At 45.8% G+C, this 144,179-nt stretch overlaps 1 protein-coding gene across 2 annotated transcripts; it reads left to right on the top strand.

The window, feature by feature from the left end:
* The first annotated feature begins 36,518 nt into the window (after positions 1-36,518).
* Positions 36,519-121,511, top strand: SLC45A3 (solute carrier family 45 member 3). Of its 2 annotated transcripts, none has more exons than XM_063955149.1 (5): positions 36,519-36,672; positions 58,369-58,787; positions 115,838-116,656; positions 116,863-117,128; positions 120,627-121,511. In XM_063955149.1, exons 2-5 carry the CDS (start codon positions 58,583-58,585, stop codon positions 121,008-121,010), a joined length of 1,674 nt encoding a protein of 557 aa, XP_063811219.1. In that variant the 5' UTR covers positions 36,519-36,672; positions 58,369-58,582; the 3' UTR covers positions 121,011-121,511. The 2 variants fall into 2 exon arrangements, with proteins under 2 accessions (XP_063811219.1, XP_063811218.1); XM_063955148.1 differs by having other exon boundaries at positions 120,606-121,511.
* Positions 121,512-144,179: the final 22,668 nt, after the last annotated feature.

The following is a 144,179-nucleotide window of genomic DNA, read 5'->3' as shown; positions in this document are numbered from 1 at the left end:
GGCCACGCTGGAGCTATGAGAAGCAGAATTCCTTTTTCTTGCTTGAACTTCCGAATTACCCTGGGCAGGAGAGACACCGGAGGGAACACATACGGCAGCCGAAACCTCCACGGTACCGCCAGCGCATCCACGAATGCTGCTTGAGGATCCCTTGTCCTTGCTCCGAAGACCGGAACCTTGTGATTGTGTCGAGATGCCATCAGATCTACGTCTGTAAGGCCCCACCTTTCCACTAGGAGTTGAAACACTTCTGGATGGAGGCCCCACTCGCCGGCAAGCAAGTCCTGACGACTGAGAAAGTCCGCTTCCCAATTCAGGACTCCCGGAATGAATATTGCCGATATGGCCGGTAGATGGCGTTCTGCCCACTGTAGAATCCGTGAGACTTCCTTCATTGCTAGGCGGCTTCGAGTGCTGCCTTGATGATTTATGTAAGCCACTGTGGTGGTGTTGTCCGACTGTACTTGAACAGGACGGTTCTGAATTAAATGCTGGGCTAGGTTCAAGGCATTGAAGACCGCCCGCAACTCCAGAATATTGACCGAGAGGAGGGACTCCTCCTTGGTCCACCGCCCCTGAAGGGTGTGTTGCTCCAGCACCACTCCCCAACCTCTTAGACTGGCATCTGTCGTCAACAGGACCGAGTCGAATATCCAGAATGGATGGCCCCTGCACAGATGTTGGTCCCGGAGCCACCAGAGCAGCGACAGACGGACCTCCGGAGTCAATGAGATCATTAGAGACCTGATCCGGTGAGGCAGGCCGTCCCATTTGGCTAGAATCAGCCTCTGGAGAGGGCGAGAGTGAAATTGAGTGTACTCCACCATGTCGAATGCTGACACCCTGAGGCCCAGCACCTGCATCACCGAATGTATCGACACTTGCGGACGAGAAAGGAAGCAACGAATCCTGTCCTGAAGTTTCAGGACTTTCTCCTGAGACAGGAACAACCGCTGGTTGTGAGTGTCCAATAGTGCTCCCAGATGCACCATGCTCTGAGCAGGGATCAGGGATGACTACTTCCAGTTGATGAGTCACCCGTGGGCTTGCAGAAACCGGACCGTCACATCTAGATGATGCAGGAGAAGTTCTGGGAAATTTACCAGGATTAACAAGTCGTCCAAATACGCCAGTATCCTGACCCCTTGATGGCGGAGTACCACCGTCATCACCGCCATGACTTTTGTAAACTCGCGGAGCCATTGTTAAACCAAAAGGTAACGCCCGAAACTGGTAATGGCAGTTGCCAATCGCAAATCTCAGGTATTGCTGATGAGACACTGCTATAGGAATATGCAGGTAAGCATCCTGTATATCCAGGGAGACCATGAAGTGCCCAGGTTCCAAGGCCAGAACTATAGAACGAAGGGTTTCCATCCGGAACCTGGAAACCTTCACAAACCTGTTCAATGCCTTGAGGTTGAGAATGGGCCGGGAGGACCCATTCGGTTTCGGGACTAGAAACAGCGGAGAATAGTACCCCCGGCCCCTCTGTGCAAGAGTACTACGACTCCTGTATCCAGGAGGGTCTGTACCACCGAATGTAGAGTGTTTGCCTTTGTCTTGTCTAATGGGTCATCTGTCTGGCAAAATTGATGAGGGGTCGGTTTTTGAAGGCTATGGCGTAACCTCGAGTGACGACTTCCCGTACCCAGGCATCTGAATTGGTCTTCAACCATTCCTGGGTATACCCTAGAAGCCGTCCCCCCACCCTGGGATCCCCCAGAGGGAGGCCCGCCCCGTCATGCGGCAGGCATATGTGTCTTGGAAGCTGGCTGATGGGCCGCCCAGGCTCTTTTGGGATTAGGCTTACCAAGTTTGGAAGTGCGGGCCTGCTTGTTGTACGCCTAACCTTTTGCTTTACCTGAAGGATGAAAGGGGCGAAATGAAGTACCTTTAGCCTTCGACACAGAAGGAGCAGTACTTGGCAGACAGGCAGTTTTGGCAGTAGCCAAGTCAGCCACAATCTAATTTAAATCCTCCCCAAACAGAATATCTCCCTTAAAAGGGAGTACCTCCAGGGTTTTTCTAGAGTCCAGATCCACAGACCAGGATCTCAGCCACAATATCCGGCGAGCCAGGACTGACGTAGTAGAGGCCTTGGCTGCCAGGATACCGGCATCAGAAGCTGCCTCTTTAATATAACGAGAAGCTGTGACAATATAAGACAAGCATTGTCTAGCATGGTCAGAGGAGATTTCAAACAGGTTAAAAAAGTTTTACCTCACTCTGACCACCTAGTGGATATACGCCAGGAACCCTGGGAAAATCCAGGTAAGAAGTTTGTGCCTCAAAAGAAGATGCTAGCTCGCTATCCCCTCGCGCCAGAGCTGTCTAAAAATTGGGAAACGCCTCCTCCAGTAGACTCACATGTAGCTAGGATGATGGTTTCCTCAGCTCTACTGGTCACTACCATCACGTCTCTAAAAGAGCCTACAGATAAACGTATGGAGGGTTGTCTGAAAGCGATTTATACCCTCACGGGTGCTGCACAAAGGCCCACTATTGCAGCAACATGGGCTGCAGAGGCTATTGAAGCATGGGCCTTGGAGTTAGATGCTGAAATCTCTTCTGACCATGCTAGACAATGCTTGTCATATATTGTCACAGCTTCTTGCTATATAAAAGAGGCGGCTTCTGATGCCGCTATCCTAGCAGCCAAGGCCTCTACTACGTCAGTCCTGGATCGCCAGATATTGTGGCTGAGATCCTGGTCTGTGGATCTGGACTCTAGAAAACCCTGGAGGTACTCCCTTTCAAGGGAGATATTCTGTTTGGGGAGGACTTAAATAAGATTGTTGCTGACTTGGCTACTGCCAAAACTGCCTGTCTGCCAAGTAACACTGCTTCTGTGTCGAAGGCTAAAGGTATTTCCTTTCGTCCCTTTCATCCTTCAGGTAAAGCAAAAGGTCAGGCGTACAACAAGCAGACCAGCACTTCCAAACCTGGTAAGACAAAACCCAAAAGAGCCTGGACGCCCGTCAGCCAGCTTCCAAAACCAATAAGCCTGCCGCATGACGGGGCAGGCCTCCCTCTGGGGGATCCCAGGGTGGGGGGCCGGCTTCTAGGGTATACCCAGGAATGGTTGAAAACCACGTCAGATGCCTGGGTACGTGAAGTCGTCACTCGAGGTTACGCCTTAGCCTTCAAAAACCGACCCCCTCACCGATTTTGCCGGACAGATGTCCAGTTGGACCAGACAAAGGCAAACACTCTACATTCGGTGGTACAGACCCTCCTGGATACAGGAGTCGTAGTACAGGTGCCTCTTGCGCAGAGAGGCCAGGGGTACTATTCTCCGCTGTTTCTAGTCCCGAAACTGAATGGGTCCTCCCGGCCCATTCTCAACCTCAAGGCATTGAACAGGTTTGTGAAGATTTCCAAATTCCGTATGGAAACCTTCGCTCTATAGTTCTGGCCTTGGAAACTGGGGACTACATGGTCTCCCTGGACATACAGGATGCTTAGCTGCATATTCCTATAGCAGCGTCACATCAGCAACACCTGAGGTTTGCGATTGGCAACCTCCACTACCAGTTTCGGGCGTTACCTTTTGGTTTAACTGCGGCTCCGCGAGTCTTCACCAAGGTCATGGCGGTGATGACGGTGGTACTCCGCCGTCAAGGGGTCAGGATACTGCCGTACTTGGACGACTTGTTAATCCTGGCTAATTCCCCAGAACTTCTCCTACATCATCTGGATAAGACGGTCCAGTTTCTACAAGCCCACGGTGGCTCATCAACTGGAAGAAATCCTCCCTGGTCCCTGCTCAGAGCATGGTGCACCTGGCAGCGCTATTGGACACTCACAACCAGAGGTTGTTCTTGTCTCAGGAGAAAGTCCTGAAGCTTCAGGACAGGATACGTTGCTTCCTTTCTCGTCCGCAAGTGTCGATACATTCGGAAATGCAGGTGCTGGGCCTCATGGTCTCAGCATTCGACATGGTGGAGTATGCTCAATTCCATTCTCGCCCCCTCCAGAGGCTAATTCTAGCCAAGTGGGACGGCCTGCCTCACCAGATAAGGTCTCACATGATCTCATTGACTCCGGAGGTCCGTCTGTCGCTGCACTGGTGGCTCCAGGACCAAAGATTGTGCAGGGGCCGTCCCTTTTGGATATCTGACTGGGTCCTGCTGACAACAGATGCCAGTCTCAGAGGTTGGGGAGTGGTGCTGGAGCAACACTCCCTTCAGGGTCGGTGGACCAGGGAGGATTCCCTCCTCTCAATCAACATTCTGGAGTTGCGGGCGGTCTTCAATGCATTGAACCTGGCCCAGCATTTAATTCAGAACCGTCCTGTTCAAGTACAGTCGGACAACGCCACCACAGTGGCTTACATAAATCATCAAGGCAGCACTCGAAGCCGCCTAGCAATGAAGGAAGTCTCACGGATTCTACATTGGGCAGAACGTCATCTACTGGCCATATCGGCAATATTCATTCCGGGAGTCCTGAATTAGGAAGCAGACTTTCTCAGTCGTCAGGACGTGCATGCCGGCGAGTGGGGCCTCCATCCAGAAGTGTTTCAACTCCTAGTGGAAAGGTGGGGCCTTCCAGACGTAGATCTGATGGCGTCTCGACACAATCACAAGGTTCCGGTCTTCGGAGCAAGGACAAGGGATCCTCAAGCAGCATTCGTGAATGCGCTGGCGGTACCGTGGAGGTTTCGGCTGCCGTACGTGTTCCCTCCGGTGTGACTCCTGCCCAGGGTAATTCGGAAGTTCAAGCAAGAAAAAGGAATTCTGCTTCTCATAGCTCCAGCGTGGCCCAGACGGCACTGGTTCTCAGACCTGCAAGGCCTATCGTCAGAGCGTCCAATTCTACTTCCACAATGCCCAGACCTCCTCGTTCAGGGCCCCTGTGTCTACCAGGACCTATCCCAGCTGTCTTTGGCGGCGTGGCTCTTGAAGCTTCCGTCTTAAGGGCTAAAGGGTTTTCTGAGGCGGTCATTCAAACTATGTTGCGGGCCCGGAAACCGGCTTCGGCTCGGATTTACTATAGGGTCTGGCATTCTTACTTTGGTTGGTGTGCATCTAATGATTATGACGCTTCCAAGTTTAGTATAGCCAAGTTGTTGGCTTTTCTTCAGCAGGGCCTGGACTTAGGTTCAAATATCTGCCTTGTCGGTGTGGTTTCAGAGAAAAATTGCCACCTTACCTGATGTGCATACCTTTACTCAGGGCGTGTTGCGTATCCAACCTCCCTATGTCCCGCCTATGGCCCCTTGGGACATGTCGGTGGTTTTGGAGGCGTTACAAGAGTCTCCGTTTGAACCTCTTGGTTTAGCTAACCTTAAGTGGCTTTCCCTTAAGGTGGTGTTTCTACTGGCTATTGCTTCAGCTAGAAGAGTGTCGGATTTGGGTGCCTTGTCCTGTAGTTCCCCATATCTGATATTTCACCGTGACGGCGGTTATTAGGACTCGTCCCGGGTATTTACCCAAGGTGGTTTCTTCGTTCTACCTTAACCAGGAGATTGTAGTTCCGGAACTTGTTTCTCCTGATCTGTCTCCCAAAGAGCGGTCTTTGGATGTGGTACGGGCTCTCCGTATCTATGTGAAGAGAACTGCTTCTCTTAGGAAATCTGATTCTCTCTTTGTGCTGTTTGGATTTCACAAACGGGCTGGCCTGCTCACAAGCATACTTTGGACAGATGGATTAGAATGGTGATTGCACATGCTTATGTGAGGGCTGGTCTGTCGGCTCCTGCTCACATTACGGCCAATTCTACTCGGTCTGTTAGACCTTCTTGGGTGGCCCGCCGTGGTGCGACCCTTGAACAACTGTGCAAGGCGGCTACGTGGTCCTCTGTGAACACGTTCATAAGGTTCTATGCCTTTGATACTGCCGCTTCCCAGGATGCTTCCTTTGGACGCCGGGTTCTTGTGCCCGCAGCAGTGCGTCCCCTCCCATAAGGAACTGCTTTAGGACATCTCCTATGTCTATTCCTTGTGGAGCCCAGTGTACCCCGCAGCAGAAAATGAGTTTTATGGTAAGAACTTAAAACTCTTTCTGCAAGGTACACTGGGCTCCACAAGGCGCCCACCCTGACGCACTTAGCTTCTTTGGGTTGGTATGGCATTAGCCGCAGACACTTCTCCTGTCGTGAATGTGTGGTATATGTGGCTACTAACCGTTGTCGTCTCTTTTCCTGCTACTGCATTGGGCTGGTTAACTAAAAACTGAGCTCGTGTGCAGGGAGGCGGGGTTATAGAGGAGGCGGCACTATGCATTCTGGGAACAGTCAAAGCTTTTCAGCCTGTTGGTGCCTCGGATCAAGATCCTACTCTGCACCCCCCTATGTCTATTCCTTGTGAAGCCCAGTGTATCTCGCAGAAAGAGTTTTAACAAAGGTAAGTTCTTACCATAAAACTCGTTTTTTTCACATTATTTTATTTAAAAACTCTCCAATTTATGTAGTAGGCATCAGCGCCTGCTCCGGTTGATTTTCCTGCCTTGTATTCATAGGCGTGTGCAGCTTATTTTATTAGGGTGTGCACCGCCAGAGGGGCTTGTCTATCACTATTTTACATTCTCTCAGTAAAGTCACATGGCTTAATCTAATTTATCCCTAGTTCCTAATAGTACATGTAGATATAATACACCTCAGAGAAATAAAATTAATAAAATGAAGCATAATGGCGAGACCACTGGCCAATACTCCACTATGGCAAAACCCTGAGCCCCAGCTGCCACTGCGCCCTGTCGCTGCTTACACTTCCCCAACCTATCCCTGACCCAGTGGCAGAACTAGAGAGTGGTGGGCCTAGGTGCATATGCATTCTCTTGCACCCCCAGCACTTACACCCTGATTTTGAGTGGGACACTCTGAAAAGTATGTGAGATTTAGGGGGGCGAACATTTGAGTTATTCAAATTATGTCACACAGTATGAGCCGAAATATATATTATGCCACACAGTATGAGCCAAAATTCACATTATGCCGCACAGTATGAGACGAAATTGACATTATGCCACACAGATTGAACTGAAATTCACATTATGCCACAAGGCATGAGACGAAATTCACAATATGCCACACGGTATGAGCCAAAATTCACATTACGCCACAAGGTATGAGCCGAATTCACAATATGCAACACGGTGTGAGCCGAAATTCACAATATGCCACAAGGCATGAGCCGAAATTCACAATATGCCACACGGTATGAGCCGAAATTCACATTACGCCACAAGGCATGGGACGAAAACAGGATTTTGATACCTACCAGTAAATCCTTTTCTCCTAGTCCGTAGAGGATGCTGGGTCCACTTTATGACCATGGGGGTATAGACGGTTCCGCAGGAACCATGGGCACTCTTAAGACTTTTCAATGGGTGTGAACTGGCTCCTCCCTCTATGCCCCTCCTCCAGACCTCAGTTATAGGAACTGTGCCCAGGGAGACGGACATTTAGAGGAAAGGATTTACTTCAAACTAGTGGTGAGATACATACCAGCTCACACCTCAACCATGCCGCACAACATGGCATTCAACAGAACACACGCCAACAGGCATGAACCAATTACAGCAACATGCTGAAACTAATATAACACAACTTGTGTAACTCTAATAACAAAACTGCAGGTAAAGTATGCACTGGGACGGGCGCCCAGTATCCTCTACGGACTAGGAGAAAAGGATTTACCGGTAGATATCAAAATCCTGTTTTCTCATACGTCCTAGAGGATGCTGGGGTCCACTTCATGACCATGGGGTTTATACCAAAGCCCCAGTGCGGGCGGGAGAGTGCGGATGACCCTGCAGCACCGATTGACCGAACCTGAGGTCCTCATCGGCCAAGGTGTCAAACTTGTAGAATTTTGCAAATGTGTTTGACCCCGACCAAGTAGCTGCTCGGCAAAGTTGTAATGCCGAGACCCCCCGGGCAGCCGCCCAGGAGGAGCCCAACTTCCTAGTAGAATGGGCCTTCACCGATATCGGTAACGGCAATCCAACCGTAGAATGAGCTTGCTGAATCGTACCTCTGATCCAGCGCGCAATAGTCTGCTTGGAAGCAGGACACCCAATCTTGTTGGGAGCATACAGGACAAACAAAACCTCTGTTATCGTATTTGAGCTGTTCTAGCGGCATAAATCTTCAAAGCTCTAACCGCATCTAGAGACTTTGACTCAGCGAACGTGTCAGTAGCAACTGGCACCACAATAGGTTGGTTTATGTGGAAAGAGGAAACCATCTTTGGAAGAAAATGTTGACGAGTTCTCGACTCTGCCCTATCTTCATGGAAGATCAGGTAAGGGCTCTTGTGGGACAAGGCCCCCAATTCAGACATCCGCCTTGCGGATGCCAACACCAAAAGCATCACCACTTTCCAAGTGAGAAACTTCAACTCTATTTCTTGCAGAGGCTCAAACCAACCCGATTGAAGGATCTGCAACACCACATTAAGGTCCTATGGTGCCACTGGAGGCACAAATGGAGGCTGGATGTGCGGAACCCCTTTCACGAACGTCTGAAGTTCTGGAAAGGAGGCCAATTGTTTTTGGAAGAAAACTGATAAGTCCGAAATCTGGACCTTGATTGACCCCAATCTAAGGCCCACATCCACACCAGCCTGCAGAAAATGGAGAAAACGTCCCAACTCAAACTCTTCCGTAGGAGCCTACTTGGATTCACACCAAGACACATATTTTCTCCAAATACGGTGGTAATGTTTAGACGTTACTCCTTTCCTGGTCTGAATAAGAGTGGGGATGACTTCCTTGGGAATACCCTTTTGGGCTAGGATCCGACACTCAACATCCATGCCGTTAAATGTAGCCGTGGTAAGTCTTGATACACACAAGGCCCCTGCTGTAGTAGATCCTCTCGAGGAGGAAGAGGCTGAGGATTTTCTATGAGCAACTCCTGAAGATCTGGATATCAAGCCCTCCTTGGCCAGTCTGGGGCAATGAAGATTGCTCAAACTCTTGTTCTTCTTATTATTTTGAGAACTTTTGGAATCAGTGGAAGTGGCGGGAAAACATATACCGACCGAAACACCCACTGGGTCACCAGTGCATCCACTGCTATTGCTTGAGGGTCTCTCGACCTGGAACAATATCTCTGAAGCTTCTTGTTTAGGCGAGATTCCATCATGTCTACTTGAGGAACTCCCCAAAGACTTGTCACCTCTGCGAAGACTTCTTGGTGGAGGCCCCACTCTCCTGGATAGAGATCATGTCTGCTGAGGAAGTCTTCTTCCCAGTTGTCCACTCCCGAAATGAAAATTGCTGACAGAGCTCTAACATGTCTTTCTGCCCAGAGGAGAATCCTTGTCACCTCTGCCATTGTCACTCTGCTTTTCGTTCCGCCTTGCCTGTTTATGTACGTGACTGCTGTTACATTGTCCGACTGGATATGCACGGTAACTTGAAGATGTACCGCTTGTAGAAGGCCGTTGTAAATGGCTCTCAATTCCAGAACGTTTATGTGAAGGCAGGCTTCCTGACTTGACCATTTTCCTTGGAAGCTTTCCCCCTGTGTGACAGCTCTCCAGCCTCGGAGACTTGCATCCGTGGTTATTAGGACCCAGTCGTGAATCCCAAACCTGCATCCCTCTAGTAGGTGAGAACTGTGTAGCCACCACAGAAGCGAAATCCTGGCTTTAGGGGACAGGATTATTTTCCGGTGTATGTGTAGGTGGGATCCGGACCACTTGTCCAACAGGTCCCACTGGAATACTCTGTCATGAAATCGGCCAAACTGTATGGCCTCGTAGGCCGCTACCATTTTCCCCATCAACCGAATGCATTGATGGATCGACACGCTTGTTGGTTTCAATATTTGCTTGACCATTTTCTGGATTTCCAGAGCCTTTTCCACTGGAAGAAATACTCTCCGTACTTCTGTGTCCAGAATCATCCCTAAAAAGGACAATCTTGTCGTTGGTTCCAACTGCGACTTTTGAAAATTCATGATCCAACCGTGTTGTTGGAGTATTGACAGGGAGAGTGCGTTGCTCTGCACCAACTGTTCCCTGGATCTCGATTTTATCAGGAGATCATCCAGATAAGGAATTATATTGACTCCTTTTTAACGAAGGAGGACCATAATCTCCGCCATCATCTTGGTGATTACCCTCGGTGCCGTGGAGAGTCCGAACGGCAACGTCTGAAACTGGTAATGGCAATCCTGTACTGCGAATCTCAGATAAGCTTGGTGAGGAGGATAAATGGGAACATGCAAGTAAGCATCTTTTATGTCTACTGACACCATGAAGTCCCCCTCTTCCAGACTGGATATCACTACCCTCAGGGATTCCATCTTGAACTTGAACCTTTTCAGGTAGAGATTCAGATTTTTCAGGTTTAAAATCGGTCTGACCGAGCCGTCCGGCTTCGGAACTACGAAGAGGCTTGAATAAAAAACCTTCTCCTTACTGTGCCAAGGGTACCAGGACAATGACCTGAGCCTGACATAATTTTTGAATTGCCGTTGTTACTGCCTCTCTTCCTGGAAGAGAAGCTGGCAAGGTCAATTTGAAAAATCGGCATGGGGGGACGTCTTGAAACTCTAGTTTGTACCCATGGGACACTATTTGTAAGACCCATTGGTCCAGGCCAGATTGAATCCAGATTTGGCGGAAAAGTTTCAGACGTGCTCCCCCCCGAGCGGACTCCCGCAAGGGAGCCCCAACGTTATGCTGCAGATTTGGCAGAAGCAGGGGTGGACTTCAGCTCCTGCGATCCAGGAGACGCTGCGGATTTCTTTCCTTTTCCCCTTCCCCTACCTACAAAAAAAGGGGAGACCTTTGACCTTTTTGTATTTGTTGGGCCGAAAGGACTGTATGTGAGAGTGATGTGTCTTTTTCGCCGGTGTAGGAGCATAAGGCAAGAATGCCGACTTACCTGCGGTAGCCGCCGAGACTAACGCATCCAGCCCATCACCAAACAAGGCCTCACCTTTATACGGGAGAGCCTCCATATTTCTTTTGGAACCTGCATCAGCATTCCACTGGCGAATCCACAACTCCCTCCGAGCCGATACTGCCATGGTAGCGGTTCTTGATCCCAAGAAACCAATATATTTCATGGATTCTAGTACGTACGCAGCAGTGTCTTTGATATGACCTAACGTTAGGAGTATCTCGTCTCCATCTATTGTGTCAATGTCTAATGACAAGTTTTCTGACCACTTTTCAATAGCACTACTCACCCACTCACAGACAATGGTAGGCCTGAGTAGTGTCCCATTGGCCACATCAATAAATCACCTCACTCACTTGCGGTCTGTCGGCTCCTTAAGTGATGCCATTCCAGGCGCAGGGAGAAATACCTTTTCTCTTTTATGACAGGGCCCTGTCTAAAATGCGGGGTGACTCCCACCTTTTTTGGAAAAAGGTAAGCTGCCTGATATCCTTTTGGGAATCAGAAATTTCTTTTCAGGTTAAATCAGACCTGAGGTGGAGGGAAAATTACATTACTTCTTTACTAAAGTAAACCCTCTCCTTGTGGTAAAAGAGGGGGTTTCGTAACTTCTAACACCTCCTTTATAGCTAAAACATGTTTTGAATGCTTTTTTTACTTTAACTTAGGACCTATTCCCCTGGAATCACTAGTGTCGACACAGGAATCAGAGTCCGTGTCGGTATCAGTGTACTACTTGTGCAAATTTGTATGTGACCCAGAAAGGTCCCTGTGGATGAAAGGCAGAACTGTTAAAAATCACATCTTCAACAGATTATTTTCATTTTCTGTATGAGATTCAGTCCAACCTCTTACTGATATGATTCATACTATCATGTAACCTTTCACCCAGTCAGGCTCTTTGTGTCATATTACACCTCTGTGTCGTTAACATGTCTTCACACAGAGTTCCCTGCCACAGACATGTCACACACGTGCTGAACCACACCACAGACACTCCGGGATTTATAGGGGACAGACCCACAGTAAAATCTGTCAGAGGGACACAGATAGGATTTTGCCAGTTCACAACCCAGCGCCAGTAACACAATGTCTGTGAACACAAAATGCCCACTGACATTCAGCGCTTTTATAATGTTAATAACACAATTATATAGCACCAAATTCACTGTGGCCCCCCCTGTTTTGCACCCTGATACTTGTTCAGTAGTGGAGGAGGACCAGTGTTGTCTCTGCAGCCTGAGGAGAGAGAGAAAATGGCACTGAGCAGTGTGCTGGCTGACTGAGGAGGAAGCTCCACTCTTCAATGGTGTGTTTCTCCTCAGCTTTTAAGAGGTAATTTTTTATACTGGTGGGGGTAGGACTGTGCCTTAGCAACTTATGCCCCTTATTTATGCCAGTTTCCATAGGTTTCATGCTGCCCAGGGCACCCCCCGCGCCCTGCACCCTGCAGTGCCTGTGTATGTGTGGGCAACATGGCGCGCTGCGCTCCCGCCAGCCGCGCCGTACCTTTAGCCATCACTTTTTTTTATTGAAGATCTGTCTTCAACCAACTCACCTGTCTTCTGACTTCTGGCTCTGTGAGGGGGGTGACGGCATGCTGTGGGAGTGAGCATCTAGACACGGCTAGCGTTCAGTTCCCTTCAGGAGCTAATGGTGTCCTGTCAGCCAGAAGCAGAGCCATGAAACTCTTTAGGAAGTTGGTTCCTACTTCTGCCCCCTCAGTCCCACGAAGCAGGGAGTCTGTTGCCAGCAGTTCTCCCTGAAAATAAAAAACCTAACATAAGTCTTTTCAGAGAAACTCAGTAGAGCTCCTCAGAGTGCATCCAGTCTGCCTGGGCACATTTCTAAAACTGAGGTCTGGAGGAGGGGCATAGAGGGAGGAGCCAGTTCACACCCATTGAAAAGTCTTAAGAGTGCCCATGGCTCCTGCGGAACCGTCTATACCCCCATGGTCATGAAGTGGACCCCAGCATCCTCTAGGACGTATGAGAAATTCAGAATATGCTACAAGGTATGAGCCGAAATTCACAATATGCCACACGGTATGAGCTGAGATTCACATTATGCCACAAGGCATGAGCCGAAATTCACATTATGTCACACAGTATGAGCAGAAATTCATATTCTGGTTTTCATATTCAGAGGATGACACTGGGGTGAGGCAGAGGGTGACAGCCATGAGGGTGACACTGGGGTAATGCAGTCAGAGAAAAGCAGAGGGTGACATGTAGTGGGATACAGAGGGTGATACTGGGGTAACACAGTGGGTGACAGGCAAATGGTAACACTGGGGACATGTAGTGGGTGACAGGCAGAGAGAGTGACAGCCATGAGGGTAGCACTGGGATGAGGCAGTGGGAGAAAGGCAGAGGGTGACACTGAGTATAGTTAGTAGATGACAGGCAGATTGTGACACTGGAGACATGTAGTGGGGACAGGCAGAGAGGGTGACACTGGGGTGAGGCAATGGGAGATAGACAGAGGGGCACACTATGGACAAGTAATGGGTGACATGCATAGGGAGACACTAGTGATACGTACTTGGTGACATGGACGAAGGTTGGGGGTGCAGCAGATAGGCATTTGGAGCTGTGAGGGGAGAGTGGAGCATGTGTGGGCAGCAGGTGGGACTGTATTGAAAACGCTCCTAATGAAAAAGTTGAGAGAAGACCAGGTACCCTGGCCACACCACATCCATTAATGTGGAGCACTGACAGACACAGGGAAGAGCCAGCATGAAGCAGAGAGTTGGGTAAGTGGGACAAACTTTGGCTGCAGGCGGCTACCCTCTCCAGTACCACAAGCAGGCTCAGCTCCGCCGACACCTTGCCCTGCAGATGCTCTGAGTCCAGGCCCCTCAGCAGCTCTTTCAGTGTGCACTCAGCTCCGTCCATCACCTCCGCGGGTCCCGCATCCACGGCATTGTGTAAACAGAATCTGTCAAACAAGTCATGTCACACAAGTGCAGGAGCCGCAGGGGGGAGTACAGATGGCACCTGCGGAGTAGACATTGCCCGCTTCTCCACGATCCTTGGTGGACCCGCTTCACCGTGACTGTGGAGCTGGTATATGTAATAGGCTAACACTGAGGGGTACCTGACATTAGGGTATGCCTGTGCAATACCCCCCATGCGCACGCCTATGCATAGAACACATACATATACATACACATAGAACATATACATATAAACACACATATGGGTTTGGTATGCATGACAGCCGGATGGGATGCCGGCAGTCAAAATACCGACACCAGCATCCAGAGGAATGAAATCCTGACAGGGGTGATTTAACTAATCTAACCCCTGTCCCCTACCCCCTAAGCCTAACCCTCCCTTCCCGCAGCCTAACCCTAACCTCCCCTCTTAGTGTCTAACCCTAACCTCCACCCAGTGGTGCCTTACCCCAACCCCCCCTGTCAGCAGCCTAACCCTAACCTCCCACCTCCTGTAGCCTAACCCTATCCCCTCCAGTGTTGGCTAAATCTATCCCCCCCCCCCCCCTTCGCCGGCAGTAGTCAAAGTTCTGGCTATACTTACAATGGGCAGCATCCTAACACATACATAGACATAGTACACACACTGTACATATACACACAAATGCAAAACATACATATACACATATATAGAACACATACACATGCAGTACATATAAACACACACACACACACACACACACACACATAGAACACATACATATGCACATATATAGACTAGAGAATACACGCAAACCCACTGACACCTGGAGGATGGAGCCTGGCGGTAGCTGCAGGAACAGATCAATGCTGGCAGTGCTGGGGGTCAGGCACTTTTCATCATTAAGCTCCGCCCCCTAGAGGCTTATGCCGCGATTTGCGGGTCGGTGGGGGCATAGCCAATATGACACCATTCAAAGAGAAACATGTCATAATGGCTCCGCCCCTCACCACCGACCAGCAAATCGCGGCATATAGCCGCGAGGAGGTGGGGCTTCAATCGCCGGGACAGGGACCCACTAGAAAAAATAAATAAATTTGGTCCACGGTGGAGGGAACTCGCTGGTCCTTCCATTGCCCAACTTTTAGTTGAGCCAGCTCTGGCATGCCCCTAGACACTGCGAATGCGCCAGGTATTTGCCTATAGATAGGGCCGGCTCTGATTGCCCGCCCGCTTACGTTCTCTGCTGCCACCTGTCAAATGTCGGGGTTGCCGGACATTAGGGGGTGCCTGTGCGCACCAGGCACCCCCCGTGCGCACGTCTATGCTTGTATTACAAACAATTTTCCAGAGTTCTGGCTCCAAAATGCACTTCTTTTTTTAACATTATTTTGAATGATGAGAGTATTGGCCAGGCTACAAGGGCTACGAATTCAGTTATTCTAAAACAAGGAAAGAAGCCTTCCCTCTGTAGTAGCTATTGCCCAATTTCTTTCTTAAATGTTGACCTGAAGATATTTCAAAATTCCTTGCCAATAGGTAAGTCCCATCCCTATTGTACCCAGACCAAGTTGGTTTTGCCCCCAGGCTGTGGACATCAGCAGATGGATCACTGATTTGATCCATCACGGAAATCAGTGCAAACTTCATTTAACCATGTTGGTGGCCTTTCATGATGAGAGCTATAAATAATTATGGCATTTGAGATAAGTTCCTTGTAAGTATTTTCATCTCTAAATCATAAACCATCAACTTTCACCATATATTTTCTAAATTTCTCAATAAGACACTTTTGGCCTAGGGGTGCCGTAAAAAAAAGGAGATTTATGGTAAGCACTACCTTTGTTAAATCTCTTTCTGCGAGGTACACTGGGTTCCATCGGGGTGTAGAGTTGGATCTTGATCCGAGGCACCAACAGGCTAAATGCTTTGACTGTTCCCTAGATGCACAGCGCCTCCTCCTCTATAACCCCACCTCCGTGTACAGAAGCTCAGTTTTGTTAACCAACCCAATGCAGTAGCAGGTAAAAGAGACGACAACCGTTAGAAGCCACATATACCACATTCGCACGACAGGAGAAGGTATCAGCGGCTAATGCCATACAAACCCAAAGAAGCTAAGTGCGTCAGGGTGGGCACCCTGTGGAACCCAGTGTACCTCGCAGAAAGAGATTTAACAAAGGTAAGATCTTACCATAAATCTCCTTTCCTGCAGTGGGGTACACAGGGGTTCCACAGGGATAACATTGGGGATGTCCTAAAGCAGTTCCTCATGGGAGGGGATGCACTGTAATGGGCACAAGAACCCGGCGTCCAAAGGAGGCATCCTGGGAGGCGGAAGTATCGAAGGCATAGAACCTTATGAAGGTATTCACTGAGGCCCACGTAGCCGCCTTGCACAATTGTTCAAGGGTCGCACCACGGCGGGCTACCCAAGAAGATCCAACAGACTGAGTAGAATGGGCTTTGATGGTAGCAGAAGCTGGAAGGCCAGCCTGTACATAAGCTTGTGCAATCACCATTCTAATCCATCTGGCCAAGGTCTGCTTGTTAGCAGGCCAGTCACGTTTGTGAAAACCAAAAAGGACAAAGAGAGAATCAGATCTCCGAAGAGAAGCTGTCCTCTTCACATAAATACGGAAAGCCCAGACCCCACATCCAAAGACCGCTCTTTGGAGGATAAACCTGGAGAGGTAAAGGCCAGAACCACAATCTCTTGGTTAGGGTGGAATTATGACACCACCTTAGGTAGATAACCAGGGCAAGTTCTAAGAACCGCACGGTCACAGTGAAAAATTAGAAAGGGTGACTGACAGGACAAGGCACCCATGTCTGAAACCCGTCTAGCAGAGGCTATAGCCAGCAGAAACAAGACTTTAAGAGTAAGCCATTTAAGGTCTACAGACTCAAGAGGCTCAAACCGAGACTCTTGCAAGGCATCCAGAACAACCAACAAATCCTAAGGAGCCAAAGGCGGGACATAGGCCCTCATTCCGAGTTGTTCGCTCGCTAGCTGCTTTTAGCAGCATTGCACACGCTAGGCCGCCGCCCTCTGGGAGTGTATCTTAGCATAGCAGAATTGCGAACGAAAGACTAGCAAAACTGCTACTAAATAATTATTTGCAGTTTCTGAGTAGCTCCAGACCTACTCACAGATTGCGATCAGCTCAGTCCGTTTAGTTCCTGGTTTGACGTCACAATCACGCCCTGCGTTCGGCCAGCCACTCCCCCGTTTCTCCAGACACTCCCGCGTTTTTCCCTGACATGCCTACGTTTTTTAGCACACTCCCGGAAAATGCTCAGTTACCACCCAGAAACGCCCCTTTCCTGTCAATCATTCACCGATCAGCAGTGCGACTGAAAAGCGCTGCTGAATCCACAGCAAAACTACTAAGTTTTTAGTTAAATAACTAAGCGCATGTGCCCTGCGTGCCTTGCGCATGCGCATTTTGCAACAAATTGCAGCATAGCGAAAATCGGCAACGAGCGAAAAACTCGGAATGACCCCCCATAGGGAGGTTGAAACCGTAAAACATCCTGAGTGAAGGTATGAACGTCAGGCAGAGTCGCAATTTTTCTCTGAAACCAAATCGACAAGGCAGAAATATGAACCTTGAGGGAGGCCAGACGAAGGCCTAAGTCCAGGCCCTGTTTCAGAAAAGCCAAAGGTTTGGCAGTACTGAGCTTGTATGCATCGTAAATCTTAGCCACACACCAGGTGAAGTAAGAATTCCAGACCCTATGATATATCCGAGCAGAAGACGGCTAACAGACCTTCAAAGTAGTTTGAATGACCACCTCAGAAAAACCTTTGGACCTTAGTACGAAAGCTTCAAGAGCCATGCCGTCAAAGCCAGCCGGGCCAAATCCTGGTAGACACAAGGGCCCTGAACGAGGAGGTCTGGGCCCTGCGGAAGCAGAACAGGATGCTCTATCGATAGACCCTGCAGGTCTGAGAACCAGTGCCGTCTGGGCCATGCCGGAGCGATTTGAAGTAGTATTCCTCCTTCTTGCTTTAACTTCCTTATCACCCTGGGCAGAAGTGATACTGGAGGGAACACGTATGGCAGCCGAAAGTTTCATGGAATTGCCAGTGCGTTCACGAACGCTGTTTCAGAATCTCTTGTCCTTGCTCCGAAGACCGGAACCTTGTGATTGTGTCGAGACACCATCAGGTCTACATCTGGTAGACCCCACTGCTCCACGAGGAGTTGAAAGACCTCCGGATGAAGGCTCCACTCTCCGCCATGTACGTCCTGACGACTGAGGAAGTCCACTTCCCAGTTTATGTTCCCCGGAATGAACACTGCCGATATGGCTGGCAGATGGCGTTCCGCCCAACGAAGAGTCTTTGACACTTCCATCAGTGCTTTGCGGCTTCGGGTACCACCTTGATGATTTATGTATGCAACCGTGGTGGCATTGTCTGACTGTACCTGAACAGGCCTGTTCTGTACTAGAGGCAGGGTCAGTGTCAACGCCTTGAACACTGCCCGCAATTCCAGAATGTTTATCGGGAAGAGAGATTCCTCCCTGGTCCTCCGACCCTGAAGAGAGTGTTGCTCCAACACTGCATCCCAACCCCACAGACTGGCATCCGTTGTCAAAAGGACTCAGTTGGAGATCCAGAATGGACGACCCCTGCTCAGTTGCTGGTCCTGCGGCCACCAAGCCAGTGACAGACGGACCTCCGGAGTCAAAGATATCATGTGAGACCTGATCAGGTGAGGCAGGCCGTCCCACTCGGAGAGAATTAACCTCTGCAGAGGGCGGGAATGAAATTGAGCATACTCCACCATGTCGAAAGTCGACACCATGAGGCCTAGTACTTGCATCGCCGAGTGAATTGACACACATGGGCAAGAGAGGAAGCATCTTATCTTGTCCTGAAGCTTCAAGACCTTCTCCGGAGAAAAAAACAACCGCTGGTTGTGGGTGTCCAATAGTGCCCCTAGGTGCACCATGCTCTGAGCAGGAACCAGGGAAGACTTCTTCCAGTTGATGAGTCACCCGTGGGCCTGCAGGAATTGGACCGTCAGTTCCAGGTGACGAAGGAGAACCTCTGGGGAGTACGCCAGGATCAACAAGTCGTCAAGATATGGCAGGATCCTGATACCCTGAAGGCGGACTAGGGCCGTCATGACCGCCATGACCTTGGTGAAAATTCGAGAAGCCGAGGTCAGACCGAAAGGCAAGGCCTGGAATTGGAAATGTAGGTTGCCAATAGCAAACTGCAGGTTTTGCTGATGCAACACTGCAATAGGTATATGCAGGTAAGCATCCTGTATATTCAGGGATACCATGTAGTCCTTGGGCTCCAGGGCCAGAACAATAGAGTGAAGAGTTTCCATACGGAACTTGGAAACATTCACAAATTTGTTCAGAGACTTGAGGTTGAGAATGGGCTGAGAAGATCCATTCGGTTTCGAGAGTAGGAACAGCGTTGCATAGTGCCCCCTGCCTCTCTGAGCCAGAGGCACCGGCACTACCACTCCCGTATCCAGGAGGGATTGTACCACCAGATTTGAGAGTTTTTGCTTTTCCCAGATCCGAAGGGATGTTTGTTGAGCAAAACTGGCGAGAGGGATGTTTCTTTCCCGGATATTCCCAGGATTCCTGACGTATGTCAACTAAATGGTCAGAATGTGGTAAAACTAACTTAGTAACCTCTGATGCTTGAACTTATCTGGTTTCTTAGAGGGAGCTGGTGATTCTTCGTCATCATCAATTTGAAGAATCAGCCTTATAGCCTCTAAGAGGTCAGGAAAATCCACTTGGGTCAGGGATTCTCCATCAGAAGCATCTGCATCAGTGTCTGAGGAATCAGTATATGCACCATCTTCATCAGAAGAAGTGTCTGTAACATGTGTGGATTGTGAGGACATAATGGCCCGCTTAGATGACCCCTTGGTCTTAGGTGGGCAAGGGTTAGGATTTTGCTTGGTTTCATTGCTGTAACTGAGAGGATAGAGTATCTGCCCATGGTGGATTAACAGCAAGGACAATATGTGGATGTAATGGCACAGGATGTCCATAGGGGGTGCAAGTCTAGTTACCAGCGTATAGATAAGGGAAAGGAAGGTCGCACAAGTCGTCTATTCCTTAGAATCGGCCCCCTTAGGTACTTCCTATTTTATTTATATAACTGATCTTTATTGGGGGGTGCTACCACAGGCAAGATAGAATGATATATACAAAAAAGAAAACAAGATTGCCTTATATTGGTGCACACTACTGATAATAAAATTTAACTTTTAATTTAAGTTGTTAAAAGACATTTGCGAAATATAGGATAAAATATAGAAGTGAAAAGATAAATAAATTATTTAAAATAAATGTCTTCCTGCACACGGGGTGTCCGCAAGCTATAGAGTCTATATGCCTTCATAATATCCAAATCTCTATGTGTTATGCTTATGCTTATTAATAAATATTCTGCAATTTTCAGCAAATATCCGTGTCTTATTCTTTGTTGCCCTATATATATATATATATATATATATATCATATATTTCCAACAATTATTTGTATGTTATTTCTTGTTATTGGTATAACAAATATATATGTTGTAAAATATATCTATGCTTGATCCCTGTATATGGGAATCACTATAAAAATCCCTAGTGGGTCAATCTCATTTGTCATACAGCAGCAAATCTGAACAGCCACACTGATTTCGTATTATATATCCCTCCTGATAGGCTATATATATAGTATGTGTCTCATTAGAGTTTGTGTGTCTCATCAACACAAACAATTATCTTAATATATATTCTATTGGGATTCAGAATGTGGTCTATTTTTTATATAACTCATGTGGACTGTCAGTATATTTCTTTTTACAATATTCTACCTGAACCTGCCTGCAAGGATATCTGAGTGTGATATATTGCTGGGAGTCTGTCACTGTTGTTGTACCCTATCTATGTCCTTATTATTTGTAACACTGTTATATGGTCTCCCTGTAACTCACATGTTACTGTCCATGTTTCAATACTGTGGCTATATCATTAGCATTGATTTAATCTATTGCATCTATGTTATACCCCTTTCACATCGCACAAATAACCCGGTATCGACATGGCATATTGCCGTGTCGAAACGTGTCAGTGTGCGATGTGAAAGGTCCTTTGACGATTTAGCGGGTCGCCTGACCCGGTAATTCAACCCGGTAAAAAAGAAGGGTTATTACCGGGTTGAATACCGGGTCAGGTGCAGTGTGAATGGGAGCCGTTTCGATGCGACACGGCTCCCATTCACAGCAGAGGGAGAGGCGGTGCAGGAGATGAGCTCATCTCCCAGCGCCGCCTCCACCCCCGCCCCTGCTGCGCCCCCCGCTTCTATGGCAACCGACCCGGTATATTGCCGGGTCGGAACGCCAGCAGAGGAGAGCAAATGCCGGATCCCACCCGGTAAGGACACGTTTCTCTTACCGGGTAGAATCCGGCATTTGCGATCTGAAAGCAGCATAAGTGATTAAGTAGTGGTATGAGGCTTCTGTGGTTTAAACAAATAGAGAGAAATGTAACAATGTTTCATAGCTAATCCTCAGAGCCACTTGTCATGTAGAGACACTTATGATACAATTTAACAAATATAAACAGATGGTCACCTAAAATTAAAGGGTGACGCATCTATCTTTTCTCCAGCCTAGAAATATTTAATCCCTTTTATTGAAGGTGCCCTTTTCATCAGGGACACTAATACTATGCACAGTTGATGAATATAGCAAGTTGCTATATATTTAAAACATTAATGCTGAGGAGTGAGGGAGACATTTACTCTCCGCTCTTTTATCATATACTACAAACTGGAGCTTAAGGGTCATGTATATTCAATTCAATTAACTGTGTCTGTTGTATTCATTATCAGCCAAATTAAGTTGGCGAGTATCACTATCTGAAATGGCATGATATTTGACATAAATGCTCCACATGTTTGTAGGGAGTCTCATAAAAGCCATACGTACAATGAATACCATCTCTGAGATACACTAATATGTTCTATTAGTACTGTCTATAACTACAGGTTGAGTATCCCATATCCAAATATTCCGAAATACGGAATATTCCGAAATACGGACTTTTTTGAGTGAGAGCGAGATAGTGAAATCTTTGTTTTCTGTGGCTCAATGTACACAAACTTTGTTTAATACGCAAAGTTATTAAAAATATTGTATTAAATGACCTTCAGGCTGTGTGTATAAGGTGTATATGAAACATAAATGAATTGTGTGAATGTACACACACTTTGTTTAATGCACAAAGTTATTAAAAATATTGGGCAAAATGACCTTAAGGCTGTGTGTATAAGGTGCATATAAAACATAAATGCATTCTGTGCTTAGATTTAGGTAACATCACCATGATATCTCATTGTGGTATGCAATTATTCCAAAATACGGAAAAATCCGATATCCAAAATACCTCTGGTCCCAAGCATTTTGGATAAGGGAGACTCAACCTGTATTATCAGTACATTGGTACTAACTAGTTTAATGAACGTGCTATCTTTTAGGCAGAAGAATTTAACCTGCACTCTCTATCTGCACTACCCACAACTGTGATATACAAGGGAAGAACAGGTCTATAAGTACGCTCCTTCGGAGGCTTAGGAATGATGTATAAAACATTGAATAAATGATACAGGTTGAGTATCCCATATCCAAATATTCCGAAATACGGAATATTCCGAAATACGGACTTTTTTTGAGTGAGACTGAGATAGTGAAACCTTTGTTTTTTGATGGCTCAGTGTACACAAACTTTGTTTAATACTCAAAGTTATTAAAAATATTGTATTAAATGACCTTCAGGCTGTGTGCATAAGGTGTATATGAAACATAAATGAATTGTGTGACTGTACACACACTTTGTTTAATGCAAAAAGTTATTAAAAATATTGGCTAAAATGACCTTCAGGCTGTGTGTATAAGGTGTATATGTAACATAAATGCATCCTGTGCTTAGATTTAGGTCCCATCACCATAATATCTCATTATGGTATGCAATTATTCCAAAATACGGAAAAATCCGATATCCAAAATTCCTCTGCTCCCAAGCATTTTGGATAAGGGATACTCAACCTGTATATATACAATAAACGATATCATCTTCCTGAATAATGCCACATATGTGGATATAAATAGCCTAAATTGAGTGGTATTTACCCAGTATTCATTAAAGAACCCTACTAAGACTGGAGAAGGAGACAGACCTTTTCTGTTTACAATACATGAAATACACGGTGTGGATAACTGCAGACCATATTATAAGTGCTATTAGAATTGTATTGTCAGCCATGAGTACAAATATAAGAGTGGGACAGCCATGACACTTAATATATTAATAAGTGGCCAAGAAGATATATTGGAGACTAACTACTGACAATTATCATTATACTGGTTTAAACTGAGAGCAATATCACATTTATTTGGACACAAGAACAAACACGTGGACACACATTTTAATCTTTAATCACATTTATTATTCTCATTGCACTTGTTGTATGTGTTGCATATGTCAGAATTTTAACCTCTATGTTTCGCTTATACTCATAGTTTGTGTGTTAGTCATTGTCACACTATTTTAATTTGACCACAATAAAAGTTAAATTTTAGGAATATTTAGGTGGATGTGACAATTAGGTCACCCCTCCTCCTGTGCATCGACAATACAGCCTTTCTCTCCTCTTCCTTCTTTATTTAATTTTATGAAAGGCAGACAGTGCTTCTTCAAACCACTGGGAAGGATTCACCCCTTTCCAAGTGAGACAAGTAATTGGAGCTATCAATGTAGAGAATCCTTTAATGAACTTTCTATAGAAATTGGCAAAGCCGATGAAACGTTGAATTGACTTGAGTGTCATAGGAAGAGACCAGTTTTCTATAGCCTCTAATTTAGCTGGATCCATTTGAAGGTCAGTACCAGAGATAATGTACCCTAGAAAAGGCATTGAAGAAGCTTCAAAAGTGCACTTAGATAATTTTCCATAAAGATGATTCTGTCGAAGACGTAGAAGAACCTCTTTCACTTGTTGGTGATGGGTAACTAAGTCACGAGAGAATATCAAGATGTCATCGAGGTAAACTACCACACATTCGTACAGATGATCTCTAAACACTTCGTTGACAAAGTTCTGGAATACTGCCGGGGCATTGCTCAAATCGAAAGGGCATCACTAGTTATTCGTAGTGGCCATCGCGGGTATTGAAGGCAGTTTTCCACTCGTCGCCACTTTGGATCCTGATGAGATTGTAAGCCCCACGGAGATCTAACTTAGTAAAGATGCGAGCACCTCTGACTCTGTCAAACAGCTCTGTAATAAGTGGCAAAGGATAACTGTTTTTAATAGTGATGTCATTTAAACCCCGGTAATCGATACAGGGGCATAATTCTCCATCTTTCTTGTTAATGAAGAAGAACCCCGCACCGGCTGGAGATGAAGACGGACGGATGAACCCTTTTTGTAGATTCTCCTTTATATACTCACTCATCGCTTGAGTCTCAGGAACAGAGAGAGGGTAAGTGCGCCCTCTGGGTGGTTTTCTCCCCGAAACCAGATCAATGGGACAATACCATTCTCGATGGGGAGGCAGGACATCAGCAACCTTTTCGCTGAAAACGTCAGCAAATTCTTGATAGGCCTCTGGAAGACCAGACTGGAGTTTTACACCTGGATGTATTTGGGCCAAACATGAATGGAAGCAGGAAGGACTCCATGCTGTAAGCTGTAGTGTGGACCAGTCGAATTGTGGATTGTGCAATTAAAGCCAGGGCATGCCTAGTACAATCTCATAGGTGGCTTTTGGAATGACCAGGAATTCAATGAGCTCAGAGTGAAGAAAGCCCACTCCCAGGACCACTAGCTTGGTTTGCTGAACGATAGAACCCTCAGCAATACGACTTCCATACATGGCAGTAAGATAGACTGGACGAGACAGCTTGAAGACAGGGAGATGGATTCTGTCCACTGCAGCTTGTGTGATAAAGTTCCCAGCAGCACCGCAATCCACTAAGGCGGATAAAGACTGAAGACCATTCTGTGTTTCCAAGGTAACAGGCAGAGTGAGATCTTGGGAAGAAGGAGCTTTAACTAAGGCCCCTAACTTGACTCCTCCTTTACAAGTTAGGACCTGGCGTTTCCCGAACGAGCAGGACAGGAACAAATCAGATGAACAGCAGCAGCACAATAGAGGCACAGTCTTTCCCTTAACCTTCTTGACCGCTCCTCAGGCGTTAAGCGAGAACTATTCACCTGCATAGGTTCATCAGGAGTAATGGGTAAGGACTGTACTGGAGGCATAACTCGATGCTTGCGAAGGTCACCTCAAGAACGTTCACTGGTTCATTCGTGTAACCGTAAATCCAATTTAACAAATAAAGAAATTAGGGCTTCCAGTTGCTCCGGGAGATCTCGGGTAACTAACTCTTCCTTTATACGGTCAGATAAACCATGCCAGAAGCTGGCAACCAACGCCTGATTATTCCACTTCACTGCTGATGCCAATATCTGGAACAGGATTAAATATTGTCCCACAGTACGTGTCCCCTGGCGAATCTGAAGGAGATCTGAAGAAACGAAGGTTGTACTCCCAGGTTCATCAAAGATGCGTTGGAATGCAGCAAAAAAATCTGTGTAGTTATTCAGAAGAGCGTCTGCTCGCTCCCACAGCGGGGAGACCCAGTTCAAGGTGGAGCCGGACAAAAGGGACACAATATATGCGACCTTTGCCCTGGGTGTTGGAAAGTTCTGCGGCAGCAACTCAAAGTGGACTTCACATTGGTTCAGAAACCCACGACACATGCTAGGATTACCATCAAATTTGCTTGGTGTAAAAAAGATGAATGCGAGATGTTGAAACAGGAGCAGCTGGAGAACTGGAAGCTGAGGAACTGGAAACTGGAACTGAAACTGAAGATGGAGCTGGAGGGACAGGATTTGAGAAGGACTGTTGTAGAGTGTCCAGTCAGGAAGACATCCCTTGTAGAAATTGTATAATCTGCTGTTGTGCAGACTCTTGACCATCCAGTCATGACACCAAACTTTGGAGTGCCCCATACCTCACACTCTGACCACCATCCGGTCCATGGACCTCGGACAAACTGTCAGGTCTGTAGTTTTGTCTGTCCCTGGAGGGGGCACTAGTGGGTCAGTGTAGGTGTGATAGATGAAACGAGGAGGCAGAAGAAAAGTCCTGCGCATGTGCGCTTGATATTTATTGTCACACAGGGGTCACACAGCAACTGAACAAACAGATGAATGAAAACAATTTGATAATGGACTTGGAAGTCAGCAACAACAGGAATGGAGTATGACTGGTAACTGGTATAACTGATGATAGGAGTAATAAATGATAACTTAATCTGATGGAATGAATATTCAAAAAGTCACTGATAACAAATGAATAATGAAGATGAACTTGAAGCATGGTATAAACGGAAATGGCAATAATGAAGCAAACAGAACTCCGGTATATAATAGATGGCAACAGAAGCACACAGTCTCTGTAAAAGCACATGTTCTTTAAGCCAATCAAGGCCCAAGCAGGAGACAGCTCTAACACAGCAAGTTGTTAAGTGCTGAATGCAATGCACAGTGTTGAATGCTGGTAATTAGGTGCACAGGCTGAGAAATGAGAAAACACCTGGAGAAAGTCTCTTACTGCAAGTTGTTGTGGCAGACTGTGGCTGGAAAACTGAAGATGAAATGACGAAATGACAACAGGGAAATCGCTGGAAACAGGAACACAGGAACACAAGAACCAGGAGAACTTGTACATTGAGTGTGACTGGTTGTCCGAGGCGATGAGACTGAGCCACGGACTGGAACTTATACCCCTTGCTCTGCGGTGATTGGTTGCTGGGCTCTGCGTGCAAACACCTTGCAGGATTGGATGTCTGGATCAGCTGAGTGCAGGTGTCATGGCAGCGCCCATGCTAGACAGACACCGGCACGCAGCGGGGCACACACTGGATGCGGTTCAGGGTTGCTTAGTGACACTTGAACATCACGCTCGCGGAAAGTGCATTCATGCAGCCGTGACTGGGGCCGTGACCTTCGGAGGCCTGCACAACAGCGCTCTGGTAAGTGAGATGCTGCTGAACGCCGATTCCTGACATCCATTTCTTAGGAATTCTAAACTTCTTCCATGATTTCCATCAGCTGATCTGACCCTGGAAACTCAGTCTTAACTGTTTTGGGACATTTACACACAGGTGCCTTGGTTTTTAACACAGGCTCTGCTGAATCCTCTAAGGATAGAATGGCTTTCATTGCTTTAATTAATTCAGCTATATCCACTGAGCTGAGACCTTCCTCCTCCTCGTCGTATGCCGAAGTAGAATTTATTGAGCTTTCATCCTCCGATGAACCCTCATCCGAATCATGCGTAGCCTGTGAGGATGAAGATTTACTAACCACTGGCTTATCAGCCTGTTTCTTTTGAGAGGCTGCTACTGGAAGTGATAAACCGCAGGTGGGAAGCTGCATGTAAGGGTTAATCGTGTTATCCTCTCCCTGGTACAGGAGTTGGCGGAATTATCCGCTCAGCTATACTGGATAATGTCTGTGCAAACATAGCCCAAGGTGGATCAACATGCACCTGAACCTGCCTTGTATTTTTCAAGAGACCCTGGTGAAAGCTAAAATACTTTGCACACAAACCATCCTGAACCAGATCTTGAGAGGTTAACACAGCTTTGTTAGACAAACATTATATGAGTGTTGGTGTTGCTGTGAGTGTATCTTCCTCACCTTTGCTGCTCTTAGACATGATAAATAATCAACACTTCCACAGTGTACTACACAATTTGTGACTGTAATCACTTTAAGCTTTTTAAAGTGACCTACAATCCAACCCTACCCATGCACCAGCATTGAGGATCGGAATAGAAAAAAACTGACAGAATATATAGTAAAGTCAGCAATCACACTAGCAGTCAGTCACATGTTATACATTAGTATAATAAGCAATTTGAGCACATTATCAACTACAACTACATTTCAAGTATGTAGAACATATTACTGAATCATGTCTAAACAGATCTACCGTATTCAGATGCATAGCGAAAGAAACAACAGTAAAAGTATACAGACTCATATGCAATAGGCACTTGTCTAGCTATTCGCACTCAAAAAGGTAGATACTTAGTGCTGTATTACCCGTACTCAGTTGAGTTGGATACAGGGAGACTCACCTCGCTTCCAGGACCGATCAATACGTTTGCGAATGTTGAGTGGATCCAGAAACTACTAGTGTACACTGCCGCTCCATGAACCTATAGTGAACACAGACGCACCCGTCACACAGCCGCCTATGCTGCGACTGGGTCCCCTTTGTGTACAGCGTCTGAGATGGAAGCAGGAAACAGTTCATGGCGGGAGACTCGTAGGAAACTGGTCATGAACCGAGGGGAGCGTCTGACTCCCCACTGCTGACATCAACCCTAGGGATCGTGGCCTCATACTATTCCTGGTGTCTCTGATGCCCAAGACCTAGCGCTGGTGCACCCAAGGTGGCAGCGACTGTTTGGTAGTCTCCTCCCAAAGCAGTGCGGCTGTGTCCATATTCCCCTTCTAAGCTGAACCAATGCTTTACTTTCTCCCCATGCTCCAGCCACAGCCTGGTAACGTCTGCTGAACCTGCTAGTATAACCGACACAGACGCCCGCCGAAACAGCACTGTACTCGTGGGTAAGCATTGTCGCAACCCAGCGGAGAGTTGTTGGAGCGACTCTTTCTAAGGTACGTATAAGACCCTTTTTAGAACGATCACGCAAGAAAAAATAGTAAGGCTATAAAAATAAAATAAGAAAGCTTATGGCTGCTAAAAACTAGTAGCCCTCTGACCATGGTCCGGCTTCTGTCGCATCAAACAAAAAACTGATTTGCCTGAGCCAGGAGGCGGGGATATATGGACGGACCCGTTGCATGCTGGGAGGCCGAAATGCTTTGACCGATTGGTGCAAATCCGCTGTCGATTCATCATAACCTAATGTTATCCTGTGGACCCTGCCAGAGAAAAGACTAATGGTATTTTCTGAACAATTCTTCTAAAAAAAAAATATCTGTTGGAACCCTATAAGAAAAAAAATCATTGAGTTTGATGTTGGAATATGATGACAGCAAATGTGAAAAATGACCTCAGTCCAAGGATGAGAAAACCCCTCAGCAGCAAAGGTGTTAGAAGACAGGGACATGGAATGTAAAATGCAAAGTAAATTGCATTGCATAGCATTATACCCACCCAAAGATAAAGCATTGACATGAAATCATATTTGTTTAATTCTGAAGGGTTTTTCCTGTTTTTCCTGTTGTTTTAGTATTCAAAAACAAAAAAGAGAGAACTAGTTTAAAATATTCTGGTTGAAATTATATTTAGCCTATAAAAAGCAAATATAGATTTTGCTACATCCTGACACAAAATGATGATTTTGCATGTAATGAGAGCACTATAATCCCTTCTAATGACAGGGTGAACATCTAGGTTTCTTATAAAAGATCAGGTGGTAGAGAGCACAAGTTATGTTGGTAAGAACTGTACCCTCTGGCTGCACATGTTCTACTGTCTGCAGTACGAAAAGGGGGCAAAATCATAGAAAGTTCTTACAGGGGTATTTCACCTTCATGTCGCTTTCATTTATTGGCTTCATTATGTATCTTTTCTCTTTTGTAAATGCACTTATATCACAAGACAGATACCTCAAGCACAGAAAAACTTGTTTTATTTTCTATGCAAATTTATTTTCATCACATTGCTTTCTGCATTTCATATAGTTATATCCTAGAGTAACAAAATAAACAATAAATGATGACAGGAATGTGGGGGTAAGTGTGTGTGTGTGTGTGCGTGTGTGTGTGTGTGTGTGTGTGTGTGTGGGTGTGTGTGTATATAAGGAGGTTACAAAGAAAATAAATGTGTTTAGTAAAAATGCAGAACATGTACAAGCCAATAATTTAATGTCATGTACATTTGGAAAACCTCTGTAATGATAGGGTTCTAGAATAATAAGTGCATTTATTAATATATTCCTGCAGGGTAGACAATGAGAAACAGTATCAGGCCAGGAAGTGTTAGCTTATCCTGACTGCAGGCACACTATTACTTTTTTCTTCCTGATGTACAGAATTTAGGGCACCATTTAACAAGACTCAAGCACGCACTAAATGGGTTATGGCCTCTTAAATAACAAAACAGCAATAACCTTGCTAACCTTGGGTATACCTATATGGTTCTGGCAATGGGGACCCAGTAACAGCCTTTCCGGCTTTAGGTAAGTCTTCCAGGTACTGCCGGGTCCTCATCGTGTGAAAGTGGCATGTGTGGACTGGCCATCTTGGATGCGCATGACACAAACGAGTAGAGGATGCCGCCAAGAACAGGGAAGTAATGTTTACAGGCATATTCATTAGTACCACTGCAATACTAAACTAAGGGGCTCATTTATTAACGAGTGATAAAACTTGTTGTGGATGATAAATGGTGCTCCAGCCAATAAGCTCCTGTCAAGTGTTCAGCTCCTGTCATGCGTTTGAAAATGATAGTTGGGAGCTGATTGGCTGCAGCACCATTTACCATTCACAACAAGTTTTATCATCCACAACGAGGTTTATCACTCATTGATAAATGGCCGCAGCCAAGGAGGAGACAGACGATAGATGTCACATTTGACCTCTAGCGCCTGTCTCCTTGGCGGCAGGCATTTTAAGAGGGTATTTTTACACTGCAATGGACGGAAGAGCTTCCGCAGCCCACAGCACGTCTCAATCCACCACGGGGGCTAGCGGTATACTTACTGATGCCTCCCAAACTTTACTGGGGCAGCAGCCAGACCCCTGAAAACATGCAGGAAGCCCCTGGCAGCAAGCAAGCAGAAGACCCCTGGAAACGCACATGAAACACCTGGCAATGCACATGAAGCCCCTGGCAATGCACATGAAACCCCTGGCAATGCATAGGGGACCCCTGGCAACGTGCAGGAGACCCCTGACAACACGCATGAGACCCCTGTGAGCATGGAACCCAGAGCATGAAACCCCTGATAACGTCCATAAAACCCTTGGCAATGAGCATGAGACCCCTGACAACAGGTAGGTAATTTAAAAGTAATTAGAAGCCTTACTGTGTGGCATAATTTGTAAGGGACATTATTGTGTGTGGGAAAAAAATGGTGTCAGGGCCATAACTGTGTGTGGCATAATATGTAATTGGCGTTACACTGTGTGGCATAATGCATAATGGGTGTTACGATGCGTAGCATAACGTATAACAGACATTACTGTGTGTGGCATAATGTGTAATAGGCATTACGGTGAGTGGCACATTGCGTAATGGGCATTACGGTGTGTTGCATAGCGTGTGATGGGAATTACGTTGTGGCATAATGTGTAATAGGGGAGGCATTTCATATGCCAGCAGATGGGATCCCGGCGCTCAGCATACCGGCGCCAGGATCCCTTCAGCCGGCATACCGACAACTATTCTCCCTCTTGGGCTATCCAGGGCACCCCTGGAGGGAGAATAAATCGTGCCACCGTGCCCGCAGGGTGGCGAGCGCATCGTGGCAAGTATGCTGGGCACCGGGATCCCGATTGTCAGTAAAACATAGTACACCCGTGTAATAGGCATTACGATGTGTTGCATAATGTGTAATGGGCATTACAGTGTGTCGCATAATGTGTAATGGGCATTACAATGTGTGGCATTATTCACTGCCACGCCCGCCCGTTTATTCCCGCTGGCTGCCACCTCCAGCAGAGCACCCACCAGGAAAAACATAAATTGGCACCTATGCTAAGAATCATTGTTAATTGGGTCCCTCAGAATACTTACCTCCACTGCACATGAATACTAAGAAAAACAATGTATTTCTGCCTCATATGTATATACTGTATGTCTGAGCAGCAGCGCCGTAACTAGGTGTGTGCCGAAGGGGCATTGCCCACAGCGCACACCTAGTTAGAGCGCAGATTTCCCCCAGAGCCGGCTGTCAGAAAAGGGCTCCCACCACCCGCCGGAGATCGGATCTGTAACGCGATCCGATCCACGGCAGTGAAATGCGCGGCACTGCCCTTCCCTCCTCACTGACAGCCCGGCCCCGCCATCATGCTCTTTGCAGCCGCTGGCGCTGCAGAGCATGCTGAGTGACGTCTCATCCTCCCAATGGGAGGAAGTCATTCTCCAGCCTGCGGCTCAGTGACTGGCTGAGCACGAAGGCTGGAAGGAGAAATTCCCTGGCAACGTGTGGAGTCTGTGCTGGACGGTGCTCTGTGAGTATTGTGTGTGTGTGTGTGTGTGTGTGTGTGTGTATATGTATATATATATATATATATATATATATATATATATAAAAGCACAAAGTCCACGGCACTCCCAAATCCCTAAGGTAAGTGAAATCAGATAGTATTGCCGGTGCCCTCCTTATGGTAACAGCTGCGCTGTGTCCAATGGTACATACTGCAGAAACAGGCGGCACTCTCGGCGTTTGAAATAAAGACAGACAAGCAAGTCTGATGTTCAACGTTTCAATGTCAAAGCGGCATTTTCGTCAGGATAAAATAACAGAAAGTACTACTCACCCATTTATCTCCGTCTGGTGGTCCATGGCGCCAGCGGCCCGTCGCGTCCCGCTCCGTCCAACAGTGACGTCATCACGAGGTGCCGGCTTCGGCGTCAGGGAGCACCCGGACTGGAGCACACTAAAAAATCACCTGAAATGTGCAAACATAAAGACAGTGTTATCTACACAGCACACCACAGGCGTTATATGTAACAGTTTTTCAACTTATAGATGAATGGTCGACTATATAATAATTGAGCACGATCCCGGGCCTCCATTAAAGCAGCAGTTACTTCAGGTCGAAGTGATCAACCAGTTGCAAGGCATTTTTTGCATGCCAAACACTCAGTAGCTGCCTTACGATATCGCATAATTGATCACATTCCCCCGCTCAAACGAGGGGGGGATCGTGCTCAATTATTGCTTAAAGCAGAGGCCAAGTGGATATTTGTACTAGATACATTGTCCCCTCACGGGTTAAATGAACAAATGGGCTTATCAGCCTTTATATAGTCGACCATTCATCTATAACTAAGTAGGGGGACGCACATTGGAGGTCATTCCGAGTTGTTCGCTCGGTAAATTTCTTCGCATCGCAGCGATTTTCCGCTTAGTGCGCATGCGCAATGTTCGCACAGCGACTGCGCCAAGTAAATTTGCTATGCAGTTAGGAATTTTACTCACGGTTTTTTCTTCGTTCTGGGGATCGTAATGTGATTGACAGGAAGTGGGTGTTTCTGGGCGGAAACTGGCCGTTTTATGGGAGTGTGTGAAAAAACGCTACCGTTTCTGGGAAAAACGCGGGAGTGGCTGGAGAAACGGAGGAGTGTCTGGGCGAACGCTGGGTGTGTTTATGGCGTCAAACCAGGAACGACAAGCACTGAACTGATCGCAGATGCCGAGTAAGGTTGAAGCTACTCAGAAACTGCTAAGAGGTGTGTAATCGCAATTTTGAGAATCTTTCGTTCGCAATTTTAAGATGCTAAGATTCACTCCCAGTAGGCGGCGGCATAGCGTGTGTAAAGCTGCTAAAAACAGCTTGCGAGCGAATAACTCGGAATGAGGGCCCTTGTGTAATGCCTCACAATAGCTTTAATTAGCTTGTTTTTTAAGTACATGTGTATTAATTGCCGACATAGTTTGGACCTTTTTCAGCTCTCTAGACATAATCATGGGCTTATAGTATTAGCCACTGTGAAAGTTTATGGTGTAGCTTTTCATGTTACCATTCATTTAGATACATTTAACATTGTTTGAAAAACTGTTACATGTAACGCCCGTGGTGTGCTGTGTAGATAACACTGTCTTTATGTTTGCACATTTCAGGTGATTTTTTTAGTGTGCTCCGGTCCGGGTGCTCCCTGACGCCGAAGCCGGCACCTCGTGATGACGTCACTGTTGGACGGAGCGGGACGTGACGGGCCGCTGGCGCCATGGACCACCAGACGGAGATAAATGGGTGAGTAGTACTTTCTGTTATTTTATCCTGACGAAAATGCCGCTTTGACATTGAAACGTTGAACATCAGACTTGCTTGTCTGTCTTTATTTCAAATGCCGAGAGTGCCGCCTGCTTCTGCAGTATATATATATATATATATATATATATATATAGTGTGTGTGTATATATATATATATATATATATATATATATAGTATGTGTGTGTGTGTGTATATATATATATATATATATATATATAGTATGTGTGTGTATATGTGTATGGGATCAGGTCAGGATCCCAGCAGTCGGTATCCCGACACTGCTTTGAACATCTGCCGTAATGTGTAAAAAGGGGAACGCTGTCTGCCGTTATGTGTAAAAAGGGGATGCTGTCTGCTGTAATGTGTAAAAAAGGGGATGCTGTCTGCCGTAATGTGTAAAAAGGGGGATGCTTTCTGCCGTAATGTGTAAAAAGGGGGCGCTTTCTGCTGTAATGTGTAAAATGGGAACGCTGTCTGCTGTTATCTGTAAAAAAGGGGACGCTGTCTGCCGTTATGTGTAAAAAGGGGATGCTGTCTGCCGTAATGTGTAAAAAAGGGGACTCTATCTACCGTAATGTGTAAAAAGGGGAATCTGTCTGCAGTAATGTGTAAAAAGGGTACGCTGTCTGCCGTAATGTGTAAAAAAGGGGACGCTGTCTGCCGTAATGTGTAAAAAAGGGGACGCTGTCTGCCGTAATGTGTAAAAAGGGGAATCTGTCTGCAGTAATGTGTAAAAAGGGGACGCTGTCTGCCGTAATGTGTAAAAAGGGGAATCTGTCTGCAGTAATGTGTAAAAAGGGGATGCTGTCTGCCGTAATGTGTAAAAAGGGGATGCTGTCTGCCGTAATGTGTAAAAGGTGGACGCTGTCTGCCGTAATGTGTAAAAGGTGGACGCTGTCTACCGTAATGTGTAAAAAGGGGATTCTGTCCGCCGTAAGGTGTAAAGGGGGCTCTACCTGTACTGTGCACCGTTATATATGAATTGGTATTATTTTGTGGCCACACCCCTTCCCAATGAAGCCACGCCCCCATAGTTTTGGTGCGCGCCGTAGGCGCGCACTGCCCCTGATTTTGCTTGGCGGGGGGGGGGGGCGCCGATGCCGTTTCTAGTACACAGCGCTAAAATGTCTAGTTACGGCACTGCTGAGCAGGAAACAAATGTTTGGTGTTATGAAAGAACTTCTGCATTATACAACCTGCAATAATCTGTAGAGATGTTAGTAAGTACGTCACAGCTACATAAATAGTAATATATAGATTGAGGCACAGCGTTATTAGTACTGGTTTACAATGAAGCACAGTGAACAAACATACAGTGCTTGCCTATACATTAACTATACTGACTTCGTGTTACTAACAATCTCTCATCCCACGGAGTGACAACCATTAACTTTTATGACAAGTTCTTGTGACAGGTTTGTCCAGTTGCTGCCTGTACATAGGGCACGCCCGTGTGTCACTTACACACCCTACACTGTCACGCCGTCTATACCAGCTCTCCCCAGCGTCACATATATGATGAGAGATCCCATTCACCATTATATATATATATATATATGTGTGTGTATAGATTTATTTATAGTAGGCCTATATGTCCCCTCTCTGTAGCCCATACCATGTGTAAGAGGTTGCCTCGTCTGTCATCTGCTGAGCTTGTAGAACATAAGGGGGAATATTGTAGAGCGTGTGCTGGTAGCGGGTGCAAAGCATCAGTGCAGCCAGGCACAGTGTTGTCTCTGCTGCTCCACACTGTTTAGAAGTCTGCGAACTCATAAGAAGTCTGCGCAATACTAGTACACAGGGCAACGTGTCCCCGGCTGCCCGCACCGGCCATATACAGGCAGCGCACACAGTCCCACTTTGCTGCTCTCCTCATGTATTGTGGGGGAGGCGGGTTATGGCCCTCATTCCGAGTTGTTCGCTCGCTAGCTGCTTTTAGCAGCATTGCACGCGCTAAGCCGCCGCCCTCCGGGAGTGAATCTTAGCTTAGCAGAATTGCGAAAGAAAGATTCGCAGAATTGCGAATAGAAATTTCTTAGCAGTTTCTGAGTAGCTCCAGACTTACTCAGCCATTGCGATCAGTTCAGTCAGTTTCGTTCCTGGTTTGACGTCACAAACACACCCAGCGTTCGCCCAGACACTCCCCCGTTTCTCCAGCCACTCCCGCCTTATTCCCAGAAACGGCAGCGTTTTTCCGCACACGCCCGTAAAACGGCCAGTTTCCGCCCAGAAACACCCACTTCCTGTCAATCTCACTCCGATCACCAGAACGATGAAAAATCCTCGTTATGCCGTGAGTAAAATACCTAACTTTTGTGTAAAATAACTAACCGCATGCGCTCTGTGATCCTAGCGCATGAGCAGTAAGCGACTAATCACAATATAGCGAAAATCGGCAACGAGCGAACAACTCGGAATGACCACCAATGTTCGTGTGTGACCCCCTCACCCGTACAGGTGGCAGTTATGCCATAGCTGTAGCGGAACAGGCTGCTCAAGCTTGCTGTAGGAGGGTCACCACCAGACACTGCTACACTACTACAGGGTCCCATTAGCTCAACCTAATTATTCCTTATTTTCAAAGCGCCCTGTTTGCAGGCTGCCTGTGCCTAAGCTAGAGAGTAATGAGTAGTGACAGCGCTGATTTACTGTCGCACTGACTGTGACTGACACACCTCCCCGCACAGGTCTCAGTAACCCTCCCTGCCACGCACCGCGCATGCGTTACACTCCGAGATGTACAGATACAGCAACAGCAGCAGCTTAGTGGGAGCCGGGTAGGGCGGCTGTCGCTAGGACACCTGGCTGGAGGAAGGTGATACAGTGGGCGGACAGCCTGGACCCCAGGTGAGCCATTGCCCATACATGTTCCATCCGTCACCGTGTGCTGAGCGCATCGCTCTCTCCCCGCAGATGCTGCTGCACAATACACACAGAACTTTCCTGCATACACTGTGCCAGGCTACTTTGTGCAGCTCCCGGCAGGGATCCTCCTAATGTACCGCTGCCAATTGTCCGGGAAGCTCCGATCTGCGGGGTGCTGGGGAAACACACAGAGCAAGTGTAAAATACCCCTGCCCATCTTACAGTCTCCCCCTTCACTTTACACAAAGGAGGGGCATGAGAGTACAGTATTTCCCCTGATACAAAACAATCACAGCTCTGTGTGTTTGCTAATAAAAAGCCGTTTAACCCTTCCTTGTCATACAGGCATTTGTTCCCTGATTGAAGTTTGTTTGCTGTAGTTCAGTTGTTTCTTATTTCTGCTATTACAAATGTGTGAGTGTATGTAAAGCGGGGATACGGTCTTTAGGTTCACAGGCATTAGGTCGACCACTATTGGTCGACAGGGTCACTAGGTCGACATGGTCATACCCGTAAAGAGCGCAGCTGGTAACATAAGCAGGCGCTTCTTACTTATTCCATTTGAAATGACTAATAGCAGTCACACATGACATGCTCTCTCAGCATCACATGGTGATTGTAGCAAGCTGTTGTGCTTCAAACCTGCGACAGACTGACTTTTAAAGTATAGTACATGCACTGTACCAGCTGCTGTATCTAAATCTGCCAAACCCACGATATGGGGACACTATTTTCTGTTCCCCACTATTCTTATTTTTTACTGCAGGAGTGCACCCTTTCTCTCTCATCTTCCAGGATGAGAACTGTGACTCACATTAAATGAATAGTTAGGATGCTGTTTTGTCATTTTTTCCGCCTCCTGGAGACTTAACTTCCGTGTTCCCAACTTAACCTATTCTTGCCACCACAAGGACCACATATAAAATTACCTTCATTAGATCATAGTGGATGTCACATGGTGAGTGATAATGTGAAATGATCATGTGTTTTTTGATTGTAGTAGGTATTTAGCTTTAGGGGGTATGGGTGGTTGGGTCGACACAATTTAGGTCAACAGTCATTAGGTCGACCACTATTGGTTGACAGGGTCATTAGGTTGACATGTACTATGTCGACATGAGATTTTGGTGGGTTTTTTTTACTCTTTTTGGTGTCGTTTTCTTCGTAGAGTGACTGGGAACCCCAATTAGTGCACTGTGTCCCCTTGCAATGGCGAGCAAGGTGCCTCGCTGCGCTCGGCACAGGTTACTGTTCCCAATTGTAGTCCACATGGTTCGTTAAGTATGAAAGAGTCCAAAAAATGAAATAAAAAGTGAAAAACTCATGTTGACATTTTGACCTGTCGACCTAGTACATGTCGACCTAGTGACCCTATCGACTTGTCGACCTAATGACTGTCGACCTAAGTTGTGTTGACCTAATGACTGTATCCCGCTTTAGGATGGTTATAAACATAAGACTGGATTGTTCTGGACTACTATTACTAATACATTGACAAAATTATTTATTGGATTATTATTTGGAAGTGGCTTTGTTTAAGGTACATGTATTTCAGGGTTTATTGAAAATGTTCCAGAAATCTCACAAGGAGTTAGAAAAATAAATTAGTAGCAGATAACAGTAAAATGGGTATGATTTGAAGCAGAGAAATGATTTGTGATGATGAAATCCTTGTGTTATTATGTTCATGTAAGTGTAGGAGTATGCATCTGTAAGTATCAGCTTGGGAAGTGTGCTTTTATTACCTGCTCCCCAAACTGACTGATATTCTTGCAGATTCCGTGAACCTTTGTGTTTCATTGCAACAAATGCATTCAAGTAGCACATTTTTTTTTTTTTTTTTTTGTGATACGTTCTTTCATGTTGAAGAATGAATAGCAGTCTGTAGTTTTTGTTATGTTATATGGTATGGTATATTGTACGTTTTATCTCTCCAGTATATTTACTAAGGGGAGTATTAATTGAAGCTCAGAGAGAGATAAAATTGTTACAGATAAAGTACAAGCCAGTCTTTTTACCATTTTACAGGCTGTTAGAAGCTGATTGGTTGGTACTTTATCACAATTTTATCTCTTTCAAAGCTTTGATAAATACCATCCTAAATCCTGAGTGAAAAATAATTGGAGTTGATGAAGTCATTACTACCCCTTTCAGACGGGTGTGGATCATTAGATCGACAGTGTCTAGGTCGACAATGTTTAGGTCTACAGTCACTAGGTCGACAGGGTCAGAAGGTCGACATGTTCTAGGTCGACAGGTCAAAAGGTCGGCATGCATTTTTAATGCCCCCTCGCATGGCTCGCGAGCTTCAGGCAAGGTGCCTCACTCCGCTACCGCTTCGCTCAGCACAGATTACCGTTCCAATTGTAGTCCACGTGGATCGTTAAGTATGAAAAAGTAAAAAAAAGTTTTTTTTCTAAAAACTCATGTCGACCTTTTGACCTGTCGACCTAGAACATGTCGACCTTCTGACCATGTCAACCTAGTGACTGTCGACCTATAGTGGTCGACCTAAACATTGTCGACCTAGACACTGTCGATCTTCAGACCGGATCCCTTTCAGACATGCATGAAAATTTCGGGTTTATGCACTTGAAGGCGTATTAACCTGGGATCTTGATATGTCTGAATGCAAACGACCTGGGACTAGGTTCTGGCCCTGCAACCCTTCTCCAGACCAGAGTCGTGGAGCTCAGACCTGGGAATTTGCCAGTACGCTAGACCCGGCAATTTCCCGGTCCTGATGTTTGAAAGAGGTATTATTAGTTGATATTTCTAATTAGTAGTTACAGATTTGTGCCATGCCTACACACATTAACAATCTTTATACACATATCCAATCAAGATGCAGTTACATCGGGATCCCGGCGCACAAGATACCGGCGCTGGAATCCTGACACACTATGGAATGCCGACGCTAGAATTCCGAAAGGGCACAGGACACCAATGCCAGAATCCCAGCCGTCAGGATCCTGACAGCAGGCTGGGTAAGTACTACACCGGGGATGGGGGGGTGGTTAGGTTTAGGTGACCCCCGGAGGACTTAGGGTTAGGGTGCGGGGGGAGGGAGGGTTAGGTATCACTAGGAGGGACGGGGGTAGGGTTAGGCTGTGAGGTTAGGTTTAGGGTGTAGAGAGTGGGGGTTAGGTTTAGGAGCCATCCGGGGAGGTTAGGATTAGGCTGCGATGGGGAGGGTTCGGCACCTAAAAGGGAGGGTTAAGGTTAGGGTAGGGTAAGGGTTAGACTGCTAACCATCCCTTATCGGGATTTTGACTGTTGGGATGGCGCTGTCAGCCTTCTGACCGCCGACAGCCGGCATATCAAACCCTATTCAATCATGTATGATTTAATGAAAGATAACATTCACAAAGGAGAAGAAGTATTTATTCTTTTCAGCTACACTGCATTTTATATTTTCCATTGTGTACCTCTGTTTTGTAGCTGACAGGTGAATTAACAGTTTAGGTCCTATGACCTTAACTATATAATAACATTTACTTCCTTCTTCTACAGCATCACATAGGTATTCTCATCATTCTTTTCACATCTGAGCTATAATTCCTGCTGAGCAGCGAGTCTCAGGGAGTTTATAAACAATATGTCTTCTATACATATATATCAATTTGATATCCCACTGTGGAAGGATAAGGCCTCACTCCATGGACTTGTAAATATAAAATTAGTGGTTTATTTATTAAACCACTGTTTCAAGACCGAGGAGGTCTTTTTTTTTCCATTTACAAGTCCGTGGAGTAAAGCCATCTCCTTTAATAGTGGCCTATCCGATTACTGTTATTAACATAGGAAGGCACCCTGCGCTATTGATTATGCATAGGTGTCTTGTATTGAGCATGAGGAAAATGGGACACTGTCACAGGGGGTGGTCTTCAATTTGCCGGCTGTCGGGGTCCCAGCGCACAGTATACCGGCGCCGGAATCCCGACAGCCGGCATACCAGCTGGAGGGAGAATAGATAGCGTGGCGCGCGTGGCAAGGGGCCGGCATACCATACTACACCCGTCACAGGTTACATGTGATATACTTAAAAGTGCACGTAGTTAACATTTGCTGCATTTTCTATCTATCTATCTATCTATCTATCTATCTATCTATCTATCTATCTATCTATCTATCTATCTATCTATCTATCTATCTTAATACAAATATTTTACTTTATTTATTTACGTATTTATTTATTTATGTATTCAGTCAGTCAATCACCCCTTAAGGTGGGTACACAATAGGTGATGTGCATTTTGAGCGGTCGGAGTGATATGCAAATGAAATTGCTCAGTGACGTCATGCCGTGGCTGGGCATACACACTGAGAGATATGACGTTCATATCGCTCAGTGACGTCACGCCGCGGCCAGGCCGTGAATGCAGTTTTTGGATGACAGTCCAAATTGAGCTGCCAGCACGGCTGACAGCGAGGGTCGTTAATGACCGGGGCTGCAGATCAATCGTTGTTCGGCGGCATACACACTAGTTGATATGGAAAACGACGTCGCCCAGTAAGGGCAAAATGAGCTACGTTGTTTACTTTATCAGCAAGAGTATAACCCACCTATAGTATGCCCAGGAAATTTAATTTAGCAGAGGGACTATCATGGGTTTAGCGAGTCTTTGAGTTTTCCCCAGATGTACTTTATATTCTGCATAAAAGTTACTCCGGTACACAGAATTGTACATTTACAGCTAGATGTACCAACCTATCTTTTCCTGCTGACTATGGGTATGCCAACCACATCAGAGATCAACCTTAGTGCTTTATGTTTACCTATACTCTAATTAAACCTTTCTATTGTGAGAGTCTTCCAAGTCGAGAAAGATACTGGATATCCCGTCACTCCAGCATTAGGTACTGTAATTAGAGTACATCAGTACATACAAGTCTGCACACCAAGAAGGTTATATGCATACTTGCCCACTCTCCCGGAGTCTGCGGGAGACACCTGGTATCTCAGGTAGTCCCCCACAGCCCCGGAAGAGTGGGCACCCCTCTTGCATTCTGCCCACTTCCTAGTGTAGATAAATACCTGCAAACCGCTGACCCGGTGGAGGGGTGGGGCCTAATGACGCTATTATATGCTAATTGCATAATTCTAGCCCCGCCCCATACAAATACCGGTCAATCAGGACATTTTCCTCACAAGGGGGCTGGGCCTAATGACGCCATTAGCCCGGTTCCACTCCCGTCGTCAGCCACCTGCTTCTCCTCTATGGGCACCTCCTGGAGAGGAGATTGCTAAGGTAGGTAAGTATGGTTATATGGGATTCAGTCAATATACCGGCTGCCGGGATCCCGGCGTACAGGAAACCAAAACCGGAATCCTTACAGCCGGTGAAATACCTGCACCCGGAATACCGACAAACGCTCGGTCTTCCCACTCGGTTGGTGGGTCCATGCCACCAGCCGCGTGGGAATAGAACCGATGCCTTGTGAGCGCTGCCTCGCTACCGGGATACGGGATGCTGCATACGGGATGCTGCTGACGGTGTAGTGACAGCCGGGATCATGTGTTCTGGTTATATACGAGTGTCAGCAATTCCCAGTTTATTATTATGTTAAATCATATTTGGGATACCAGGGTTGTTGTACCTGCATCCCTTTTCTAAAATACATCTACTCCGTAATGGTAAGCACTGTAATGGGACAATGTAGCATAGTGTGGTAAAGGGCCACAGTGACTCCATCTGCTTATTTTCCCAAAAATTATGTTCCTACTCTATAAGCAGCATCCCTATATCCCTATAGGCAAGCCAATATACATGTGTACCTGTTTCCTTATACTCTGTATATTTTACAATATGGATATTTATCTGCTTATTCTCTGTACAGTTTATAGTCCATCTTAAACTGTACAAGTAGTGTGATATAATTTTGCTCACATAAAATGGCCGATTCGGTTAATCACGGATTCCATGCCCTGTGCTTGCGCATTAACATTTTGTGCATGTCATGGGATGTTTCATGAAGTGCGCTCCCGATTCCCTTGTACTTCAGTTAGAAATAGCAAGTCACAAATGACGTGTTTTAATTCTGCAGTGTGTGACCTATGTGAAAGAGTGGGGAAATCATCATGAACACCCAAAAATGCAGAAAAAAAAGATAATAAGATAATGGGAAAATGTAGAAGGCTGTTATTGGCCATAAGCAAAGTATTGGAGGCCGTTAAATGCTGTCAAATGGTTGAATTTGGCAACTTTTTAAAATGATGGACAGATTATAGCAAGTATCTAGAAGGGAAATTTAGTGTATGTTTAAATGTCTCTATAGTGATTTTAAGTGTGTAAATACAAGGTTGGAAATGTTGGCAACACAAACACAAGTTCCAAAACCACTTTTTTTTATCAATACATCACCCAACATACATGTCCCACATCATCTATTCCATTTTTCTGCCTTTTAGAGAAAATCGCCTGTAAATGTACGTCTTTATTGGCCATATTTTCCTATTTAAAATCCTTGAAATACATAATTATTAATTATTATAGTTGTCTCAGGGATACTGCACTGTGTCCTGACAACAGTTTTGTCTTTAAATAAGGATTTTCCCTACTTTTCCCATAATCTGGAGCTGCAAATAAAACTCTGTATTAATGTGAATTTCTAATAGAATAGCAAAAAACACAGACACAGGATTTTAAATTGCTTAAAACAATTTCTACCAACTCGCTAATTGAATTGGCCCCTAAGATTCCTCTGTTTGCATCCTATATGTATATACTCTTGTTGAACTCCTAGTAAAGCATGTTAATATAATGAATATAAAAGAGTTCTCCCAAAAGCACGAGAATATACTCAAGAATGGACACTGTAAATCATTTACTTTCCATGTAACAGACTGCTGGTTCTTAGTTTGTCTGTAGGGGATGTCACAGATGAATGAAGTTAGCATTCACAATATTCAATGTTGCTGAAGACAGTAGTGTTACCTGTTGACTTTCTTCATAGCCATAGGCTGTTCAGAAAATCGAGGAAATCAAGTGCGACATTTCCAGATCTGGTAATGCTGTAAAACCAAAGAAAGCTAATGACAAGTAATTTGGCTTTTATTCATGGGTCACTTAGCTAGGAAGCAGCTGTGAAGCAAATGTTCTCACCTGTTATAATGAGAAGCATTATTTTTCATGCATTATAAAAATCAAGAGCTGCGTATTAAGTTGCAGAAACTTAAGAAACAAAATAAGCCTGATATCAGGAAAATATTGCATATCTGAATATAAAGTCTAATTAGTGCATTAGAAAACTCATTTATGGGTAGATTCAGTTAAGCACTAGGGGGCAGATGTATTAAGCCTGGAGAAGTGAAAAGTGCAAGGTGATAACACACCAGCCAATCGGCTCCAATATGTAAATTTACAGTTAGGAGCTGATAGGCTGGTGCGTTATCACCTTGCACTTATCACTGCTATATCACTTCTCCAAGCTTAATACATCTGCCCCTAGGTTCCATAGGAGCTTTGTATGATATGCTCCTGTGCACAGTTGATATGACAGCAGTAATATGCAAACTGCACTTTTTTTTTTTTTTTCTCGCTACAAGAAAAATAAGCGATGACATCCCAGGGAGCCACAACATTTGTCACTGTATTAGAGAACTAACTTACGTGATGTAGCCATACGAAAGAAGCCACACCGCAACAACAGAGACATAACAATCCGCTGTCTAGAGAAATGGCAACATGGTTGCTCTTTCTTTTCAGAATGAGCTGGCTGGAACACACACAGTAAGGTACTGCTGGGGGAAATTTATCAATATTAATTTTACAACTACTAAATTGTGCTTAAAAAATGTTTTGAGCACACCTCATGTTATTATTTCCAAATACTGATTGCACAACACTTATAGGGCTCGATCCAATTAGGCGTGGGTCTGCGAATGTGAGTTTCTTTTTAATGAAACCCACAGACTTTGCACAAATGCACATACCTGACAAATGCAAGCTCCAATTAGAAATGCTGGTTCACAGTTTCTAGAAAATACAACATGGGAGAAGTGCATGACAACGTGGGGAGACCTTCCCTTTCTGTGAAGTCAATTTTCCTTGAACCTACCTTCCTCCAGTTTCAGCGCATGTTCTCGAGTTCTAATACATCTCTTCCTTTGAAGAATATTTCCCTCCTGTACTTTGTTAAAACCTTTGGTATATTTGAAAGTTTCTATCATGTCCCCCCTTTCCCTTCTCTGCTCCAAACTATACATGATAAGATCTTTTAGTCTTTCTGGGTAAGTTTTGTGATGTAGGCCATGCACCATTTTAGTTGCCCTTCTTTGTACGCTCTCTAATGTATTAATATCCTTCTGAAGATATGGCCTCAAGAACTGAACACAGTATTTCAGATGAGGCCGTACCAATGACTTATACAGTGGCATTATTACTTATTTTTTTCTGCTGCTGATTCCTCTCCCTATGCAACAAAACCTTCCTCATTACTTTGTTGCATAGCTTCCCTCCCTTTAAGTCACTTGAAATAGTGACTCCCAAATCCTTTACTACCTCAGTATTATAGTACCTTTGATACTATATTTAGCCGTTGGGTTTTTGAGACCCAAGTGAAATGCATGATTTTGCATTTTTTAGTATTAAACTGTAGCTGCCACGTTCTTGACCATTCCTCAAGTCTACATAGATCCTCAATTATTTTTGAGGATATGTTTTAACCATCCTGGTGTGTCTACCCTGTTGCATTCCTTTGTTACATCTGCAAAAAGGCATACTTTCTCTTCAATACCATTTGCAATGTCATCAATAAAGATATTGAAAAGCATTGGCCTAAGTACTTCACTGGTAACCTTTCCCTCCATAAAATGCACTCCATTTACTATGACTGTCTGTTTCCTAGCCTGCAACTAGGTTCATATCCATTGAACTGTTTTATAACCTAATCCCACGCTTTTGATTTTATTTAGCAGTCTACGATGTGGGACAGTGTCAAAAGCTTTAATAAAGTCTATATATGCTACATCTATGCCCTCCTCTTATTTATTTATTTATTACCAGTTATTTATATAGTGCACACATATTCCACAGCGCTTTACAGAGAATTGGCCATTCACATCAGTCCCTGCCCCAGTGGAGCTTACAATCTATATTCCCTATCACATGTACACGCACACACATTCACCCTAGGGTTAATTTTGTTGGGAGCCAATTAACCTGCCAGTATATTTTTGGATTGTGGGAGGAAACCCACGCAAGTACGGGGAGAATATACAAACTCCACACAGTTAGGGCCATGTTGGGAATTGAACCCATGACCTCAGTGCTGTGAGGCAGTAATGCTAACCATTACACCATCCTTACTGCTCCTCTTGATCTATTGTGTCCAAACTGAAATCTAAATTGCACTGTAAAAGTAAAGCTGTGTAACATTTGTGAGCTACATGCAAAAGCAGCCAGTATTTACCCTGCACAGAAACAATATAAATGTATTTGCTCCCTTTATGTAATCGGTGGAGAAAAGGACTTTGGGCCTAATTCATTATTGTATGTTAATGCTTATGTAGCTGCAAATATTCAGGCTAAGGAACTGCTAAACACTGCAACTGAAGCTGGATATAGACGCCCACCGGACCAATTGCAAAGTGCTCAACAACTACATAGACGCAATGACAAGAAACATCGACTCCTAGGGTTGACGCTAGCACCATATTTCTCTAAATACATAATTGCAGCTGAAGGCAGATACATGCCTCGAAAACGACCAAGACACAACTGCATTTTTGCCGCCACTCCCACTTGCTTTTCTTGCTTTACTTCCAAATCAGAATCGAGTAGTGCAGATAGGTCCAAGAGCAAAACTTGTAGCATGCAAAATGCACTGCTTTTAGTCAAGGGCACATCTAGAGAGGAGGAGGTCCATGTACAGACTGTCTGGGCCCCCTCCTCTCTAGTCGGCAGCGCTGTAGCTCTGGGTCGCTAGGAAACCCTAGCGCTGTCCCAGAGTATAGTGTGCATGCGTTGGTCTCGCTGCACCCGTTTTCCCAGTGATATCCTAATGTGAAATGTGCGTAACACTGGTCATTTCTGCAGTGCTGCTGCTGCTGCCGATGTGGGACTCTGGAGGGTAAGTATTGAAAAAAATGCAGGGTGTGCGGTGTGGGCCCCCCGGGGGTCCATGTGCACCACACACACTGCACCCATTATAAATGCGCCAGTACTTAGTAGTATCACCCTCCTAACATTGTTTTCTCTACTGCATTGTTCACTCTTTCAAGAAGCGTGAGATGAAACCGTTAAACTGCCTATATATACTGAGATTTCAATGTATGATTAGGTTGTTTAAGATAAGATGACAGTTGGGATGTACAATGTATACATGTATCATATGCCCAAACCTGAAAGTCAACAATTTATAACATTTGTAATCATGTGTAAAAAGATCAGAACAAACGACAAATGTATTGATTTCTTAGTCATAGCCAATGAAGTACAGATATAGTAACCTATCAGCAATTACTCTGAACACAATACAGCGTGTCACATGATTTTATTGTTTGTTTTCAAGAACTGTATGCCATACAGTTGATTATTCAAATGAGCTTATTTCAGAGGTTCAGTTTTCTCTAGAATTGAAAAAGTGATGAGTAAAAGGAGAGAGAGAGAAAAAATAGGTAAAAGTGTAACATCTGTCATATAACACGCCTTCTATATAGAACTTCCAGGATGTAGTTTCCTATTGTATTCTCTCTCCAGGTACAGATTTATTTTTTAATCTTCCCTGTATATCATTTACTTTAAGTACATTAGCCTATATTAGGAGTTCTTAGTTTCAAATGAAGCTGCACTGAGTTGTGCATCCCTTATAAATGCAGGGTATCGTGTATGTGACAGTTTCCCATGCTTTCTATTCTATAGAAATATAGGATAATGTTCGTTTACTCCTCTCCATGTAAAGATGTGCAGTTTGTGCAGCACATTTTCTTGTTGCAACTGCCTGAGGCACTCCGTAATAGTGGATCTTCTCAGTCAGTTACATCTGGGAAATCTGTTGCATATCTAGTATCTGTGAACTTTGCCTCAGCAAACAGGACATTGATAAGGCATGGTGAAAATAGATCAGTAGGGAAAGAGAGCTAAATTAAATAGTGTGCATGTAAAATGAATCCAGTGTGACTGAGCACTGTTATACCTTACAAATCTTAGATAATAATTCACAGTTAAATGACAGGTTACAGGAACATACTTATCCTACCATATTCTAGTACAGAAACTGTCTATAATACTGTTCTGTTTACTTATTTTTTTGATTTACATTGAATAAAAATACAATGAACAATAAAAATGGAAAATTAAATTTTCCGCAATGTGCCACCATGATGTCTGGCTGCAAACGTCACGGTAGAATGTAATACAATAACTTCACTAATTTTCCAGCGTACCTCTATGGGGTTTGTGGTACTGTAAAATTACAGGCTTCAAAGTGACTTTATCTGACTGCTACAGGGCACTATGACTACACCAAATTGAACAAATGAGCTTGACATTGTAAATACCGTCTATGTAATAGTTCTGACCTGTCAAATATGATTGGAATAAGGAATTAAGGTTAGCATGTATGTAGGATTTAGTTGAGCAATTTAGGCACTTGGAATTAAACTGCCACCAGCATGGGCCTCCATCGAAAACTTACAATAGCCGAGTGTTTAAAATCCATTCACGTATAAGTAGCTCCTGTCTGAAAATGGGACTGTGATGACTGTTTTTTATGTGGGGTGCAAATGTGGTCATACCAAGTAAGCAGGTCATGTAGATCCAGCTTTAGGGGGGAATTCAGTTGCAGGTGATAACCCATTTCACGTGAAAAGTTATCACTTTTCGTGAAAAGTGGTTATCACCCAATTCAATTGCAGTTAAAGGTAACAAGGTATAATTCTTCATTGGCTTTAACACCATTTTTTTCTCACCACCTCTTTTCACTGCTGAGACACCCTCCCTAATGGTTAATTAGCCACACAGAATTTTTGAATTATTTTAATTTCGCCAATAATAACTTAATTTTGGAGTGAAAATGTCCAAAAAGCAGGAAAATGGGTTATTTGAGGTGGGACAGATATATGGGGGTGCTGTCTGAATGGAACAGGTGTTTTTAAGATTGTAGGCTCGGACTGGGCCACCGGGGAGCCGGTGAAATCACCGGTAGGCCCCACTAATTCTTAGCCACGCCCTCTTTTGTGTGAGGGCGGGGCTTACGCTAGCAATGTGGTGCCTTGGAGCAGTGGTGTGAGCACTGCGGGGAGCCGCTTGGCCATATTAATCTGCTGCCATCAGTAGTGTCGGAAGGGAGGGAGGCAGCAGCCGCAGCACACACCGGCAGAGTTTGCTGAGGGGGAAGAGAGGCGCGCGCTGCAATCTCCTCCCTGGCCCCCGACACAGGAGCAGCAGCAGAGCGCGGGCGGTGGCAGAGATTTTCCACGCAGAGTCAGACTGAAGGGAAGGAGAGGCACACACTGCTCTCTCCTCCCCGGCCCACAGACTTGGAGCAGCAGCAGAGCCCGGGTGGCGGTGGTGAGTAACTGGCACTGTGGGGGCATATGTGTATCCTGCACTGTGGGAGCATATGTGTAACTAGCACTGGGTGGGCATATGTGTAACTGGCATTGTGTGGGCATATGTGTAACTGGCACTGTGGGGGCATATGTGTAACTGGCACTGTAGGGGCATATGTATAACTGGCACTGTGGGGGCATATGTGTAACGGCACTGTGTGGGCATATGTGTATCTGGCACTGCTGGGGTCAGTATGTGTATCTGGCACTACTGGGGGTATATGTGTATCTGGCACTACTGGGGGTATATGTGTTTCTGGCACTGCTGGGGCATATGTGTATCTGGCACTATACTGGGGTCATTATGTGTGTCTGGCACTGTACTGGGGTCTGTATGTGTATCTGACCCTGCTGGAGCCATATTTGTGTCTGGCACTGTGGGGGCATAAGTGTATTTGGCACTATTGGGGGCATATGTGTATCTGGCACTGTGGGGTCAGTATGTGTATCTGGCACTGCTTGGGGCGTATGTGTATCTGGCACTATACTGGGGTCATTATTTGTATCTGGAACTATACTGGGGTTTTTATGCGTATCTACTGTTCTCTCCCGGTGTAACCCAGGTGCGTGTACTACTGTTCTCTCCCGGTGTAACCCAGGTGCGTGTACTACTGTTCTCTCCCGGTGTAACCCAGGTGCGTGTACTACTGTTCTTTCCCGGTGTAACCCAGCCGCGTGTACTACTGTTTGTTCCCGGTGTAACCCAGGCGCGTATATTACTGTTCTCTCCCGGTGTAACCCAGACGCATATACTACTGTTCTCTCCCGGTGTAACCCAGAAGCATATACTACTGTTCTCTCCCAGTGTAACACAAAAGCATATACTACTGTTTTCTCATGGTGTAACACAGGCGCATATACTACTGTTTCTCTCTCTTGGTGTAACCCATGCAGATATACTATTGCTCTCTCCTGGTGTAACGCAGGCACATATACTACTGTTCTGTCCCGATGTATCCCAGGCACATACACAACGGCTTGAAGTTGGCAGCAAAGTAGAGCTCTTTTTCTTTATATACTATGCTAGGTGGCGCCTAAAATGGTTGGCCACTCTCCTCTGATCATGTGGCTACACCCCGTCCAGCATATGGCAACGCTCTTTAGTGGGCCCCTGTGATTGCATTTCCCTGGTGGGCCCTTCACCACTGGTTGGTATTAAAGGTGCTTTTTGAAGGTTTTTTTTAAAAAGTGTCTCAAAATGACACATATATACTTACAGGCGTATTTATGCACCCCTAATTTAAGTAGAGTAGTATTTATGTTGCAGAAAAACACTTGTGGCGGGATGTAATTGAGTCCAAGATCGCTGGAGGTGTGGGATGCTGGGCGTTCTCTGACTTTTTTTTAAAGGGCCAATCACTTACAAGGCATGGTTTTGCCTTGTAACTAATTGCCTTTTTAAAAAAGTGTCCAAGATCACACCTCCGGCGATCTCAGACTCTAGTACATCCCACCGCTCCTTTCTATAATTGTTTCACTGCATTAGAAAAATGCTTATTACATATTTGACACACTTTAAGAACCCCAAATACTTGCATTATGGCCACTAAAAGACTGCTATACTGTTATCCATTATTAGTTTGTCTATTTTGGGTGCACAGGCAGATTTCCCTATTTTCACCTATACGTAACAAGTGTAAAACCTGCAAGAATTATCTGGTGAAACACTTAACACCCTTTTTCTAATTGGATTGCATGATAAGTTAACACTTGAAAACGTAACACTTTATTGCTTCCGATTAAATTCCCCCCTTAGTATGAAATGTGCATAATACAACTTTTAGACATAAATCCCGACTCGCACCCAGGACACTGAACATGGGTTGAAGCCAGGGTTTCAGTACTTACCTCCTTTCACACCTGGACGATGGACCAGGGTTAATCTCAGGTCATTGCCATTCACACTGGACCTGGGTTTTCCAATGACCTGAGTCTTCCGTCTCACAGTGGATGTCATCTCCAAGCGCCACTGTTCCAACCAATCAACTCCTTTTAGGCAAGGGCAGGTTTTTAGTGACAAGGGTCATGTCTTTTAGACTGCAGGTGACCCAGGTCATTGCCAGGAATAATCTTGGTACCGAGCAGGGTTGTAGACCTGGGACATCGAACCGGGTTGGTTCTGTTCAGCCATGGCTAAGACCCAGGTTGAGCCGTAAGCCCTGTACAGAAACAGGAAAGAGTATGAGTGCGCTGTCAGCGGCGGCCAGTAAAGGGGAGGTCAGCCCCTAAATTAAATGAAACAACAGTGTATAAAATAGATATACTGGCGCCGGCTGTAGAACCAATAAGGGACAATAATTTGTTAAGATAAAAAATCACGTATTTTTAATGAACATATAAAATGATATAATTAAAATGTCTCAGAACTATCACAGTTACTTTATCTGTTTCTAAGCCAGAAGCAAAAGATGTTGATTAGGACCAATTGGATCCCACTCATGGGGGGTAATTCCAAGTTGATCGCAGCAGGAAATTTTTTAGCAGTTGGGCAAAATCATGTGCAGTGTAGGGGGGGGGGGGGGGGAGATATAACATGTGCAGAGAGAGTTAGATTTGGGTGGGTTATATTGTTTCTGTGCAGGGTATATACTGGCTGCTTTATTTTTACACTGCAATTTAGATTGCAGATTGAACTCACCACACCCAAATCTAACTCTCTCTGCACATGTTAAATCTGCCTCCCCTGCAGTGCACATGGTTTTGCCCAATTGCTAACAAAATTCCTGCTGCGATCAACTTGGAATTACCCCCCAGGTGTATAGTATATGTACACAGTCTCCGGTTAGGACTCCCTCCTCATTATATTTTGGTTCACTTAAAAGAATAGTATTACCCAGTCCTTATGGATGTTGTCCCCAGGATCTCAGTTTTAGCAGATGATGATCCAATTAGCAGCATGGGGAGATTCCAGGTTGCAATGGGCTTTTAGTGTCCAATAGGGGCAAAGAGTCCAATTATTACCGGAGATACCAGGTGGATCCAAGACTGGTGGTCAGTATCCTTGGCTCAATGCGTTTTTGCTGGTCTGATGGCTGCCAGCTTCCTCAGGAGCATATGTCACAAGTGGTGCCTAATGGGGTTTATATACTCCCTTCATTATGCTGAGAGTGGGTGCACCTGATTCACTCTAAATACAATAAATAAAAAGTCCCAAGAAAACACTAAAAATCATATCTAGAAGGCAATCCTATTCAATAACCTAACCTATATCAATTTTATATTTAAAAAACGAGGGTTTTAATTACCTGTTTAAGCAATGTAAACAATAAAATTCATAGTGACATTTCCTGGTCATATGATCGTCCCTGATCACGTGATCTAGATATCCTGTCATCATAGGTTAGTACCTGGAGTTCCTTGTTTACCCCGATCACGTGATCGCTTCCGGTTATCGGGAGATAGGGAGAATGAAAGTGGAAGGGGTGGGTTCCTTATTTTAATCCGATCACGTGATCGCTTCCAGTCACGTGATCGGCACATTGACTCCTATTGCTGTCCCATCTCGGAGCACAATGTCATGTGTTCTAATCACATGGTCCGAGATGGGCCTATCCTGTCATGCTCCGTATTTGGCAAAAAATGGCGCTGCGTTCCACTCACTGGATTTGCGTTCCAGGCCAGCCCGGACACCAGGAAATGTCACTTTGATAGAGGGCACATAATAATAGTATATTTTAGTCTAGAAAAGGGATATCTACCACATGATATGAAGACTTGAATACATACATGAATATAATATTAATAAAAACAATAATAATAAAGAAAACAACATAGATTACATAATTAGAGAAAAGGAAAATTGAGCCCTAAGCCCTGTAAATATCTCTGGTCATAAGGCTATGTCTGAAAGGGGTATAACAAACCACTAGTCCGCTAAACAAGTGGCCGTGTTCATAGCTATGAGTGAAAACTCCCCATAGATCACCAAGGCAAATATAAATTATTGTCAAGTTTATATTCGTAGACATTTATTACATGTTTAATACATTGACAGTTATAAATGAATTATATGGGAATAATTCAACCCCTCCCCAATGAGATATATATGTATGTATGTATATATATACAGGTTTAGTATCCCTTATCCAAAATGCTTGGGACCGGAGGTATTTTGGATATCGGATTTTTCCGTATTTTGGAATAATTGCATAACAATATCATGGTGATGGGACCTAAATCTAAGCACAGAATGCATTTATGTTACATATACACCTTATACACACAGCCTGAAGGTCATTTTAGCCAATATTTTTTATAACTTTGTGCATTAAACAAAGTGTGTCTACATTCACACAGTTCATTTATGTTTCATATACACCTTATACACACAGCCTGAAGGTCATTTAATACAATATTTTTAATAACCTTGTGTATTAAACAAAGTTTGTGTAAATTGAGCCATCAAAAAACAAAGGTTTCACTATTTCACTCTCACTCAAAAAAGTCCGTATTTCGGAATATTCCGTATTTCGGAATATTTGGATATGGGATACTCAACCTGTATATATATATATATTATATAAATTTCTTTATTACAATAAAAAAAAATTATGAGCAGCTGAGGCTACCAAGGACCTTGCACAGGACCTCATTCTGAGGGGGTGATTCAGACCTGATCGCTGGGCTGCTAAAATTGTTGTCCTGTGGTCAGATAGTAGCCGCCCAAGGGGAGTGTATATTCGCCGTGCAAGTGTGCAATCGCATGTGTATGCCGAGCTGCTGAAAACCCCCACAGTCAACGGAGAGCTGCAAATCCGTTCACAGTTCACTCACCATTGAATGATTTGCCCTGTGTGTGTAGTCTGTGCACAGCCCAGGACTTACTCCTACAGTGCAATCAGAACCAGCTGTTTTGGGCCAGTGCTGACGTAACACACCCTACCTGGAAATGCTCGGCCATGCCTGTTTTTTCCCTGACACTCCCAGAAAATGGACAGTTACCACCCACAAACAGCCTCCTCCTGTCTATCCGCATGCGAATGGCTGTGCGATTAGAATTTTCACACTACCCTGTCGCTGACCGGCGATGCCTGTTGTTGTTTGCCATCGCACGTGTACATTGCGGTGCATACGCTAGCACAGTTAATCGCTAACCGCCCGCTGAGCGAAGACGCACAGCAGCGATCAGGTCTGAATCACCCCCTGAGTCAGGAGCAAAGCAAAATGAGCAAGTAACTGTACCAGGGCAAGACCATGTTGCACTGCAGGTGGGGCAGATTTAAAATGTGCAGAGAGATTTAGATTTGGAAGGGCGTTTCCAAACCCATATCTAAATAGCAGTGTAAGCATAAAGCTTACCAGCGTTTATGGGCTACATGCAAAAGCAGCCAGTATTTCCCATGCATGGAAGAAAATAGATGTATTTGCACCCATTGCAACATGGTTTGTTCGAGATACAAACATAGGGGATAATTCAGATCTGATCGCTGGGCTGCTAATTTTGCTGTTCTGTGATCAGATAGTCACCGCCTCCAAGGGGAGTGTAAATTCGCCGTGCAAGTGCGCAGTCGCATGTGTACTGTATGTCGAGCTGCGAAAATCCACTTTGTGCAGTCTGTGCATAGCCCAGGACTTACTCCTCCAGTGCAATAGAATCAGGCTGATCGGGGCCAGAGCTGACGTCACACACCCTCCCTGAAAACGCTTGAGCACACCTGCGTTTTTCCAGACACCCCCTGTAAATGCATCGTTGCCACCCACAAACTGCCTCTTCCTGTCAATCACCTTGCGAACGCCCGTGCGATCGTATTTTTCGCATCATCCCGTCGCTGACTGGTGATGCCCTTTGTTGTTTTCTGAGACATGTGCGCATTGCGGTGCCTACGCCCGCTGTGCGAAAATGCACAGCAGCGATCAGGTCTGAATTACCTCCATACTTCCTTTTTGCTTAGCTCCTACAACGTCAGAATCAGACCCATAGATGTTGGGGGGGGGGGGGGGGGGGGGGGGGTTTTGTGTCATTTCACAGGGCAGCAGTATACAGTTGCACAATATATAGCAGCATAGTTTTCTTGCAGATGAGCCCAAAAGCGATCACACCTGTATGTTCCACCCTTATTCTTTGTCTATATACTATTCACATTTTCATGTGGTACAAGTACTATGTCCATATGACATTCTGGGATTTTCTGATATGCTCTCTTGTTCTTGTCACGCTTATAATGGTGTGCTTTGAAACAAAATAACGTGTAAAGGCTTAAGTAAACAGGGGCGCAGTTATTCCAGTACAGGGAAGAGAGTGGAAATATTATGAACTTTTGCCATGTGATGTCAGTGACAGTGGAGTGAGCAAACGTAGCAGTTATATTTGTGTGGTCAGCTCCTTTACATATATTCTCATTTCTAGGGAAGCAGCTGCCTTTCCAGCTAAGAACAGGTTACATAACTGAGACAAGTGTGCATGGCAGAAGAATGCAGAAATACCTGCTGCTTTCACAATGTATCAGGTGCTTTGTCATATACACCCAGAGAAACCGAGCTGGCAGCTTTCTTACTCTGAGCCATTCTCCATTACAGGAGTGAGGGTGAGTTAGTGCATTCCACTGGCAGTCATTTACAAAGCACAATGCAAACTATGAGAGTCCGTTTTAAAAGCACAATGCAAACTATGGACCTAATTCTAAGTTGATCGCAGCAGCACATTTTTTAGCAGTTGGGCAAAACCATGTGCACTGCAGGGGGGACAGATATAACATGTGCAGAGAGAGTTAGATTTGGATGGGGTGTATTCAATCTGAAATCTAAATTGCAGTGTAAAAATAAAGCAGCCAGTATTTACCCTGCACAGAAACAAAATAACCCACCCAAATCTAACTCTTTCTGCACATGTTATATCTGCCTCCCCTGCAGTGCATAGTTTTGCCCAACTGCTAAAAGATTTCCTGCTGCGATCAACTTGGAATTACCCCCTATGAGAGTCTGTTTTAAATCTGCTGTATACTTGAATTTGTACAAAGATGAAGTAAGGGCATTTGTTGTAAAGTACATATGCTGTTAGATGCCCTCAGATTGGTGGCGCTGTCTGTGGACTGAGATTATTGAAATGAGAAAAGGGGGTGGAGAAGTCACATTTTTAGAGCTGTTCCTTGTAGAAGCCTGTTTCCAGGCCCATTCCAAGCAATATAATAAAAGGCCTTTGGGGAGATTTACCAAAGTTTGGAGAAAGATAAACTGAATAGAGGTAACATACCCACAAATCAGCTCCTATCTGTCTCTTTTCAAACACAGCCTCTAAGCTGACAGTTAGGAGCTGATTGGTGGGTACTTTATCTCTCCCCAAACTTTGATAAACTCCCCCTTTATATGCACAAAAATGTCAACTATAATATAGATGATCCCAATGCCCCATCAAAGTTATGATTAATCTAAGCCACAAAGGAGTCTAAACTAAGGAGTAGTTTTAGAGAGATTATTATGGAAAGTACATATTAAGAGGTGGTACTAGAGGAGTAGGAGGGTGGTCATTTACGTAACATTTAAAGTGCGCACTTGTGGATAATATAAACGGTTGGTTCACCACCTAGTTTAATCACAGTTTATAGGTCCTAACAGAGGTGGGACAGTCATGTTGAGTATGTCATTAAGACAAACATAATGGTGACAACGACAATCATGGGTACAGTGTTTGGTCAAACACTAAACGCCGCCCTGCTAATGTGATGTAAAGCATGTTTCAGTGCTGTCTTTAGAACTTGGCATCATCACATTATTAGTATGTCGCCATATAGTTTTTGACCCATTGTAATTGATGACATTATGATTGTTGAAATGGCAACTACATCCCGGACATCCCCAATTTTAGGGTAATGTCCCACCCAGTCATTCATGGTCCTGACTCAGGAGAGTCACTCAAGTTGGAGCTGCGAGCAGGAACCTCACCATAGTTAGCAGGTGCTCCACGCATCTGCCACTGTGGAATGTCTCACAGTTTCAAGTTATTGGGGGTGGGGTGGGGGCCCAGGAGGTTTTACCCGAAACCCACCTAGGAAGTCCTGGAGGTATTACATTTTTCCCAAGAGATTGTTGGGAGGTTAGAGCGTAACTTGCATCAGTTATATTGTTACATGTATATGATAAGTGCAATATGCCAAACATATCTGCTCTTTTGATTTTGCTAATGAATTTTGTAATATTGCAGCCATGTGTATAGTTTCTCTTTTAAAATACAAGGTTTATTTTTTATTAAAATAAAAATGTGCTTAGATATATAACAATGAATATTTAATGTATACTGTTCTTAGATAGTAGCACAACTGTCCCATTAGCAGCTAGTGTTGAGAATCTTGCATCCTCAGTAACTGGTCACTGTAGGATGTGATACTTCTGCTTTCTGAATGCTGAGTTGTGTTAATGAACTACAAGTATGACTGGGAAGCATTCGATATCCCAGCTGTCGGGATCCCGACCCTCCACAGCGAGAGGGGTATCAGGTTGGCAACTACAACTGGCCGGTGTAAATGCAATCAATTCTGTTTTGAAAAGATTGTTTGAGGTGACAAGGTGACATTGATATGAAATGGCAGCAAGACATTCAGTGACGCGTACCAATACAGATGGTGACAAATCTGGGTAGAATAGGTAGATATGAGTATCATGCACGTACAGACGATACTGAAATCTAATATAGCTGATATGTTCGCTAAGAGTTGTGTAGATTGAAGAATGCAGAGAACCTAAGACTGAGCCTTGCAGTACTCCAACTGAGGTAGCAAGAATATGGAATCAAAGAAAATAACACTTATCAGCAATCTGATAAGTAGGGTGAGAACCAGGATAGGCCGTGTCCTGAAGATCTAGGGATTGCAGTGCTTGTATGAGAAGAGAGTGATCAACAGTGTCAAATACAGCAGAGAGCTGTAGAAGAATAAGATATGAGTAATGGACTTTAGACTTAGCAGTGATCAGATCATTCACTACTTTAGTTAAGTTGGTCATTAAAATAAATCAGGGGTATGAATTTTGCCATCTGTATTTTCATATTACAACCATTATTTGGCAAATAAATAATTCTGTTATTGTATGTAGTTTCATTTTAATGCCATTGTATGTTTTGGTTAACTGTATAAAGTGACTAAATATTCAAGACACTCTGTGTTGATAAAATCCCTGTTTCTCTTTTCCAGGTGATTGTTCCATATCTTGGATTTAACCTCATGAAGTTTTAAATGCACAGTCATAGCCTGCATCCTCCAGCCCATCAGCTATTATCTTAAAAGCTGAAGAAAGCCACATAGTTCAAAGTTTGGATTCCAGCATTAGAGATGGTCGTCACTGAGCTGCGTCAGAGCTGTAGGTGGCTTATTTTGCCACATACATTAATCACTTGGTCATAAAATAATGAAAGTGAAACAACCCAATGCAGCAGTTGTCATAATGCAGAAGTTTGGGATCAGTGAGCATCTTCGCAGTCCACTGGCACAGCTCATTCTAGTCAACTCTCTGACATGTGGCCTGGAGGTGTGTCTGGCAGCAGGCATCACTTTTGTCCCACCTTTGCTGCTTGAAGCTGGAGTGGAGGAAAAATTCATGACCATGGTCCTAGGTATGTGAACTTCTTAACATACACAACAAATTATGCACCAGCAGTTTATATGTATGTGTATATAGATATATATATATATATATATATATATATATGTATATATATAATATTCTGTTTTGTTTTTCTGCTAGTTATATTTTATAAACAAAAATAAACATTTCTAAAATTAGACCGCTTCACAGCACAAAGATAAAAACTTATTTTCCAGTAATTACTTCTTGGGTCAATCCATACAGAGTGGTCCACTACCTTATTTCACTGTAATGGTGAAAAAGAGGTCCCAACAAAATATTTGCGGAAATGAAAATATGACCTTGACTTGAGCCAAAAATCTATTTTTTTTTCCTATTTTGCCAAACCAAGATTTTTAGGCCTAAAGTAAAAGCTAATGGCACCCTGAAAAAGTCATATTTTCACAAATATTTTGTTCTCGTTGGCCCCTGTTTTTCACCTTTTAAAGTGGAATAATGTAATATATGTAGCCCAAACTTTGCTGAGAACGATGGTTTTTGCTCCAATGCTCTACCACATCCCAGTCCTGAGATATTTGCATTTGCGTAAATGACTAGAAACATAAAAATTGCTGTCTGCCATGATTTAACGGTGGCTACCATTTCAAAAAGGAAACGAGTAAAAAAAAAATATTAGTGGTTTTTAACTATTTGCATACATGGGAGATAGCAGACAATTTTTTTTTTTTTTTTTTAAAAAGCTCAAGCAACCAGAAAATTCATAATTGGACTTCTTCGTATGGATTGACCCTCTTTGGCTGTGATTGCAGTTTCCTAATAGAAAACACTTTAAATAGGTTTTGTATGTTTTCACAGTTTAGTCACACTTACAAATGTATTTATTTTTTAATAGTATTTGAAGAGCAATAAATGTAGGTTACTGAAGTATTCACATATAGCTGACATGAAGCTAGAATGGGGATGTCCATTGGCACTGAATATGGTGGGCATGGTGCTGCTATGAGATGAGACTGTATATAGTGAGGATATGTCTGCATGAGGTTTCCTTGACGCTGTTATGCTGGCAATAACAAGTCTGCATTTATTGGTAACTGGTCTGTGCTCTCTTATGCAATTAAGCATGAAGTGGCATATAGTGGGCATCATGGGTGGAATTGCAGACCGAGTAGGGAATACAGTTGCTATGCAGCCGTAAGTTACGTATCCTGTAATGCTGGATCCCCCTTCTCATCTCCTCTGAGGCCATCACTCGCTTTCCTTGAGACCACCACTCAGCTTTGAAAAGCGCATGCTTCTTCTGAGCAAAATGCATGCTGTTGGGTCATGCACCAGAAGTGGATTCTTAATAGAGCCTCCTGTTTGCCCTTTCCAAAAGAGTCAGGATGCCCTGAGGCTAGGGCAGCATAACTGGGACTACCCACCAATTTTGCTATGCAACCCGGCAATGAACAGTTTCAAACCTGGTGGGAATGCATACAGTAAGTTTACATGGATGTTTCTGTGATGGACATACTGGCCAGCATTCTGTGGTTATGCTGTCTTGGGACTTTAAATACTGTGTAGTAAACCTTACCTTTGCTGCTCACCAGAGTCGTAACTAGACATTTTGGAGTTCTGTGCCAGAAAGAGAATTGGTGACCCGCCCATATTTAAAATAGGGACATTGCGCGACAAAGGCGCACATCAAAAATACAGGGGTGTGGCTTCATGGGGAAGGGGTATGGTTACACAATAACACCAATTCATATTACGCAGCACAGTAGTCTCCATTATTCAAATTACGCCACACAGTAGCGCTACTTTCCACATTACATCAGGTAGAACTTCTTATACACATTACACCAGGTAGAGCTTCTTATACAAATTACTCCAGGTAGAGCCACCTTTTACACATTATGCCAGGTAGAGCCCCCTTTTACACATTACGCCATGTAGAGCTCCTTTTACACATTATGCCAGGTAGGGCCCCTTTTACACATTACCCCAGGTTGAGCCCCCTATCACACATTACTACATGTAGAGCCCCCTTCTACACATTTTTCTAGGTAGAGCCTCATTTTACACATTATACCAGGTGGGAGCCCCTTTTAAACATTACTCCAGGTAGAGCCCCCTTTTACACATTATGCCAGGTCGAACCCTTTTACATATTACACCAGGAAGAGCCCCCTTTTACACATTACGCCAAGAAGAGCCCCCTTTTACACATTACACCAGACTGGGCCCCCTTTTACAACGCCATGCAGAGCCCCTTTTTACACATTGCACCTGGCAGAGACCCCTTTTATAATGCCAGGAAGAAAGCGTGTGTGTTTGTTATACTTATGTTTTGCTCCGGAGTAGCAGCTTCCACCAGCCAGCTGTGTGTGCTTCAAATGCTGCTGACAAGCCAGGAGGGGCGGAACGTAAGGAGACCCTGAAAGCTGCATTGCTGCCCTGCTACCTGAGTGACAAGTAGCTGGGCTAGTCAGCGGCGTGGCCGTGCGGGTGCTGCTGGAAGTTCTGCGCCTACATTGCATATGCGATGCATATGCGATGCATATGCGCTGTGTGCCAGACACCTCAGGCACACCGCTAGTTACTGCTCACAGTCAGAGTTCAAAGGTCGGGATATTCACATGTGATAGCAAACCAAAAAGGCAAGCAACTGGGCAAAACCATGTTGCACTGCAGGTGGGGCAGATGTGACATGCAGAGAGATTTAGATTTGGGTGGGGTGTGTCCAAACTGAAATCTAAATTGCAATGTAAAAATAAAGCTGTCTAACATTTGTGGGCTACATGCAAAAGCAGACTGTATTTGCCCTGCACAGAAACAATATAAATGTATTTGCAGCCCTTGCATTGCAAATGGTTTATCCGTAAACAAACATATGTGCTTTTTCTGCCTTGCTTCCAAATCAGAATCAGGTCTGTGGTGCAGTAGTTTTTAAATAATATAGGCAGGGCAAAATTCCTTGTTATTTATTTATTATTTAGTAACCGTTTATTATAGAGAGCATATATTCCGAAGCGCTTTACAATTGAAAGAAAGTGATAAAACAAACCTGGGTAATAACAGACAGACATAGAGGTAGGAAGGCCCTGCTCGCAAGCTTACAATATGCCTTACTCCTATATACAATCATGACCCTGTATATAGGAGTCATTAAGTGTTATTAAGTACTTTTATTAAAATCTTTAATGCTTGTCTGAAATCATTGAGTTCCAGACATATACGTCTGTCTCCACATCTGATATGGATGATGTATACGTATAACTTGCATCTGCAATTAGAACTATTAGAACTCTTCACAGAATAGACCCCAAAATGGTTCAAGGTGTGCTGGTTTGTTTAGGCCAGACCCCACTTTTATGCGCACACCTTTTCGGTTTGATGTTTGTAGGAGTATGACCTTGTGTCATAACCCCATTTTTAGTCATGTTGTACAGTGCCACATACAAATAAAGCCCCTGTACAGTGCCACATACATATTAAAAACACAAAAAAATGGGTGCCTCCACAGTGCCAGATAGGGTGTAGTATGGTATGCCGGTGGCCGGGCATCCGGCGACCAGCATACCAGCGCCAGCATACCGACAGTGTGGCGAGCGCAAATGATCCCCTGGCGGGCACGGTGGCGCGCCACGCTATTTTATTCTCCCCCCCAGGGGGGTCGTGGACCCCCACGAGGGAGAATAAGTGTCGGTATGCCGGCTGTCGGGATTCCGGCGCCGGTATACTCTGCGCCGGGATCCCGACAGCCGGCATACTGAAGACCACCCGCCAGATACATATATGTCCCCACAGTGCCAGATACATATATTCCTCCACAGTGCCAGATACATATATTCCTCCATAGTTCCAGATATATATACAGTGGGGATTGAAAGTTTGGGCACCCCAGGCAAAAATTCATTTTAATGTGCAAAAAGAAGCCAAGGAAAGATGGAAAAATCTCCAAAAGGCATCAAATTACAGATTAGACATTCTTATAACATATCAAAAAAAGTTTGATTTTATTTCCATCATTTACACTTTCAAAAGAACAGAAAACAAAAAATAGCATCTTCAAAAGTTTGGCCACCCTGCAGAGTTAATACCTTGTACTGCCCCCTTTGGCAAGTATCACAGCTTGTAAACGCTTTTTGTAGCCAGCCAAGAGTCTTTTAATTCTTGTTTGAGGTATCTTCGCCCATTCTTCCTTACAAAAGTCTTCCAGTTCTTTGAGATTTCTGGGCTGTCTGTGACGCACTGCTATTTTAAGGTCTATCCATAGATTTTCAATTATGTTGAGGTCAGGAGATTGTGAAGGCCATGGCAAAACCTTCAGTTTACGCCTCTTGATGTAATCCACCGTGGATTTTGAGGTGTGTTTAGGATCATTATCCATTTGTAGAAGCCAGCCTATCTTTAACTTCAGCTTTTTCACAGATGGCATCAAGTTAGCGTCCAAAATTTGCTGGAATCTTATTGAATCCATTTTTCCTACTACTCGTGAAATGTTCCCTGTGCCACTGGCTGCAATACAACCCCAAAGCATGATTGATCCACCCCTGTGCTTAACAGTTGGACAGAGGTTCTTTTCATTAAATTCTGTGCCCTTCCTTCTCCAAACGTACCTTTGCTCATTCCGGCCAAAAAGTTCGATTTTAACCTCATCGGTCCACAGAACTTTATTCCAAAATGCATCAGGCTTGTCTATATGTTCATTTGCAAACTTCAAACGCTGATTTTTGTGGTGAGGACGTAGAAGAGGTTTTCTTCTGATGACTCTTCCATGAAGACCATATTTGTACAAGTATCTCTTTATAGTGGAATAGTGTACCACAACTCCAGTGTCTGCCAGATCTTCCTGGAGGGATCGTGCAGTCAAACGTGGATTTTGACTTGCTTTTCTCACAATCCTGCGAGCTGTTCTGTCTGATATTTTTCTTGGTCTTCCAGATCTTGCTTTAACTTCCACTGTTGCTGATGACTGCCATTTCTTAATTACATTCCGAACAGAGGATATGGGCATCTGATAACGCTTTGCTATCTTCTTATAGCCTTCTCCTGCTTTGTGAGCGTCAACTATTCTCAGTTTCAGTGTTCTACACAACTGCTTAGAGGAACCCATGGTGCTGATTGTTGGAGCAAGGTCAGATGAGTCTGGGCTTTTAAAACCTTTAAGATTGACATCACCTGGTCTTTCCAGACGATGATTGAGAACAATCCATGACACTGCCAGGTCTCAGCTGTCCAAAGGGGGCAGTACAAGGTATTAACTCTGCAGGGTGCCCAAACTTTTGCAGACGCCATTTTTTGTTTTCTGTTCTTTTGAAAGTGTAAATGATGGAAATAAAATCAAACTTTTTTTTGACATGTTATAAGAATGTCTAATCTGTCATTTGATGCCTTTTGGAGATTTTACCATCTTTCCTTGGCTTCTTTTTGCACATTAAAATGAATTTTTGCCTGGGGTGCCCAAACTTTCAATCCCCACTGTATGTCCCCATAGTGCCAGATATGCCCCCACTGCCAGATACACATCTCCCCAGTGCCAGATTTGCCCCCACTGCCAGATACACATGTCCCCCCAGTGCCAGATATGCCCACAGTGCCAGATACACGTCCCACCAGTGCCAGATATGCCCACAGTGCCAGATACACGTCCCACCAGTGCCAGATATGCCCCCAGTGCCAGATATACCCCTACTGCTAGCTACACGTCTCCCCAGTGTCAAATATGCCCCCAGTGCCAGATACACATGTCCCCCAGTGCCAGATATGCCCCCAGTGCCAAATATGCCCCCACTGTCAGCTACACGTCTCCCCAGTGCCAGATATGTCCCCACTGCCAGCTACACGTCTCCCCAGTGCCAGATATGCCCCCAGTGCCAGAAACACATGTCCCCCCAGTGCCAGATACACGTGCCCCCAGTGTAAGATACACATGTCCCCACACTGCGCCCTCCCAAGTGCTGCTCACCGCCGCGCTGCTGTTCTGCTCAGTCTGCTGCTTGTGAGGGGAGGAGAGCGCAGTGTGCGCCTCTAATGCCCCTCAGTCTCCACTCTCTTCAGCTGCGTTGATTCTCCCTAATTAGGCGCCGGTCCGTGAGCCAATTGGAGTTCGCGGACCGGAAGCTAAGACTCCTGATTGGCTGCCGGTCCGCAAGCTCTAATTTGCTTATGGGCCGGCGACGGGCACTGCAGACTTGGGCAGCGGGAGGCGCCGCGGGAGCTTACGAGCCGCATGCGGAGATAGAAAGAGCCGCGGGTTGGCCACCACTGGTTTAGGTTATGTGTGATACATACAGTATGTGTATCCATAGGTCCGGCACTCTATTTGTAATGATAACTAGACCCGGTGCCTCCTCAATAAAACACTTACAACCCTCCATAGGTGCGGCACTCAGGGCACAAAGAATCAGACGAGCATGTTATACCTCATAACGTTTCAGTTTATATAAAAAAAAAAAAACTGTCCTCAAAATGTAACCAGATGTTTTATCTTGAGGACATGTTTTCATAAACTAAAACGTTATGAGGAATATCATGCTCGTCTGATTCTTTGTGCCCTGAGTGCCGCACCTGTGGAGGGTTATATATACACACATACATGCACGGCTACGTTCAGCCACCCTGACATGCGGGGGAGACGCTCAGCATAGGGCTAGTCCGCTCGCATGTCTGGCCCTCCCCCCGCTGCAAAGGTACAAAACATTGTTCGGCGGCTATGCTTTTGTACCTGAAGAGAAGCTCCCTACCAGCGTAGCTCCTGCACGCTGGCAGGGAGCTACCCGTCTCTCTCTGGGTCACAGCGACTGTGTGTGACGTCACGCAGCCGCAGCGGCCCACCCCCTGCATGGTCCGGGCACGCCTGCGTTGCCCGTACCATGCCCTCCAAAACAGTGGCCCAACGCCGCCGTCCCGCCCCCTCCCGCCCAGCGAACGCCTCTGCCTGTCAATCAGGCAGAGGCGATCGCTGGTCAGAGATGCCGATCGCATCTCCGGCATGCACCGGCGCACTGCAGCGCCGGCGTATGTGCAGTTCAGACCTGATCGCCCACTGTGCGAAAACGCACAACAGCGATCAGTTCTGAATTAGGCCCTATATTCTGTCATGGTAAGGAATAAGCAAAGTCATATCTATAGTGAGTCCAAAGATGACTTATGATATGCTATGAGGAAGAGGCGAGATAAGAGAAAGGTAATCAGAATCCAGATTTGCACTTGCTGGTGGATGACCCATATCACAAATTCCTAAGGTATAACAATAAGGAAATAACTATATAGATATGATAAATGAAGTCACCTGAAATGAAGCACACTGTGCCTTTGTTAATAGATCACTAAAATAGCACCTAATGGTTGGCTAGAATGCATTAAATGCATGTTTTATATGCAGATCCCCAGAAGTATGTCACTTTCATTCAATAATTTACATTGGGAGACCTTTTGCATTTGTTGCTTCGTAGATATTGGTAACATAAGCTTGGAACTGTCCCATAATTTGAAGAAAAAAAAAATCACAGCTTTATTTAAGGTGGCCTCTAACCAACTCATGCGGAATTCATAAAATAGTTTACTTTAAACGGTGTTAATGTTAGTGGTGAGCCATTCATACTCATGTGGGCAATATGGTTTCTTACTACAGTATGTTTTATTAATGGCAGGTTTTTCTAAGTTTGCTTTTTAGGATGATGTTGTGACTTTACACATACCTCCCAAGGCAGATGTTGGTATTATCATGTGAGGCATGACGACGTGGTGTGATTAGGCCCCCATTGTGCCATTACCAGTTGGGAGGTATACCATTACTGGTATTGGCCACTGGGGAAATAATGGTAATGATTAAGGGCAATTCCACAAACAGATAAAGATTGGCATCAAATGTATGACTTATCTGAAAGGCTCTAAAATCCATATAACTTGGCTTTGTGAGAAATTTGAAGAGAAGTTTGTTACTGTGTTATCCCTTTAAATGTTCCTAAATTGGAGTAACCATTGTAAAACACCTATTTTAATTTCGTTTGGTACAATGGGAGACATAGGAATGCATTATAGGAAATGTTTACTGTTGATTTAGGAGGGAATAAAATATGTTTTTTACAATCAACATTTGATAAAAATGTAATTAGCTAGCTGGAACAATTCTACACTTGTAAGAAGGGGATATAATTGGCACCCCAACAGTCTAGATGCCGCCGGTCAGAAGATCGGCGGCAGAATCCTGACACCGCTCAGAATCCTGACGCCGGAATCTCAACATTCAGCATCCCAAACGTAAGGATGCCTGGGAGAGCCAGGGTTAGGCTGCAGGGTGGACATCCTGTCAGGATCCCTGTACCCAACCCATTTCCTTAAATACTAGAGTAATGTTTTTTTTGTGCCCTGGTTATGTTCGCTAAAGTTTTACCAGCTTTGCCTTCCAATCTATAATATCTATGTCTGTAGTTGTGCTTGGGCACTTAGGAAACTTTCCAGGACGTACTCTGCTTGAATCTGTATGTTTAAGGAAATATAAATTAAGCCAATAATCTGTTTCTAAAAGAATGTAATGTATTCTTTATATATTTTCATTTATTTTGTTAAATAAATTGCCATTGATGCCTTAAAAAATCAAACCTGGTAATCCAAACAAGCAACATACCACGAAGGTCTTCATAAAAGCCGAAGGTGTCTGAGAGTAACTACTGACACAGCTGTCCATGTAACTGATAAGGGACCCAGTAGTGGGATCCGGTGTTCAGAATCCCGGAAGTCGAATGAGGATGCCGGAATACCGACACGCTCTGAATGCTGATGCTGGTGTCCCGACATTGATTGAAATACCTGCGCTGGCATCCTGAATGCCGGAATCCCGAAAGAGGTCTGTCTGGACTCAAAGCTGCTGGGGGCGGGGTGGTAGGGGTGTTAGGTTAAGGCTGCAGGGGGAGGGCCAGGGTTGGGGGGGGGGAGGGGTGTTAGGTTAAGGCTGCAGGGGGAGGGCTAGGGTTGGGGGGAGGGGTGTTAGGTTAAGGTTGCAAGGGGAGGGCTAGGGTTGGGGAGGGGTGTTAGGTTAAGGCTGCAGGGGGAGGGCTAGGGTTGGGGGGGAGGGGTGTTAGGTTAAGGCTGCAGGGGGAGGGCTAGGGTTGGGGGTGGGGAAGGGGTGTTAGGTTAAGGCTGCAGGGGGAGGGCTAGGGTTGGGGGGAGGGGTGTTAGGTTAAGGTTGCAAGGGGAGGGCTAGGGTTGGGGAGGGGTGTTAGGTTAAGGCTGCAGGGGGAGGGCTAGGGTTGGGGGGGAGGGGTGTTAGGTTAAGGCTGCAGGGGGAGGGCTAGGGTTGGGGGTGGGGAAGGGGTGTTAGGTTAAGGCTGCAGGGGGAGGGTTAGGGTTGGGGGGGAGGGTTAGGGTTAGACACCTCCAGGGAGATTTAGGGATAAGCCGCAGGGTGGGAGGGTTAAGCTTAGAGTGCGAGAAAGGGTGGTTAGTTTTAGGCTCCACTGGTGAGGGTTAGTGTTAGGTGCTGGGTGGGGGGGATGGGTTTGGCTGCTGGAAGGGAGGGTGGGGGAGGAAACATACTTACCTACTGTGTGTGTGTGTGTGTGTGTGTGTCTGTCTATCTATCTCGGGTTCCTGTCTATAGACAGATAGTTAAAAGATAGACAGTCATTAGTTAGACACTATATGGTTGACAGTCAAGTCAGACAGGGTCAAAAGTCAGACAGGGTCAAAAGTCAGACAGGGTCAAAAGTCAGACAGTCAAAAGTCAGACACAAATTATTATTATTTTTTCAGTTTTTTACAACTTTTGCCTCATTTACTATCCATGTCACACAAACTATTACCTTTTAGTAAAGTTGTGGTGAGCGAAGCGGAGCGGAATGAGACACCGAGCCCGAAGAGTGGCGAGCGGACAAATTTCACCAATTTTGGGTTAAAAATGTTTAAAAACACAAAAAAAATTATGACCCTGACTTATGACCCTGTCTGACTTTTGACCCTGTCTGACTTTTGACTGTCGACCATATAGTGTCTAACTAATGACTGTCTATCTTTTAACTGTCTATGAGCTATACCACACCCATCTATCTCAAACACACACACACACGGTACCCAGGGCCGTCTTTTTGTATGGGCTCAATGGGCTCTTGCCCAAGGGCCCCAGGAGTCTAAGGGTCCTAGGCTGATAGCTGAGGGTCCCCTCTTTCCAGGGGTACCAGATTTTTGAAAATCGGCCCTGGGGAACCAGAGATATCGGACTTCGAAGCAGTGGTCCCCATCCAAGACTGTTAATTGCTCTTCCCAGCCAGATATCTTGGGTTCTGTCTGACTTATAGTTTTTCTGAGCAGACTCTGCAAAATATGGGACCCCTTCCCTTTCAGTGGACACTGGCAGCTTGACTCTACTATGCCCAGAACTGGAGATATCAGCCTTCAAGCAGCTGGTCCCTGCTCCAGCTTCACACATCTGGTTTGCAGTTTTATATTTTCACCGGTGGATTGCTCTGGCTCCTGAAGTCTGATCCCCAAGTCCCCAGTACCTCCTGAAAGATGGGACTCTCTAGTTTTTTTTAAATCACATTCAAAGCTAAGAAATCTTTTTCCAGGAACTGGAGACATCTGCAGTCAAGCGAGCTGCCCTCCCACCGGAAAATTATGAATATTAAGCCCACTCCACTATCCACCCCTCCCCTGCGTATTCCACCCCAACTACCACCCTGGAAGGTATGTACCGTGGCCCATTCATTCAGCCCAATGCCTCTTCTACAGCTTAGTGTTCTCTCTCCCGCCCCATCTCCACCATCTGTGCAGTTAAGGAGTACATACTGAGCGGAAGATAGAACACCCCCTCCCGCCCACTGATAGCACCCCCCACACCTTCCGCTGGAGGATGGGTAGGAGGCCCAGTGCATTGCTCTGCCCAGGGGCCTACACTGCTGTTAAGACGGCCCTGACAGTACCGGTCAATAGTTCGGACACACCTTCTCATTCAATGGTTTTTATTTATTTTCATTATTTTCTACATGATAGATTAATACTGAAGACATCAAAACTATGAATGAACACATATAGAATTATGTCGTAAACAAAAAAGTGTTAAACAAATCAAAATATGTTTTATATTTTATATTCCTCAAAGTAGCCCCTTTTTGCTTTAATGACAGCTTTGCACACTCTTGGCATTGTCTCAATCAGCTTCATGAGGTAGTCTCCTGGAATGGTTTTCCAACAGTCTTGAAGGAGTTCCTAGAGGTGCTGAGCACTTGTTGGCTGCTTTTCCTTCACTCTGCAGTCCAACTCATCCCAAACCTCAATTGGGTTTAGGTCGGGTGATTGTGGAGGCCAGGTCATCTGACGCAGCACTCCATCACTTTTCTTCTTGGTCAAGTACTCCTTACATAGCCTGAAGGTGTGTTTGGGGCCATTGTCTTGTTGAAAAACAAATGATGGTCCCAGTAAGCCCAAACCAGATGGGATGGCATGGCGCTGCAGAATGCTGTGGTAGCCATGCTGGTTAAGTGTGCCTTGAATTTTGAATAAATCACCAACAGTGTCACCAGCAAAGCACCCCCACACCATCACACTTCCTCCTCCATGCTTCACAGTGGGAACCACACATGCAGAAACCATCTGCACAAAGACACAGCGGTTAGAAACAAAAATCTCAAATTTGGACTCCTCAGACCAAAGTGCAGATTTCCACTGGTCTAATGTCCATTCCTTGTGTTTCTTGGCCCAAACAATTCTCTTATTCTTGTTGTTCATCCTCAGTAGTGGCTTCTTCGCAGCAATTCGACTATGAAGGCCTGATTCACGCAGTCTGCTCTGAACAGTTGATGTTGAGATTTGTCTGCTACTTGAACTCTCTGAAGAATTTATGTGGGCTCTAATCGGAGGTGCTGTTAAGTAGCGGTTTCTGAGGCTGGTAACTCTAATTAACTTATCCTCTGCAGCAGAGGTTACTCTTGATCTTCCTTTCCTGGGGCGGTCCTCATGAGAGCCAGTTTCATCATAGCGTTTGATGGTTTTTGCAACTGCACTTGAGGATACATTCAAAGTTCTTGAAATTTTCCGTATCGACTGACCTTCATGTCTTACAGTAATGATGGACTGTCGTTTCTCTTTGCTCAGTTGAGTAGTTCGTGCCATAATATGGATTACAACAGTAGTCAAATAGGGCTGTCCACTGTGTACTAACCCTACCTCTGCACAACACACCTGATGGTCTCAAACACATTAAGAAGGCAAGTAATTCCACAGATTGACTCTTGACAAGGCAAACCTGTTAATTCAAAACCATTCCAGGAGACTACCTTATGAAACGGATTGAGACAATGCCAAGAGTGTGCAAAGCTGTCATCAAAGCAAAAGGGGGCTACTTTGAGGAATCTAAAATATAAAACATATTTTGATTTGTTTAACACTTTTTTGTTTACAGCATAACTCCATATGTGTTCTTTCATAGTTTTGATGTCTTCAGTATTAATCTACAATGTAGAAAATAATTAAAATAAATAAAGACCATTGAATGAGTACCATATACTACCATATATATTTATATTATATACAGTACCAGTGTGTGTGTGTGTGTGTGTGTGTGTATGTGTATACATACGTACGTACGTACGTACGTACGTACGTACGTACATACACACACTTCATATACAGTATACATACTCATGCACCCCTTTGTAAACTCAATTGTCCTAAACCTGTGTCAGCTGTTCCTTAGTAATCTATCAGCCAGTGTCAGGTGACGAGTATACCTTTTAAAACCATAAGGTGCACATTAAACCTAGTGGGCATATTTGCAGTTATATTATGTGTGATACAGTCGCCAGGTTTTAATTTTTAAGACTCTGTGATAGTGTAGGACCTGCAAGAAGGTTGGGTACCTTGGCGATCGGTTTGCAGTGCATTGGCCAATTCACTAACTAAACCCCCATCATTTACTTATTGATGATGTGAGGACAAGTGAGCTTGCTATGGTGAGTGCTGAATTTTCTGTTTGTACATACTGTATATCTGTATATGTTATACATACCACCAGGGACTGGGAGGTGGGAGCAAACTGGCGGCACTCTGTGAGGATGGAGGGAGTTGCTGTGGCTGAGCATGCACAGCCAGCAGTTCCCTGTAGACATTCCGGATGCAGTGAGCTCTAGCTCTCCGCTACTGCAGCAGGTCCCTGGTCGCAGCTTTTACGAAGATGGAGACACTGCAATCTCCGTCTCATCAGGGGGGGGGGGAGGGGGTTCCAGGTACTTGGAACTCCCCCCTGTATACACCAGTGATGTAATATCACAGTACCATAGAAATGTTTTTTCCTCCGTTATACCTAATACAATATCACAAAATTTAGCTGTCACGGACGGGACTAGCCAAGTCCACCACAGTTTTGTTTCAGAGGTTGGCAAATTATCAACAGGGTAAACTCTAATCTGACTTTGTAAGAGTCACCAAAGAGCACTCTATGCCTATTGTCAGAATTGTATTGTTTAGCTGGGTGGAGGAAGGCAAACAGTTACCATTATTTACAAGGCATTTGCAAAATAGGGGGGCCATTGTTGAAAGTCCTAGAACTTTATTCTGGGAAACTATAGTTGAAAACAGTGATGTGTGGTAAGTTCAATTGCTGAGGACGTACTACCTAGTATCAGATCCAGATTTGCACACACACACATATATGAATCCAGTGGTTCATGTGGGCATTATACAAAGGTGCAGTATTATATAATTTGTTACCCTGCACTAACCCTTTAAAATAACACACAAAACATATTGCACAGCTTCTGCAGAAGCAGCCTGAAGGCCCATACACACTAGACGAGAAAATAAAAGATATCGCTCAGAAGGGCCTGTCACGATCCTGACTGTATTTCTCATGTTCTGTGACTTACCTCAGCTTATTCTGCAAACAGGCATCAGCTTCACATACTAACTGCAGTCTTGATTACTTGTTGATTAGCACATGAGTAGGAATTCCTCTGTGTGAGTAATTGACAAGATCCAGTGTTCAGCAACCAGGCTCTCTGTTCATCACACCCAGCTGGCAGTAAAGTCTGTACATGCTGCTCCTGCATAGCTCTTTCCGCATATTGTCTGCTTCCTAGTCTTTGGGTCTACTAGTCCTCAATCCACATCTGAGCCTAAGCCCGGAGTACTGCTGTGACAAGTTCGGATCACCTGACTGCAGCACAGCCAATCATGTGACTGTCTGAGCCGCCCTGCATCACCTGATCGTCCCAGCCAATCCCTGCACACTGGCTCCTATAAGAATGCTGGGTAAGGACTGCCTAATCGCCAGTGCTATGATTTTCATACCCTGTATGGTTAGTTGCTCTCGGATGCTTCCAGGTTACCATGCTCCAGGAGTCTCCATTCTGCCCAGAGACCTGTGTTCCATCCAGCTTGCAGCTCTGCCTGGCTCCATTGGTGTTCCACCATCGGTCTCAAGCACCATCGGTGTGCCACCATTGATCTCAAGCACCATCGGTGTGCCACCGCCGATCTCAAGCTCCATCGGTGTGCCACCGTCGATCTCAAGCTCCATCGGTGTGCCACCGCCGATCTCAAGCTCCATCGGTGTGCCACCGTCGATCTCAAGCTCCATCGGTGTGCCACCGTCGATCTCAAGCTCCATCGGTGTGCCACCGTCGATCTCAAGCACCATCGGTGTTCAGCCATCAATCTCTAGCTACATTGGTGCTCTGCCATCAATATCCAGTACCATCTGTATCCTTTCTTTCTCCAGTGGTCAGTAACATTGTGTATTCCTTTATATTGGGAGTTCGTCAGTGGTTTACACTGCAACTGTGTCTACTATTGTATACTCATTTATATTTGGACTTCATCAGTGGTTTACACTGCAACTGGGTCTGCTATTGTGTGCTGATTTATATTGGGATTTCATCAGTGGTTCACACTGTATCTCATATTACATCTTGCCATTGATGTTACATCTGCTACAGCATTACCCTTGTTCCTGTGCCAGTGTTACTGCTTTATCTGTGATACTGATTATTGAGTCTAATACCAATCTGCCGCTATCTGTACCATCTTGCATGCTGAATAAAAGACTTGTTTTATTTTATATTCTCCTCCATTCTGGTCATGCCTTCGGGCCTACGTTCAAGTTTACCATATCCTGGTTAATGTATAAGAACTTTATCAAAGCTCCCAGATTCTCATTGCAGTCAGCCCTTACACCTGAGATCTCCACTGGTCAGAGTCAGACCTCAGGCGTGACAGTTAGCACTGGCCTAATGTATCCAGTCAAGGATCAGGCTTCTCCTGCAGGACTGGTCCAATACCTGACAGCATGCCTTGAACATCTGGAGGTTGAACAGGTTCGGGTTACCCAGTCTCTGCAAGAACTGTCCAGTCAGCTGGATATTATTCAGTCATCATCCCATGGCTCTAAAGTTTCCAGTACATCAACACAGTTTCCTTTAGCATCATTCCCAGCTGCTGCTCCGACAGTACCTACTGAATGCTTTAGCCTTCCAGTTCAAGACAATGCATCTCCTTACCAGTCAAAAATGTATCTGGTTAACTCAATTTCTGTTCCTACGAGTGATTTCCAAGCTTCAAGATCACAGAACTTATCCATTGCTCCATCACCTGTCTACTTCGATGAAGATCTGGAACAATATCACGCATTGGTGCATCAATACCTTGCCATAATGGAGTCGAATTTATCGTCTGATATTACTCCTGCCAATATTGCAAAATACCTTTTTCCTGTCTTTTAGAGGAAAGGCTCTAGAATGGGCTAACTCACTTATCGAGTATAAGGATTCTATACTTCAGGACTTGTTGACCTTCAGTGATGCTGTGATTAAAAAATTTACTCAAACATTTTTGAATTCAACTTCTCCTAAGAAAGTTTTCAGTTCTTTGCTCTCATCCAAGCACCATCCATTTACTCTAAAAGAGGCTCCATCTCATTCTCCTGGGAATAATTCTAATGTTCTTACTCATTGGCATCAGGAGGTTATGGCTGCCCTGCCAGAAGTTGAGAGCAAACCACAAATTACACCTGACACTCTTCAGGTATCTGATTCAAGTGAACTCTCTGACATTTTTGTAAAAGACATTCCTTTTGAAGGGATGACCTCCTCTGTCCATCATTCCCGGTCCTCACGGATCCCTGTGGTTCGTAAATTTGAATATTAAAGACTCTCAATGAACTGTTGGAACAGTTACAAGACCTTCTCTTTAGTATTGTCCGATAATTTCGGACTGTCTCAGTGATACTCCTGAAATCTCTGATTCCATCTCCATGAAAGCCTTCCCTCAGTTTGCTGAGACTAAAGATGCAACAGCTGCCAATTTCCCTAGGGATAAGTCCTTCCCTCTTGCACCAAGTAAAGATAAGTTCCGGAGTAATCCATGGTCTAGACTTTCTGAAGAGGAACGCAGGTGTCGCATGCAATTTCAACCCTTTTTCTACTGTGTGGGTTCTGATCACTTTATTAAAGACTGTTCTCCCCGTAAGCCAAGGAAGTGTGTTAGATCTCCACATTACAGCATTCGGAATTACAAACCTTCCTATGTGGAATCTTCAGCTCCTTCTGATCAGGTCAAGAACAATAAGAAGTTCGATCAAAAATAAAATCCAAGTCTACGATTGGGGTCCTGTGACCAGGAGCCCCATTTCCAATTCTGGGAACCAAAATCGATTAAATTAGACTTTCATCACCAAAGGGATGTCAAATTCCGCAGCTCAAGGAGGTGCGTCTGTTCCCGCATCCCAAGGAGGGGCGTCTGTTCCCGCATCCCAAGGAGGGGCATCTGTTCCCGCATCCCAAGGAGGGGTGTCTGTTCCCGCAGCCCAAGGAGGGGCGTCTGGTCCAAGGAGGGGCATCCGAACTTTCAGCACCAGAAAGGGTGTTAGACTCTGCAGCCTCTGAGGAGGCATTTGCTTTGCTGACACCAGGAGGGGTATCTGAGGTTCAGGTTCTAGAAGTGGCATATGAGTCTTCTACCCAAAGAGGAATTCTTGATCTGTTAACCCCATAAGGGGTGCTGGAATTATCAACCCTAAGATAAGTGTCTGATTTGCCAACCCCAGGAGGGGTCTCCAGACTTTTAGCTTCAAGGGAAGTATCCAGGCCAAGATCCCAGGTGGAGTTCTTAGGGCCACAGATACAGACATGGACTCCTGTTTTCTGCCTTCTGAGAGTATTACCATGTTGACAGCCAGCATGGATTCCACACATTCTGGTTCTAACCATATTCTGAATCCTTCAGTTCCAGCTGAGTCAAGCCTCTCCGGACACAATCCCGGGTTACCTGTTTGTCCAAAGGCTTTTCTGGTTCCAGCCAGTTCAAGTATCTCCGGTCCCAGTCCGGTTCTATCTGTCCATCGGAAGACTCCTTCAGTTCTAGCTGATTCAACTGTCTCCAGACTCAATCTGGTTCCATCCATCTGTCTGAAGATTCCGTCGGTCCCAGCCGAATCAAATCTCTGCACCCAATCCGGTTCCATCCGTAGGTCCAAAGAATCCTTCAGTTCTAGCTGATTCAACTGTCTCCAGATTCAGTCCGGCTCCATCCATCCGTCTGTCTGAAGATTCCTTTGGTTCCAACTGATTAAAATATCTCTGGACCCAATCCAGTTCCATCCATAGGTCCTAAGACTCTGGAGGTCGCAGCCAATTCAAGTTCATTTGGACTCAATCTAGTCTCGTCCATATGTCTGGTACAGTCTCCTCTGGTTCCAGCCTGTACAAGTTCATCAGGATTCAATCCGGATCCTTCCATTTGTTCAGGTAAAGTACTTATGCCAGCCTGTCCCAATAAAGGACTTCCATCTTCCAGTCTCAAGAATAGACTTCAGTCTGTCTCCGTGTCTATTCTCTCATCAACAAGTCCAGGGACGCCAGCTTCGGTAGCCTCAATTCCTGATGGGAATTCCAGTATTTCCTCTCCAGCTACCAATCTAATGCAAGAGGGTAAGTTTTTGTCTACTGTCTGCCAAGTGTTCATCTGAAGTTCCTCCATATGTGTCACGATCCGGGTATCTGGACGCCATTTCTTACCTATCAGATGCCTCCTAAGGCTGGCTCAGCGCTCCAGGACCGGATCCCATCTGTTATCCTGATGTGCACATTCCCGCATCCTCTCCTGTCTCTCTGGACGCAGTCACAGTAACGCCTTATACATCTGGCATGGCGTCTCCCGCGGCCTCCGCCGCCGTCCCTGAGCTTCTGCATTCAGAGTGGCGATTACGTCAGCCGCGGCCTCCGCTGTGTCCGCGTGGTCGGATGTGCATCTGTCAGCCTGACGTCTCCTGTCTCCGGTGGCCGGCGCCGCCATTACTGTTTTCCAGACCACATGGATTACAATCCAAACTTCCCTCCAAGTGTCTGCATGGGCGCAGCCATCTTGGATTCTGTCAGCTGATCTTTCCTACCAATCCGTTGTCAGTATTATTAATTTGCATAATTGCCTAGCCAATGCCTTCCTTGCTGCAGGTATAAATAGGTTGTGCCTGAGCAAGGAAGGCGTCAGTGCTTTGGTTGTCAAACCTAGTTCCAGTTTGTCTCTCTTCTGTGAATGTCTTCCAGGTTCCAGCTCCTGTCTCCAGACTTCTGCTATAGAGACCCGCACCAGCATTCCATCTGCGGTGTAGCCTGACTCTCCGATCCGTTCTGGACTCACCTGTTTCTAGCTACAACATCACCTGCTTCCAGCTCAGCTTCCAGCAGTGTACAGCTTCTCTTAAAGGGCCGGTGTCCTTTCTGCAGTTTACCACTCTCCACCGGTATTATTATTTCTCCGCTCTCAAATTCTACATTTCATCTACATTGCATCGCTCTCAAGCTTTATTTATTATTTAACTGGTTCCAGCCAGTATCCACTCCGTGCCAACACCTGTCTGGTTCTAACCAGTACCCACAGCAGCATTTTATCTACAGCAGTCCAGCTTTCCCTGGAACACCAGCTGGTACGACCCTGGGCTTTCCTCATTGCTACAGTTGAGCCTGGTAAGGACTTTCCAACTTGCAGATAATAAGAACTGTCTCATACCACCAGAGCTCTGTGGCCCCTGCCACCCTGTAGTACCCAGGAACTGTATTATTATTTCTCTGCTGATTTTTATGTTACTTTTTACTGCTACTGTGATGCATGGAGTTTGTCATAAATAAATATCATTGACTTTTACTCAAGTTGTCGTGGTCACGCCTTCGGGCGGTTTCTCTTCATGTTACTTACATGTCCAGGGGTCTGATACAACCTCCCAGGTTCCGGTACATCTCAGCCCCTACAACTGAGGCTGCCTTCCGTCAGCTCAGGCCCTCAGTTGTGACAGTAAGCACTGACCTAATGAATCCAGCCGGAGACCAGGATCAAGCGGCCAGGCCGATGCAAGAACTGGCAGCCCGACTTGAACATCAGGAGGCTGCACAGGGCCACATCATCCGCTGTCTCCAGGATCTCTCTACTCGGCTGGATGGGGTTCAGACAACTCTCCGTGGATCAGACGCATCTGGGGCGTCAACCACAGTGACTCCAACTATAACCCCACCCACATTACCCGTTTCTGCTCCACGTCTTCATCTTCCAACGCCAGCAAAATTTGACGGATCTCCAAGATTCTGCAGGGGATTTCTCAACCAGTGTGAGATTCAGTTTGAGCTACAACCTGGCAATTTTCCCAGTGACCGTACAAAAATTGCCTACATCATCTCTCTTCTCAGTGGCTCCGCCCTTGACTGGGCATCACCGTTATGGGAGAGGTCCGACACCCTGCTATCTTCTTACACTGCATTCGTGTCAACATTCAGGCGCATCTTCGACGAGCCAGGCCGGGTAACTTCAGCTTCGTCTGAGATTCTCCGTTTACGCCAGGGATCACGTACTGTAGGACAATATCTTATACAGTTCCAGATCCTGGCATCTGAACTGGCATGGAACGACGAGGCCCTGTATGCTGCATTCTGGCATGGTTTATCCGAGCGTATTAAAGATGAGTTAGCTACCAGAGACTTACCCTCCAAGTTAGATGAGCTAATCTCACTTTGTACGAAAGTTGACTTACGTTTCAGAGAGAGAGCAATTGAGCGTGGAAGATCATCTGCTCCAAAATCTTCTGCTCCTCCTCCTCGCCAACTGTCACCAACTAAAGATGAACCCATGCAAATTGGCCGTTCCCGTTTAACTCCTGCTGAGCGCCGAAGACGTCTCTCTGAGTCTCTTTGTCTTTACTGTGCAGCTCCGTCTCACACCATCAATGCCTGTCCCGAACGTCCGGGAAAACTCCAAACCCTAGCTCGCCCAGGAGAGGGCCGGCTAGGAGTAATGATCTCCTCTCCATCTCCTCATGATTGTAATCTCCCAGTCTCGCTTCAAGTTGCTCAACGTTATCGGAACGTCATTGCCCTCCTTGATTCCGGAGCAGCTGGGAACTTTATTACTGAAGCCTATGTTAAACGGTGGTCCCTACCCACGGAGAGACTTCCTTCCTCCTTTTCCTTAACTGCCGTGGATGGCAGTAAAATTTTTGATACTGTTATTGCTCTAAGGACTCTACCAGTTCGTCTGAGAGTGGGAGTTCTTCATTCCGAACTTATTTCACTTTTAGTGATTCCAAGAGCCACACATCCTGTGGTCCTGGGCCTTCCATGGCTCCGTCTTCACAATCCTACAATTGATTGGACGACTACGCAAATTCTGGCATGGGGTCCCTCCTGTGCTGAGACATGTTTGTTTAAAGTGTTGCCTGTCTGTTCTTCCTCCCCCAGGTCGTCTGATGTTCCACCTCCTCCATATCAAGATTTCACGGATGTGTTCAGTAAAGCTTCTGCTGATATCCTTCCTCCTCATAGAGAATGGGACTGCCCGATTGATCTCGTTCCAGGGAAGGTTCCACCTCGAGGCCGAACTTATCCGTTGTCTCTGCCTGAGACGCATTCTATGGAGGAATACATTAAAGAGAACCTAGCAAAGGGGTTCATTCGACCTTCTTCTTCTCCAGCCGGCGCAGGCTTCTTTTTTGTAAAAAAGAAAGATGGTGGTCTGCGGCCGTGCATCAACTACAGAGGTTTCAACGACATTACCATCAAGAACCGTTATCCTTTACCCCTGATTACTGAGCTCTTTGACAGAGTTAGCGGAGCTACCATCTTTACAAAGCTGGACTTGAGAGGTGCATACAATCTCATCCGGATCCGTGAGGGTGACGAGTGGAAGACCGCATTTAACACCCGTGACGGACATTATGAGTACCTCATCATGCCCTTCGGATTGAGCAATGCTCCAGCTGTCTTCCAGCATTTCGTCAATGAGATCTTCAGAGACATTCTATACCGTCATGTCGTGGTCTATCTAGATGATATCCTCATTTTTGCCAACAATTTAGAGGAACATCGTTTTTGGGTAAAGGAGGTTCTGTCCCGTCTCCGTGTCAATCATCTCTATTGCAAATTAGAGAAATGCGTCTTTGAAGTCAAGTCCATTCCGTTTCTAGGGTACATTGTGTCCGGTTCCGGACTAGAGATGGATCCTGAGAAACTACAAGCAATCCAGAATTGTCCGGTACCCTTAACCCTCAAAGGGGTCCAGAGGTTCTTAGGGTTCGCCAATTATTACCGAAAGTTTATACGAGACTTTTCCACCATTGTGGCGCCTATTACTGCTTTCACCAAGAAGGGTGCTAACCCGTCCAAGTGGTCTGAAGAAGCCATGCAAGCTTTTCATCTTTTAAAACAGAGGTTCATCTCTGCGCCTGTCCTGAAACAGCCTGACATCGACTCTCCTTTCATCTTAGAGGTGGATGCCTCCTCCGTTGGAGTAGGAGCGGTGTTATCTCAGAGGGCTAAAGATGGCCATTTACATCCTTGCAGTTTCTTCTCACGGAAGTTCTCCCCAGCGGAGCGCAACTATGCCATTGGCGACCAGGAGTTGCTAGCCATCAAGCTCGCTCTAGAGGAGTGGAGATATCTGTTGGAGGGAGCTTCTCATTCTATCACCATCCTTACAGACCACAAGAACCTTCTATATCTGAAAGGCGCACAATGTCTCAACCCTCGTCAGGCCAGATGGGCACTTTTCTTTTCCAGGTTCGACTTTAAACTCCAGTTCTGTCCGGGCTCTCAGAATCGCAAGGCCGATGCCCTTTCCCGCTCATGGGAGCAAGAAAATGAGTCAGAGTCTTCAGACAAGCATCCTATTATAAATCCGTTGGCATTCTCCACGGTAGGGATGGACTCTACGCCCCCATCAGGGAAAAGTTTTGTGAAGCCGACACTAAGGAAGAAGCTCTTGCATTGGGCCCATGCTTCCCGCTTTGCCGGACATACAGGTATCCAAAAAACCCTGGAGTTTATCTCTAGGTCCTATTGGTGGCCAACTCTGAAAAAGGACGTTTTGGAGTTTATTGCATCTTGCCCAAAGTGTGCTCAACATAAAGTATCCCGCCAGTCGCCTGCGGGGCAACTGGTTCCACTATCTGTTCCCCGTCGACCATGGACCCATTTGTCGATGGATTTTATTACAGATTTGCCCATGTGCAACAAGTTTAATACCATCTGGGTGGTAGTTGACCGGTTCACCAAGATGGCACACTTCATTCCTCTCACCGGTCTTCCGTCAGCTTCCAAGTTGGCTCAAGTATTCATACAAGAGATCTTTCGACTCCACGGTCTTCCAGAAGAAATTATCTCAGATCGAGGAGTTCAATTCACAGCCAAATTCTGGCGAAGTTTATGTCAAGTACTCCAAGTCAAGCTAAAGTTTTCCACGGCTTACCATCCTCAGACCAATGGTCAAACTGAGAGGGTGAATCAGGACTTGGAGGCCTTCCTCCGCATCTATGTGTCCTCCTCTCAAGATGACTGGGTTCAATTACTTCCCTGGGCCGAGTTCTGTCATAACAACCAGTATCATTCTTCATCTTCTTCAACACCATTCTTCACCAACTTTGGATTCCACCCTAAAGTCCCTGAGTTCCAACCGCTTCCAGCAACTTCTGTTCCCGCAGTGGATATCACCTTGCATCAGTTTGCCAATATCTGGAAGAGCGTACGATCTGCTCTGCTCAAGGCATCGTTCAGGTACAAGAAGTTTGCGGATAAGAAGCGTCGGGCAGTTCCTGCTCTCAAGGTGGGTGATCGGGTATGGTTATCCACGAAGAATTTGAGGTTAAGAGTTCCCAGTATGAAGTTTGCACCTCGCTACATCGGTCCTTTTAAAATTGATCAAGTCATAAATCCTGTTGCTTACAGACTCCAGTTGCCTCCCTTCTTAAAAATACCCAGGACATTCCATGTTTCCCTGTTGAAACCGCTAATCTTGAATCGGTTTCATTCCTCACTTCCTCCAACTCCGAAAGTCCAAACTCAACGAGGCGTTGAGTATGAAGTAGCCAAGATCCTGGACTCACGTCACCGTTACGGTCAACTTCAGTATCTTATTGACTGGAAGGGTTATGGCCCTGAGGAACGTTCTTGGACCAATGCTTCTGATGTCCATGCTCCTGCCTTGGTCCGGAGATTCCATTCCAAGTTTCCTCAAAAGCCAAAGAAGTGTCCTGGGGCCACTCCTAATGGGGGGGGTGCTGTCACGATCCGGGTATCTGGACGCCATTTCTTACCTATCAGATGCCTCCTAAGGCTGGCTCAGCGCTCCAGGACCGGATCCCATCTGTTATCCTGATGTGCACATTCCCGCATCCTCTCCTGTCTCTCTGGACGCAGTCACAGTAACGCCTTATACATCTGGCATGGCGTCTCCCGCGGCCTCCACCGCCGTCCCTGAGCTTCTGCATTCAGAGTGGCGATTACGTCAGCCGCGGCCTCCGCTGTGTCCGCGTGGTCGGATGTGCATCTGTCAGCCTGACGTCTCCTGTCTCCGGTGGCCGGCGCCGCCATTACTGTTTTCCAGACCACATGGATTACAATCCAAACTTCCCTCCAAGTGTCTGCATGGGCGCAGCCATCTTGGATTCTGTCAGCTGATCTTTCCTACCAATCCGTTGTCAGTATTATTAATTTGCATAATTGCCTAGCCAATGCCTTCCTTGCTGCAGGTATAAATAGGTTGTGCCTGAGCAAGGAAGGCGTCAGTGCTTTGGTTGTCAAACCTAGTTCCAGTTTGTCTCTCTTCTGTGAATGTCTTCCAGGTTCCAGCTCCTGTCTCCAGACTTCTGCTATAGAGACCCGCACCAGCATTCCATCTGCGGTGTAGCCTGACTCTCCGATCCGTTCTGGACTCACCTGTTTCTAGCTACAACATCACCTGCTTCCAGCTCAGCTTCCAGCAGTGTACAGCTTCTCTTAAAGGGCCGGTGTCCTTTCTGCAGTTTACCACTCTCCACCGGTATTATTATTTCTCCGCTCTCAAATTCTACATTTCATCTACATTGCATCGCTCTCAAGCTTTATTTATTATTTAACTGGTTCCAGCCAGTATCCACTCCGTGCCAACACCTGTCTGGTTCTAACCAGTACCCACAGCAGCATTTTATCTACAGCAGTCCAGCTTTCCCTGGAACACCAGCTGGTACGACCCTGGGCTTTCCTCATTGCTACAGTTGAGCCTGGTAAGGACTTTCCAACTTGCAGATAATAAGAACTGTCTCATACCACCAGAGCTCTGTGGCCCCTGCCACCCTGTAGTACCCAGGAACTGTATTATTATTTCTCTGCTGATTTTTATGTTACTTTTTACTGCTACTGTGATGCATGGAGTTTGTCATAAATAAATATCATTGACTTTTACTCAAGTTGTCGTGGTCACGCCTTCGGGCGGTTTCTCTTCATGTTACTTACATGTCCAGGGGTCTGATACAACCTCCCAGGTTCCGGTACATCTCAGCCCCTACAACTGAGGCTGCCTTCCGTCAGCTCAGGCCCTCAGTTGTGACAATATGTTTTCTTCAAGGGATATTTAGTCCAATTTCGTGCTTTAGCACATCAATACCTTTCTAATATTGAGGCAAAATCAACTGATGCTATCAATCCAGCTATCACAATCAATTATTTCCTTAAAGCTTTCAGGGGCAAAGCTTTGGGGTGGTCTACTCCTCTTAATGACTCCAACGATCCGACACTCACTGATCTCTCTGCTTTCATTAAAGCCATTTAACAGGAATTTGCCCCAAAGGCTGACTGTCCGAATCCGCCCATGGCAAACTCATCCACAGCATCATTACCTGTGCAAGACCAAGGTATCAAAGACTTCCGAGTTGCCAAGAAAAGGAATACCGTAAAACAAGTTCAAGAACAATGATCTGCTGATTTAAGACTTGGTTATGTCTCCTTTGATTCTGCTTTTGGTTCCTTGAGTAGTTAAAAATTCTGTGAAGTGCAGTCTTGCATAGCATTTCTCTCCACTAATGTAAACGTTCCCATGCTCACTCCGGACTTGGACTCAGATTCCGAAAGTGAATTTGTTGATGACTCAAGCTACATTATGGGTGGAACTATTCTTCCTAGCCATGTCTTCTCCCAGGAAGATAATTCTATTTACAATGATGGTCAATGGTCCACTTGTTCAGATGACAAAAGTCTGGTGTCACAACTGAGGGCCTGAGCTGACGGGAGGCAGCCTCAGTTGTAGGGGCTGAGATGTAACGGAACCTGGGAGGTTGTATCAGACCCCTAGACATGTAAGTAACATGTAGAATAACTGCCCGAAGGCGTGACCACGACAACCAGGATAAAAGTCAATGATGTTTATTATGACAAACTCCGTAACACAGCAGCAGTAAAAGGAAACATAAAAGTCAACAGAGGATAAATACAATTCCTGGGTACTACAGGGTGGCAAGGGCCACAGGCACTGGTAGTGTGAGACAGTTCTTATAATCTTCTAGTTGGAAAGTCCTTACCAGGCCTGACTGTAGCAATGGAGAGAACCCAGGATCGTACCAGCTGATGTTCCAGGAAAGGCTGGGCTGCTGAAGGTAAAACGGCTGCTGTGGATACTGGCTGGAACCAGACTGTTGTTGGTACGGAGTGGATACTGGCTGGAACCAGTTAAATAATAAACGAACTTGAGAGCGATGAAATAATAATGAAGTTTGGAGTTTGAGAGCGGTGAAATAATAATACCGGTGGAGAGTGGTAAACTGCAGAAAAGGACACCGGCCCTTTAAGAGAAGCTATACACTGCTGGAAGCTGGGCTGGAAGCAGGTGATTGTTTGAGAGCGGTGAAATAACAATACCGGTGGAGAGTGGTAAACTGCAGAAAGGACACCGGCCCTTTAAGAGAAGCTGTACACTGCTGGAAGCTGGGCTGGAAGCAGGTTATTGTTGTAGCTGGAAACAGGTGAGTCCAGAATGGATCGGAGAGTCAGGCTACACCGCAGATGGAATGCTGGTGCGGGTCTCTATAGCAGAAGTCTGGAGACAGGAGCTGGAACCTGGAAGACAACCACAGGAGAGAGACAAACTGGAACTAGGTTAGACAACCAAAGCACTGACGCCTTCCTTGCTCAGGCACAGCATACTTATACCTGCAGCAAGGAAGGGGTTGGCTAGGCAATTATGCAAATCAACAATACAGACAGCAGATTGGTGGAAATAATCAGATGACAAAATCCAAGATGGCTGCGCCCATGCAGACACTTGGAGGGAAGTTTGGTTTGTAATCCATGTGAGAATTGAAACAGTAATGGCGAAGCCGGCCACAGGAGACAGGAGACGCCAGACTGACAAGCGCACATTTAACCACGCGGGCACAGCGGAGGCCGCGGCTGATGAAATCACCACTCTGACATTCTGCATGTGGAAACTCAGGAACAGCGGGATCCGGTCCTGGAACGCTGAGCCAGCCTTAGGAGGCATCTGAAGGGTAAGTAATGGCGTCCAGATACCCGGATCGTGACATCTGGCTTCTGAAGAAGAAGATTGGGAAGACTTCTAGGAAACCAGTTTAAGTTGTCTCTGACTTCGTCTAGATTTTATTTCTTAAGTTTCCGGATGTACATTCTTTTTCAAGAATATCCTAAATTTCAAGATGGGTGTTCAGAGTCCACCCATGAAGAGGGGGGTACTGTCACGATCCTGACTGTATTTCTCATGTTCTGTGACTTACCTCAGCTTATTCTGCAAACAGGCATCAGCTTCACATACTAACTGCAGTCTTGATTACTTGCTGATTAGCACATGAGTAGGAATTCCTCTGTGTGAGTAATTGACAAGATCCAGTGTTCAGCAACCAGGCTCTCTGTTCATCACACCCAGCTCCCTAGTGTTTGGGCCTACTAGGCCTCAATCCACATCTGAGCCTGAAGTCTGCTGTGACCAGTTCTGATCACCTGACTGCAGCACAGCCAACCATGTGAATGTCTGAGCCTCCCTGCATCACCCGATCGTCCCAGCCAATCCCTGCACACTGGCTCCTATAAGAATGCTGGGTAAGAACTGCCTAATCGCCAGTGCTATGATTGTCATACACTGTATGGTTGTTTGCTCTCAGCTGATTCCAGGTTACCATGCTCCAGGAGTTTCCATTCTGCCCTGAGACCTGAGTTCCATCCAGCTTGCAGCTCTGCCTGGCTCCATCAGTGTTCCGCCATCGATCTCAAGCTCCATAGGTGTTCCGCCATCGATCTTAAGCTCCATCGGTGTTCCGCCATCGATCTCAAGCTCCATTGGTGTTCCGCCATCGATCTCAAGCTCCATCGGTGTTCCGCCATCGATCTCACGCTCCATCGGAGTTCCGCCATTGATACTCGGCTCCATCGGTGTTCCGCTATTGATACTCTGCTCCATCGGTGTTCCACCATCGATCTCTAGCTACATTGGTGCTCTGCCATCAATGTCCAGTACCATCAGTATCCTTTCTTTCTCTAGTGGTCAGTAACATTGTGTATTCCTTTATATTGGGACTTTGTCAGTGGTTTACACTGCAACTGGATCTGCCATTGTGTGCTCATTATATTGGGACTTCATTAGTGGTTCACACTGCATCTTTTATTACATCTTGCCGTCGATGTTACATCTGCTACAGGATTACCCTTGTTCCTGTGCCAATGTTACTGCACTATCTGTGATACCGATCTGTGATGGCTTTGTAGTAAATTCAAGGGCAGTATTAATAGAAAATATAAATGTCTCCTATCTTCAGCAATCAGTAGCAAGATGATTTATAACTCTTGTACAGAGCTGGATTAAAGCTTTGGGGGGCCCGAGGGACATTTTAAGACTAGGGGACCCTAAATAGCAACATTTGGGAGGCAGGGATTGGGTTATTGTGAACAAGCCTTCTTGAAAAGGCAATGTGGTCACACATTACGCCCCCAGTTTGTTATGCAGATTGTGTGTACATCTCTTCCACAGCTGCTGGGTTGCACCCTACCTTGTGCGAATAGCAGGGGGCAAAAGTTTCCTCACTAACTTTCCTCCCGGCAGGACACTGCAGCCCGCACATATACACATACATACATACATACAAACATACAGTCACACACATTTATACTTCCTGTCACACACCGATACCATACATACGTAATGTCACATACCTATTCATACACACACATTTCTCTTACGTCCTAGGGGATGCTGGGGTCCACATTAGTACCATGAGGTAAAGACAGGTCCACCAAGAGCCATTGGCACTTTAACAGTTTGAGAGTGTGGGCTGGCTCCTCCCTCTATGCCCCTCCTACCAGACTCGGTTTAGAAAAAGTTTATTTTAGAGTTTATTGTTTTACAGGGAGGCTGCTGGCAACAGCCTCCCTGCTTCGTGGGACTAATGGGGGGGGGAGTAGTGTCCGCCCTGCAGGGTCTGAGCCACTATCTCCGCTGACAGGACACTGAGCTCCTGAGGGGATCGAACGTTCCCCGCCACAGGGGATCGCTCACCCCGGCAGCATGCCGCCACCCCCTTACAGAGCCAGAAGATCAGTGGCGAGTTAGTCACACACACACCCCCCCCCCCGCCCTAGCAAGCGGGGAGCCAGTGTGAAAATGGCGGCAACAGGGCATGGAGCAGTACTAACTGCGCTCTGGGGCACATAGTGCGTCGCTGGGAGGTGCGCCCTGAGCCAGCGCCTACACCCTACACTGGTCACACAGCCTTTCGGGGTCCCCGGATCTCTGCCAGCATAAATCCTCAGGCAAGTCTAATCCTATGAAGAGCGGGAAGACAGCGCCATTAAGGGGGCGGAGCTTCTCCTCAGAGCGGACCCAGCAGCGTTCGGCGCCATTTTCTTGCCTGCAGAAACGCTGTCAGTGAAGAGCAGTCCCTCCAGAGCAACTCCAGCTATCTCTCACGGTACCAGGGGGTTATAGAAGGCGGGCGAGGCTGTGTAAAGACTGTGTAACCTATTAAGGTACACAGTCAGCGCTGGTTTAGGGTCTCCCTATACCTGGAAAGCGCTGTGTTTGGGTTGGCTGCAATCTCTGTGTCTCTCTTGCCATTCTTGGGGGTGAAACTCTGTCTGTACGCCCCTGTGTGTGTGTGGATTGTCTGTGGTCTCCATTAGCTATGTCCAGGGACTCTGTCATATGCTGCAGAGGATATGTCCTCTCAGGATGATCCCATTCCATGTAATCAGGATTGCACTGTTTTAGCACAGATACCAGCGAGGGAGCCTGAATGGTTATCCTCTATCATATCCATGATTTCTCAGATTTCTACTAAGGTTGCACAGAATGAATCTGCAACTCAGGTTTTACAGGACTCTATGGCAGTTTGGTCCGGTTCTGTTACCTCAGGGCCCCTCTCAAGAGTTTCCCATAAACGTGCTCTTGCACAGATTATGCAGGATGACACGGATACTGACTCTGACATGGCAGACGGTGATGGGGATGTGCTTAGGGGGGTCGTATCTCTTGCTAAAGGGGTGCAGTTGATTATAGAGGCTATAAAGAATGCGTTGAATATTGCAGATAGAACACCGGAGCAGGTTGAGAAGGCTTACTTCACTGACCATAAGAAAGCCTCTCTAACCTTCCCTGCGTCCAAAGAATTAAATGCTATATTTGAAAAAGCATGGGAAAACCCGTAGAAAAAAATCCAGATCGCTAGAAAGGTTCTGGTTGCTTTCTCTTACGTCCTAGAGGATGCTGGGGTCCATATTAGTACCATGGGGTATAGACGGGTCCACCAAGAGCCATTGGCACTTTAAGAGTGTAATAGTGTGGGCTGGCTCCTCCCTCTATGCCCCTCCTACCAGACTTCGTTTAGAAAATGTGCCCGGAGGAGCCGGTCACAGCTGGGGGAGCTCTACAGAGTTCTCTTGGTAAAGAGTAATTTTCTTCCTTTTCAGGTTTTTTTTATTTTACAGGGAGGCTGTTGGCGACAGCCTCCCTGCAGCGTGGGACTGGGGGGGGGGAGCAGTGTAAGCCCCGCGGGGTCTGGAGCCACTGCTCCCGCTGACTGGCCGCTGGCTCCAAAGGGGTCTGATCGCGCCCCGCCGCAGGGGAACGCTCGCCCCGGCAGCCAGCCGCCACCCCCTCAGGAGCTGAAGAGTGGCGAGTGAGTCACTGTCCCCCCTTGCAAGCGGGGGGACAGTGTGAAGAGGGCGGCTACAGGGTCAGGAGCGCGGTCTTACCCGCGCTCCTGCAAGGCCCAGCGGTACCTTGGTGCGGCGCTAGGAGGGAGCGCCCTGGGCTAGCTCCAGACCCTACACTGGTCGTTTCAGGCATGTTGGGGTCTGCGGATCCAGGTCAGCACAATCCTCCGGGCCAGTATAATCCTCATGTGAGCGGGAAGGCAGCGCCATTGAAGGAGGCGGAGCTTCTTCTCAGAGCGGACCCAGCAGCATTCAGCGCCATTTTTCCTGCCTGCAGCCCACGGTTCACTGGATCCAGGTCCCTCCAGCGCTTTCTCCAGCAGTCTGTATGGTACCAGGGAGCTGTAGAAGGGAGGGGAGGCTGCTTAAGGGCTGTGTCACCTATTAAGGGACACAGTCAGCGCTGGGAAGGGACTCCCTTTACCTGAAAAGCGCTGTGTGTGGGTTGGCTCCAATCTCTGTGTCTCTCTGCCATTCTTGGGGGGAAACTCTGTCTACATAATACCCTGTGTGTTTGTGGGGTGTTTGAGTGTGTGGGACAACATGTCTAGGGACACTGTTTCATATGCTGCAGAGGTTTTGTCTTCCCAGGAAGACGCCATTCCATGTAATCAGGATTGCACTGTTTTAGCGCAGATCCCTGCTAGAGAGCCAGAATGGTTAGTCTCTCTGAGGGGGACTATTTCTCAGATATCTGATAAAGTTGCTAGGACTGAGCATGCCACTCAGGTCCTCTGGTGGTATGGACTGATTCTGCCTCCTCTGGGTCCCCTGCGGTACATTCTCATAAACGTGCGCTTGCAATTTTGCAGGATGACACGGACACCGACTCTGATGCTGCAGACGGTGATGGGGATGTGTTGAGGGGGACGGCATCACTTGCCAAGGGGGTGCAGTTGATGATTGAGGCTGTTAGGGATGTTTTCAACATTTCGGACACAGCCCCGGAACAGGTGGAGGTGGCCTTCTTTACAGCTAATAAGAAGCCCCCCCTCACCTTCCCGGCATCCAAAGAATTGAATGCTATCTTTGAAAAGGCATGGGAAACTCCGGAAAAGAAATTCCAGATTCCCAAGAGGGTCTTGGTGGCTTTTCCCTTCCCAAAGGAAGATAGGAAGAGATGGGAGTCCCCGCCGATAGTCGACGCCTCTGTATCCAGGCTGTCCAAGCAGGTGGTATTACCGATCCCGGGATCTACCGCGTTAAAGGATCCGGCAGATCGCAAGGTGGATGCTATCCTAAAATCCATTTACACGGCTTCAGGGGCTATATTGCGGCCTACTATAGCCTGTGCTTGGATTGCTAAAGCTATTGCCAGGTGGTCAATCACTCTGCAGGAGGAATCGACTACAGTGGACAAAGGTGATGTTGATTTATTTTTACGTAATATTCAGGATTCTGCAGGGTTCCTGGTGGATTCCATGAAGGACCTGGGTTCCATGGCTGCGGGGATCTCCTCCATGTCCGTCTCGGCTCGCAGAGGTCTCTGGCTGCGCAACTGGTCTGCGGAAGTGGAATCCAGGAAGTGTGTGGAGGGCCTTCCATACAAGAGTCAGGCTCTCTTTGGGGAGGCGCTGGATGCGTGGATTGCCACGGCTACCGTGGGTAAGTTTCCCTTTCTCCCCTCAGCTGCACCGGCTACGAAGAAGCCTTTTACACCAGCCACGTCACAATCCTTTCAAGCTGCGAGGTCTAGAAAAGAACAAGCCTTTGAACAACTTCTACAGAGGTGGTCGTGCCAAGGGTAAGAAATCTGCTCCCGCAGGCTCCCAAGCCCAGAAGCCCGCTTCTGATACCCCTAAGTCCTCCGCATGATGGTGGACAGCTAGGCCTGGAGGGTGGTCAGGTGGGGGCAAGACTCCAGCAATTCAGCCATGTCTGGGTGTCGTCGGGCCTGGACCCCTGGGTCCTGGATATAGTGTCCAGGGGGTACAGACTGGAGTTCCAAGATCCCCCACCTCACCGTTTCTTCAAGTTAGGCTTGCCAGCTCTGCTGGCGGACAGAACAATTCTTCTGGAGGCCATCAGAAAATTGATGGTGTCCGAGGTCATTGTTCCGGTTCCACCTCAGCAGTGGAACAAGGGTTATTATTCGAACCTTTTTGTCGTACGAAAACCAGATGGTTCGGTACGGCCTATTCTAATCTTAGTCTTTGAACCCTTATCTCAGGGAGTTCAAATTCAAGATGGAATATCTGAGAGCTGTCATCTCAGGACTCACGGAGGGGGAGTTTCTGGTGTCGCTGGACATCAAGGATGCTTACCTCCACATTCCCATTTGGTCTCCGCATCAGGCATATCTCTGGTTTGCACTGTTGGACGATCACGGTCAGTTCCAGGCGCTGCCATTTGGCCTCTCCACAGCACCAAGGATCTTCACCAAGGTGATGGCGGAGATGATGGTTCTCCTCCGCAAGCAAGGGGTGAACATAATTCCATATCTAAACGATCTCCTGATCATGGCGTCGTCCAGGGAGAGGTTGTTGCAATCAATCGCGCTCACGACACAGCTGCTCAGGAAGCACGGTTGGATCTTGAACCTTCCAAAGTCTCATCTGGAGCCGACAAGGAGGCTGTCTTTCCTGGGAATGATCCTCGACATGGAAGTGCACAGGGTTTTTCTCCCGGTGGAGAAGGCATTGGTGATTCAAACAATGGTCCGGGATGTCTTAAAACCTACCCGGGTATCGGTTCATCAATGCACCCGTCTTCTGGGGAAGATGGTTGCCGCCTACGAGCCTCTGCAGTACGGCAGGTTTCATGCTCGACCTTTTCAGCTGGACCTATTGGACCAGTGGTCGGGCTCTCACCTACACATGCACAAGAGGATACGCCTGTCTCTGAAGGCCAGGATTTCACTCCTCTGGTGGCTACAACTTTTGCACCTTCTGGAAGGCTGAAGGTTCGGAATTCAAGACTGGATCCTTTTAACTACAGATGCAAGTCTAAGAGGTTGGGGAGCAGTCGCTCTGGGGGAAACCTTTCAGGGAAGGTGGTCGAATCAAGAATCCCTTCTCCCAATAAACATCCTGGAGCTAAGGGCCGTGTACAACGCCCTTCTGCAAGCAGCACACCTTCTATAGGATCGGGCTGTTCAGGTGCAGTCGGACAACCTGACCACGGTGGCCTACATAAACCGAAAAAATCGGAACAAAGAGCAGGGCTGCCATGTCAGAGGTGTCAAGAATCCTCCTCTGGGCAGAAAGACACGCGGTGGCGATGTCGGCAATCTTCGTTCCGGGAGTAGACAACTGGGAAGCAGACTTCCTCAGCCGCCACGATCTCCATCCGGGAGAGTGGGGCCTCCACCCGGATGTGTTCGAGGAGGTAACCGGTTGGTGGGACGGTTCCTCACATAGACATGATAGCCTCCCGCCTCAACAAGAAGCTGGGGAGGTACTGTCCCAGGTCAAGAGACCCACAGGCAGTGGCGGTGGACGCACTGGTGACACCGTGGGTGTTCAAGTCAGTGTATGTGTTCCCTCCACTTCCTCTGATACCAAAGGTTCTTCAGCTGGTGAGAAGAACAAAGGTTCTGGCAATCCTCATTGCTCCGGACTGGCCAAGGAGGGCTTGGTACGCGGATCTGCTGGATCTTCTGTTAGAAGATCCAAGGCCCTTACCTCTTCGGGAGGATCTGCTACTGCAGGGGCCATTCGCTTATCAAGACTTATCACGGCTACGTTTGACGGCATGGCGGTTGAACGCCAGATCTTAGCTCGGAAAGATATCCCGAGTGAGGTTATTCCTACCCTGATACAGGCTAGAAAGGGGGTAATGTCTAAACATTACCATCGCATTTGGAAAAAATATGTTTCTTGGTGCGAATCCAAGAAATTTCCTGCGGTGGAGTTTCAACTTGGATGTTTGCTCCTTTTCCTGCAAGCAGGTGTGGATATGGGTCTGAGATTGGGCTTCATCAAGGTCCAAATCTCTGCTTTGTCCATCGTCTTCCAAAAACAATTGGATGTCCTCCCTAAGGTTCAGACCTTTTTGAAAGGGGTTCTGCACATCCAGCCTCCCTTTGTGGTGCCGACGGCTCCCTGGGATCTGGACGTGGTGCTGCAGTTCCTGCAATCTGCTTGGTTTGAGCCTCTGCTGGAGGCTGACATCAAGTTTCTCACGTTGAAGGCGGTCACTTTGTTGGCCTTAGCTTCTGCTCGATGCGTGTCGGAATTGGGGGCTTTATCCTGGAAGAGTCCCTATCTGATCTTCCATTAAGATAGGGCGGAACTTAGGACTCGTCCACAGTTCCTGCCTAAGGTTGTATTGGCTTTCCATATCAACCAGCCTATTGTGGTGCAAGTGGCTACTGACTCCTCAATTGCTTCAAAGGCCCTGGATGTTGTGAGGGCTTTGAAGATTTATGTGAAGAGGACAGCTCGTCATCGAAAGACTGACTCCTTGTTTGTCCTCTATGATTCCGAGAAAATTGGGTGTCCTGCTTCTAGGCAGTCTATTTCAGGCTGGATCAGGTTTACCATCCAGCATGCATATTCTACGGCAGGATTGCCGTGTCCAAAATCTGTAAAGGCCCATTCTACTCGTAAAGTGGGCTCTTCCTGGGCGGCTGCCTGGGGTGTCTCGGCTGTACAACTTTGCCGAGCTGCTACTTGGTCTGGGTCGAACACGTTTGCCAAGTTTTACAAGTTCGATACTTTGGCCTCTGATGACCTCAAGTTTGGTCAAGCAGTGTTGCAGGAGCCTCCGCGCTCTCCCTCCCGTACTGGGAGCTTTGGTACATCCCCATGGTACTAATATGGACCCCAACATCCTCTAGGACGTAAAAGAAAATAGGATGTTAATTACCTGAATGGTAAATCCTTTTCTCGTAGTCCGTAGAGGATGCTGGGCGCCCGCCCAACGCTGCGTTTTCCTGCTTTGCTTTTTGTTGTTCAGTACTGCCTGTTTCCTAGGTAAGTTCTGTGTTATTTACTGTTTCAGTACTGTTTCAGCTTGATAATATCGATTTTCTTTACAGGAATAAAAAGCTATACCTCAAACACACCATCAATACACTTTAAACCTTTAGCCGCTGCGGCCACTATACTTAGTTCACACTCTACGCACCTTTTACGCTATTTGCGGACAGAGTCCCGTACAGTGTACGGACTTTGCGTACACACGCCGCGCTGACGGTACAAAGTACTCTCAGCGCGTACACACCCAGAGATACACTTAAAACCTTCTACAGCAATGCAATGCAATAATAACAATAATAATACACTTTAAACCTTAGCAGGGCAATGAGCACACAACACCAATTGTGATTAACCGCTGGGTTCCGACACCACAGTGGATTATTTCTGAAAGGGGGTTTACAATACAAATTATACACTACAATACAAACAATATATATAACAGAATAATGGCTACAGGTCAATGTACATACGTGAGAATATTCGCGTGCGCTTCCTGGTCCAGTCCTCCGTAATCAAATAGATAACGTTGTGAGTCTTGTGACTAGCCGCTCTGCAGCAGGCTTTATTTATAGAAGTGTTCCAAAAGCAATACAATGGATACTGTAATCCCTTTGTCCATTGGACACAGGGATGCACCTTTACAGTACAGGAGAGGTCATAGGTTGATTTGAAAAGGTAGGCGATGTCTTTATCAACTGTTCTTGTGGGTGGTCTCCTCTGGATTCCCGCCGCATACATAATATACAGTAAATACAGTTTATATCTATATTCTGCTTCTGCACATAACTATCCGCAGGAACATGCGATCTTCCGCAGACCAACACCGGAATGTTTCTCTTAAAATACCCTACAGCTGGATACCAAATACCACCTTATAACCTTAGTCTGTCCCCTCTTATCCTGTAAAGGTGAATCCCCTTGTTCTGCAACCATTTAAACAGCTATAACTTTCTGATGTGGTGCAAGGAGACTGTGTACATTGTGCACTATTTGGATTAAATATGTAATGTGTTTTGATGGCTCTCCATGCGTACACAAACTCTGCCGTAAATACCCATACCACGCGCCGATGCGCAGGTCACGCGGGAGCGACCATACGCAAATTGCGGATACGTGCACGCACGGCAGAACTAGTGCACGTGCAGTGGGCATGTGTGTGCAGTTTATACGTGCTGTGTGTTCTTCAATATTTTTCGACTTTGACAGTCCACCCTTTGGCAGTCACAAATAACTGCCACTATCTAATCACTAAACATAAAAATATCAATACAATATCTACAGACGATTGGATGGTCGGGGGAGAGTTGTAGGCGGGAAATGTATGACCTAGTGGGATAGTAAAGAGCATGTATATATGAATCCATGTCTGAGGGGCATGTATCATCGTGCCGTATATGTTTTAGATAAGCTTCGAGATATTGCGAAGTATACATTAAATCCTTCTTATCCCGTATTAAGGGTCTGTAAGTGGGCTGACAAATACTACCAAGCTCTTTTCGGCTTCTTGTTCCAACAAATGGGGTGCACATTTAGTTAATGATACATGGAGGGGGAACATATGTGAGTGCTAGTATATGTGGGTATCACCTGTCGACTATGTGTGTCATTAACTGGAGGTTGTAGAGATGAAGATAAGACACATATCTAAAATACATTCACATAACATTTTCATAATCATTCTTGGGTAGGGCTGATGTCTTTTCCGGATGGGTGTATCTGGGCAGAGGGGGAGACAAAGGAAAAACGGGTGAAAGAAACAGGCCATTGAATTCATTTGCAATCCTTATCATAACACTTTCTCTATGGATGGGTCGTAAATTAAATCTGCTGCTATAACAATGCCCTCGCTCCTTAAACTCATCAAATTTGTCCGTGCTTGCGCCGCGTCAGAATTCGAACACACCTAAATATCAAGCCAATAATTACGACGACTCCCAGGATACAAAGGAGAAACTTTCCTAAACTCATAATAACATTTTGAGCCCACTCTCCTAATCCTGAGAACCAATTTCGTGGGTTCAACCATGAGACCCAGGCGGTCAGCTCATTACCCACAGCGGTCAGGGTAAGGTTGTGTCTCCTCCGGAACTCCCACTTCAACTGCAATATATCATCCATCTTTTGATCGATAATCTCTGTGGGGTCGTCAGTGCTGTTTGTAATATATGTACAGCACTTCACACCATACTGAGTTGCCAAAGTGACACAGTACCCACCCGTCACGGCTGTGATATAATTAAGGACCATCCTGTGCTGGATCAGTTCCGTCTTGTAAGCTTGTAACTCCCTTCCCGTATACCTGAAGGTGTCGTCATACATCTCAGTGATATTATCTATCAAGTTCGCTAGCGCATGGATATACCTATAATTTATAATTCCTCTGGCAGTACGGGTGATGTCTAATGCGAGAAGGAATTGAATCCCGGTGGATTCGTGGATCAAATCAGAGGCTACGTGCTCTGTCCTCTCTATGAGGTGTCTCTTGACGATGTGTTCATAGTGAGTATGAGTATAAGGAGCCTGAGCACTGCGGTGAACATCTTTCATCTTATCATGGGTTATGGTCATGACCTCTGGCAACACTCTTCCAACATAACACAATCCCTCTGAGTTCGGGGCAAGCCACTTATACGCCTTCCTCCCACATATAAAATAGGCATCATCGGGGAGAACATAGGGGACAGAATATGACATTACCATATTACAAACTTTCCAAGTGAAAAACCCCATTCCTAGTTCTCCCATCTGCTCAGTACAAGTATCAGGCTGGATGATATGAGCACAGTACCCTGGTGATACTTCTCCAACCCACATGGTCTTGCTTCCTCGAGTATACCTATACCGAAAATACCTTCCACTGTTGGCTATTTGGCGTACAAGTTCAGAATCTATGGGTATCCTATCAGCTCTGTGCGAAAAGGCCATTGTCTGGTTATTCCATGTCCCCTCCCAATTTCCCGGTTTTCGGTAATTGGAAATATTGAAACATAATAAGGATCTATCTACATGATACTGGTGGAGCTTCAAACTAGGGGGCCTAGAAATATTGAATTTCTTGTCCACCGGTCTCCCACCCCGTAATTCGAGTACCTCATCTATTGATAAAGGGTTCGGTACTAATCCTGACTTGCTCTGACCTTGAGGTACTTGTGAGCACACCCAGCATTCTGTCTGGTTTAAGACCTTACCCACTAGTGAGTGGTAATCACTCAATGGATGACGGTCCATGTTGATATTAAGGCTGGACTGACATCTCTGGATGCACCCATCCTCAACTATGTTCTCACAATTCTTACAAATGCAATTTTCCTCAGCCAATAACCCTTCACAGTGCCTCCGAGCTCCCTGACTACCAGATCGCTTTCTGATACTCGCCTTTGCTCGAGTGATGTGTTGCTCTTGAGATTCTACAAATCCATCCCCGCCATCAGGACCCATTCCAGATCTTTTCTCGACCTCTCTGGGACCCTCACTGAAACAGACTGTCCTGGTCAACAACAGGATTAACAGGAAAACCCGGAACGCAGTCTCTTGGGGTAAGTCCATCTTGTTAAGGGAAGAGAAAGGGAACAAAAAGGGGGGGAGAAGAAGAGAAGGAAGGTAGTGGGGAATGGAAAAAATAAAAAAACTGGTGCGACAACCGCCTCTGGTCTTGTTGTTCCCCGCGCTCAGGTGCCGTCTCAACAGTACTGCCTCTCAACCTTCCCGGAACAGACACTCCAGTGATACGATGTTCTCTACACTCCACTCTTTGTCACGGGTTCTCTCTGGGTCAGCGACCTTCTTACAGTGGAACAAGTGGACCCAAGTCTCTCTTTCGGCAACCTTTAATGCTGTCGTGCTGGTTAGCAAGACTTGGTACGGTCCTTCCCACCTGTCAATGAGGCAACCTGAGCGTAGAAAATTTCGAATCATTACATAATCCCCAGGTTCAATGTCATGACAATTACTGTTCGGTAGGTCAGGAATCACCAGCTTTAGATTTCTATTTTGATTCCTCAGCTGCTGGCTCATCCTAATCAAATATTTTACAGTCACTTCGTTATTGCATTTCAAATCATCCTGGGGGTCTATCATTACATGGGGTTGTCGGCCAAAAAGAATCTCAAAGGGTGATAGGTTAAGGGGGGACCTGGGAGTGGTTCTGATGCTGTACAATACTAGTGGCAAAGCTTCTGGCCACAACAATCCAGTCTCAGCCATCACTTTGCTCAGCTTGTTCTTAATAGTGCTGTTCATTCTCTCCACCTTCGCACTCGCCTGTGGTCGGTACGGAGTATGCAGCTTGCTATTAATTCCCATCAGTTTGCACATTACCTGAAAGATTTCACCTGTAAAATGGGTACCCCTATCGCTTTCAATTATTCCAGGGATACCAAATCTACACACAAATTCCTGCACAATTTTCTTTGCAGTGAACGTAGCCGTATTTGTGGCAGCAGGGAACGCTTCTACCCAATTGGAAAATACATCAATACAGACTAACACATATTTTAAATTCCTACAGGGTGGTAACTGTATGAAGTCAATTTGTATTACCTGAAAAGGGCCGTCTGTCGTAGAGATATGGGATGGTTCTGTTGGTATTGACTTTCCAATATTCTTCCTCAAGCAAGTAAGACATGTCATTGCTCTCTTACCCGCATGAGAAGAGAATCCTGGCGCACACCAGTAGGCTCTCACCAGCTTACACATACCCTCTTTACCCAGATGAGTCAGACCGTGTGCCGCCTCAGTTAAGCTTGGAAGATATGCTCTGGGGGCCACTGGCTTACCGTGTCCACCTGTCCAGAGTCCTGAGGACTCCTGGCCATACCCCTTTGACCTCCAGACCGCCTTTTCCTGTGGAGAACACAAATTTTGCATTTCAATTAATTTTTGTGTGTTGATTGTGTTGAATGTCATCAGTGATGTGATGTTCGTTTGTATGGGGGTGCTGGCTGCTGATTTAGCAGCTTCGTCTGCCCGGCTGTTACCAAGTGAGATTGGGTCTTGGTTGTAAGTGTGTGCTTTGCACTTGATAACAGCCACTCTGTCTGGTTCTTGTATCGCTGTTAGAAGCCTTTTTATGTGGGATGCATGCGCTACAGGTGTGCCAGCTGCCGTCATGAAATTTCTGAGGCGCCATAGGGCCCCGAAATCATGCACTACTCCAAAGGCATACCTAGAATCTGTGTATATATTGGCTGACTTACCCTTGGCCAATTCACATGCTCTGGTTAGGGCGACCAGCTCAGCAACTTGTGCTGAGTGCGGTGGGCCCAGGGGTTCAGCTTCTATGATACCTCTGTCATCTACGACTGCGTATCTAGTACACAGGTCTCCCGAGTCTGTCTGTCTGTGGCAACTACCGTCAGTGTAAAAAGTAAAATCTACGCCTTCCAGTGGGTTGTCACTGATGTCAGGTCTTGCAGTGAAAGTCTGATTCAGGTATTCCATACAATCATGCGTATCAGTATCTGTAGTAAATCCTCCTTCACCATCATTCTCATCCTCCACCCTTTGTGCCTGTCCAGGCATACTTGGCAGATAAGTTGCAGGATTTAGTGCGCTGCATCTCTTTATGGTGATGTTTACAGGGGCCATTAGTGCTAATTCCCACTTTGTAAACCGTGCCGATGAGACATGTATGGTTTGGGCGGAGTTCAGTAAGGCTGATACTGCATGTGGTGTATGGATGGTCAGGTTGTGTCCTAACACTACGTCTTCGCTTTTACTTACTAGCAAAGCTATCGCTGCAACACTTCGCAAGCATGTGGGGAGAGACCGTGTTACGGTGTCCAACTGTGCATTGTAGTAAGCTACCGGCCTGCTGGCATCACCATGTCTCTGGGTTAAAACTCCTGCTGCGCACCCTGCACTTTCTGTACCGTATAATTCAAAGGGCTTCCCATAATCTGGCATACCTAATGCAGGTGCCTGTGATAGGCACTGTTTGAGTCTCTCAAAGGCCGGTTCGGACTCATCTGTGTGCGAGATCCGATCTGGTTTGTTCGAGGAGACCATTTCTTACAAAGATAAAGCCAGTATGGAGAATCCTGGGATCCAGTTTCGGCAGTACCCACACATTCCAAGGAAAGTGCGGATCTGTTGCTGGGTTTGTGGCAGGGTCATGTCGCAAATCGCCTGTATTCTATCAGCGGTGAGATGTCTAAGTCCTTGAGTCAAGCAGTGTCCCAAATATTTTACCCTGGTCTGGCACAGCTGCAACTTATCCTTTGAAACCTTGTGTCCCATATTAGAAAGGTGAAACAGAAGCTGTTTTGTGTCTTTTAAGGACGATTCGAGTGAATCAGAACACAGCAATAAGTCATCGACATACTGTATTAATACTGACCCGCTCTCAGGTTGAAAGGATTGTAAACAGTCATGCAAAGCCTGTGAGAAAATACTTGGGCTGTCAATGAAACCTTGGGGGAGATGAGTCCAGGTGTACTGTACTCCCCTGTATGTAAATGCAAAGAGGTATTGGCTGTCAGGGTGCAGAGGGACAGAAAAGAAGGCAGAACAGAGGTCAACGACAGTGAAAAATTTAGCAGTAGGGGGAATTTGCATGAGGATGACAGCTGGATTGGGCACTACGGGGAATTGGCTCTGAACTATCTTGTTTATCCCCCTTAGATCCTGCACTAGCCTGTAACCCCTCCCCCCCACTCTTTTTCACAGGGAAGATGGGACTATTGGCAGTGCTGGACGTCCTGACTAGTATGCCCTGTTGTAGCAATCGCTCTATGATGGGGTACACTCCTAATTCTACCTCTGGCTTCAGAGGATACTGAGGGATTTTTGGAGCTATCCTACCGTCTTTTACTTGCACTACTACCGGAGCTACATTCGCCATCAATCCAGTGTCTTGTCCATCTTTGGTCCAAAGGGAACCCGGTATTTGTGAGATCATTTCCTCTACCTTTGATGGACACTTGTCTATAACAGCAGAATGCGACATTAGCCTTTGAGGGGTGTCTAATATATCTTGCACTTCCTGAACGTGATTCTCAGGTATATCCAAGAATACACCCTCAGGAGTACAGTATATGACACACCGCATTTTACACAATAAATCTCTTCCAAGCAGGTTAGTCTGAGCCGCTGCAGCCAGCAAAAAGGAATGCTTGGTTTGCAAGGGCCCTATCGTAATCTCTGCAGGTCTACTCAAAGGGTAGTGTTGCACTATTCCTGTTACTCCCATTGCCGAAATTGTTTTACCCGTGGTTTTCATACCTACAGTTGAATTTAACACTGACCTGGCCACCCCTGTATCTACAAGAAAAGGTAATGGTACACCAGCTACATCAACCGTGACCTCAGGTTCACTACCAAGGCTAGCAATCAACTTCACTGGCTGCAGACTACAGGTGCGGCCCAACCCGTATGGTGTGATGATACCCTCCCGCAGCGCGTTGGCAACTACGATATGTGGGGGAGGTAGCTGAGAATTTCCGGAGGTCTGCCCATCTCTCCTTGGGGGGGTACCTCATTGTTTCCCCTGCATGTGGCTCGTAACTTCTCCTATGTGGTCCCTGATCCCAATTATGTGAGTAGTAGTGTGGTTCATATTCTTTGTCTAGGGTTCTATCTTGGCTATGCGCTCTACTACTCCTACAGTCTTTGGCAAAATGCCCTTCCTTCCTACAAATGTAGCATATTCTAGGTCTGTCCCAAACAGCAGGGGTCCGGGTTTTTGGCTGATGGTGTTTTGCCGTAAGGGCCTGTATACTTACCGTCATCAGTTTTTCCCCCTGTGACTCCCTGTGTTTAATGATGTTCCTATCATGCTCGACAGCGGACTCTCTCAATGCAGCCACTGAGATACCTCTCCAGTTTGGTAGAGAGGTCTGTACCCTTGTTCTGAGTGCCTCCTTCAACCCGTCCATTAATACTGAAACCGCAACCTCCCTATGATGTGCATTGTCCTTAATATCCTCAACCCCAGTGTATCTAGTCATTTCCTGCAGTGCTCGATGGAAATATTCGGATGCCGTTTCACCTTCCTTTTGTCTTATGTAAAAGATTTTATTCCATTTGACAACAGTAGGGAAATATATTCCTAATTGCAGATTGATTTGTCGTACCTTCTCCTGAGTGTACTCATCAGTGATAGGTACTTTTTCGTCTAAATTGCAATCAGTTATGAACTTCGCGGGGTCAATATTGGAGGGTAAACATACCCGTAGCACTGTTCGCCAATCTTTGTTTGTGGGTTAGGTGGCGTTACCTAACTCTTTAATGAACCTCTGGCATGCGACTAGATCCTTTCTGGGATCGGGAAACTCTGACATAATTGACCTCAATTCTGTCCGGGACCAGGGACAATGCATGGCAATGTTCCTGATGGGAGTGACTCCCTGAGCGTCAGTCTTCCCATTGGGGACTGCAATCACCCTGACAGGATTTAATTCAATTACATCCTTCTGGTTTGATTCTACAATGTGGGGTGCTATGGTTTCTGCATAATGTACGGTACCGTAACTACCTGTGGACACGACCTCACTTATCCCTCCGCTAGGGGGCCTGACTACTGCTCTTGTTGGTTTGGCCGTGCCCACCTGAGTGTCTTGTATGGTGGCTGTTAGAGAGAGTGCCGATATCGTGCTGGGCTCATCTTCTTGTTCGCAATCCTGGGGAAAATTTAAAACAGGATACAACTGGCAAGGGTTAGGGTTAGTACATTTTGCAGTTACACTCCTATCCTGTACCAATGTATCATTGCCTGTAGCCATTTTCTCCCCAATCATATATGGTGGTGGTGCCGTCGCCATTGTTTTCCCGTTAGGTTTGGAACCTGCTGCGCGAGCTAATTCCTTTTGCATATCCCCCTCCTGTTGCCATAAATTTAAACAGTCTGTATGTTTAATCCTTTGTTTCTTGGATTTTATCAGACATATCCTTAACCTTAAGTTCTGTAATACCTCTGTTCAAAGCTACCCACTCTAGGGAATGGCACCCTATCATTGTTGATCATACATATCCACTCATTGCATAAACCTTCTGTGTGTGAACCATATTTTTCACACATGATAAACCTTGCAGAGCCTTTTGGCCACGATTCTGCCTGAACCCTGTCTAAACGTCTCTTACTTGAGCAACTGGCTCCCATATTTGTGGGTCTCTTCTAATACCTTTTAAAAAATTCCCACAAACACCAAAATACTCAATATAAGTAGACGGTGGAAGTATACCTGAGCGCCTTCCACTCGCTCGCGCCCACGCTGGCCAGTACTACCATACACTGTTGATAGCGAAGGCAATGTACCCAGCTAAGGGCTCCTATCAGACCTTACACCGTAATTTCTTTCGGTGGAAGTTCTGTTTGGAATATTTTCCTGAGAGAGGCAGTGAAAATTTCCTTTTCGGTTTCTTTCACTGGAATTGTTTGTAGGGTGAAAAACAGAGAAATTAGATAACTATCCTTCACCCTTTCCAGTGAAGCCCACCAGGGAGATTTGCCGAAGTTATCAAAGAAAAACCCCTTGGTCTATACAATCACGTCTGCGTATGCTCTTCCACAGATGATACAATAATATCACGTTGCTCTGTGCAGAACAAACGGACGTGTGATGCAATAGCAGAGCCTATAGATACTAGTTATCTATATGCCCTACAATTGTTGTAGACCACCTAGTACCACCTGTAGACCACCTCAGAGTTGTATGGGATACCACTCAGTCCACTAAGACCACTTTAGTCCACTCTTAATAACGCAGGGTTGCGAACCCTACGCCACCGGATCTCTACTAACCCAGTGTGCACACTTAGACCACTTTGTAGTCCACCTTGTTCACCTAGTTCTTGGGTTCAGTATCCACTCACTCCTGCACTCGCTCACTCAAATGCACTTTATTTTTCTGTACAGAAAATTATCATTCAGACAAGCAGCTTTACTCCCAGAGGCAACACAGTAAATAAGGGTTTTATACTAAACTTTGGAAGCTGGGCAATCTTGTGTTATTGTAGCGTGGCTACTATCCCACCTTTAAACTAAATGAACTATCGTGTGGTTTTATTATGCGCACACAACGCTACGCAAGTTTGCGTAATTACGCAACCGTGCGTACCTTTATGCCACGTGTGCGGCCTTGCACTACGTGCACGTTTTGTGTACGCTGTCCTCACATTCCGTACCACATGTACCAATGTGCGGACGCAATAAAACAACTCACACAATTTCTATAAATGTGAGCAATATTAACTATAATCACTCACTTAACACGCCACACAGTTTCTTTTCTGTATAAACCCTTATAACTAGGCCAGACTGCGTTTCTGTTTTACACTTACTTCCTTAATATTTATATTATGAATCTAGTAATGTGAATGTTATGGCAACAATGTGGGAGAGTATGCACAGGGTATGGGTGTACGCTTTTGTTGTGTACGCTTTTGGCGCCAAAAATAAATTCACAGATTTTAAATAACTTTTTACCTGCTTACCTTACGAGTTCTTACCAGCATCTCTACAAACCATACAGAGCAGACACCATCTAATCAGCAATTAAGTAGGGTTTTCAGTTTATCCACCGACCAAGAAAAGGATACGTAGGATCCCCCGTCCACCCTTATGCTGATAGATTATGTCTGCTTGTGACCTGTTAAGCAGTAAAAATGTGGAAAATCGGACGATGCCCCCAATTGATAATGTCGATTATCTTTACAGGAATAAAAAGCTATACCTCAAACACACCGTCAATAAACTTTAAACCTTTAGCCACTGCGGCCGCTATACTTAGTTCACACTCTACGCACCTTTTACGCTATTAGCGGACAGAGTCCCGTACAGTGTACGGACTTTGCGTACACACGCCGCGCTGACGGTACAAAGTAGTCTCAGCGCGTACACACCCAGAGATACACTTAAAACCTTCTACAGCAATGCAATAATAACAATAATAATACACTTTAAACCTTAGCAGGGCAATAAGCACACGACACCAATTGTGATTAACCACTGGGTTCCGTCACCACAGTGGATTATTTCTGAAAGGGGGTTTACAATACAAATTATACACTACAATACAAACAATATATATAACAGAATAATGGCTACAGGTCAATGTACATACGTGAGAATATTCGCGTGCGCTTCCTGGTCCAGTCCTCCGTAATCAAATAGATAACGTTGTGAGTCTTGTGACTGGCCGCTCTGCAGCAGGCTTTATTTATACAAGTCTTCCAAAAGCAATACAATGGATACTGTAATCCCTTTGTCCATTGGACACGGATGCACCTTTACAGTACAGGAGAGGTCATAGGTTGATTTGAAAAGGTTCAACTGTTCTTGTGGGTGGTCTCCTCTGGATTCCCGCCGCATACATAATATACAGTAAATACAGTTTATTTCTATATTCTGCTTCTGCACATAACTAACCGCAGGAACATGCGATCTTCCGCAGACCAACACTCTTAAAATACCCTACAGCTGGATACCAAATACCACCTTATAACCTTAGTCTGTCCCCTCTTATCCTGTAAAGGTGAATCCCCTTGTTCTGCAACCATTTAAACAGCTATAACTTTCTGATGTGGTGCAAGGAGACTATGTGTACATTGTGCACTATTTGGATTAAATATGTAATGTGTTTTGATGGCTCTCCATGCGTTCACAAACTCTGCCGTAAATACCTATACCACGCGCCGATGCGCAGGTCACGCGGGAGCGACCATACCCAAATTGCGGATATGTGCACGCACTGCAGAACAAGTGCACGCAGTGGGCATGTGTGTGCAGTTTATACGTGCTGTGTGTTCTTCAATATTTTTCGACTTTGACAAGCTGTTGCTCAGTTGTTCCGGCATGTTGGCCGGATTTGCCTGTTGTGTGAGCTGGTATGAATCTCGCCACTATCTGTAATTCCTTCTCTCGAAGTATGTCGTCTCCTCAGGCACAGTTTCTAGACTGAGTCTGGTAGGAGGGGCATAGAGGGAGGAGCCAGCCCACACTATTAAACTCTTAAAGTGCCAATGGCTCCTGGTGGACCCGTCTATACCCCATGGTACTAATATGGACCCCAGCATCCTCTACAGACTACGAGAAAAGTATTTACCGTTCAGGTAATTAAAATCCTATTTTTCCCTTCCCTGAAGAAGATAAGAGAAAAATGGGAAAACCCACCCATAGTGGACGCGTCTGTATTCAGACTCTCAAAAAAGGTGGTTTTACCTGTTCCAGGATCTATCGCCTTAAAGGAGCCAGTTGATCGCAAAATGGATACTACGCTCAAATCCATATACACGGCTTCAGGGGCGATACTACGGCCCACTATTGCCTGTGCATGGATTTCCAATGCTATAGTAAAAAGTGGTCAGGCACGTTACTTGAGGATTTGGATACTATGGCTAAAAGTGACGTAGAATTGTTTTTACGTAACATTCAGGATTCTGCAGGATTTATGGTAGAATCCATAGAAGACCTGGGTTCAATGGCTGCAGGAATTTCTTCCATGTCTGTCTCAGCTCGTCGAGGACTGTGGCTGCGCCAGTGGTCTGCCAACGTGGAATCCAGGAGAAGTGTGGAGACCCTACCCTACACAAGTCAGGCTCTCTTTGGGGAAGCGTTGGATGTCTGGATCTCCACGGCTACAGCGGGTAAGTCACCCTTTCTTCCCTCAGCTGCACCTGCTGTGAAGAAACCTTTTCCTTCAGCGGTATCACAGTCCTTTCGTGTTACCAAAACAAGAAAGGCCAAACCGTCCAACACCTTCTTTAGAGGATGTCGGCCAAAATCCAAGAAACCTGCTGCTGCAGGTTCCAAGGAACAGAAATCTGCTTCTGGTACACCAAAATCCTCAGCATGACGGTGGACAGTGCGGCCTGGAGGTAGGGCCGGTGGGGGCGAGACTCAGAGATTTCAGTCACATCTGGGTGTCGTCTGGCCTGGATCCCTGGGTACTAGATATTGTGTCCCAGGGGTACCGGCTGGAATTTCAAGATCTCCCTCCTCACCGGTTCTTCAAATCAGGCTTGCCAGCTTTGCCGGCAGACAGGGCTACCCTACAGGGTGCCATCCAGAAGCTGGTGGAGGCACAGGTTATCGTACCTGTTCCTCCCCAGATGCAAAACAAAGGTTACTATTTGAACCTTTTCGCGGTACCGAAACTGTATGGTTCGGTCAGGTCCATTCTGAACTTAACATCACTAAACCCCTTTCTGAGGGAGTTCAAGTTCAAAATGGAGTCTTGAAGGGCAGTGATATCAGGTCTGGAGGAGGGGGCATACCTGGTATCCCTGGATATCTAGGACACGTACCTCCACGTTCCGATTTGGCTGCCACATCAAGCATATCTTCGATTCGCACTGTTGGACAATGTTCCGTGACGTCCTGAAGCCAACCCCAGTGTTGGTTCATAAGTGCATTCGCCTTCTGGGGAAGATGGTGGCCTCTTACGAGGCTCTGCAGTATGGGAGGTTTCATGCTCTGTCCTTCCAGCTGGATCTCCTGGACAAGTGGTCGGGATCCCATCTACAAATATTTTTTTTTTTCTACCAAGGTAAAAAAAGGGGTTCGGGCGCTTTATGGATGTTGCGTTTCTAATGCTGCTGCTAAAAAATGGGGTAGTCAAACCCAGGACCACATACAAGTAAACAAATAAAATAGCAGCGCTACATGGAATAAATGTAAATATGAAGGATTGAGTGAAAAAATTAATCACAGTTTAATTAAACATATTTCTAAAACCACATAGAAAACCATAATATGGCCACTTATATGATTAACCACTTAAAATGACCGCTGCCTTTCTGGTGTAGTCCGTTCCTAATATTACGTGGACTGGCAAAGACTTTGATGATAAAACACTGGAAATAAACCAAAGGTGTAGTCCCACATAGGTTATTACCACAATGAGCCGCTGGAGGTGTAGTCCCTTGAAATTGTCCTTTTATTGGACTCAGACCCAGGCAAGGGTTTAGAGGGATCCTCACTGCATTGCGGTATCCTCCTGTTGTGCAAAGGATGGGTGGTATTCCAGATGAATTAATTCTTTGTAAGTTTTGCGCTCCAGTCCTGGTCCGGACACACCAAGGCAGCGGCTCATTGTGGTAATAACCTATGTGGGACTACACCTTTGGTTTATTTCCAGTGTTTTATCATCAAAGTCTTTGCCAGTCCACGTAATATTAGGAACGGACTACACCAGAAAGGCAGCGGTCATTTTAAGTGGTTAATCATATAAGTGGCCATATTATGGTTTTCTATGTGTTTTTAGAAATATGTTTAATTAAACTGTGATTAATTTTTTCACTCAATCCTTCATATTTACATTTATTCCATTTATCGCTGCTATTTTATTTGTTTACTTGTATGGGATCCCATCTACACATGCACCAGAGAATACGTCTGTCGCATAAGGCCAGGATTTCACTGCTCTGGTGGTTGCACTTACCTTACCTTCTGGAGGGCCGCAGGTTCGGGATTCAGGACTGGATCCTTCTAACCACGGATGCAAGTCTCCGGGGCTGGGGCGCAGTCACTCAAGGGGAAACCTTCCAAGGAAGGTGGTCATGTCTGGAAGCCGGCCTGCCGATAAACATTCTGGAACTAAGAGCCGTCTACAACGGTCTTCTTCAAGCGGCCCATCTTCTGGGAAATCGGGCCATTTAAGTGCAGTCGGACAATGTAACGACAGTGGCTTACATAAACCGACAGGGCAGAACGAAGAGCAGAGCTGCAATGTCAGAGGTAACAAGAATCATCCTCTGGGCAGAAAAACACGCGTTGGCGCTGTCAGCAATCTTCATTCCAGGAGTAGACAACTGGGAAGCAGACTTCCTCAGCAGACACGATCTCCATCCAGGGGAATGGGGTCTCCATCCGGAGATGTTCAAGGAGGTGACAGATCTTTGGGGCATACCTCAAATCGACATGATGGCCTCTTGTCTCAACAAGAAGCTTCGCCGGTATTGTTCCAGGACGAGGGACCCGCAAGCAGTGGCGGTGGACGCCCTAGTGACTCCGTGGGTGTTCCAGTCGGTGTACGTGTTTCCACTCATTCCAAGAGTTCTCAAACTCATAAGGAGAACAAGAGTTCAGGCAATCCTCATTGCTCCGGACTGGCCAAGAAGGGCTTGGTACTTGGATCTTCTGGCCTCTTCCTCTTCGGGAGGACCTGCTGCAGCAGGGGCCGTTCGCCTATCAAGACTTAACACGGCTACGTTTGAAGGCATGGAGGTTGAACGCCAGATACTAGCTCGGAAGGGCATTCCGAACAAGATTATTCCTACCCTGATACATGCTAGGAAAGGAGTAACATCAAAACATTATCATCGTATTTGGAAAGAATATGTATCTTGGTGTGAGTCCAAGAAGTTTCCTGCGGTGGAGTTTCAACCTGGACGGTTTCTCCTCTTCCTGCAAATGGGTGTGGATATGGGCCTGAGGTTAGGATCCATTAAGGTCCAAATTTCGGCCCTGTCCATTTTCTTCCAGAAACAGTTGGCTGCCCTACCTGAGGTTCAGACTTTTTGAAGGGAGTTCTGCACATCCAACCTCCCTTTGTACCGTCCACGGCGCCTTGGGATCTTAATGTGGTGTTGCAGTTCCTCCAGTCGGACTGGTTTGAACCTCTACAGGAGGTTGAGGTCAAGTTTCTCACGTGGAAGGCTGCCACTTTGTTAGCCTTAGCTTCTGCTAGGCGTGTGTCGGAGTTGGGGGCTTTGTCATGTAAAAGCCCATACTTGGTCTTCCATGAAGATAGAGCTGACCTTCGGACACGTCACCAGTTTCTTCCGAAGTTTATGTCTGAATTTCATATCAACCAACCTATTGTGGTGCCTGTTGCGACTGACTCCTTTATTCCATCAAAGTCCTTAGATGTTGTAAGGGCTCTAAAAATCTATGTGAGGAGGACTGCTCGTCACAGAAAATCGGACTCTATGTTTGTCCTGTATGATCCCAAGAAAATTGGGTGTCCTGCTTCTAAGCAGACAATTTCTCGCTTGATTAGGTTCACTATCCAGCATGCGTAGTCTACGGCAGGCTTGCCGTGTCCTACGTCTGTTAAGGCCCACTTTACTCGTAAAGCGGGTTCTTCCTGGGCGGCTGCCCGGGGTGTCTTGGCATTATAACTCTGCCGAGCAGCAACTTGGTCGGGGTCGAACACGTTCGCAAAGTTTTACAAGTTCAATACTTTGGCCCCTAAGAACCTAAAGTTTGGTCAGTTGGTTCTGCATGAGCCTCCTCCTCCCATTCTGGGAGCTTTGGTACATCCCCATGGTACTAATGTGCATCCTCTAGGACGTAAGAGAAAATAGGATTTTAATTACCTACCGGTAAATCATTTTCTCGTAGTCCGTAGAGGATGCTGGGTGCCCGCCCAGCGCTTCATGATCCTGCAGTGGTTATTTAGTTCAGTACTGGTTAGTTCTTGGTAAGTACTGTTTTGTTTCTTGGTAAGTAATCCTGTTCAGCTGTTGCTGATGTTTCAAGCTAGTTAGCTTGGTTTGCCTTGTGTGTGTGAGCTGGTGTGAATCTCTCCACTAGCTGTGTAAAATCCTTCTCTCGAAGATGTCCGTCTCCTCGGGCACAGTTTGTAGACTGAGTATGGTAGGAGGGGCATAGAGGGAGGAGCCAGCCCACACTCTTAAACTCTTAAAGTGCCAATGGCTCCTAGTGGACCCATCTGTGCCCCATGGTACTAATATGGACCCCAGCATCCTCTACGGACTACGAGAAAATGATTTAACGGTAGGTAATTTAAAATCCTATTATACAATCATATACAAAGTCACACACAGACATACACACCTGCATAGTGTCTCACACTGCCTTGTAACAGGGCCCCACTGTCCCTGTGCTGCACGCACCCAGATGCTCCAAGCAGAACAGCTTCCATGGCACTAGGGGAGAAGACATAGGGCCTAATTCAGACCAGGTTGCTGCAGCATACGCAGGCTGAAGCCCAGTGAAGTGCGCGCATGCGCAGCAGCTGCACAGCGCGTGCGCACTCTTCACCGACAGAACCCGGCAAGGCGGACGTCCTTCCGCTTGCCAAACCTTTTTATCGTAAATGTGCGGTTTTTTTGCCCCCTCTCCACTTCCCTCTTCACTTTAGATCACAGCGTTCAGTTCCTTTTCTGCTCGGAGATTAAAATATGGGGATCTCCCGGAGAGAGGTGTACTCAAGCCCTGTGGGTACTCAAGCCCTGTGGACCCCTGTCTCCCCTCCTGCCTCGTAATCTGGCTCTGTTTTTGTATAATCTATTGCTGGGTAGCTGGATGATTGGTCAATGATTAAAAGGTCGACGCAGCATATGGTCGACATGTTTTTTTCTTTTTCTTCATTATTTCCTTCTTTTTTGTACTTTACCATCCACGCTGCAACTCCATCCACCCGATTGTTAATCTGGACCTGACATCTGTCATGGAGGCTAGGTACTGGCTGATCAGAATGCACCTCACTGTTAGCTTCTTATCCCTTTATTTCTTATTCCTTCCTTATTTATTTTTTGTACAGAACGGATACAGCACTGAGGTTAAGGGTTTGATTCCCACCATGACCCTAACTATGTGGAGTTTGTATATTCTCTTTGTGCTTGCGTGGGTTTCCTCCCACACTCCAAAAATATACTGGTGAGTTAATTGGCTCTCAACAAAATTAACCATAGTTTGTAAGTGTGTGCATGTACATATGGTAAACTCCACTGGGGCAGGGACTGATGTGAATGGCCAAATATTCTCTGTGAAGAGCTGTGGGCTATGTGTGCGCTCTATAAATAGCTTGTAATAAAATAAATGATTCCTCCATTCATGTTTATTAAGGAAAAGAGAGAAATTGTCCACACTAAGGGGGTCATTCAGTTTATCGCAGCGGTGCGATCGGGTCAGTACTGCGCATGCGCTGGCACTGCAGTGCGCTGGTGAATGCCAGACGGCCGAAGGCAGAGGCGGTCGCTGGGCGGGCGGAACGGCGGCGTTTGGCTGCCGTTTCGTGGGCGCGCACCGGCCAATGCAGGCGTGACCAAATGGAGGGGGGGTGCAGTCTCACGCAGCCGCTGCGGGCGGGGGAGCGATGAGTAGCTCCCAGCCAGCATGCTAAAGCTGCGCTGGTCGGGAGCTACTCTTCAAGCGCAAAGGCATCGCTGCTGTGCGATGCCTTTGCACTTCTGCGGGGGGGGCGGCACTGACATGCGGGGCGGGATAGCCCTTTGCTGGGCGCCCCCCCGCATGTCAGTGTGAATGATCGTAGCTGTGCTAAATTTAGCACAGCTACGATCATCTCGGAATGACCCGCTAAGTACTGGACTACTTATCAGGATAGCAACATTCCGGGAGAGAGCAGCCAGCTCAGCCAAGCAGGGGTTAGGGAGGGTGTGATGCAGCATAGGGGGTGTGGGCAAGGGTCAGTATAAGTCACTGTCACGTCATTGTGGCCACGCCCCTGCTATGAAATGCTGATAATACAGCAATAAATTATAGCAGGGCTACACTGACACGATTCAGCACAAATCGTAAAAGTGGGAGGCTGCTCCCCTACACGAGACTTGCCCACCTTTCATGGGGGGCGGCTATTCCAGAAGGTAGGCAAGTATGCTGCTTGGTGCAATGGAGCCTATGACAGCTAATGGAGGAGATATATCAAAGTTTCTATAGAGGAAGTGAAGAAGTTCTGTATAGCAACCATTTAGATTTTACTAATTATTAAAAAAAAAATTACTAGATAAATTATAACTTGAATCTGATTTATTGCTGTGGGCAACTTCTCCACTTGGAAGGTTTGTACATCACCTCCAATTTCCTATACTCATGCAACCTGGTGTGAAGATGGTGGACCAGATCATCCTGTTCCTACCCTGTGCATACAGAAGGATCTGAGATGGTGGCAAACAATGCCATGCTGCCAAATTCAGGCTGCCATCAGAAATTGTCACCCCACCGGGACTGCCTGAATAGGCAGGCCCCCCATCTTCTGCTTCCCCTGCAGCCTCCATAGCTCTCCATTGTGGGTGGCAGTTGCCAGTCCCAGGAGAAGGTCACAGGATATCAGGCGGTGCCCTTAGGCACGACTGCAGCGGGCTGGGACCACAGCAGCAGCACAGGAAAGGAGTCTGGAACAGACAGCCGTAGAGAGACAGCGCCGGCAGCTGTTCAAATTTGGAGCCCTTGTGGAACCAGCAGTACTTATCAGAATCAGCTTTATTTGCCAAGTATACTCGCGTATACTAGGAACTGTTTGCGGTTACAATGCATCGCCAAATAGCAACATGAAGGGGAGATACAAATGTGATACATAACATACATGTATACATGTATGTTACATATCACGTTTGTCTCTCTCCTTCATGTTTTTGAGAAAAATAAAAGCCTTGCCAAATTTTTGTAGAATTTTATTTTGCTTTGTTCCGAAGTTAAACATTTGGTAACCCCACTGCAGTAACCCTGTGTTTGTACCTGGGGAGAGTGCAAGGCCAGCCTTCACAATCTGCCTCACGTAGACAGGGGCATCCCGATTGATAAACACCTAAACAGGCTAAGGCCCATCAACACTCTCCACTTCTCATATAGATACATTGCACCTGCTACCCTATGTCAATCTGAAGAAAGAACCACTAAACCTCAAATACAAGAAGTTTGAAAAAAACACTTTGTAGCATTCACAAATATAACAGTGTATATATATATATATATATATATATATATATCATACCTCCCAACTTTTGCAGCTTCAGAACCTGGACCTGTTGTGCTGGATGCACGGCCGCCGCCGAAAAAAAGGGGGCAAGGCCTCAGGAGAAGGATGGGCCATCAACAGAAGGGGCGGGACCTCACCACACGATCCCCTTTTTTGTCCCAGCGCTCCCCAAGCTGCTGGGCAGCCCCCTACTCACATCTCCGCACTGTTTAGATGCTGTGCACACAGCTTTCTATAAGTAGAATAAAATTGGTTATAAACAAATATTTTGTGAAATAATGGGTAAAACAATGATCAGGAAGTTCTTGTTTAGACAGAAGGAGAGGTTGGGGCGATCAGCAATATAAGTACCAGTTGGTCGACTCAAATAGACACAAAATATGTTCTTGCAAGGACTAATCTAATAATTCAATGTAAGGGCCCCCATTTTTTGTAGAAACAGAATACATTTTTCTCCATGTCTGGAAGTGTGGATTGCCTCTCTAGGTAGAGCATGCGTAAAAGTAATGTACAAACATGCTCAAGCATGGGGGAGGAGCATTCAATCCATTTAGATGGTATCACTTTTATTAGCCAGTGCGAGAAGCACAAGGAGAAAAGGGGTAAGGTGTTTATGTGTGGGCTGAAAAGTTTCCAGGCTGAACAGTTTAACAGAGACATTAGCTAAGCAAAAACGTTTTATCCTCTTATACAGCGCCTTCTAGATTAGCAGCTGGTCCTTCCCTCGTGGTGTACACCTGCACCAATTACCAACATATACAAACAATTGAGGTTAGGCTCCGAGCCTAACCTCAATTGTTTGTATAACAGAGACATTGCTCTCTGGTCTAGGGATAAATGCAATTGGAAAGTAATATTAATAAACAAAAACATTTTGTGGCAAAAGTTTTGAATTTTGGGGCAATGACATTTTGGGCAATGGTCCGATTCAGATACCACCATGTGTTTTTACAGATTTTGTGCAATATATGCTTTGTGCAAGGTATTGAAATGAATTTCCTGCAGTTTTGCAGAATGTAGCAATTTAAGTATAATGGAGGTATTAACCAGTATATCAGTGACCTGAAACGCTTGAGGACAATTAGCCAACCGTTTAGTGAGGGAGGTATGCCAAGATTTATCTAAATTAGCTGGCACTAAGTCATAATAGAGATACCAGGTCTTGTAAGGAACGGTAGAAACAAGATTAAGAAAAGAAACCATTTCCAATGACATATCGGCCTCTGGAAGATTGAAAATAGTGATGAGCTTGAAGATGTGTATATATATATATATATATATATATATATATATATATATAAGCGTGGAGGCGCGGCACTCAGCTTCCCAATAAAATAATGCACGGACCAATACTGTCATATGTCCGTTTCAATGTATTGTTCACATTTTCGTCAGGACAAAATACATATCACAGACACATACCTTTTATAGTCAACACCCCGTGCACTACGAGCATGGCGAACGGGACCGAACACCCGCCTCCAAGTCGCTCAATACTGACGTCATCCACAGTGGACCGTTCAGACGTCATTAACGTGTCACCATCACCACGGTAACTAAAAACAAAACACTTACACATTAAACATGTTGTGACAATGTAGCGGCAACCAAAGGTCATAAACCCTTAATACAATAGACTCTATCAACTAATATACTAGATAGATAACTGGACATATGCTTTCCGTACACCATTCAAATTATCTTAGAGCCGGAGCAGACTATATATATATATACATATATATGAGCTAAACGATATATACTATGCAGTATCTGTCTACCAACTCCTGGAACGATAGTCTGTAACCACCAGAATCGAAAACATCTTTAACGGCAATGATGCCTTTAGTTTGTCAATTTGGTGTTCTCTGAAGAAGGTTGGAAACGAGGATTGACACAAAAGGGAATGTATTTACAGTGCAAGGGACCACAATCAAGAGATTTGTTAGTAGCCCACCACACCAGATAAGTGTCCCAAATAAGCAAGTTCTCAAAAAGAGGGGGGGGGGGGGGGGGGGAGTGTGGAGTAACGCACTAAGATTAAGTTACTTTTATTTTAAACTGCATTGTCCTTATTGTATGGCTGGTTTACTGAAATCTATTTCTTTCTGCTTCTAGGTATTGGCCCTATCCTTGGTCTCTTAGTCGTGCATTTAATTGGCTCTGCCAGTGACCGTTGGAGCAGCAGATATGGTCGACGGCGACCCTTCATCTGGCTTTTATGTTTTGGAGTGATGTTGAGCCTCATTATCATCCCTTATGCCAACCATTTAGCCAGTTTAACAGGTCGTCATCGTGACGGCGTGAAGGTAGCCTTCCTTGTGCTGGGTATTGGGCTTTTAGACTCCTGTGGACAAGTGTGTTTCACTCCTGTGGAAGCTTTACTCTCTGATCTCTTCCCAGAAGGAGAGTCCTGCAGAAAGGCATTCTCAGTATATGCCTTGACTGTTGGAATAGGTGCATGCGTTGGATACTTATTGCCTTCTGTTGACTGGAGTGGCAGCTGGCTGGCACAGCAGCTAGGTGGACAAGAACAATGCCTCTTCGTACTTCTACTTATTATATTTTCTGGATGTGTTTTTGCCACATTATTTGTTTCTGAAGAGGTCAGGACAAGTGGCGGACAGTCAGACATTTCTTTAGAGCACACAGGTATGGGCTGGGCTTGTCTAAGGACATGCCAACTTTGGACTGTGCCACACAGAGTTTGGCGAATGGCCTTAGCACTGCGCAGTGTTTGTACCTTGGTGTCACGATTCAGGACGTTTATATACAGGGTTCCTGCAGCTCTGTCTCGCCTGTTTGTGGCCCAGCTATGCTCCTGGATGGGTCTTATGACAATTACACTGTTTTACACTGATTTTGTTGGAGAAGGAATATATCGTGGTGTGCCAGTAGCAGAGCCAGGTACAGAGGCTAGACTTCGGTATGATGAAGGTCAGTAACCATATATTACAAGCCACAAATAATATGCTGCTCTATTTCTGCTAAAATCAGTGTTTTCTCCTCACCCATCTGTCTACGTTTCCTCAAAATGCCATCAAGTTTTTGAGCTAAATTGCCACCGTGTCACTATGTTCTTTTCCATACATCTTTCTAATCAACTCCATTTTCTTTCCTTATTTTGCATATTCTGCACATAGGAGTCAGGATGGGAAGTTTTGGCCTTTTCCTTCAATCTGTAACATCAATAATAATTTCCTCCTCTATGGATCACCTGGTAAAGATATTTGGAACCCGGTGTGTGTACGTGACTGGTGTCTCCTGCCTACCTGTTTCTGCAATTATTATGTGCTTTTCCGATAATGTTATTATGATAACAGCATCGGCTGCCATGACAGGCATCCCATTCTCTGTGCTGCAGATCCTGCCATACACTCTCACCTCACTGTATCACCATAACCGGCAGGTAAGTCCACAAGCTGTTGAGTAAACAGTCATAGTAACACATATCTAAAATATTGTATGGTGAAAGTTATTATTATGGAATAAACCGTTTAGGTATAAAGTTTCAACTACTGATCTGTAGTATATGTCTGTAGGATTCCTACATGGGAGTTTTCTTTCCCTTTCCAGTAGTTGTACCACGGCATATCCAGTGGTGCCGAGAGAGGGGGGGAGAGGGTACAAATTACCTGGGCCCAGGTCTGATGGAGGGGCCCAGTGAGGATCCAGTAGGGGCCCAGGACCCTCCACCTTACCTGGCAGCAGCAGCTGTAGCTCTTCTCCTCAGCCCAGCACATGCTGCTGTGTACTGGGCTGCAGTGTGGCCATGGAGGAGCTTAAAATACTATATTTTTTCAGTATTTTTTTCTAAGGGTACATGGCCACACCTCCTGTCCTCCAGTCATAGGTACATGGCCACACCTCCAGTCATAGTAACACATATCTAAAATATTGTATGGTGAAAGTTATTATTATGGAATAAACCGTTTAGGTATAAAGTTTCAACTACTGATCTGTAGTATATGTCTGTAGGATTCCTACATGGGAGTTTTCTTTCCCTTTCCAGTAGTTGTACCACGGCATATCCAGTGGTGCCGAGAGAGGGGGGGAGAGGGTACAAATTACCTGGGCCCAGGTCTGATGGAGGGGCCCAGTGAGGATCCAGTAGGGGCCCAGGACCCTCCACCTTACCTGGCAGCAGCAGCTGTAGCTCTTCTCCTCAGCCCAGCACATGCTGCTGTGTACTGGGCTGCAGTGTGGCCATGGAGGAGCTTAAAATACTATATTTTTTCAGTATTTTTTTCTAAGGGTACATGGCCACACCTCCTGTGATTAGGCCACGCCCCTTGAAAAGTACCTTGGCCCAGCCCGGCTCTCGACTGCCCGGAGCATATCATATAACTGATGAATAATGGAGACTGGGGCATTCATTTAGAGTTAGAGGTTCATCCAGCTACATGCAGATTTGCATGTAGAAATGTAAGCAGTCCAAATGTAATTTTGTTGCATACATGAAAAATACTGCCTGCTTTTACAAGTAGCACACAAATTCCAAACAACATTATTTTTGTACTGCAACTTAGAGTTAAGCTAGGACATGCCCCTCCCAATTATAAAAATGGGGGCTGTGACTTCATTAAAACTCACCTGGCTATTTTTCACCTACTTTGTGCAAGTCTCCGAGTGCCGCCTGTTCCTTTGGCTTATATATATATATATATATATATATATATATATATATATATATAATAGTTTCTAAAGGTCGACGCTCACTTCAGTCCCAAGTGTAAAGCTTGCCACGGTGCTGCGTCAGAACAAAGCATGCAGGTAGACCCAAGGACGGCACTCACTGGACTTGCAATAAAAACTGGACACGGTCCTCTTATCAACGTTTCGGGTTTATTTCAACCCGTCATCAGGATACACATAACCATTGAAAAGTGACAATAAACATACCTTATATACCCCTCCTTGCTGCCAAACGAGCGCGCCAAAAAACTCCTCTCAGCTGAGCAATCAAAACCTCAATTAGTCCGGGAAAACACAGCACATTAGCAGTTGCGCCAGGTTGCCTTGACAACCCGGCCACTCCCACGGGCAGTCTGCTATGACGCGCACCAATAACGGGGCGTGCCAGCCGCCGCATCTCATATAACCAATCAGTCAGCCGTAGCGCACACCTATCACGGAGCACGTCAGCGGCCGCTGCTGTTACCATAGTAACCCACCATAGCTAATCATAATGCCAAGCATGGCATTCTGCATCCATGGCAACCCGTGTGGCAGCAATATTCAAAATACCAACATCTAATTTATACACAAATACTAACAATATAATCATAAATACAAGTTAATACAAACACATACAACATATATACAAACATACATATACAAGTGCTTGTGCATACATATTAAGTCCGATCTCAAATCCCTACAAAGTTTCCCTATATATATATATATATATATATATATATATATAGCCATAAGAAAAACTCTATTTAGTTCACCAAATATAGGATCCTCGTAAGTCGATCAGAACACATGAAATAACCCCTTATTTACCAATACATGTTAAAAGTAAGATGGTCGGTGGAATTACTTATGTTCTTTTGAACACGTTTGCCTAATACAATTTTGTTATCTACAAAAGCAAATGGAGTGCCGCATGGTTCTTTTACAGCTCAGGTGATTGCAGTGTCTCAGTATTAAGGACCCCTCTTCCTCTGTATGCTTCTGGAGGCAGGCACCCGGGTGGATACGTTTTAGGAATGGGAGTGCATTTACTACAATATATAAATCTATCTATCTAACTGTAAGTTAAACTACTGCACTCACTTATAAAAACAAACACACGCAGAGGAGCCGATTATTAACTAGAAGAACAGGGGGGCAGATGTATTAACCTGGAGAAGGCATAAGGAAGTGATAAACCAGTAATATGTGCAAGGTGATAAAGGCACCAGCCAATCAGCTCCAGTATGTAAATTAACAGTTAGGATCAGATTGGCTGGTGCCTTTATCACCTTGCACATATCACTGGTTTATCACTTCCTTATGCCTTCTCCAGGTTAATACATCTGCCCCATTGTACTTTAGTTTCTAATTAAAAACATTACACAGTTCAGTTGCGTTTAATTTTACATGACATATTTAATAGTCCCTATTAATAACCATTTGTATTAATGGATTTTTCCATCTGCTATCTATGGAAGTTTTCCAAGCTTGGCAACACATTTAGAGAAAGAATGTACAGTCAATAGGGTCCAATGTTTGAGCATTTTGAATGGATCATTAAAAAATACACAAAGTAAACATATTAGCCCCAAACAAATAAATTAATGGCGGTGTAAGGCGATTGAAAATCTGTATATTGTCTTTCTATGTAACTTTCATGAGAAAAAACATGCAATGGAAAGATTAGAGTTTGGCTAATTTGTTAATAATGATACGTTACAGGAGGATAGTAGTTGGTGTCTAATCCCGCGCTAGCACAATGTCTCACCAGGCATGCATGTTTATGAAGTAAGCCAGTCTCTTGTTGAATGTCCTTGTTTCTTATTCATTCTTTCTGCCTGTTTCTCATTGGTGATTCTTTTCTCTTATCCTGCTTTCTTTGGATGGACTTCATCATCATGGAGTGCAGAAAATGTTCCTTCTGTTCTGTAAGTGTCGCATGTATTGACTGCAAGCAGATTTTATATTGAATATATAATGAGTCGCTAGATAAAGAGTGTGTGACTTAGGAGGAGCCAGTCTGGGAGTTGGCAGAAGTTTTATCGCTGCATTCAGCATTTGGATCCATTTTGTTACTTTTATATAGTCTGTTTAGTACGTTATTCAGCTAGAAACTTGACAGGAGATCTGTAATATATAAAGTAAGTTATAAAATAGACAATGCATATCTAATTAGGAAGAATGAATATGTTTACCTATTTAACAGGTCTTTCTTCCAAAATATAAGGACAAGGCTGAAGAGGAGATACAGGAAAAAGAGCGTAAGTCTGGATTCATCAAAGAGACCCCAAACAGCAAACCAAACAGTGGTGTCCAATTGTTCTCCTCACATTCCTCATCTCTGTGTCTTGGTCCTTCTTGTGATGGCTCTGTCATGATCGGAGAGCCTACCGTCCCAAGCAATGGTATCTGCCTGGATATGGCCATCCTTGACAGTGCCTGTCTGTTGTCACAGGTGGTCCCCTCCCTAGTCTTGGGCTTCATTGTACAAATGACACACACAGTCACTGCCTACGTAGTATCAGCTGCAGCTTTTGGGTTAATTGCTATATATTTTTCCACTAAAGTTGTATTTGACAAAAGTGATATGGTGAAAACAAATCCTGTATAGGGGACGCTTGAAAAGTGTTAGTGTCTGATAGAATGTAAATTATTTATGGTATAAATGAAAGAGGGATATTTTAAAATCACACTCTATTTTAAGGGAAAATTATGTTTTTTATGTGGATATTTTAGATGTTTTTACATTTATAATGATCGAGCCAATAATTTATACGACCTCTATAAATCATCTACATCATTTTACATGGGTGTATTTTGATTGTAGGCAGTACAAGGCCTGTTCAAGTTTGTGAATCAGTAGTAATATAAATGTATAATTGCCTGATGTATTTTTGCAAGACCTTGAAGGATTTATTTTAGATGGACACTTACTGCACTCCAGTGTTTCAAATATCAATACATATGTTGCTTATTAAAGTAGGACAGACAAAGACACACACACTGAAAGAAACTGTTCAAACGAAAACATTTTAGTGCCTTAAATACAGGTTAGGAAACAATTTGAAGTATTTACAAGAGAAATAAACATTTAGAACTATATTAATCTTATCAGTAAGGAAGCCTCCTGCCATCGCTGGCAGGTTGCGCTGGCAGGAGGCTTCCTTACTTTCTGCGTTCACGCTGAAATTGTGGTACGACCGCAATTTCAGCATGGTCGCAGGATGGAGGTGGCAGGTAGCATGCAGCCACCACCATCTTTTTTGATCAGAGCGGCTGCGTGTGATGTCACGCAGCTGCCCCGATCAGGCCCACGCCACGCTCCCTGTTTCACTAACGCCACCGCCGTTTCCATGATGCCGCAACGCTCCATGTCCATCTAGGAAACTGAGCACTGCCGCCCCACGTATGCCTCTGCCAGATTGACAGGTAAAGGCATTCGCAGTTACGGCGGGGCTCCCACAAAAAATGTGGACGCATGTGCAGGACGGACCCTGTGCACGTGCCTGCTTCATCTTAGTAATTTTTACGATTGGATCGCCAATTGCGATCCAACCTGAATAGGGTCCAAAGAACCTTGCTCATGTATACCTGATTATTGATTAGATCTTTTTTATTCCATTTAAGGTTAATGCTTAGAATATAATTAGAACATAACATGATTGTAATCTTTTCTGCATATTGTGTAAGGAAATATCAATGTGATTAATACTAAAACCTGAGCCGGAGCTCTATGCACCACCTCTTTCTCTACCCATATCAAAGCAATTTGTTTAGTTCTCTTCATTCAGCTAATGTAGCTGCAGGTTCTATTTCCCACCGATATAATCCTTTCTTAGCTTGACCTAATGCAACTTTCATTCTCCTCATTATTTATATTATCTTTGAGATTTGCTTTTGGAATATAAATGGATCCAATGCAGAGAGCACAGAAGAAGTGTTATATCTCAGGAAATAAAATAACTCTCATTATTACTAATAATTAGCACTTCTATAACCTTACTCTGCAGAACTTTACAATTAGGAATTATGCCAAAAACACATGGCTACAAATGACAGAAGGAAAGAAAAAAAAACAAATTGTGTTTATTAAATATGTTCAAGACTGCATGTACAGTACAAACCCAGTAAAGTGATCTGTAGGAAGAATCCACAGCCACCTGCAGTATGGTCATCACTTGAATCTTTAATGTGTCAGACATATAGAAAGTGTCCGTTTAATCTGCTGGCCTCCTTAATTTAATGGTCCTAGACATATACTGAATATATAATTTATACATTGTCAAAGCTGTTGTCTCACAAACTTATCTGAGAGCAGCTTTTCATATTGGCCCATAATCACGTGTGGCCCTAAAGAAGAACATTAGCCGATCCCACAGCACAGTCATTTGCCACCCTAACCTGAATGATTATGAAGGCTGTCAAAGGCAATTTATCCATGTAGCTTACACAGTACTAAGATCATTGGAGCCTATAAGAAACATGCTGAAAATGGGGTCCACAAGCGGTAAGGTGCACAAGCAGACATGTCCATTATTGATTTGGTGGGATGCCCCCCTAATAATCCTCAGTGTCGCCGGAAGTGAACTAGCATGCTGGGTGAATGGCTGAATCTTATCTGATATACAAATTCCTTTAAATAAAGCAATCCAAAAGAGTGCATAAATAATAAAAGGTAAGGAACTGAAGGTAAATAGTTTTTACTGGATGAAGGGCTGACTTGTTTACAGCTATGCAATAAAGATAGAAGGGATGAAACTGTTTATTTGTTTTATGTGACAATGTACATAATGAAATGGGACAATAATATAGAAATACTCAAATGAAGGAAGCAAATGTAGCTATCTATAATCCGTGTTTCCCAACCTCTGTCCTCAAGGTATACTAAAGGTCCAGGTTTTAAGGATAGCCTTATTTGAGCACAGGTGATTTACTTACTGCCTCTCTACCTCTCCTCTCCTGATCTGTCCTCTCTCAGGTTTCCAGCTGCCTCTCCGCCATCTCCTCCTGGATGTCTGAACGCTCTCTGAAGCTCAACATGGACAAAACTGAACTCTTCTTTCCCCTACAAATATCTCTGTCACGGTTGATAACGCCATCATCTCCCCCGTTCCCCAACTCCGCTGCTTGGACGTCACTCTTGACTCCTCCCTCTCCTTTGCACCCCACATCTAAGCTCTTGCACAACCCTGTCCCAGCTATGCAACATTGCCCGCATCAGGCCATTTCTCTCCCAGGGTGCAACTAAACTTATCATCCACTCACTGGTCTTCTTATGATTCGACTACTGTAGTGTTCTCCTCACTGGCCTCGCTTGCGCCCATCTTCCTCCCCTCCAATCTGTCCTGAACTCCGCAGCTAGGCTTATCTTCCTCTCTCGCCGCTCCACATCTGCCACTCCCCTTCAACAAAATCTACACTGGCTCCCATTCCCCTACAGAATCCTCTTCAAACTCCTCACCCTCACATACAAGGCCATCTCTAATTCCACTGCTCCCTACATCTCCAACCTCCTCTCCCTTCGTACTCCCTCCCGCCCCCTACGGTTGGCAAATGACTGTCGCCTCTCCACTGCCCTGGTCACTGCTTCCCATGCTCAAGTTCAAGAGTTCTTATGCCCATGCTGCACCCCTTCAGTGGTACGCGCTCCACCGCTGCATTAGACTCTCCCCGACCTTGTTTCAAACGGGCACTAAAAACCCACCTATTCATCAAAGCATACCCTTCCGATGCATAAACTAGTCCTGAGGCTGCTCCTACATCCCCCTGCCTCATGCCTTGAACATCTCAGCTTTGCTTACATACTGCCATCAGGCTACCTCCCGCTTGCTTGCACCTCATGTCATCTGTTTGTTGCCCCTTCCCACTAGATTGTTAGCTCTTCAGAGCAGGACCCTCTTTCCTCTTGTTGTCATAGCCCTCTTCTTGACACATTTCACTTGCAACTCTGTCCAACTCAGCGACCATCTTTACCCGCTTTTTCTCCTGCTGGTCAAGGCTCATCTCCATCTATGGCCACCAGCCCCAAGTAGTACGATGGTTACACCCTTACATCTTAGCTGTATTATGTCTTGAGAATTGTGGTGCTCTTTGTTACCTGTACTCTATTTTTGTTATTTATTTACTGTAATGCTAAGTTTTGTCTCCCTGTACTGTTCTTTGTACGGCGCTGCGAAACACTTGTGGCACCTTATATTTAAAATGTAATAATAATAATAATAATAACCTGGACTTAGTAGTGTGTTTTGAGGACCGAGGTTAGGAAACACTGATAAATATAGATAGACAGATACACTGACATGAATGTGCAAATATATGTGAGTGTGTGTGTGTGTGTGTGTGTGTGTGTGTGTATATATATGTGTGTATATATCTATATATCTGCACATAAGAAAATCTACAGTTCTATAAATTATTTATTGAGGTTCCATTTCTCTTTATTGCAAGCAAGAATACCTCAACCTGGATTAGTTGTTAACGTTTATATCTGTAAATTAATGGGTATGCTGTTTTATATATGTATAGTAAGTGTATCACATAAAAATAATTGATTTTCTAGAATTATATTGCTTTGCAATGGTGACATGTTCAGAATATATAAGTTAATATTTGGATATACATTTATACGGAGGGAGATGTACAAAAGTGTATTTTTCAAACTTTTTTGTTGTGTCATTTGTTAGTATGTTTCGGTGTAATATGTTTGTATGTTACTGTGTAATATGTTGGATATGTTTTTGTGTAATGTGTTTACTTTGTAGGTGTTTTTGAATTAATACATTTATGTGTTTCTGTATACTATGTTTGTATGTGTGCTTGTGTAATATGTTTCCAATCTTGAAGCTTATTTTTAATGGGTATCTGAAAATGTCTGGATTGTATATGATTATTGTATTAAATGTTGCAGATTTACGTGGCAGAAGCTAAAAATACTGTAACGATATGTCAGAGTTTCAGACAATTCAACCTTTTATGTTATTTTATAGGCTCTTTTTAATGTACAGGTTCTATGCTTGAAGATAGATTACTTGGAGTAAATGTTCCTACTGTTTCAAATATTAATACATTCTCAACAATGTTGTGGAAGTGAAAAGCATGAACGTACCCAGTGATCCTATTTGTGTAAGTAATACCCCTTTCACACTGCACAAATAACCTAGTATCCACTCGGTATATTGCCGGGTCGACAGGAGTCGCTGAGCAGTGTGAAAGAGCTACTGCCGAATTCCCGGGTCGCCTGACCCAGTAATTCAACATGGAAATAAAGAAGGGTAATTCCCGGGCTATTACCGGGTCAGGTGCAGTGTGAACGGCTTTCCCTGGTCGATGTGACCCAGTACCTGGTCACAGAATAGGGAGAGGCGGAGCAAAGATGATCTCATCTCCAGCGCTGCCTCCGCACCCACCCCCGATGCCGCCGCAGTCCCTGCCCCCAGATGGCATCCCGACCTGGCATATTGCCGGGTAGGGAAGTATGTTCTCAGGGTCCAATGCCAGGTCGCAGCCTGTAAGGACCCGTTTCCAATTCCCGGGTGTGACCCTGCAATTGCAATCCAAACGGGGTATTACTGATTTGGCAGCATTAATGGGGAGGGGAAGGAGGGAGGGCAGTGTCATTATTAAACTATGCTCATCACATAGCTAATACCAGACCTATTGCTATGTCTCCTCTACACTGGGCTTATCTGCAGTAATCCAAATGACCTGAAATTGTTGAGTTGTAAGATCTGATTGGAGGAAAGTGCCAGTATGCTGCAATTTTGCCAGCAGTTAGAATATTTTACATTAAATAACAGCTTGTTGGTCAATAATAGTTGCCAATAGCAGTAATTGTCTGCATGGGAAAATCAAAACGTAAATGTTGATCACATCAAGTGCAAGGTACAATGTGTGTGTACGGGTTGGGTATGTGAGACTGGCGGTCATGAGACACAAAACCGACGTTGGGATCCCGTTTCGCTTTGCTTGCCACAGGTTCTATTCCAACTCTATGGGTGTCATGAACACCCACGAGTGGGAATAATCCCTGTTGGTCGGTATGCTGACCGTCGGGATAGTGAGGGCTCGGGATGTAGGTGCCGGTATTGTGACCTGCGGTCTCCTGACTGCCGGTCAAATAACTACATCCCGCTTGTACTTATAGCATTTATATACAGTACTGAAATATAAATGAGCCTAATGTGTCTATGACTGTTATACAGCGATACTACCAGTAGACTTCAGACTCTTGAGTAATCATGTAGTATTGGCAACCCCAATGAACTACTGTTTATTGAAGATTGTAGTAAACATTGATTACTTGCATTAGTTACAGTACTTATACAATGCATCCTGTAGAATGTACAGCAGTGCGATATAGCATTACATCATATTGCTGGATCGTACCGTTGCTTAGATGTGTACCCAGCTTAACTCATGTTTTCAATAGTCAGGTTTTTCTAACTAAATAAACATTTTTGTTAACAAAAAAAAACTAAAAATTTTTTTTAATACTATTTATTTTTTTAAGAAATCAAGTAGCTCTGATGGTAAAATGAAACCTTGGAATGCGGGATTCTATATTGTAGATATTGAGCAAAATTTTTCCTTTACACTGGATGATAGATTGTTTTAGTTTATTTGTAATGTCAATTGTTAACATAACTGACTGAAAGTTACCACTCCCAATCAGTAGCCTTTCAGTTAAATGTGTCCTATGCAGAAATATGTATTACCGTTTTTTTTTGTACACGTTTATTTATTTTCCAGAAGTAATATATTCATAGGGAAATAAAAAAAAATTACATTTTGCGTTAAAACTCTGCATACTGTATGTGTGTGTCTTTGGTTTGTTTGTTGTGGAAATTATATAGTTTAATATGATAAAATCTTTGGTCCTTAATTTGTTTTCCTGATAACTGACCAGTTAGTTTTCAAGAATCACAGAAAATGTGTGATGCAGAGATGCAGGTACCACAAAATAATGCCTGTTAGTAATAAAGGGAGACATGCATAGGGCCCTGTGGGAGTCTGATTCTTCTGACTAGCACCCCCTCAGGTCTGCCTTCTTGCACCAGGCCGTATAAAATCTGAGGTCATTCACAAAGCAGAAAATGGCAAATGCATAGGCAAACACAGAGCTGGTGAAGAAGGGGGGGGGTCCGGTTGCCTGGAAAACCCCTCCTCTTGGCAAGTGGCTCAAATTATGACAACAATAGCAATGGTATGTATTATTATTACTAGAGCTGCTGCCACATCATGCAGTTTTAAGGAACAAAACAGAGCTACTGCACATGTCCATTAGTAGCATCTTCTTCTACCAAGTTTGCTTTGTGTGGTTCTGAGTCCTCAGTCAGTGCTCTGGACCAGAGAGTGGCTACCAGGAAAAGGTACAGGAGCCTAACCATGAGCTGGGAAAATGTAAGTTTAGAAAGTGCAGTACTGGTTCTGTCATGTTTGTGAATTTATCTATAATGGTATGTTTAACCTTTTCCTGACCACTTTTTTATATTATTTAAATACTGTATTTTTGATACAGCTATTCTATAGACCATCTGTAGTGTTTAATATTAATACTATATTCCATACATCATCCAGTGTATAAAAACACCAATGTTTACATTAATGTCCAGGGTCATTACTAGGTTCTTCCACCGCTCCCCCAGACTCCCGCAGTTGCTCCAATGTTCTGCGGAGTGGGAGATTGTGGATTCCATTTGGAAACACTCTCTAGAAATCCTGCGTTTGCCACTGCAATGCATTATTATTGCACCTCAAAGTAATGTAGAAACATTCTGTCACAAAAATTCTTGACTTACATATGAATGATTTCACTTAGTTTTAAATAGATCAAAACAGAACAGTATTTTTACTTTGAGCGTAGGAATGTGCAGTTAGGCCCAACAACAGCATAGAGATGTGGCTCTTGTTAGCTATGAATAAATACTGAAGGCCTAATTCAGACCTGACCGCAGCAGCAAATTTGTTAGCTAATGGGCAAAACCATGGGGATCATTCAGAATTGATCGCTCGCTAGCTGTTTTTAGCAGCCGTGCGAACGCATAGTCGCCGCCCACAGGGGAGTGTATTTTTGCTTTGCAAGTAGGCGATCGCATGTGCAGCCGAGCTGTGGAAAAACATTTTTCTCTGACGTCCTAGTGGATGCTGGGGACTCCGTCAGGACCATGGGGAATAGCGGCTCCGCAGGAGACAGGGCACAAAAGTAAAAGCTTTAGGATCAGGTGGTGTGCACTGGCTCCTCCCCCTATGACCCTCCTCCAAGCCTCAGTTAGATTTTTGTGCCCGGCCGAGAAGGGTGCAATCTAGGTGGCTCTCCTAAAGAGCTGCTTAGAGTAAAAGTTTTGTTAGGTTTTTTATTTTCAGTGAGTCCTGCTGGCAACAGGCTCACTGCATCGAGGGACTTAGGGGAGAGAAGTGAACTCACCTGCGTGCAGGATGGATTGGCTTCTTAGGCTACTGGACACCATTAGCTCCAGAGGGAGTCGGAACACAGGTCTCACCCTGGGGTTCGTCCCGGAGCCGCGCCGCCGACCCCCTTGCAGATGCCGAAAAGTGAAGAGGTCCAGAAACCGGCGGCAGAAGACTTTTCAGTCTTCATAAGGTAGCGCACAGCACTGCAGCTGTGCGCCATTGTTGTCAGCACACTTCATAGCAGCGGTCACTGAGGGTGCAGGGCGCTGGGGGGGGGCGCCCTGGGCAGCAATGATAGTACCTTATTCTGGCTAAAAATACATCACATATAGCCCCTGGGGGCTATATGGATGTATTTAACCCCTGCCAGGTCTCAGAAAAACGGGAGAAGAAGCCCGCCGAAAAGGGGGCGGGGCCTATTCTCCTCAGCACACAGCGCCATTTTCCCTCACAGAAATGCTGGTGGGAAGGCTCCCAGGCTCTCCCCTGCACTGCACTACAGAAACAGGGTTAAAACAGAGAGGGGGGGCACTTATTTGGCGATATGACTATATTAAAATGCTATAAGGGAAAAACACTTATATAAAGGTTGTCCCTGTATAATTATAGCGTTTTTGGTGTGTGCTGGCAAACTCTCCCTCTGTCTCCCCAAAGGGCTAGTGGGGTCCTGTCCTCTATCAGAGCATTCCCTGTGTGTGTGCTGTGTGTCGGTACGTGGGTGTCGACATGTATGAGGACGATGTTGGTGAGGAGGCGGAGCAATTGCCTGTAATGGTGATGTCACTCTCTAGGGAGTCGACACCGGAATGGATGGCTTATTTAAGGAATTACGTGATAATGTCAACACGCTGCAAGGTCGGTTGACGACATGAGACGGCCGGCAAACCAATTAGTACCTGTCCAGGCGTCTCAAACACCGTCAGGGGCGTTAAAACGTCCTTTTACCTCAGTCGGTCGACACAGACACTGACTCCAGTGTCGACGGTGAAGAAACAAACGTATTTTCCTTTAGGGCCACACGTTACTTGTTAAGGGCAATGAAGGAGGTGTTACATATTTCTGATACTACAAGTACCACAAAAAAGGGTATTATGTGGAGTGTGAAAAAACTACCTGTAGTTTTTCCTGAATCAGATAAATTAAATGAAGTGTGTGATGATGCGTGGGTTTCCCCCGATAGAAAATTATTGGCGGTATACCCTTTCCCGCCAGAAGTTAGGGCGCGTTGGGAAACACCCCTTAGGGTGGATAAGGCGCTCACACGCTTATCAAAACAAGTGGCGGTACCGTCTCCAGATAGGGCCGCCCTCAAGGAGCCAGCTGATAGGAGGCTGGAAAATATCCTAAAAAGTATATACACACATACTGGTGTTATACTGCGACCAGCGATCGCCTCAGCCTGGATGTGCAGCGCTGGGGTGGCTTGGTCGGATTCCCTGACTGAAAATATTGATACCCTTGACAGGGACAGTATTTTATTGACTATAGAGCATTTAAAGGATGCATTTCTATATATGCGAGATGCACAGAGGGATATTTGCACTCTGGCATCAAGAGTAAGTGCGATGTCCATATCTGCCAGAAGTTGTTTATGGACACGACAGTGGTCAGGTGATGCAGATTCCAAACGGCACATGGAAGTATTGCCGTATAAAGGAGAAAAAGACAACGTCTTTTCAGCCTCAGTCCTTTCGTCCCCATAAGGGCAAGCGGGCAAAAGGCCAGTCAAATCTGTCATGGGATAGAGGAAAGGGAAGAAGACTGCAGCAGCCCATTCCCAGAAACAGAAGCCCTCCACCGCTTCTGCCAAGTCCTCAGCATGACGCTGGGGCCGTACAAGCGGACTCGGGTGCGGTGGGGGGGGTCGTCTCAAGAGTTTCAGCACGCAGTGGGCTCACTCGCAAGTGGACCCCTGGATCCTACAAGTAGTATCCCAGGGGTACAGATTGGAAATTCGAGACGTCTCCCCCTCGCAGGTTCCTGAAGTCTGCTTTACCAACGTCTCCCTCCGACAGGGAGGCAGTAGTGGAAACAATTCACAAGCTGTATTCCCAGCAGGTGATAATCAAAGTACCCCTCCTACAACAAGGAAAGGGGTATTATTCCACACTATATTGTGGTACTGAAGCCAGACGGCTCGGTGAGACCTATTCTAAATCTGAAATAGTTGAACACTTACATACAAAGGTTCAAGTCAAGATGGAGTCACTCAGAGCAGTGATAGCGAACCAGGAAGAAGGGGACTATATGGTGTCCCGGGACATCAGGGATGCTTACCTCCATGTCCCAATTTGCCCTTCTCACCAAGGGTACCTCAGGTTCGTGGTACAGAACTGTCACTATCAGTTTCAGACGCTGCCGGTTGGATTGTCCACGGCACCCCGGGTCCTTACCAAGGTAATGGCCGGAATGATGATTCTTCTTCAAAGAAAATGGACGATCTCCTGATAGGGGCAAGGTCCAGAGAACAGTTGGAGGTCGGAGTAGCACTATCTCAAGTAGTTCTACGACAGCACGGGTGGATTCTAAATATTCCAAAACCGCAGCTGTTTCGGACGACACGTCTGCTGTTCCTAGGGATGATTCTGGACACAGTCCAGAAAAAGGTGTTTCTCCCGGAGAAGAAAGCCAGGGAGTTATCCGAGCTAGTCAGGAACCTCCTAAAACCAGGAAAAGTGTCAGTGCATCATTGCACAAGGGTCCTGGGAAAAATGGTGGCTTCTTACGAAGCGATTCCATTCGGTAGATTTCACGCAAGAACTTTTCAGTGGGATCTGCTGGAAAAATGGTCCGGATCGCATCTTCAGATGCATCAGCGGATAACCCTGTCTCCAAGGACAAGGGTGTTTCTTCTGCGGTGGCTGCAGAGTGCTCATCTACTAAAGGGCCGCAGACTCGGCATTCAGGACTGGGTCCTGGTGACCACGGATGCCAGCCTGAGAGGCTGGGGAGCAGTCACACAGGGAAAAAATTTCCAGGGAGTGTGATCAAGTCTGGAGACTTCTCTCCACATAAATATACTGGAGCTAAGGGCAATTTACAATGTTCTAAGCTTAGCAAGACCTCTGCTTCAAGGTCAGCCGGTATTGATCCAGTGGGACAACATCACGGCAGTCGCCCACGTAAACAGACAGGGCGGCACAAGAAGCAGGAGGGCAATGGCAGAAACTGCAAGGATTCTTCGCTGGGCGAAAAATCATGTGATAGCACTGTCAGCAGTGTTCATTCCGGGAGTGGACAACTGGGAAGCAGACTTCCTCAGCAGGCACGACCTCCACCCGGGAGAGTGGGGACTTCATCGGGAAGTATTCCACATGATTGTGAACCGTTGGGAAAGACCAAAGGTGGACATGATGGCGTCCCGCCTGAACAAAAAACTGGACAGGTATTGCGCCAGGTCAAGAGACCCTCAAGCAATATCTGTGGACGTTCTGGTAACACTGTGGGTGTACCAGTCGGTGTATGTGTTCCCTCCTCTGCTTCTCATAACCAAGGTACTGAGAATTATAAGACGTAGAGGAGTAAGAACTATACTCGTGGCTCCGGATTGGCCAAGAAGGACGTGGCACCCGGAACTTCAAGAAATGCTCACAGAGGACTCATGGCCTCTGCCGCTAAGAAGGGACTTGCTTCAGCAAGTACCAGGTCTGTTCCAAGACTTACTGCGGCTGCGTTTGACGGCATGGCGGTGGAACGCCAGATCCTAAGGGAAAAAGGCATTCCGGAAGAGGTCATTCCTACCCTGATCAAAGCCAGGAAGGAGGTGACCGCAAAACATTATCACCACATGTGGCGAAAATATGTTGCGTGGTGTGAGGCCAGGAAGGCCCCACGAAGAAAATTCAACTCGGTCGATTCCTGCATTTCCTGCAAACAGGAGTGTCTATGGGCCTCAAATTGGGGTCCATTAAGGTTCAAATTTCGGCCCTGTAAATTTTCTTCCAGAAAGAATTGGCTTCAGTTCCTGAAGTCCAGAAGTTTGTCAAGGGAGTATTGCATATACAACCCCCTTTTTGTGCCTCCAGTGGCACTGTGGGATCTCAACGTAGTTCTGGGATTCCTCAAATCACATTTTAAACCGCTCAAATCTGTGGATTTGAAATATCTCACATGGAAAGTGACCATGCTGTTGGCCCTGGCCTCGGCCAGGCGAGTGTCAGAATTGGCGGCTTTGTCTCACAAAAGCCATATCTGATTGTCCATTCGGACAGGGCAGAACTGCGGACTCGTCCCCAGTTTCTTCCTAAGGTGGTGTCAGCGTTTCACCTGAACCAGCTTATTGTGGTACCTGCGGCTACTAGGGACTTGGAGGACTCCAAGTTGCTAGATGTTGTCAGGGCCCTGAAAATATAGGTTTCCAGGACGGCTGGAGTCAGGAAAACTGACTCGCTGTTATCCTGTATGCACCCAACAAACTGGGTGCTCTTGCTTCTAAGCAGACGATTGCTCGTTGGATTTGTAGCACATTTCAACTTGCACATTCTGTGGCAGGCCTGCCACAGCCTAAATCTGTCAAGGCCCATTCCACAAGGAAGGTGGGCTCATCCTGGGCGGCTGCCCGAGGGGTCTCGGCATTACAACTCTGCCGAGCAGCTACGTGGTCAGGGGAGAACACGTTTGTAAAATTCTACAAATTTGATACCCTGGCTAAAGAGGACCTGGAGTTCTCTCATTCGGTGCTGCAGAGTCATCCGCACTCTCCCGCCCGTTTGGGAGCTTTGGTATAATCCCCATGGTCCTGACGGAGTCCCCAGCATCCACTAGGACGTCAGAGAAAATAAGATTTTACTTACCGATAAATCTATTTCTCGTAGTCCGTAGTGGATGCTGGGCGCCCATCCCAAGTGCGGATTGTCTGCAATACTTGTACATAGTTATTGTTACAAAAATCGGGTTATTATTGTTGTGAGCCATCTTTTCAGAGGCTCCGCTGTTATCATGCTGTTAACTGGGTTCAGATCACAGGTTGTACAGTGTGATTGGTGTGGCTGGTAGGAGTCTTACCCGGGATTCAAAATCCTTCCTTATTGTGTACGCTCGTCCGGGCACAGTATCCTAACTGAGGCTTGGAGGAGGGTCATAGGGGGAGGAGCCAGTGCACACCACCTGATCCTAAAGCTTTTACTTTTGTGCCCTGTCTCCTGCGGAGCCGCTATTCCCCATGGTCCTGACGGAGTCCCCAGCATCCACTACGGACTACGAGAAATAGATTTATCGGTAAGTAAAATCTTATTTGTGCAGTTTCTGAGTAGCTCTGAACTTACTCAGCCCTTGCGATCACTTCAGCCTGTCCGGGGCCGGATTTGATATCAGACACCAGCCCTGCAAACGCTTGGACACGCCTGCGTTTTTCCAAACACTCCCAGCAAACGGTCAGTTGACACCCACAAACGCCTTCTTCCTGTCAATCTACTTGCGATCGGTTGTGTGAATGGATTCTTCGTCCAATCCATCGCCCAGCAACGATACGCTTTGTAGCCGTATGACGCGCCTGCGCATTGCGGTGCATGCGCAGTTCTGACCTGATCGCAGCGCAGTGAAAAAACCTAGCGTACACTCAGGTCGGAATAACCCCTAATGTGCACTGCGTGGGGGGGGGGGGCAGATATAACATGTGCAGAGAGAGTTAGATTTGGGTGGGGTGTGTTCAAACTGAAATCTAAATTGCAATGTAAAAATAAAGCAGGCACTATTTACCCTGCACAGAAACAATATAACCCACCCAAATCTAACTCTCTCTGCACATGTTACATCTACCCCACCTACAGTGCAGCATGGTTTTGCACATTAGCTAACAAATTTGCTGCTGCGATCAGATCTGAATTAGGCCCTAAGTTATAAATGCAAAAGTTGCATTACTTGTACACAATATAATGTAATGTGGCCTCCGGCACACAATAGTTTCTTGACAGCGTTATTAATATGTGCAAAAGTTTTCATACGAAATGTTAATAAATAAAAAACACGTTTGTCAGTGTACATGTTATAAATCCACTGGGATACATCTTTCATGCAGCAGTCTAAATGCTAGTGACAAATTATAAATCCATTAGGACTAATGAATGAAGTACTACCTGCTGAAGTAGTAAATACGCAAATTGGCAAACAGAAGTGGTTATATTGTGTTGCTGGTGTCCTCTTAATGTATCTTTTACACTAGGTCTCCAGTATAATCACATGTGTGCACCCTTACAGTACTCATCTAATGCTTGTCCACTCACATTCTTCTTCTCCAGGTGTAAGGGACTACAAGTCTAAGGCAAACTTAAGTCTAATTACAGACATATTTGATATGCACAGTATGGGTATGCAAATATGTACACCCAGTAAACAGATGGATGTCTAACTCTTAACAGATCCAAAGTTGATTGCTTGTTATGCAGATGTAAAACGTGTCCAATAATAGATGCAGTAACATGGACCACGCGTACCTGAAGTCTACATTGGATGCAAACCATACCTCCTAACTTCTTGTAAACGCCAACCGGAACACTGGCTGAAAGCAGGTGTGGCTTTGTGGCAAGGCGTGACTTCCCATTAGCCATGCCCCCTGATTTCATCATGCTGCGGACATGCCCTGAGCTCTGGTAGCTGCTGGCCATGCCCCCAGTCCCTCACAATGGTATAGATGCCGCTTGTGAGAGGGGAAACTCCCCCCACCCATCCCCACTGTGAGTCACTGCGGTCCATGGGGCTGGTTGGTAGGACAGTTTCTGAAAACCAGGCCACTTGGCAGGTAGGGGATTTTAAAGAGTCATCATGTGACATTCATCATCATCATCATCAAGTAGATGATGTTTGGCCTTTTAATGTTCAGTAATAAAATAAAGCATGTGAAAAAAAAGTCTATGTGCACCAATACTTATAGGGGGTAATTCCAAGTTGATCGCAGCAGGATTTTTGTTAGCAATTGGGCAAAACCATGTGCACTGCAGGGGGGCAGATATAACATGTGCAGAGAGAGATAGATTTGGGTGGGGTGTGTTCAATCTGCAATCTAAATTGCAGTGTAAAAATAAAGCAGCCAGTATTTACCCTGCACAGAAATAAAATAACCCACCCAAATCTAACTCTTTCTGCACATGTTATATCTGCCCCCACTGCAGTGCACATGGTTTTGCCCAATTGCTATCAAAAATCCTGCTACGATCAACTTGGAATTACCCCCATAGTCTGGGCTGGTTGAGGGAGACAAACAGCATGGTCTCCCCCTGAAACTGCAGTAACCAGTACTGGGCTATGAAAGGGTGAGTCAGTTACCTTATAACAAAGTGCCTCGGTCATACACAGTACAGCTGTAAAATTCACTGGAAAGTGTGAAAATTGTTCTTATTCATTATATTTATTTCTGATTAATATACAAAGTTATCACAGATCTTTATTGTCATTGGTTGTTACTGAACAAACTCAATACAGCTGATTTACGTTATACTTAGGTTACATAGCCATCATCAGACACTGTGGTGCCCAGTACAAATTAAATACATACATAAAAACAGGATAGTGATAAATTTGCTAAGCTGAGGGGTACAAAGGTTGACACTTCTATATGTATTAAAGTAGGCCTTTTAAAATGGCAATACTATTCATAGCAAAATACTTTCTGCTGTGGGGTACACTGGGCTCCACAAGGATTCACATCGGGGTGTAGAGTATAATCTTGATACGAAGCACCAACAGGCTCAAAGCTTTTGACTGTTCCCAAGATGCACAGCGCCGCCTCCTCTATAACCCCGCCCTCATGCACAGGAGCTCAGTTTGTAAGTTATGTGCCATGCAGTTAGCAGGCACTTAACAGGAGGGCTGCTTTAGGCAGCCTATTCATTGCTTTAATTGACAGAAAAGAAAAAGATTTTTCTACCAGACTACAAGGGCTGCAGCAAGCAAAGTCTCATAGCTGTATACGCCCGCGCCCTGGTTGCCGGGTCACTGCAGCGGAGGCGCCGGTTTTCTTCAAATCGTTAGTCACACACACGCCGCCGTCCTCCCGGATCGTGGGGACGCAGGTACGGGGGAGGTAAGGGGTTTGTGTGCCCGCACTTTACCGCGATCCAGCGCGGCCGTAGGAGGCGGGCCACGTGCTGGCGTGGACACTGATTACTGGGCAGCCGCTCCACTAGCCACCAGGGACACCTCATGGGCACAGGTCTGGGGGTATTTTATTATACATTACCCCGTTTTACGCTGCCCGCAGCGCCCGGTGGGGATGCCAGCAGGGGGAGCAGGTCGGACCTGTGGCCCCGGCCCCAGGGTGCCATTTCTACAAATGTTCCCGCCCTGGAGCTGCTTTCCTCTCCCTCACTCCCGACCAGCGGCCATCACAGATTGAGCTGAGCTGTTCCTGGGACTGCTGGGGCAAATCCTCCTCTGTAGAACCACCTGATTGCCAGTGCTGTGCTTCATACTGGACACTTAAGTATTCTACCTGTCACTGGGACGGTGTTAGTTAAGAAAGAGTGCATACATTCCGGGTTGTGTGGTACAAACACCCTGTGATATACATCCAGTATTTACTGTGTTTGTTATATCTATTGTTAACACATATAGCCATACTGAGTATTACTTTGTATTGCTAGTCCAGTGCAGTTTTATGGTGCATAATTTCTGCATGGTACGCTTGTGACTATATATGTGTGTGTGCATGTAGCTGCTGCCTCATTACAAGGGTATTTCACTCAGCGTGCTACTCCTATATTGCTATATCTGAGGGGGCTAAGTGTTTCAGGTTTCTTTCTGTATAATATAGGATTGTATCACAAGATATACTTGCTGTGTATTTTTACTTGTGATTTATAGTCACTCCATGTATCTCTTAAACTCCCGGGTTGTGCTGTCATAGTCACATCTTCGCTGGGTGTTCTGGCTAGGAATATTGCTACTACACCTTGTACCAGGTTGCCAATATTGTGCACATTATTATGTCTGCTACATGTGGCGGGGACCTCTCCCACATTGCGTGGCTGTAAGGCCGCAGACGTGAAGGAGGAAAATATGGCAGCTGAGAGTTCAGGTTCAGGGGGTTCTTTACCCCCCAGTGGGTCAGGAGCATCTGGGGCATCACAGGACCCACCTTGGGCTACGTTTTCCACGCTGTTAAACAGGCTTGTAACTAAATTGGCGCCCCCTGTGGGACCACCTGTTCCAATGCAGCAGTTTATGGTCCCTGCTATTAATCCACCATGGGCAGATCAAATCTCCACTCAGTTACAGCATTTGAACCGGTCACTGACTAAATCTAAGTGTCACTCTCGCCCGCCTAAGACGAAGTCGTCTTCCAAACGGGCCATTACCTCCTCCCAATCCACTGCTATCCCGGACATATCCTCTGAGGAGGATGGTGCTTATACTGATCCCACAGACACTGACTCAGATGTTTCTGATGGGGAAGGGAAATTGATGGTGGATGTCCCAGATTTGATTGAGGCTATTCGGCTATTCAGGTGTCTGATGATCCTGAGCCCGAGGCTGTCTCTAAGAAACCGGATAGGTTTAAACGTAAGAAGGTGGTTAAAGAACTTTTATCTCAATCTGAACACCTGGTTGGCATACGTCAGGAATCCTGGGAAATCCGGGGACAAAATTTACCCCAAATAAGAGACTGTTGGCTCGCTATCCTCTCCCTGCGGAGGTATGTAAAAATTGGGAAACTCCTCCGCCCGTTGATTCTCATGTGGCGCGCATGGTAGTTTCCTCTGCTCTGCCAGTTACTGCCATCACCTCTCTGAAGGAACCGACAACCGACGGATAGATGTGTGGAGGGCTGTATGTAAGCGATTTACACCCTAACGGTGGCTGTGCATAGGCCAACCATTGCAGCGACATGGGCTGCTGAAGCTGTTGAGGCGTGGGCTCAGGAGCTTGAGGCGGAACTACCTTCCAACGCGTCTGAGCATGCTCGTCAATGTGTCTCCTATATTACTACGGCTTCTCTGTACCTTAAGGAAGTGGTCTCCGATGCCAGGGTGCTGGTGGCCAAGGCTGCTACTACGTCCATCTTGGCCAGAAGTATCCTTTGGTTGAGATCCTGGTCGGTGGATATGGATTCCAAGACAACCCTGGAGGTGCTTCCTTTCAAGGGAGACATTCTCTTTGGAGAAGACCTCAATAAGATTGTGGATGATCTGGCTACTGCTAAAACAGCTTGCCTACCTAGTACGGCTCATTCCGCACAGAAGGCTAAAAGTACTTTCCCTCAGCCCTTTCATCCTCCAGGTAAAGCAAAAGGTCAGGCGTACCCTGTCACGATCCGGGTATCTGGACGCCATTTCTTACCCATCAGATGCCTCCTAAGGCTGGCTCAGCGCTCCAGGACCGGATCCCATCTGTTATCCTGATGTGTACATTCCTGTATCCTCTCCTGTCTCTCTGAGACGCTGTCACAGTAACGCCATATTACATCTGGCGTGGCGTCTCCCGCAGCCTCCGCCGCCGTCCCTGAGCTTCTGCATGCAGAGTGTCAGAGTGGCGATTACGTCAGCCGCGGCCTCCGCTGTGTCCGCGTGGTTGGATGTGCACTTGTCAGCCTGGCGTCTCCTGTCTCCAGTGGCCGGCGCCGCCATTACTGTTTTCATTACCACATGGATTACAAACCAAACTTCCCTCCAAGTGTCTGCATGGGCGCAGCCATCTTGGATTCTGTCAGCTGATCATTTCCTCCAATCTGTTGTCAGTATTGTTAATCTGCATAATTGCCTAGCCAATCCCTTCCTTGCTGCAGGTATAAATACACTGTGCCTGAGCAAGGAAGGCGTCAGTGCTTTGGTTGTCAAACCTAGTTCCTGTTTGTCTCTCTCCTGTGATTGTCTTCCAGGTTCCAGCTCCTGTCTCAAGACTTCCACCATAGAGACCCGCACCAGCATTCCACCTGCGGTGTAGCCTGACTCTCCAATCCATTGTGGATTCATCTGTTTCCAGCTACACCATTACCTGCTTCCAGCTCAGCTTTCAGCAGAGTACAGCTTCCCTTAAAGGGCCGGTGTCCTTTCTACACTTTACCACTCTCCACCGGTATTATTATTTCTCCGCTCTCAAGTTCTACATTTCAGTTCATATTTCATCGCTCCCAAGTTCATTTATTATTTAACTGGTTCCAGCCAGTATCCACTCCGTGCTAACAACAGTCTGGTTCCAGCCAGTATCCACAGCAGCTGTTTTACCTTCAGCAACCCAGCTTTTCCTGGAACACCAGCTGGCACAATCCTGGGTTATCTCCATTGCTACAGTCGGGCCTGGTAAGGACTTTCCATCTAGAAGATCATAAGAACTATCTCACACTACCAGTGCCCTGTGGCTCCTGCCATCCTGTAGTACCCAGGAACTGTATTTATTATTTGCTGACTTTTACGTTTTCTTTTACTGCTGCTGTGTTGCGGAGTTGTCATAATAAACATCATTGACTTTTATCCAAGTTGTCGTGGTCACGCCTTCGGGCAGTTATTATTCATGTTACTTACATGTCCAGGGGTCTGATACAACCTCCCAGGTTCCGGTACATCTCAGCCCCTACAACTGAGGCTGCCTCCCGTCAGCTCAGGCCCTCAGTTGTGACAGTAAGCACTGACCTAATGAATCCAGCCGGAGACCAGGATCAAGCGGCCAGGCCGATGCAAGAACTGGCAGCCCGACTAGAACATCAGGAGGCTGCACAGGGCCACATCATCCGCTGTCTCCAGGATCTCTCTACTCGGCTGGATGGGATTCAGACAACTCTCCGTGGATCAGGCGCGTCGGGTGCGTCAACCACAGTGACTCCAGCTATAACCCCACCCACCTTACCCATTTCTGCTCCACGTCTTCATCTTCCAACGCCAGCAAAATTTGACAGATCTCCAAGATTCTGCAGGGGATTTCTCAACCAGTGTGAGATTCAGTTTGAGCTACAACCTGGCAATTTTCCCAGTGACCGTACAAAAATTGCCTACATCATCTCTCTTCTCAGTGGCTCCGCCCTTGACTGGGCATCACCGTTATGGGAGAGGTACGACACCCTGCTATCTTCTTACACTGCATTCGTGTCAACATTCAGGCGCATCTTCGACGAGCCAGGCCGGGTAACCTCAGCTTCATCCGAGATTCTCCGTTTACGCCAGGGGTCACGTACTGTAGGACAATATCTGATACAGTTCCAGATCCTGGCATCCGAACTGGCATGGAACGACGAGGCCCTGTATGCTGCATTCTGGCATGGCTTATCTGAGCTTATTAAAGATGAGTTAGCTACCAGAGACTTACCTTCTAAGTTAGATGTGCTCATCTCACTCTGCACGAAAGTTGATTTACGTTTCAGAGAGAGAGCAACTGAGCGTGGAAGATCATCTGCTCCAAAATCTTCTGCTCCTCCTCCTCGTCAACTGTCACCATCTAAAGATGAGCCCATGCAAATTGGCCGTTCCCGTTTAACTCCTGCTGAGCGCCGAAGACGTCTCTCTGAGTCTCTTTGTCTTTACTGTGCAGCTCCGTCTCACACCATCAATGCCTGTCCCGAACGTCCGGGAAAACTCCAAACCCTAGCTCGCCCAGGAGAGGGCCGGCTAGGAGTAATGATCTCCTCTCCATCTCCTCATGATTGTAATCTCCCAGTCTCGCTTCAAGTTGCTCAACGTTATCGGAACGTCATTGCTCTCCTTGATTCCGGAGCAGCTGGGAACTTTATTACTGAAGCCTATGTTAAACGGTGGTCCCTACCCACCGAGAGACTTCCTTCCTCCTTTTCCTTAACTGCCGTGGATGGCAGTAAAATTTTTGATACTGTTATTGCTCTAAGGACTCTACCAGTTCGTCTGAGAGTGGGAGTTCTTCATTCCGAACTTATTTCACTTTTAGTGATTCCAAGAGCCACACATCCTGTGGTCCTGGGCCTTCCATGGCTCCGTCTTCACAATCCTACAATTGATTGGACGACTACGCAAATCCTGGCATGGGGTTCCTCCTGTGCAGAGACATGTTTGTTTAAAGTATTGCCTGTCTGTTCTTCCTCCCCCAGGTCGTCTGATGTTCCACCTCCTCCATATCAAGATTTCACGGATGTGTTCAGTAAAGCTTCTGCTGATATCCTTCCTCCTCATAGAGAATGGGACTGCCCGATTGATCTCGTTCCAGGGAAGGTTCCACCTCGAGGCCGATCTTATCCGTTGTCTCTGCCTGAGACGCATTCTATGGAGGAATACATTAAAGAGAACCTAGCAAAGGGGTTCATTCGACCTTCTTCTTCCCCAGCCGGCGCAGGCTTCTTTTTTGTAAAAAAGAAAGATGGTGGTCTGCGGCCGTGCATCGACTACAGAGGTTTGAACGACATTACCATCAAGAACCGTTATCCTTTACCCCTGATTACTGAGCTCTTTGACAGAGTTAGCGGAGCTACCATCTTTACAAAGCTGGACTTGCGAGGTGCATACAATCTCATCCGGATCCGTGAGGGTGACGAGTGGAAGACCGCCTTTAACACCCGTGACGGACATTATGAGTACCTCGTCATGCCCTTCAGATTGAGCAATGCTCCAGCTGTCTTCCAGCATTTTGTCAATGAGATCTTCAGAGACATTCTATACCGTCATGTTGTGGTCTATCTAGACGATATCCTCATTTTTGCCAACGATTTAGAGGAACATCGTTTTTGGGTTAAAGAGGTTCTGTCCCGTCTCCGTGTCAATCATCTCTATTGCAAATTAGAAAAATGCGTCTTTGAAGTCAAGTCCATTCCGTTTCTAGGGTACATTGTGTCCGGTTCCGGACTAGAGATGGATCCTGAGAAACTACAAGCAATTCAGAATTGGCCGGTACCCTTAACCCTCAAAGGGGTCCAGAGGTTCTTAGGGTTCGCCAATTATTACCGAAAGTTTATACGAGACTTTTCCACCATTGTGGCGCCTATTACTGCTTTCACCAAGAAGGGTGCTAACCTTGAAGATTGAACAAGATTGAACAAGATTGAACAAGTCATCAATCCTGTTGCTTACAGACTCCAGTTGCCTCCCTTCTTAAAAATACCCAGGACATTCCATGTTTCCCTGTTGAAACCGCTGATCTTGAATCGGTTTCATTCCTCACTTCCTCCAACTCCGAAAGTCCAAACTCAACGAGGCGTTGAGTATGAAGTGGCCAAGATGGTCTGAAGTGGTCTGAAGAAGCCATGCAAGCTTTTCATCTTTTAAAACAGAGGTTCATCTCTGCGCCTGTCCTGAAACAGCCTGACATCGACTCTCCTTTCATCCTAGAGGTGGATGCCTCCTCCGTTGGAGTAGGAGCGGTGTTATCTCAGAGGGCTAAAGATGGCCATTTACATCCTTGCAGTTTCTTCTCCCGGAAGTTCTCCCCAGCTGAGCGCAACTATGCCATTGGCGACCAGGAGTTGCTAGCCATCAAGCTCGCTCTAGAAGAGTGGAGGTATCTGTTGGAGGGAGCTTCTCATTTAATCACCATACTTACAGACCACAAGAACCTTTTATACCTGAAGGGCGCACAATGTCTCAACCCTCGTCAGGCCAGATGGGCACTTTTCTTTTCCAGGTTCGACTTTAAACTCCAGTTCTGTCCGGGCTCTCAGAATCGCAAGGCCGATGCCCTTTCCCGCTCATGGGAGCAAGAAAATGAGTCAGAGTCTTCAGACAAGCATCCTATTATAAATCCGTTGGCATTCTCCACGGTAGGGATGGACTCTACGCCCCCATCAGGGAAAAGTTTTGTGAAGCCGATGCTAAGGAAGAAGCTCATGCATTGGGCCCATGCTTCCCGTTTTGCCGGACATACAGGTATCCAAAAAACCCTGGAGTTTATCTCTAGGTCCTATTGGTGGCCAACTCTGAAAAAAGACGTCCTGGAGTTTATTGCATCTTGCCCAAAGTGTGCCCAACATAAAGTATCCCGCCAGTCGCCTGCGGGGCAACTGGTTCCACTATCCGTTCCCCGTCGACCATGGACCCACTTGTCGATGGATTTCATTACAGACTTACCCATGTGCAACAAGTTCAATACCATCTGGGTGGTAGTTGACCGGTTCACCAAGATGGCACACTTCATTCCTCTCACCGGTCTTCCGTCAGCTTCCAAGTTGGCTCAAGTATTCATACAAGAGATCTTCCGACTCCACGGTCTTCCTGAAGAAATTATCTCAGATCGAGGAGTTCAATTCACAGCCAAATTCTGGCGAAGTTTATGTCAAGTCCTCCAAGTCAAGCTAAAGTTTTCCACGGCTTACCATCCTCAGACCAATGGTCAAACCGAGAGGGTGAATCAGGACTTGGAGGCCTTCCTCCGCATCTATGTGTCCTCCTCTCAAGATGACTGGGTTCAATTACTTCCCTGGGCCGAGTTCTGTCATAACAACCAGTATCATTCTTCATCTGCTTCAACACCATTCTTCACTAACTTTGGA

Source organism: Pseudophryne corroboree, chromosome 2, assembly GCF_028390025.1.
Source record: "Pseudophryne corroboree isolate aPseCor3 chromosome 2, aPseCor3.hap2, whole genome shotgun sequence".
Taxonomy (NCBI): Eukaryota; Metazoa; Chordata; class Amphibia; order Anura; family Myobatrachidae; genus Pseudophryne; species Pseudophryne corroboree.
This window is presented reverse-complemented; position numbering and strand designations above follow the sequence as displayed.

Bases quoted from the DNA above. Each gene is read 5' to 3' on its own strand.
- SLC45A3 (XM_063955148.1), top strand. From the start codon at position 58,583: ATGAAAGTGAAACAACCCAATGCAGCAGTTGTCATAATGCAGAAGTTT. The intron at 116,657-116,862 runs GTCAGTAACCAT...TTCTGCACATAG, and splicing joins TAGACTTCGGTATGATGAAG to GAGTCAGGATGGGAAGTTTT. The intron at 117,129-120,605 runs GTAAGTCCACAA...CCTATTTAACAG, and splicing joins TGTATCACCATAACCGGCAG to GTCTTTCTTCCAAAATATAA.